Source organism: Leuciscus leuciscus (genome assembly GCF_965113295.1).
Source record: "Leuciscus leuciscus genome assembly, chromosome: 2".
Lineage (NCBI taxonomy): Eukaryota > Metazoa > Chordata > Actinopteri > Cypriniformes > Leuciscidae > Leuciscus > Leuciscus leuciscus.
This window is the reverse complement of record NC_138726.1, coordinates 44,431,686-44,575,864: the sequence shown is the minus strand read 5'-3', so window position 1 is coordinate 44,575,864 and position 144,179 is coordinate 44,431,686. Positions and strand designations below refer to the sequence as shown.

At 38.4% G+C, this 144,179-nt stretch overlaps 2 protein-coding genes across 12 annotated transcripts in view; one reads left to right on the top strand and one right to left on the bottom strand.

Annotated features, from left to right (window-relative positions):
• Positions 1-52,585: 52,585 nt before the first annotated feature.
• Positions 52,586-130,493, bottom strand: dysf (dysferlin, limb girdle muscular dystrophy 2B (autosomal recessive)). 9 transcript variants are annotated; one of them, XM_082147549.1, is made up of 56 exons: positions 130,156-130,493; positions 120,191-120,246; positions 119,974-120,065; positions 118,421-118,526; positions 116,623-116,737; positions 116,233-116,450; positions 115,101-115,229; positions 114,934-114,996; positions 114,800-114,850; positions 114,539-114,569; positions 114,251-114,366; positions 114,021-114,147; positions 113,846-113,949; positions 112,912-112,980; positions 112,788-112,831; positions 112,357-112,439; positions 110,879-110,994; positions 110,038-110,151; positions 109,750-109,927; positions 107,740-107,864; positions 107,553-107,659; positions 107,272-107,467; positions 104,127-104,273; positions 103,882-104,013; positions 102,471-102,637; positions 102,244-102,358; positions 101,950-102,055; positions 101,703-101,845; positions 100,037-100,210; positions 98,157-98,244; positions 97,990-98,067; positions 93,030-93,211; positions 91,452-91,592; positions 90,931-90,960; positions 90,390-90,425; positions 90,226-90,267; positions 87,288-87,389; positions 86,972-87,133; positions 86,097-86,262; positions 85,652-85,725; positions 76,462-76,518; positions 68,417-68,515; positions 65,326-65,454; positions 63,617-63,772; positions 62,916-63,007; positions 62,428-62,598; positions 61,569-61,711; positions 59,902-60,041; positions 59,660-59,748; positions 59,476-59,571; positions 59,050-59,191; positions 57,512-57,611; positions 56,485-56,657; positions 55,442-55,551; positions 55,132-55,279; positions 52,586-54,356 (listed from the first exon to the last, which is right to left on the bottom strand). In XM_082147549.1, exons 1-56 carry the CDS (start codon positions 130,241-130,243, stop codon positions 54,303-54,305), a joined length of 6,312 nt encoding a protein of 2,103 aa, XP_082003675.1. In that variant the 5' UTR covers positions 130,244-130,493; the 3' UTR covers positions 52,586-54,302. The 9 variants fall into 9 exon arrangements, with proteins under 9 accessions (XP_082003675.1, XP_082003672.1, XP_082003673.1 ...); XM_082147546.1 differs by lacking the exon at positions 130,156-130,493 and adding an exon at positions 127,538-127,978; XM_082147547.1 differs by lacking the exon at positions 130,156-130,493 and adding an exon at positions 127,538-127,978 and having other exon boundaries at positions 68,417-68,512.
• A 4,946-nt stretch (positions 130,494-135,439) lies between these two features.
• The window catches only part of LOC309482292 (E3 ubiquitin-protein ligase TRIM39-like), a 14,086-nt gene continuing 5,346 nt past the window's right edge, over positions 135,440-144,179 (top strand). Inside the window, exons 1-5 of one of the 3 annotated variants that reach the window (XM_082147626.1) lie at positions 135,440-135,538; positions 136,355-136,935; positions 137,584-137,679; positions 137,837-138,070; positions 138,151-138,316. In XM_082147626.1, the coding sequence (XP_082003752.1) occupies positions 136,357-136,935; positions 137,584-137,679; positions 137,837-138,070; positions 138,151-138,316 (1,075 nt within the window). In that variant the 5' untranslated portion in view covers positions 135,440-135,538; positions 136,355-136,356. Of the gene's footprint in view, positions 135,539-136,284; positions 136,936-137,583; positions 137,680-137,836; positions 138,071-138,150; positions 138,317-144,179 lie in introns of those variants that run through there. The other 2 variants (XM_082147627.1, XM_082147625.1) reach the window with 2 other exon arrangements.

Genomic DNA, 144,179 nt, shown 5'->3' with positions numbered 1-144,179 from the left:
CATAAGTGATCTTGTCTAACTGGGTTGAGTTTGTGCCTATCAGAATTACTAAGGAGCACCGGTCCGGCTGCTGTTGGGCCCAACTTCTGGTTTGGACTGGTTAGGAATTGAGGGCGGATACTCAACCCGGTCAGTGGTTTCATCCAGCCTGCGGTCAGTCTTCAGTCCAATGTATTGTAGGCTGCAGTGACACACACACAGTGTGTGTGTGTGTATGTGTGTGTGTGTGTGTGTGTCCAGAGGTCCCTGACCACCCAAGCACATCCATTCTCAAATGAGCTGAGAAATGTGTTATTGTCTGTCAAACATGATACACGTTTGACAGATTCGAGGTTAACGGAGGTTGAAAGCTAAAGCACGCAAACTCCTGGAAGTGCAACGGCTGTTTCCTGTAACGGTGTGATACTTTCTTATTTCTCATGACCAAATCAGGAAAGCAACAAGCCAGGTTTAATCAAATCTATTGTTATCTAAACAAATCATAAAAATAAAACACTTTAGTCCACTTGTACTAACTCTACCTCAGTTCGTTCACATTTTTTGCAGGAAAATTTTTTTATTCTTTTTTTTCATTAAAAAGTTCAAAAGGACAGCATTTATTTGAAATATAACTCTTTTGTAACATTTTAAATGGCTTAACTGTCACTTTTGAGCAATGCAATACATTCTTGCTAAATAAAACTATTGCATGAACTATAGCATACTTATAAATAAACAAATATAGATTAATAAATATTGTAAAACATGTTGTTCATTATTAGTTCATCAAGCTAAAGTAAACAAATTGACCATCATTGCCATATTACTAATGTTTATTAAGCATGTATACTACCAATTACTAAACATATTACCATTTTTTTTAACCTATTTTACAGTACATCTTGTATTACTTATTTCAGAAAGTAAATAAAAACAGGCAGCTCAAAGATTCATACAGTAGAATAAAAGTTATGGTTGGGGGCTAGAAATTAAAGAGGTGCATGATGTAGCCTAGCTTATTGTGCTGTCAATAATGCTTTCATTCTCGAAAACAGACCTAAATGGCACCTATAGTAAATGACACAATTTACAACAAATAACCCTACTGTTTCAATTCAGCCTAGGGATAAAATGAGTTTAAATTCAAAACTGATTTATGTTACTTCTCTGAAATCATTTACAGTGAAAGGGATTTTGAAATGCCTTGCGAATGGGTTTGGGAATACCTGAATAATGATATCAACTTTACTACAGTCAGGGGACAGAGGAAAACAAGGATGAAAGAACATAACGTAATCAAATAGTAGCAAAAAAAGCACATATACCAGTGGTGAGGAAAAGGAAAGGATATCTTTAAACGTGTCACTCTGCTCCGGACGTGTGGGAGACACAAAACTTCCCACCACTGTAAAACGAGGGTCATTTTCTGTAAAATCTACAGCGGCATTAGTCAGTCTAAGAGTGCATGTTTTTGGAAGGAACACTTGGCCTTGAGGTCAGAGACCTTTTGCCCACACAACACAGCTTCATCCTGTACACGGCTCAAAATCCCTCTGTATATTTTTCTCAGACATTTATGACCGCAGTTAACATTGCATGCAGTGAACGCTTACAAATGCCGCATTGCTTCCCATAACACCACAGTTTATGGGCCCAGTCTATGAAAAATACACTAAACATTGCCTCTGACGGTAAAAAGTCACTTCCTAAAGAGACAGAAAGCTGCCCTGCAGCCTGCCACTCAGATCAGAGGTCAACTGCTCTAACCGGGATTGTTACAACACTCGGTTAGACTTACCGGAGCAGTTGTTAAAAATTAACCAATTACTCAGACCTAAAAATCACGGCTGCGGGCTTCCATAAATATGACCTCTTCACCTCTCCAAACAAGCTGTTTCATCCCCTCCCTCATCTCTCGCTCTCGTTTTTTTCTAATGAGAACAGGGTGAAAAGTGCAAAAACCTACCACAACAGAGCTATAGCGAGTATTTACTGTGAGAACACAAGCCATTATTTTAAAGCACAGAGGCCTGTGAAATTCTGCCAGAGGACTATGGCGATGTGTATATGCGTTTGTGTATGCGTGCATGGGGGGGGGGGGGGTTACAGATTTACAGCTCGAGTCAAACGGCCCCAGTCTCTCATTAGTCCTTATACACACATGCAGAGAAGCGTTCCTCCCCTGTGATAGTTTTAACAGACCCCGGCTGTATGAGCCTCGTGAGGGACACCCGTGGGTCAAAGGCCAAACAAATTTTCTGTCAGATTTACAGGCAGAGCAAGGTTGGTGGCGGTGCAGTAAAAATGTTCAGCACAAGTTCAGCGGTGCAACCCGACCATGCAGCCTGCAGAGGCAGATGGGGTTGGGACAAAGAGTTTTAACTCTAAATAGATCCGTTGCGGCATTTACTATATGGATTTACAGTCAAAATGGCTATAAAGGATGTTCATAGAGTGGAAAGTGCATGTTGGGTATCATACGAGCATGGGTGTTCTGTATGTTAACATTATGATTATGAGTTGGTGTCTACATTAATGAGCGTCTGGTGACCTGCCTTTGACCACAGTGGACCTCTGATTTAGACACAGCCTATCGCTGACCCTAACACACACACTCATGCACACACACACACAGATCTGTTAATGGAGTGCTGATGAGGACATGGGTATAGTGTTAACCTATCGCTGACCCTTGCCAGATTTCTCTCATGGGAAAGAGTAACACACTTGGACACTCAAACACAGACTTTTAAAGCTATAGTCAAGACCTCTGCAGTAGTTTTCATACTGAGATAAACCTAAAGGGACATTATTAAAGGGATAGTTCTATAGATATGTATACGCAGCCGCTCCAGACACGTCAACGTGTCCGCCATCTTGGAACGGTTAACATGACACTGTCCATCACTCACACTAACAAATCAATGAATTTTCATCGAAAATGTCACAGTATTGTGTAAAAAGCATCAAAATGGGATAACCTTTAAGAGGTGAGAATGTGCTGCTTTGTGTTATCCATAACTCAAAATGCAATATTATCCCTATGCAGAATTATTACATTAATGATAAACTAAATACTTTGAAAATAATTGGCTAATGTCTATTGCAGATATAGGTATTTATTCATACATGTGAATAACTAGGTTTCAGATGCAGTCAACTTGCTCTCGAGTGACCATGGATAAGATTTGACCGTTCCAATATGGAGGGCAGCTTACATATTGCAGCCCATAGAAACAGCCACTAATGAGGAATAGTAGTAATAGTAATCATCATTTACTCACCCTTATGTCATTTTATGTTATCAAACTATTTTATCTTACTGTAGAATTTTTTTTAAAAGATATTTCAAAGAACGTTGGGGTCCAAAATTTTTTTTCAGCGCAAAACAAAACAGAGACATTTTTCTAACACAGAAAGAAAAATAAAAAACATGATTTGCCCAATGTATGAGCATTTCTAGTAGGGCTGGGTATTGACACAAATTTCATGATAGGATTACATTTTGATTCACATACACATACATTTGGATATCAAGTAAGGTACATGGTAAATTTACATGGATAAAAAAAAAATCTCAATTCTGTAAACTATACAGGGAGCATGTTGTTACTACATTACAATAATATTGAAGGATAAAATTAACTGATTTGTATACAAACACTTAAATTACACACAATGAAGGTTTTATAATAATAAAGTTGTAACACCAACTTCGTAATTACATAATTTTGATTTTACCCCAATTCATTTTTGAAATATAAACTTATTCAAACATGCATTAAATACTGAAGAGCAGTTAAAAAAATTAATGAATAGGCCCTAGTGCATATATTTAGCAAAATGTTCCTCTCTTCTCTAGAGTTCATTTTTCTAGCTGACTGATGAGTTTATGGTCATTGAATGGCTTTTCTGAGGTAAATGTTATGTGACATTGTTTACAAGGCAAGCTGATATGTAAGCTTTATAACCTTTCCATGGTTGAAAGACTGAGCGATTACAGGAGACATGATACAGATTTTATTAAATTGTACTGCATCTTTCAACATACCTTCTGATCTTCATTCGGGTTTATTTTGTGCTATAACTAGTACATTTTAAACATTAAAGAGCACCAAAACTGTATCATGATAAAATTAACAGAATTTGAGATCTTAGACTTTGTTTCAAAAAGCACAAAGCTTATTGAGATTTATTGGATAGGAGGCGGCGAGGCGCTACAATGTTCTGTTTATTCATCAACTGAAAAGAGCAAAAGATCGATTCTTGGGATTAAAAGGTGATGCATGTACAGGTATCTTTTTTACTCTACTAAAGCATAAAAATACCATAATATGTTTGCAGATATTTAGGAAACATACTAAGTTCACATTCTTGTTTCTCTGAAAAACACTTCTACATCCAGTTATTTTACTTATTATTTTACAGTTGTTTTTTCTTTTGGTCTGTGTGATTTTGCCCACTGCCAGTTCACCCAATAGTATTTCGACACTCTGGGATGCCAGTTGGCAGGAAACACAGTGTATTGCAGCCTTGGAAACGAGCAAACAAACTGGGTCAGAGATTGCAGATTCCACACAACCTAAAAAGCCTCGATTTCCATCTAAAAATCTCTATGAACGAGAGCATAATAAAACATGGATAAATCAACTCAGTCTGTAAGTCTCCTCTGCTTTCGTTGTCAATTTCGCTCATTCTTGTCGCATGTCCTCAAACTGGCAACCCGCGTGAGCGTTGAGTCTGAGGAGGAGGGGGTGGGGGAAACTACAATCTCTGATATTTTGAATTTGGACTGCAGTACCTCATACTGTAATTTTTACAGACAGCACCTTTAAGAATTTATATCGGTAAAAAAAAAAGAGAATCGATCACAATCGATAAATCATTATTATTTTTTACCCAGCCCTAATTTCTAATAATTAGAATAACTACAAATGTCCTTACAAGTTAGTTTTTAACATGTTTTACTTTTTGAGAGGACATTTTCAAATATTTGTCCATCACATACATTTTTTTTACCTGCTCATTTGAGTTGGATATTTTATTCAGTAAGAACTAAGAAGACAAAGTGCATAAACTGTTAAATTCCTAGGCAAAAAAAAAAAAAAAAAGTCATGTGATTTTGATAAAGTGAACAATTCACGCCAACCGTTCGAAAATAAGTTTGTCAGAGTACTCTAACTGCAATTTCTACTTTGCACAAATTTACTCAGAGGTGGTTTTGTTCTATTAAACACATGGGATGCTTTATTTTCAAACATTTTAATTCTATTAATTACATTTACAATAAAATAATGGAAAGCAAAGAGTGCTATGAGAAAAACTTGACCCAAAATAACTATCTGTAGAAATTTTAAACGATCTATGGAATGTCTCCTTGGACAATCTATTAAATTAGAGGCTTAAACCTCCTGTTGCTTTTCCATATCCTGACAACAAGAAATCCTCTATTATCAATTGGTTTTGTACTCAAATATGTCTGTAGTTTAAGGATTAGGATTAATGATGCATTGCAGCTACAAAGACTTGCAATGAACAGGAATGTTCTTTAATAAAAAAAACATTTTTAATAAAAAAGTCACTTATTACTACACAACCACCTTGAACTAGAGCTCCCATCAAAATGATAAATGTTGATATGTTTATGTTATGTTTATAAATGTTTTGCATTTGTTTCTATGCATATCAAATAATGAATGTGTGGCGAGAATCCTTTTTTATTGTCTTCTAGTTAAGCTCCCACCACCGTTATGCTGACTGGGCAGGCCAAAGTAAAGACAGGATACACATTTCCATTGACGTCAAAATGCGAATCCTTCCTACAAACTGTGGTTTTGTTGTGGGATTCTTATACACCACCATTATTAGGGGTTTCGGAAGGGTGATATATAGGAAATAAATATATAAATAATCAATTCTGCAGCCAAAAGCCACAACAAAAGGCTCTCATTAGGAATAGAACAAAATGATGAAGGAAATCAACGATGCCAAATTCAATTTCAATTAATGGTAAATGCAGGAAGAGTTCACATGGGATGCTGAGGTCCCAAAGGACAATTGTGTGAAGCATGCTGTGCTCATCAAATACCAATAGAAGGAACTTCAAATCAATATGGTATGTTAACTAGATGAGCTGAGCAGTACAAGCCAATCTGTTGTTTTGGCTCAGACCTTCGTCTTCAACAAAGTAAAAAAAGAAAAAGAAAAAAAATCCTTTCCAGCAACCAGTCCCAAGAGCATTTTATATTTGATTTATTTTTTGACAATGGTCTACGCTAAGATTTATGTGGAGTCTATTGACATCTACAGACCCTGTAATCACACAGTCTCCAATTGACAGTCTGGCTGATAAGAAGTATTAGCAAAAGTGTAATATTTTAATGTCACCTGTCAACTCCTAAACCAGAAGGCTAATAAGAAAAGATTGACCTCTGTGTTGCTCTGCAGTTCTGGGTCCTCTCCTCAACTACCTATATCTGACTCTCACACCTGGGCAAGTCATCTTTACATCACTCATCATCTTGGCATATTAATACCCACCTGCTGAGTCTGATCAAGACAGCTCATCTCAAGAAGGTTTCATTACAGTATTTCAAGTCAAACACTCCTCTTTGATCACTAAGAGCATGGATTTTTTTTATTATCTTTTTGTCTTATGTCAGCACTCCAGAGATGGTGAAAGGTACAGTACTTGCAAGGGGCTGCCAGGAATGTTTTGTAGGTGAGCAGGTGGAGTTGAAGCTGTATCACACCACACACATACACATAGTAAAGCCTCTGAAATCCTACTCCACTTACACCATGTCAGCCTGCTCCCATCCCAACAGCCCATGAGGCCTGGATCCAGCATACAATCAAAGTCACTGGGGTCCAGTGTTTTTTTGGACCCCACTGATATTCAGTGTATATAGACGCCATTAGACGGTGTAAAAAAAAAAAAAAAAACACACACAGAAGTCATACAGGTTTCGAATGGCATGAGAGTGAGTAAATAATGACAATTAAATTTTTTAGGAAACACCACAAACATTATTTAATTACACTGATTTAATTAAACCCAAAAGTTTGGGGTTGGTAATTTTTTTGTTTTTGAAAAAAAAAGTCTCTTATGCTCAATAAGGCTGCATTTATTTGATCAAAAATACAGAAAAAACAGTAATACTGCAAGATATTATTACAATTATAAACTAATATATGTTAAAATGTAATTTAACTAATTTTCAGCAGTCATTACTCCAGACTTCAGTGTCACATGATTATTCAGTTTCACTTTATTTTGATGGTCCTTTTAACACATTCTGTTGCACTCTCACATGTCTAATAACTCTCATTAGAGAGTGTTAGTAGAGTATTAGTAGACTGGTAGGGTTAGGGTTAGAATAAGTTGACATGTACTAACTTGCAAAGTTACTTACAGTCAGTAGAATGTCTGTTGCAGGACCATCACAATAAACAGTTAGCAGATATTAAGAAGACAGTCTACAAATACTCTAATGATGTTACAGGTTGGGTGGCTTAGAAAGTGCACGACAAAGGAGATAGTGACAGATACAATGTCTTTAATAACAAACTCAGGAAGATAATGACCACATTCACACAAACAATAACCGCCAAGGACTGAACAGAACAGGGAGTATAAATACACATAGTAAATGAGGAAACTAAACAGGAACAGCTGGACAGAGATTAACTAATCAGACTCCATGGTAACTAATGAGAACTAATACAAACATGACAGAAAACAACTAAACACAATATAAATGTGACAAATGAGAGTTAGTTGTACATGTAGTTGCAAAGTTACTTATAGTCAACAGAATATTCAAAAGGGACCATCAAAATAAAGTGTTATGGATTATTCTAATATGCTGTTTTGATGCACAAGGTTAAAATGTATATTATAACCAATTGAAAACAGTTGTGTTGCTCAATATGTTTGTAGAAACCATGGTAAAAAAAAATTAAGGATTCTTTGATGAATGGAAAGTTCAAAAGAAAAGCATTTGTCTAATAGAACATTATAAATCTATGTCTTTTGATAAATATATTGCATCCTTGCTGAATACATCTATCTTAAAAAAAAAAAAAATGGTACTGACCCCAAACGGTAATTTTGTTAAAAGTCTGGTATGTATATTTGATGTATATAAATTTGAAACAAGTTAAGAAGTTTTTGTTTCTGATAAACAGGATTTGTGGACAAGCACTAAACTTTTTACCAGTCTCCTTCAATCCTGTCATTATGGTTCAAGCTGCTCTGTGGTTAAATGTCTGCTTTGGACCTCTGTTTGAGGAGAAATGGTCAAATGCAGCCAGCTTAAAATCTTCTTTCAAACACTCTTTTAAAGTGGTATTTTAGGGTGCTTTCACATCTGTAGTTCGGTTCATTTGGTCCGGACCAAGGGCGAAAAATTATAATTTGTAGCATTTTTCAGGCGTTTTGGTTCCTTTTCACACCACACTGATTGCTCTGGTCCGGATCAGTTTATGAGTTGATAAAACGAACCAAAATGCAGTCACGTGACAACATCAACATCACTCGTTGGCCAGATGTGTCTTGAACACACTTCCATAACTGCACTTCGATTGGTCAGAATTAACGTGCGGGAAACTTCCAACAGAACTCCCGGAAGTAAACAAAGAGGTGGAAAATCCGGCAGACAACACGCTGCTGTTTACTATGGAGAGACGACTGCGTGGGCTGAATGTATCCCGGGTCATATTTTATTACATAGTTTGTCTACACCCCTTTAGACAAACAATAATATTTGAGAATGAAGCGAGGATGCGGCTCGAAAATAATGTTAATAATTTCTATCAGGCTCCGCACCTCCTCACAACTCCAAGTTTGTCCGCGAGCTGCCATGCTTAAAGTGCAAACTGTCAACAAACATTTCTCGTCATCCTATAATGCACAGCGCAGCTGACTACGGCAACTGGTTTAGTTCAAAAAATGCGCAGTTCCTTGGCAGCTGGTTCTGTTCAAGGTCCGATCACGTTCTCACCACAAACGAACCACTTTGTTTGAAAGCGTACCGAGACCTCCTGGTCAGCTTTTGGTACGCACCCGAGTGCGACTGTCGCATTCACACCTGCCCAAACGAACTGCACCAATGGGGAAAACGAACTCTAGTGCGATTCAACCGAACTAAATGAGGCAGGTGTGAAAGCACCCTTAGGAACTAGGCAAATTGTAAACAAGCATAACCTGCAACAAGCAAGCTGCATTATTTCAAATATGAAGTACATAATTTAGCCAAGCGCAAAAGTCCATACTAGATAAAAATGGGGGTAACGTGTTTTATGAAAAGTTTTCACCACAGTCACATAAAGAAAATCTTCCTTGTAACATCATAGATCTAGATAAGATACAAGCTTTAACACACACAACCTTTATTTACAGAGATTACTAGCAGAGCTATCAGTTAATGCTCTTAAAATAATTTAACACAGGGCATCAGGCACTGAGGATTTACAATCCCTGTTTTAAGTGAAGCAAGGAATGGAAGAAGAGTGAAGTAAACGAATGGAATGTTTTAATTATATGGCTCTGATTGGGTCGGTAATGAAACCACAACACAATATTATGGCTGGCAGCAGGTCAAGGCACTGATGACCTAATCCTTGAGAGCTCTGACTTATTTACTTTCCTCCTCCTGTTTCAGGATTGAGGGAGATGGAAATGAAGAGAGCAATGGAGCGCCAGGCACCAGTGTTGCGGAAGCCCACCCTTTAGCTAAGGCCACAGATGGCATTTTTGAACAACAGACTAACTAGTTATTCTGTCAAATGATGCTCGAGTCTACAAACACTGGAGAGTTTCATCCAAAAGCCGATTTCTGATATTTGATTCACTTGAAATACTGAAGCAATTTTGCTCTTCATAAAGGATTCCTCATCAAAACACACTCAGGCCTCTTGATGACGGATTGCAGCGTCACAGCTGACTTGAAAAGAACGTCAGACTTCTGGTCCTGGATCTTTTCAGCAACCACTCCATAGAACAAATTAGAGATCAGAGGGGATGAAATTAGTATGAGGGGCAGATAAAAAAAAAGAGGAAGGGTTCAGAAATAGCCTGGGGAGTCTGATGGAAAAATCAACAGAAGTGGTCTACCAGAACTCCTCTAGATGTACAATTAGTGCCTGAACAAAGGTGAGAGGGTTAAGAAATTCCAGTAAGAGGAACCTTGCTTTTAATAACACAATGGTATAAAATAATAATAATAATAATAATAATAATAATAAAAAACCTATAAGAGAATTAGAACTAAAATACTAAAATGGTCACTCATATAACAAAAAAAGCTGCAACAATCATTTAAAATGGCCATAAAAAGGCCACAGTCTGGAAAGTTTTGAAAGTCTGGAAAGTTCTGCTTCGTCAAATATCATATTGCTAATGTGAACATTAATATTTATTAATATTATTATTTGCTAAAACTACACGAGTAAAAATTGTGAAAATATTACTCTTATAAATCTGTTATTTTTTTAATTAATTAAATTTTAAATTAGTCAAATTTACTGTCTGGTTGTAAATATACTATAAAGAAAGATGCATATTTACAATAGAGTTTTGTTGTATAAAATGAATTCTATCAACCTTATTTTACAACGCAGTAGATATTTTCTCTGAATGTGCAAGACTTCAGAATCAGTAGCTGCCATAGTTAAATAACTACAAACCAATGCGTTTATGATTTCAATAAATAATATGATCATAAATAACAGTTTGCACAGTAACACAGTGGTTCCCAAATAAAATGCGGAGTTTTTTGCCATTCATTTCATTTGACCTCATCTTAAAATGATTTTAAAACCGAGCATGTATTTCGAACAGACAAAAATGCCACATCTAGTGTAAAAACGGGAAAATGGTAGTGCCGTAAAAGGTCAAATACATGACATCCAATCGAATTACCTCATCTCCAAGAAACGTGCATATGGTAGGTTGCGTGCAGACTACGCTGCGTTAGGAAACTACATTACTGCCATTCTCGACAATGTACCTTTGTAAAGGTGGGGATTTATGCTAATACTAGCATGAAGAACAAATATAGATACAGAGACTGCATAAAGATCAATTTAAGACTCAAACTCTCTGCGATACAGAAATTTAATATACCCAGTGTGAGTTCTTGTTTTTAATGTTGATCATCTATTATATGAATATTTTCCCCCCGAATATTTACACGGTTGCAAATGTGACACTGATTTGACATTGTTGAACAGTTCAACAAACAAAAAGGTCATATCAAGTGACGTACAAGTGACGCAAAACTGTTGTGGTATCTCCAACACACACTGTAAAAAATTTCTAACCTCTCCAAGTCAAAATTTTCTAGTGACTGGTCACATCTAAATTTTTAAATTGGCCCAAGTGCAATTCTTGTTGCAATAGTCTGTTAACATTGGCTCAATGAGAAATAATACGTCAGACTAATAAAAAAAATTTAGATGTTATCAGTCACTAGACATTTTTGACTTGGGGATGTAATTTTTTTTTACAGTCCACAATGGTGTTTCATTAGTGAACAAATCGGCAGTTTTGAACGAATTGGGAGAGTCAATGATTTAATGACTCATTCAAAAATACAGCCATTTGCTTCGTTACTGAAAGAATGACTGACTTGATGACTAACTCATTAAGACAGTGACTTGCTGCCACCTACTGGTAGTTTTAGTTTAACATTTAAAAGTATTACTTAGTTTTTTACCATCATTTTATATTTCTCATCATTAAACTTTTTTTTTTTTTTTTTTTTTTACAACATAATCTCATAACATCGTTTATGCCATTGTAACTACATTCAGGCCACCTCTGAGTAGCATTAAACAGTGTAAATGCATCTAGATGCAGCTTGTGCCATTGCAGTGCAAAGATGGCTATACTGGTTTCATTGATTGAAATTATTGATTTAGTTTAATTTATTGCATTATTTTATTATATCAATAATAACATTAAGGGAATTTTGACAAAACATCACACATACAATTAATAGGATTAGAAAAACTTTTCCTTTATAAAAGTTTAAAAAAAATGCACCTGAAAATCAATATAAGAGCCCAAATATTGTCCCTGCAGTCTAAGTGGAAGAGAGGGGGTACACAGAAGGATGTTAAATGCCTCAGGGGGTTTGCCACTCTAAAAAGTTTGGGAATCACTGAAGTAGCGTAACAGACTGTTTTTGTACAGCTAAAATAACTTACCGGTAAGCATCTAAGAACTGAAGCCTTGTAGTGTCAAGTTACAAATGGCCGAACCCACTTGTCTCTTATGTTAAAAATAAGGTGCACTATGGAATTCTAAAACATTCAAATATTTTATAGAAAGGTCTGGTTCCAAAGATATTTTCTGTACAGTATGACATGAAGAATATGAAAGGAGGGCATGACGAGGGCAGATACTGGACAGCACCACAACCTAAATGTAAACCAGTTTTATAACTTCAGGGGATGAAGGTTCCTTGCTGGAGCCTTTCTCCCTCTCTCTCTGTGTCCTCTCTTCCTGCAGGGTTCTGGAAAGTTCAGGTTTAATGCTTCATTGACTGCAGATGTTGCAACCATTGCGAAATCTGGAGTCTCCTTTCTCTCAACGCCAGCACATCTCCATACTTAGTCTGGTTTGGTCTCCTCTCAAAGCTCCTCTGAAGGCTGATTGAGCTCATCCCCTCAAATCGATTCTCAGCTCGTAGGATATGTTGTTGTGGTAATGATGAAACAGCATGTTTGCCGTTTCAAGTCTTCACTAGCTAATGTGATTCTGGTAAATGAAGCCACAGGCCTAATTAGGTTCTTTAGTCTGTATAGGTCATCTTGAAGTAATTTGTGGACTTTTGAAGAAAATATATTTTTTTTTAAAAAGGGGTGGGGGGGGGGGGGGGGGGGAGGATTGAACAAAGCAACGCTAACTCTTTTTAAAAGAACATTTGAGTTAAAATAAGATGGATATGCAACCAGATAATTATCGCAATACAAAAGGTCACATTTACAGTATTGGCACTGAATCTATTTAATTAAAGGTAAAATGTAAATTTTACAGAGAATGAATCCATGCAACTATATTATGAGAGAGAGAGAGAGAGAGAGAGAGAGAGAGAGAGAGAGAGAGTTAAGTGACTAAGTTCACACAAAAATAAAAATTAGCCCATAATTTACTCTCAAGTCATCCTAAGTGTATATGACATTCTTCTTTCAGAAGAATACAATCAAAGTTATTTTTTAATATTCTTAATTTAAAAATGTCCTGGCTCTTCCAAGCTTTATAATGGCAGTGAACGGCCGTTTCTGTTTTGAAGTCTATAAATGTGCATCTATCCATCATAAAAAAGCTCCACACGGCTCCCGGAAGCTAAAATACTTACTTTGTCACGTGTTAAATATGAATATTTTTCTTACCCAAACACTTAGCTTCAGAAGGCCTTTATTAACAACCCGGAGCCGTGTGGAGCACTTTTATCATGGATGGATGCACTTTAATGGACTTCAAAAAAGATATACCCATTCGCTCCCATTATAAAGCTTGGAAGAGCCAGGACATTTTTTGATATAACTCTGATCATATTCATCTAAAAGAAGAATGTCATGACTTGAGGGTGAGTAAATCATGGGCTAATAAAAATTTTTGGGTGAACTGTCCCTTTAAATCAATGACTCAAATATTTTGAATCCTTTTTATTTTATATTTTTTATATTTTGAATCCATTCACCAAAAAGATTAGTTAATTCAGTGGCCATTTCTACAGGTTACATCATTGTACCAGTAGATGGCAACACGTCACCTACTGTTCTGAGCGAGCCATTGAATCACCTGTTTCGACTGAGTCATTGAATCATTCCACATTTTACAGATTTGTTGCAAATCATCAAATCATTGAGTCATTTACGACTGAAACAAGTATTTTTATCCTCTGTTAAAACCAAGCGGCAACCTTCCCGTCTCTCTCTTGAAACCAACTTGGAAGTGACTTAAACTGCAATTCATCAACTGGCCGCTAGAGACAGGCTGCAAAAGAGTCAATCCCCTATACCCCCCCATGCTCAACTTTACAGCAGAAAAAAAAAAAATGTTCACAGCCTGGTGCAAAAAGTGGTTTGGGTATATATAGCTAATTTTGCCCTTCATGACAACTATGTCATTTATAACTCATCCATTTAAATTATATTAAGCCTTAAAGTTCTGCATTCAGTGACAGGTGGATTGCCGCTGCTGTCACTACTAGCCGTTTGTCTGCTATCTGTTAGCCGTCACGTCACCTCAGCAAATCCCGCCTTTTTGCCCATTTTCGGTTATCTGGGAGTGACGCGTTACCAAGATGGGCGGCTCCGCTCACTTTGGGCTTCAAAAATGCTCTTCAGAAACCTACGGGTGACGTCACGTCCATATTTTTTTACAGTCTATGGTTTAAACATGCGTGTCTACAAATCAAGAGTGAGCAGGTCCTCTTTCAGAAACAAGGTGCCCCAGTCATTCAGTTAGTTCACTAATACAAATATAGTTCAGCCTCAAAAACTGTCATGTTTAAGGACAATCAATAAATGAGAAATATAAGTTGGACATGAACATAAACAAGAATGATTCATGAAACATTAAAGGAGCATTTCACCTGTGGGAACATCAATCTTTTTTGAAATAGGGTCATATATGAAGTCGAAATGTAACAAATTTCAAATTTGGTGCCTTCTTGACCAAGGAAAGACAGAAAGTAACTTTAGGGCGCATTTGTATGGATTCTGCTTCGGCTGCAGAAGCCGCCTCCTGTTCCTCCATCAGCCTCAGCTGCTCTTCACTATATTGCGGCTCGTAAAGATAGCTAGAACATCTGATTCGAGCATCAGACTTTCGAAATCCTCTTCTTCCATATCATATTGAGTACCTTCCGTCATTGTCGTAACTTCACATCTGGCTCCACAGTGCCTGTTAGCTTAACTTCAGGGGAAAATGAGGGGATAATGCACGACCATTCAAAAATATGACTGTGTTTCTAACGATACAAAGCTTAATGCAAATGGGTGAAGTGTCCCTTTAACTGTGTCTCATTTCGAAGGCTGCGCCCTCCTTAGGTTGCACTTGTCGGCTGCATATACGTTGAGTATGTCTCATTTAAAAAAATGTTTTGACTGTTATTCCTTTTGAGGCATAAATTATTGTAATTTCTTTCTTACTTTGAAATGTAATGGCTAGGCCCTGTCCCAAATGGAACCCTAAGCACTTGGGGTCTTCCTACGAGTCCGCACTTTCGTGACGTAACACCGCTTTGATTGTCGGGAAGTAGTCTGTTACGTAGCTCGCATCAGTGCGGGCTCGGCAAAAGTGCGCATCGAGGGCGCATATCAACCGCAAAGGGGGCGCTCGCGAGCAACCTTCTGAAACCTAAAATAACAAATGGGACACCCTACAGACTCATGGACTTAAAGGACACGTGCACGCGCACGCAGTAGCCAATGTAAGTCCACAAGACTGAAAGTGCATATGAAGTGTGCCATTTGGGACAGGGCCTTACTTTTCCGAAATGAGGCATGCTAAATAAGGTATGCAGCCAACAAATACAACCTCTGGAGGGTGCAGAGCTGCAGACACACAGTGTCAGGCCATTCTGCCTATAACGCTATGTTACAACATCAAGCAATATTCCAATAATTTATATAATTATAACACTTTATATAGGGCCATTCTGCATAATGAGTAGTTTTGTCAGTGACACTTTTGATATTATATTTATTGATATAAGCTATTTTTTATATAACGTGACTAAATACAAAGACAAAGTAGTTAGTGAAGATTATGCAACAGTATTTAGAATATAATATAGAATAGAGCATGCAATGCAAACTAGTTTGGTTACAGCTCAAATGTATCACTCTCATTCTATCATTCACCCTGCCTCCATTACATATCTTTGTCACATGTGTTTGATCACCACATTTGAGTGATCATTGCAAAAAAATGTGTTTATAAACATATTATGTTTATGTATACTGTATTCTATATACAGTACCAGTCAAAAGTTTGTACACACGAATGGGAAAGTGTGGCCAAACTTTTGACGGTACTGTACTATAATATAATATAGTTACTGTTTTATGATATACACATAAATAATATCGGTCGATATATCGATATCGGGCTTTTTTTACTCCCTTATATCGGTATCGGTCGGGCTCTACTACTCACCAAATACCAGTTAAAACTATTTTATTGTAAATATCATTTTTTTAAATTAAATATTAATTATTATTCTAAAGTTATTTTATTTTATTATCTAATAAATTGGTCAGTAATATGAGAGGCACTAAAATCGGTTGCCAAAATGGTCTATACAGCTTACAATTAATTTTTTTTTTTTTACAAAATTTGACTACAGAATTCTGTATTCTGACTACAAAGTCAGAATCAATTTGTCCAGAGAGCTGTACGTAATTAAAATATTTACAGTAATGAAGAATTTACTTTTGACATCCATCTGGTCTAATAGCAGTTTGTGTGAGAGTCCATGAGAAAAAGCATTACCTCACACTTATGCAGCCCCTTAAACGATGGGATAAACCTTCTTTGACTCTAGACTCAAGTTGGACTTGATCTCACTTTCAGTCCTCAACAGCTTTTGTAAATTCCTCAGTACCCCCTTCATAGATGCCACCCTGTACTGAATTCATTCACTGGCAGAACGCCTTTTGTGTTTTTAGATCTCTCTCCTCTCTTCCCTTGGCCTACTGGTTGTTGTTTTGAACTCAACAGGGAATGCTGAAAACATTTTTTTTTACTGCAGAACATGCCTTGAGCACATTGTTAGCGAGCAAGATTTAAAGGACCCTTTTAATCAAACCCAGATCACGGTTCATGGCAGGGTCAGCAGTCCTTCTCTGCAGGGCACTCAGGTCTACACGTCTCTCAGAATCTGCAAATCTGTCCTTCGGTTGGACATCCAGGTGTGAGGATGAGATTTTAGGTCATAAAAGCTGCTGTGCACCACCCCGCCCAACAGTCCTATGAACTGAACTGAAACTCGGCAACTATATAGCTCGACTAATTACTGCCTATTGGCGTAGTATTTTATCAGATGCATTTTACAAACCATATTAACAAGAGGTGAATAAAAAGGAAGAATGGTAAAACAACAGTAAAAAGAAGTGCTGACGGGCTCCAGCCGCTAATGAAGGTACAATTTGTTCTTGTTGACTATTTGTGGGAATTTTGTGGGTGTCAAGAAGTTAACAACCAGATTTACTGTAACTATTGCATCATTTTTTTTATCATTTAAAGGGATACTTCACCGTTTTTTCATATTAAACTATGTTATTCCCTTAACTAAGACGAGTTGATACATACCTCTATCGTCTCAGTGCGTGCACTAAATCCCTCTGTCTTGCGGCGAAACTTTGTTAGCCCAGTTCATTTAATATGGGCCAAGCAGAGAAGCTACCAAACACCTCCACGTTTTCCCTATTTAAATACAGTTACTCGCGAAGTGTAACTCGACCTAGGACGGTGACACAAAACAAAACGTTGCGCTTTTCTAAGCGTGTAAAATGGATAACTATTTTGTATGGCGGAATACCATAGCAAGTGCTTGTAAGCACTTCGACTTGGCGCAGTAATATCTTCACTAGAGGGAGCGGGGGCCGGTGAGAGGATTTTTCACGAGTGAAGATATTACTGCGCCAAGTCGAAGTGCTTACAAGCACTTGCTATGGTATTCCGCCATACAAAATAGTTATCCATTTTACACGCTTAGAAAAGCGCAACGTTTTGTTTTGTGTCACCGTCCTAGGTCGAGTTACACTTCGCGAGTAACTGTATTTAAATAGGGAAAACGTGGAGGTGTTTGGTATCTTCTCTGCTTGGCCCATATTAAATGAACTGGGCTAACAAAGTTTCGCCGCAAGACAGAGGGATTTAGTGCACGCACTGAGACGATAGAGGTATGTATCAACTCGTCTTAGTTAAGGGAATAACATAGTTTAATATGAAAAAACGGTGAAGTATCCCTTTAACCCACATGAGCACCTTTCAAAGGAATTAACAACATTTAGTATCTAGATTGAGGATCAGTGTTTGCTTACTTTGCTAATGTGGAGTACAAGCAACACCGGTAGCTGTAGGTATAAACAACTCCATAAATATACTTAAGGGAGTAAATTAATAAATGCAAATGTTGTGCTCTCTACTGCTCGTGTCACATTCCTCACCTCCAGACCCTCCTGGGTGAAGCAATGTACCAATAAAGAGTAAACGAGATCAAGCCGCTGGAGCTGGACACTACGTGAGATCCAGATGCCTGGAAAGCCATCAAATGGAGATGATCATTTGGAGCAGTATTTCTGAAATGGTGTCGTGACCCAAAAATGGGTCACAGTAGACCTGCACGGTTAATCGTTAAAAGATTGCAAACTTGAAACCTAAAACTCCCACTCAATCTTATTCTTAAATGACAATGATTCTCCGGCGCTGCCACTGACCCAGAGAGAGCAGTTGTCATGTGAACAGTATTGTTATTTCTATGTTACAAATTTAAATTATCACAGAATTACTTGGATAACAGTCTACAGCAGCGATCAAAATAGAGCAAATCACCTTTTGAAAGTAACTTGGCGCTTGAAAAAAGGATTGTTTCGATTACAGTGTTACGCCACTAAGTGGCGACAAATTGAAAAAAATGTTTATCATTGAATCATTCATTCAAGAGATTCATTAAAAACACTGATTCAGTATTATGAACGCTGATATGAAGTATTTATGAGCGAGTTATTGAATTATTCATTCATATTTTTATTTTATTTTTTATAATTAATTTAAATTAATTTAACATTTTTAAAATGACTGCAGCAATTAACATTTTGTCAGAACCTCTAGTAAATTACGTTATTTAAAAAAATGATTTTTTTTTCTGTTCAGAATCATGGGAGAATCGCAAGCTCTATTTGAAACAAACAACAACAACAACAACAAAAAATCTCCATTTATCCAAAATCGTGTAGTTCAGGATTGTTTGGAAAGAGTTGTGAAAAATGTGTGAATAATGCTAAAAGCGAATAATAAAATAAAACTAACAATATTTTCATGCATGTTAAGGTAGCAAAATGAATAGGCTTAACTAGGAGAAACTGCTTAATGTCAATCAATATTCTGATTTATGCCCACCTGGCCCATCATGTGATGATGATGATGATGATGATGATTATGATTATTATTTATATATAGGCGACATGTTGCAATTAGATTAATACAAAAAAAGATGATTTTGGTTGCTGTTGTGTTGTACATAAACTAGAAAACATTTAAAGGCCATGCTCCTTAGCCGTGTTTCTGCACTTACAAATATTAATGTGGTTGTAGTACTAGGGTAAAGTATCAAATGATAATACCATGATACTTATGATAGATAGATAGATAGATAGATAGATAGATAGATAGATAGATAGATAGATAGATAGATAGATAGATAGATAGATAGATAGATAGGATGTTACTGAATGATTAACATACATTATGCATGCCATTGCACTTAAACTGTGCTCCATTCATAGAATACAGTATTACCATGGTACCTGTAAAAAAAAAAAAAAAGTGTTTCTTTCTACATGCACAACACAAGTGTGAGTTCTAGTAACCTAAAATTGCCCTCTTTGACTACCGTCCTGATCAATAACATATGGCACACCATAAGTAGGGCAAAACTGGTAGACTAAAGATATCTGAGAGGTAAAAAATAAAAGGTGAGAGAGAAAGAGAAATGGAAAAAAAAAACATTCATACAATGTTCTTTCTAAATCTGCAGTGTTCAATCGAGAACAGGCGCCTGTGTCTCAGGTATCTTGGACTGTATAGTGGAAATTTAAAACCAAACTGTATATGAACATGAATCAGAGATGTGGGTTTGAAAGCTGCATGCAGCTAGAGTGATGACAGGTGGAACAGAAAAGAGGCATATGGATCCACATAGAATCCTGCAAAGTTCTCAACACAAAGAGAAAATCCAGCAGTGTAACTTTCCTTGAACCCTAAGAAGAATATTGATTCAAAAGCATTGCTAACTATCCTCTTAATCTGGTCTAGACTTAGGAGTCCTGTTCTCGTTGGGGGATGTAAAACTGGAACATTAATTTCGTCAAATAAAGGTGCAACATTGATCATTTTTCGCAGGGTATGTTTAGATCATTAGAGTAAATTCTAGAAATGATGACTATAAACATACACAGGCGCAGTATCCGCCGTCATTACAACCCCCAAACACATGTTGTTCGCGCGCAATGGCGCGTTTGCCCGCCCGTTGTGTGCCATGTTTCAGTACACAGTATTGAACACACTACAAACACAAAACTACCCGAGCCTATTGCACTCACAACAGCAACAATATCCGACATACGCGTAAATTACCCAGTTCAATGTAGTCAAACCTAAAGCTGAATCGGCTTACACAATATGAAATATACCGCATAACTTACCTTTAATTGCAGGCTCCACATACGGCCATGCGATCTTTCTCAAAATATCCTTCCATTCGGCTGTGCATTAATGTTACATCCTTCTCAACCTCCAGCAGAACTAACTGGGCCTCGTTTATGAGTCATACATTTCGGGGGGGAAATTCTCTCAGTTTGCCGTAGAATCATAGTGAACTTAAAATCGCAATTTAACTGACTTCTGACTTGATTAGGTCGTAGTAGGCCTAATCAGTGAACTGACTGAATCTATGAACCAATTTAATTTCTGTGACGATCTGCAGAACCAGTAGGCCTAACAGTTAATATCTTTTTCTTTCTTTTCTTTTTTTTTTTGGTCACTTAAAAAAAATATATATATATACATAATATTGGATAAAAAAAAAGTTTAATTACGCTAATAGCCGGCTTTTCTTAAAATAAACAAACATTTTAAATATTTGCTTAAAGTGCCCCAATTATGCTATTTTAATGGCTCATAATTTTGTTTTGGAGGTCTCCTACAAAAGGTTTAAACTTTACATGCATCAAAGGTCAGAAAACTGTTTAATTTTTCTCATAATAGCCTATGCATAGCACGTCATCACCACATTTTTCAATGATTCTCAAATGACTCACCAGATGAATCAGATGCCTTGTCCAAATACCCACACTTTTGCGGTCTTGGCCATTTGAGAGCGTGTGCAATGTACACGCGACCGGATGTAAGTGCGCAAGACTGTCCCATGACTTAAAAATGCCAATGTGCAGTGCCCTTAAAGCACACTAAGCCCACACTAAGGCCCTGTCCCAAATGGCACCCTAAGCACTCACGGTCTTCCTCTGAATACGCACTTTCGTGACGTAACATCGCTTTGACAGTCGGAAAGAAGTCTGCAAATCGAGGGCGCATCCAGGGCGCAAATAGACCACTTGCGAGCACCCTTCTGAGATCTAAAATGACAAATGGGACACCCTACGGTCTCACGGACTTAACGGACACGTGCACGCGGCAGCCATTGTAAGTCCACAAGACCGGAAGTGCATATGAAGTGTGCCATTTGGGACAGGGCCTATCAAATACCGCTTCGGAGCGGTATTCGAGGCTAAGCGTATCCCATCATGCATTATGTTCAGGAACTCACGTGCCCTGAAATTGCGAGATGTCTAGGAAAACGTTCCACTGTGAGGATAAATTAATTAGATGCATATAATTTGGTAGTAAAAATGTAAAAGTGTTGCACATTTTATTGGTGCAAAGATGGGTATGTGTAGACCTATTTTGTAGGCTACAACATTTGCAACTGTTTTTATCACTTAATAAGAAGCACCACAATTTTAATTTTGTGTCTTCTGTTAGTTACATAGCGAGTCTTAGCGACTACTGAACAGACATGTAGAAGTTTATTTTAAAATGAAAAGTATTGAAAATATAATAAATGAAAGCTCTGTAAACACTTGCATTTTTTGCAAGACTATAAGTGTGTCCCATCGAGTAAAATTTCTACACACACTTGCAGTCTTAACGCCTACTTGAACACTTCTAAGAGCAAGTCTAAGGCTGCGTCTCATTTCTCTGTCTTACCCCTTACTCTTACCCCTTCCCCTCGGTTTTGCGCGTTCATGTGAGGGGAAGTGGTGTCCCAATTCTCATTTTGATTAAGGGCTAGGGCCAAGGCGTAGGGCTACATAGCCCTTGAAACGAAGTCTGCGGAGGACCACACTTGAAAGAGAGGGGTAGGAATTTCTCAGAAGTGAGTCGCACAAATGTATGTATTTTCAGCAGTTTAATGACACTCGTGTTTTATGATACCTTTAATAAAACGTTCAAGCGGTTTTAATTGTAATGTTTTTGTTTTGAATCACTAGTTAACCGCTAGCTAGCAGCTATGCGCTATTTGCCGTTTGCTAATGTTTTGCTTATGGTGTCGCCGGCGCCGCCGTTAAATACAATGAAACAATGTCTTTGACTGATGGCACACAAGCGTGCAAAGATAAAGAGAGACCAGGCAATCGATATCACAACCCGAGATGACGGCATCTTCATTTGTTTATGTCAACGCGTATCGCCTCTGTTGACGTAGCAGCCAGCTAGCGGAAAGGGAAGATGACGCAAACGGTAATCGAGTGGTGTCTCATTTCTTAGAGAAACGTTCTTCCCCCTACCCCCCTTCACTCGGTATCGAAGGGCAAGGGGAAGACGCAGACAAAGGGGTAGGGGAAGGGGAAGGGGTAAGACAGAGAAATGAGATTGGCCCTAAATCCCCCCTTTCCACAAGCCCAGAGCCACTCTGCTCTGATTGGTCAGATGACCCAGTCTTTTATGATTGGTCAACAGCGCGTGTTTCTGAAGCTAAAGCTACCATAACTGTACTTCAGCTCCGTCCGGAGGCCTCCTAAAGTTCAGTGATTGTACACATCGTAAAGACAGTAACGATGACGTTGACTTTACCATATCACTCCGAGTGCGAGTCCAATGATGAAACATTGGAAGAACTGTCAATAACAGCGCATACATTAGCCCAGCACTAACGTGAGTGACTGATAAACGTTTGTAAAACAAATCTTGCTCCATCCTTTATCTTTAATCAAAGTAGTAAGAACGACAGACAATCTGCATTAATAGACACAGTTTTAGGTAATAGTGGCCCACAGCTGATTAGCAGAAGTATTTCAGTAAGACAGTAATAACGTGAGTTAGCCAGAAACGTTCAAAATATAAACCACAAAACTACGTATTTTGAACACCCGGTAGAATACAGTATATATACATCAATAATTATACATACTAACAGGTTGTGATTCTGAGGAGCAAATTTTGTATTTGTTGAACACAAAAAAAGATATTTTGAAGAATGTTGGTAACCAGATAGTAAACAGTAGCCATTGACTTCCATATGATTTATCTTACTATGAAAGCCAATGGCTACCAACAACTGTCTGGTTACCTAAATTTTTTATCTTCTTTTGTGTTCAACAGAAGAACGAAACTCATACAGGTTTGGGACAACTTGAGGGTGAGTAAGTGATAGCAGAATTTTCATTTTTGGGTGAACTAGCTTTTTAAAAACAAAAAGTGGGTGCTTCTTAACGGAAGGCTGCATATCTCTGCTGCCACATCACAAGCACCGCTGAAGGCCGTCTCAGTTTGAAGGATCCTTAGGCACTGTTTGAGGAGCTTTCGTTTGAGTAGCACCCAGCAGTGTATAAAAAAAAGGAGTCATAAGAATGATTCATTCACTTAAAGGATTTGTTCATTCAGAATGATTCGTTATGAAAGAAGCAACCATGCGAGGTCAGCTCATGTATCAAGTTCTGGCCTGGGCTCTGGTAAATGTCCCCAATTCCCATTATAATCACCCAAACTGTCAAATAAATATTGTTTAGCCTACATCATCTCTGTGCCTTGTTGATTATAATGGGAGATTTCAGTCAGCAACAAACAAAACACTAACATTTGGAATTATGCTGAGTGGATTTCTTCTGTGTTAGACACGTTAAATAAAGTTTATTTTTGGGCGTCAGTTGCTGTCTTAAAGCACTCATTTTCATGTACTGATCAGGACACAGAAATGAAACATCATAAAGCAATGTGGATCAGACGATCTGCTGTGATTACAGCTTATAGACCTATTCAAATGCCTCTGATTGGTCATTGCATTAGCACGATCAACAGTCTATGATTGGTTAAAAATCCTAAAAAAACACGTTGTAAATAACCTCTATGCCAGGGCAGTAGGTAAATTGAACGCTTCAGTGCACAATTAATTAATCGCTGCAGGTGCAATCTTAATTTTACAAATAGGCCACTGACAACTAACTCTGAGATTATAACAGATGACCTTTAACCAACCAATGACATACTGCACTTGTAACCCTTTGTAGAATGTAGCACTACTTTCTCTCAGACAACCATAATCACTTCATCAGAGCTCCAAACACTTTTCTTGTCTGTCAAGCGATGCATTTGGCTCATAGAACATCAAATGTTTCAGACAGGTACAGTACAATTAAATGGTTTTATTTACATAATCTTTTTATACATCTTGAATTTACTAATGCCCTCCATTTACACACACTTCAACCAATGTCTTACCTGGTGAACTAAAGTCTGCAGTCGTGTCCATCTTATGTGCATTTTTCATTCTTGACTATTTCGTTTTTCCAAAAACAACTGGAGTTGAAGGGGAGGACACATTTAGCCCACAGGGTAAAGGATGGGGACAAAGTCCAAATCACCAGACCAAATGGGTTCAACCACTGGGATGCACAACGTCTCGGAACATTTAAAGAAGCAAGAAATCAAACAAAGCCACATCTGACACGGGTAAGGCTTTTACAGGGCCCTCAGGAGGAATTTGAATCCATACAACAGTGTGGTCTGGAAGAGTGACCATCCAAGAGAGGGATTCTGTCATTGGTGGAGAAAGAACGGAGAACGTGAAAGAAAGGGAAAAGCCATAAATCATCCTTACAGGGACAGCCTTTGTGGTTCAGACCTGATGGAAGACTGTAATTTATCAAACATTTTATAGCAGAATGATGGACCTGTGGTAGGCTGAGGAGTTTTAATGGCTGATTTTACTTTATACATTATGGGTGTGGTTTCAACCTGTAAACTAGAGGACAATTGACTGAAACAAATGGAAGCCATTGAAGACATACAAAATCTTGGCATGAAATCTGTTAAGGATATCAGATTAGTCATAAATAAAGACTTCAAACTCTGTATGTCAGCACAGATGGAGACAATAATAAATGTGAGCTGAAGGTCAACAGCCTCATAATTTTTCACATAAAGTCATCAGTGTTACTGTGAGAGAGATGACGACCTTATACATATATGTATTGCTTGAGTGCATAATTATAATAAAATAAAACTCTTGTCATGTCTATGTGGGGCCCGAAATACACTACTGTAAGAAAAAAATCAGTAGAAACTGGATAATGTCCTGGCAGAAAATAATCAGTACCTTATTTTCCGTACCCGACATTTCCTTCAACCCTGAAACACAACACAATGCAATGCATAATTCAATATATGGGTAAAACAACTGTGAAAAATCAAGACAATAATATAATGCAATGTAAAAAAAAAAAAAAAATCCAACTTAGCAGGAGGTGTCAGTTTATTATTTTGTGTTCATCTGAACAAACAATTTTACGTTGAACAATGTTTAGCAAGTTCCCAGCAGGCATTGCAGCTTGAAATAATTATGTATTAAAAAGCATTGCTTAACATTTATCTTAATTCTTAATTTATACCGCTGCTGCTTCATATTTGTATAACAGGGTAATATATTTCCCCCCAGTTTTATGAGGTAAATAATGCCCATGTCATGTAGTGGGTTTGAAAATCAAACATAATAATGAGAGAATTAGATTTCTAGCTCCTTACGTTGCAAAACGCTAAACAATATTTAGTTGCCTTGACAGAAATATTTATGTTCATATAGATGAACAAAAGTTTTTAGTTGTTAGTTTACAAATCAACTTTTTTAAGTGTTCCTGACTGTGCATCATAATTAAAAATGGGAGAGAGAAACTGAGTTGAATGAAAACTGAAAAGTTAAAAAAAGAAAGAAAAGGGATTAAGGATTAAGGGGGGGAAAATTGAAGAAAAAAAGATTTTAAAGTTCAAACCTCGCACAGACAGAGAGATGCGGTCAAACCACTTGCAGCGATGGTAGAATTTTCCATTCTAATTTGTCTGTGAGAATGACAGCTAATAACTTTTGAACTGAGGCTGTGTGCATTCACTTACACACACACACAGGCCAGTTTTTTAAAAAGACTCTTCTCTAGTAATGGAACTGGCTGATGCGTGGTCATAACCTGCTCCAGCTCTTATGTTTTTCCTCTCTGCAATTATCATCCTCAATTCAAATCCACTCTCCTCTCTCTCTTCTTCTTCTTCTTTATGGGCTTGTGCCGCAGCAGCCACAACAGTCCATGTCTGGTTACCATATGGAACAGTGACCTGCTAATATTATAGTTCAGCCAAATACAGATCACTTCTTAAACAGTATACAGTATGTTAAATATCCCCTTTTTTTAAGCCAAGCACAGTGGCTAATATAGTTGTAAATATTGCTAAATGACAGATATTGTTCCAGCATCTCCATACTGGAACGTCACTGTTTTGTTTTATCTGTGAATAATAGTATCATGAGGAGGCATTCGGGTCAGAGGCAAGGTGAGCTTCTGTACAGACATGACCATTACTCACCTTGAAGATGGCATCTGATCAGAGCAGTTTAAAAGTCCTCAGTCTGCTAAACAGATGCCTGATTACCTGAAAACTCCAGAAAATATTCTACAACAGTATTTTGCAAAAGAAAACTGAAAAACATATACTCTAAATAACTGTTGTGAAGTGTGTCATTCAAAGGTCTTCAAGGTTTACAAATATATTTCCATATTTTTTTATTAAATGCTATTTTAGTTGTGTTTTAATTAGATACTTGCCCCTCAAACCACACTGATTGAAGATTTATTTCCAAAGTCCCCAAGCAATGTTATCATGTTTCTATGGTGCTATAGCTGGTAAAATATAAGAAATATGAAATATATTCCTATAGGAATATAGGAAAATAATTCATTAGTTATCTTCAAGTTTCCTAAAGGAAAGATCGACTTTTCCCTTTCTGTGAATGAAAAGAATTACAGACCTGGAAATAAAACATCCATCAGTAAGAGGTAGTTTGGAAATAGCATGACTTCATGGGTGTGTATACTGTCCTGGGCCCACTAACTTCACCAGGAATGGCATGGCTTATAGAGAAAGACATAAAAAAGACGTGGAACTGAGTGTAATGTAGACCTTGTCTGGGGAGGAGGTAAATTGCACACGTCTGTTTGGAGCACTGTGACCAGCTTTTAGAAGAATTCACAGAAGTCTTGGTTTGAAGAAAGGCTGCAACTGGTGCAAGCCTACAGGGATAAAAGTGTGTATGATGACACTTAAACTTTAAGGTACAAAGAAGCTCTTAGAAGGTTTACCTCTGTGCTGCTCTCTAGTGTGGAAAATGCATCACTAATGTATCACATGAAAGACTATGGTTGCGTATGAAATCATATTCTAAGTACTTATTCTGAATAAGTATTACTTCATAACTGCTAAAAAAAAAGTACATTCTAGTATGAATGTGTGTAGTATAAATGTAATCCAGACGTACTACATGTTGTCATTATCATGTGACCTTCCAGCGTCAGTGGCTTCATGGGTTAGTAAAGTGTGTCCATCGTATGCACACTTCAGAACCTCGCCGGAAGGTCATCCGGGTACTTTTTGCCTACTCTTTTGAGGACTGTGACTTAGGACATAGTATACTACTTTTGTCACATACTGTTTTCCCCCTACTATATAGTAGGCAAATATGCAATTTTGAAAGCAGTTTATATAGTATGTGAGTCTATATGTGGGTCGTGGCACAGTGGCTCAGTGGATAGCACTGTCACCTCATAGCAAGAAGGTCCCCGAATCCTGGCTGAGCCAGGAGTCCTTTCTGTTTGCATGTTCTGCATGGTCTGAGTGTGAGTCCCAAGCTATGTGGGGAAAGACCTGGCAACCTACCCCCAAAAAAATAATTGTCAAGAAAATTCATGGACAGTCTCATGTATATGGCATGAGAGGGCTATAGAATCACCAAGAGTCTGAGATATGTCCATCCCCAAGATATGACTGAACATAGTAACAGATAGATATGTAGGTATGTAAATATGTAGATATGTGCGCAAGGAAACATTTATAATGTTCTGTTTTGCACTCAAGGTTTGCCCATAAAGACATGCACTGTCACTTTGAAATCAAAATGGACTATTTTTATTTTTAATGGAATATTGCAGTATTTATTATAAATCATTTATCTGTGCACATTATTATCTTTTAATTCATGTGCCCTCATAATCTGTATTCAAATTAACTTGCCCTTCCCCTTGGAATGACATCTCTTCTTTGATGATGTTTTTCGGCGTGAGGGCTGGACAACCTGTCACTCACATGACATCACAGCAATAGCAAACCACAATAATATAGTGATCAAATCAATTCCCCTTGGACAAAATTGAGGCCCGTCCTACATTTTTTCTTGTTTGAGAAGCCATTTCACTCAAATATACATCACAAAAAAAAAAAAAAAAAAGAACTTTGTAATTTACGTTTCATGACGACTTTAAGGGACCATTAACATTAACTGTGTTTTTGCATTTAAAAGTCCAAGACACATGTCAGTGGGAAAAAAACCCCGGAAGGTCCAGAGACACGACTTTATAAGTTGAACTTTATAAGAGCAACGAGACACTGCAAAAGTCAATGGTCAAACATGTCCATCTAGCGCATGTTTATGCATGTATAAAGCTCCTAGATGACTTATAATTTTCCATAGGTTATGTTGTCTGGAGTTTTTTGTCTACTGAAATTTCTTGGAAATATGTTTGCTGTATTTCGTCAGCAGAACAATAATAATAATTTTTAAAAAACACATTAAGTAACAGTACAATCCTCTTGAGAGATGTATGTCTATCCCTCTCACAGCCTGTCATTTGTATTAAAATTCAATATGCCGCTGAGAAAAATCTATAGACCTTTATCCTTTAGTTCGCGTGTCGTCACATCCGGCTCGGATCAGTAGCGTAAACTAATTTCCGCCTGCATTGTTGTCATTGGACAAAATTAAACTAATTTAGTAAGAAAACTTAACAATAAACGTCAATATTTAAAACTGTTTATTTAGACTCATATGATACCCTATATGTATGTCATCATCTTTTATTTTATTTTGTAACATTATCTGAGAGACGAACGTGATATGTTAATGTTATTTTGTTTATTTTTGCATTACCACCCATTTTTGTTTACAGTGTAATGCTATCCAATCATTGCACTCAAACACAGAGGATATGACTCTTATGAATCAAGCCAGTTATTTTTGAATCATCGTGTATGGACTGGATATATTACTTTATTTAAACAACTGAAATTTGATCTAATTATTGATGATTGCATTGTAAAGTAAGTGTATTAAAAATGCAAACATTATTGTTTAATACATTTTTCCCCCAAACCTTTAATTTTATTCCCTACAAAATAGACGTTAGTTGTAATTCATATTTTAATTCTCCTACTCTTTAATGTGATTTGTTGTTTGTATTGTATTCTTTCAGTTCTGTAATAAAATAAGGTGATCAGACTCTGAAGTATTGTGCATACACAGTATGGCTTTAATTAACGAAATATGCGTCTGAATATTATTACCTTTTTTCTTTGTTTCTCAATACTCAATTAATGATTGTAAACTGAAGTTGGTGTCTTTAGATTAAGAAAGGGCATTAAAACAAAACATTTAATAAACATTGCCTTAAAAGGGAAGAAAAAAAGGCATATTTGTAAAAAAAAATATATATATAAATGTTGCTTTTTCTAATTGTTCCTCAGTACAGGAACACAGTCTGCTGCTTGAATATAGAAAGTCTTGTTCTGCTGAATGTGGGTGGCTAACAGGGACTCCTACACCCACATTGCCTTCACTTCCCCACAAAATGTTAAAAAAAAATATATATATATATATAAATGTTGCCAAATTGTGAGGAAAAGAAATTAGAGATTGAGGGAGAGGAATGAAAACAGACATCCAGTTATATAGCGTTAGAATGACACGTTTTGGGCTCCATTCTGAAGCAAAGTAGCCTGTAAAAATGGCAGGTCAGGTTTTCTTCACCTCTTGGTTTTATTTCTGGAGAACATTGGAGTGTGTGGAGATGAATGAAAAGAGGAGAAATTGGCAAGAACGAAGATTTAACATGATACATAAAGCTGGAGATGCACTAGCTGATTTTCCCCAAAAAAATTTTACCTTCAATTCATGCATAAATTCTGTCATATAGCAGTAAATAATGTTTTTATTGAAGAATTATAGAGATTATTGACACATATACCTGATTATATAATTTTATTATAAATATATTAATCCATGTGTATTTTAGGCCTACAGCATTTTATTTATTTTTCTATTTAAAAGGAGGCAAAGGACTGTGTATTCTGTTGCAGTTCTGTTGTTTCTTTGATTTATAAGTCTTGCATCAGCACAGCCTTATTGAAATACCAAAGCGCAATCGATCATATAATTTCAGACACTTCGTGTTTAAACAAAATAAGGCTCCCTATTGGTTATTGTGAAGTTGTAAATACAAAGCTTGACTTGATGGCTTGCCATATTAAAATTAAAAATGGTGAATATAATAAATGTTCTGCACTTGTTTTGACCTTAAAAATACATGCAAGCAGAGGCCCAGGACACATTTAGGAAAGCAACACTTTATTACCCAGACATCCTCAGGGTATCATCAGTCACTACATGACCAATAGATCACCTGCTTTTGGCCAGAGTACCTTTCCCTTTCCACACGCACACACACACACACATGCCCTACATATTACATGTTTATGTATGTAAGTGTGCAGTACAAATAACCACATAGACACACTGGCATCAGAGGACTAATCAGTTGTTGCGTTTTAGCACGTAAACTCGTCTCCATCGTTTAGACGCACATTACTAACACACGCTCAGACACACACACACCCTGAGTAATATCTCAGCATTAATATTCCTCTTGAGACACGACCTTTCTAAGTGGAATAGAAAACAAAGGCAGCGCTTATGTGCGCTCTCTTGTCCAAGTTTCACATGTGATTTATTGTGATAACAGCAAAAACGTTCAACTTGGCAGTCTCCGCTTTACATTTTTACAAAGGTGATTTTTTCCCTCCGCTGTTTGTTTTGGTCGTAAGCTAATAGCAGGGCCTCCAACCAGGGTGCTTTGAATTTCCAGCTACTGAGAACATGAATTCAAGTATTTTTCTAACTGCGCTGGTTTCTATCAAATAAATGGTTATTTTTAATAGCCATTGTATGAATTTAATCTTTTTTTTTTATATATATTTTTTTTATTAAATGTTCCCAGTATTTTACTTTTTGTTCTTAAACTACAATGAGAAATCAGATACTCTACATCTCAAAGATCAAACAAGGAGATGTTTTCTACTGCCACACATTTTTGATTTGAGGTTAGAACTGAAATAGTTTTAGTACGCTGATGACATTTATGTGAAAACCTCTCTTTGGCCTGAAATATGAATGTTTTATTTATTATTAAGCTGGAGTTCAGACAAGCTTAAGGTTTAATTCCAGAAATGTACAGCCATTCTAATATTTCATAATTTCTCAGGAGCTAAAGTATTGACTGGGAGGTCCTGCAAAGAACCAATTTTTTTTGTTTTTTTTTGTACTTTTTAAACTTAAGACAGGAAGAGAATGACAGGAGGGATGAAACTGAGGTTAATGCAAAGAGGCAAGTCTAGAAGAGTTGAACTAACGCATATCCGCATAAAAACGTGCCATTAATTCAAACCTTTCTTTATTTACTTTTACTAATATGCATACATATTAGGAAACAATTAATGCATATCTTCTAAAGCCTCAAAAATTGAAGTTAATATTCATTCAGAATTGATTCAAACAGCTACTGCAAAGTCCCTGGAGTTCTGCTTCTTCCACTCAGTGCGCCCTGGCCAAACATGAGAGCGTTTCAACAGGCCTGATTGAATGGGGATTGGTTTTTTTGGAAGATTGGTTTTGTTTATGCTGGCTTTCCATTCATCGTGCTAATGGTCCATAGTGAAATAGCTGAAAAGACCAGGGCATGTTCCAGACATACTGTAAGACTAAAGTGAAGAGAAATATGGTCTGAAATAATGATTTTCTTAGCCAAATGTTCTGTTGCCCTGAACTTGTGACATTTCCAAAAACTAACAGTGATGTCTGTCTTGTCACTCACTTTTCGTGGTGGTACATTCTTATATATTCTATATTTATATTCTATATTACAGAATGTGGACACTTTTTCATCATGTGATCACTGATGATGATCATGTATATGGAAAACTTTTTTAATTAAAGCAACAGTTCTACTGAACATGAAAAGTAATCTTGTTCTAAAAATGTGTGAATTTCTTTTGTTCTGTGATTTGGTGGAACATGCAATTAAATGAATGGAGCCCAGAGCTTTCAAGTTACAGGAAAGGACGCAAACACACAATAAAAGAATCACAATAAAAGTGGTCCACACTATATTTCAAGTCTTCTGAGATATATACAAGCTGTGAGCTATACATAATACTTATGTCACACATTTGATAGCTTTGAATCATTAACAGACCAAAAAGTCATTATTCACTGATAATCAACTGTTACTGCTGCAAACGGACTGAGTCAAATCACTGAGTTGAATTTGAGAACCAAATAGGTCTTGTGAATGAATCATTTGCATCTGATTCACTGCAAAGACCTGACTCAAAAGAACAATTTGTTCAGAAATTAGGTATTGCATTGCATGAATCATATCGACTGCTTTTTTGATTGTGCTTTTTTGTAATTTCTGTTGCTTGACAGCTCCAGTTCTTATTCACTTTCATTATATTCAAAAGAGTGATCGAGATATGCTTAACAAGTCTCCTTTGTGATTTACAGAAGAAAGAAAGTCATACATGTTTGGAACGACATGAAGGTGAGATTACTGACAGAAATATTAACCAAATTTTCCTTTTTGGTTGATCTATCCCTTTACATGCTGCATAGTTCATAAATAATACAAATACCAATGTCAAAAAGTACTCTCATTATTTGTATAATTTATAGTCTAAAACACAAAACAATTGAAAATGTGAGCATGCCATGGTCCAAATCAAACATACAGTAAAAACTAAAAATATTTCCTTTTTCATTCTTTGTAATGACCATGCTAATCTTTATATGTCTAGCATATAATGTGAATATTATGACTCGACTGTAAAAAGTCCACACCCAAAGTAAAACTAGCATTTACAGAGCTGTAACAGATTAACTAAAATGTGGCTTAGCACTGAACTCTAATAAATGCCTACCTTATTAAGAAATTGCTATTTGTGAATCGTTCCAGAAATCCAGGAGTACCACCCTGTGAGAGGGCAGTTACTGGGACTATGAACACAACTGTGAACCTTGACCCTGGCACCCATGTTGATTGCTTCTCTGGGTTGATTATTGGGTCTCTGCCAGACTGTAAAGGACCCTGTTCTGCACAGTACTTCGACTTCTAACGTTTTTAGCCGAGCATGCAATGAAATGTTTTGTGGCCTTTTGGGAACGACTTATGGAAAATCAGAGGAGGCGAGTGGCCATTAGGCCTGCTTTGCAACCAACTAGTGCCAGAATCACAGCTTTAGAAAGGCCGAGCGAGACAGCAAATAGATTTTTCTAGTGCTCTTGGGAGCTGTTTTCAAACCCCACTGGGACCAGGACTGGGAGTTGATTCTCTCCCTTTCTGGGTTCAATTCTTTGTGAAAAGCTTGTCAGTCATTTTATGTTTGGCACTAAAGGTTCATCTCACCCTCTCTTTCCCATCCCTCATGTTTTAACATGCGGTAAAAGAGAAGCTGTTGTCATAAAGAATTCTTGCAAATTTTTCCATTTCAAAAGCCTATGGCGTCATTGTAACCACACAGATTCTTGAAAACAGAATGTTAAGACTAGAACGCTGTTCGAGTTGGTGGGGTCAGCGTTGCTGGAGGATGATGGGCTTTGTTTTAGATTGAGGGGGACAAGACAGCGTTGAACTGTGGTTTGTGTGCGTAACACCAGCCCCGGGAGAGTTGCGATTGGTATTGGAAACCGAGAAACCAGTACTTGTTCAAAACCGCGGTTCCATTTAAAAAAAAAATAACAGAACCGTTTTTTTTTTTAATGACGTTCGGTCCGTTAACTGTTCTCCTGCGCGCATTCTTCATGCTCCATTCGTGCTATAGTGCGAATGGAAAGTGAAACTCTGAAAGTGTTCTTGGCATTAATATTCAGCGTGAAACATACAACGCAGCCAGATAAGTCAGATTCCAGAGTGAATATGTCTTCCCTTTCTTTTTACTGAAGGAAAACATGGTGTGTCCAGTGAAATCCGATTCCCGAGCTAATGATCCAGTCATTTTTACTAAATAAAAAATGTATTGTGTGGTCAGTGGTGTCTGATTCCAGAGTTAATGACTCTTATGAGTCGCTACTTTTTAGTGAGTCAAAAACATACAGCGTGAAGAGTAATGACAGTTATCCAAGTAAAAGCCTTGTAAGAGCTGATACTTTTTAGTGAATCAAAAATATACAGTATGACCGGTGAATTATGAAAAGCTGTGGATTTTTAGTGAATCACAAATGCTGCAAATGCAATCCATAGGGGACAATGCTTATTGTTTATATGAAGGAAATTTCCATATTTATTTTCACAGGTGTTTTGCCCACATTTTGAATTATGCATTGCATTAGGGTTCAGGGAAATGTTCATCCTGGCAGAAAACTACCGGTAGCTTTTAAATTTTTCTACAGATTTTTTTATTTTTATTTTTTAAGTGTGCTTATGAATCAGTTGAAGCAGATTCTCAATTAGTCTAAGGCTACGTTCACACTGCAGGGCTTAATGCTCAATTCCGATTTTTTGAAAAAATTCGATTTTTTTGCAAGGCCGTTCACATTTCCAATTAAATGCGACCTTTTGTGATCTCCTGTGTGAACGTGAAATGACCCAGAAGTGACCCGCATGCGCAGAAGAGTACTCAACGGTCAACGACGTCACTTGTTGTTTGCGGAAGTAGCTAAACTTTAACCATACTGTCTATGACTTTAACTGTGATTCTCTCACACACACACACACACACACACACACGAGCGCGCGCAGCGACCGTTACACAAGAGCCAGACAGCAGCCGCTGACCTATCTAATATCAGATTCAGCACAAATAAGTTAACATAACGTATATATAATGGCCGTGGGCTTTTATTATTATTTTTTTTAATTAACGGGCTCGTCGAGGTCGACCCGTTCGGCAGATTTACCTCAGCTCGACGAATATGCAGTCCGTTTTAAAACCGACGACTACTTCGCAGTATAATGACGTTTTTCGCGTATCAATGACGTGCAGGTCGGATAAATGCGACCTGGCCGTTCAGACTGAAGTCGCATTTGAAAAGATCGGATATGTATCGGATTTGGGACCACATACCCAAGTGGCCTGGGTCGCATTTGAAAAGATCGGATCTGTGTCGTTCAGACTGTCATGAAAAGATCAGATACAGGTCGCATAGGGGCAAAAAAATCGGAATTGGGTCGTTTCAGCCTGCAGTGTGAACGTAGCCTAACTGAACTGTAATTTACTAATTTTGTCAGAACCAAGTGTGTAGTTAAAGATACAAATCATGGGTTTTGTCACTGGTTTTATTAAAATAAAGGAATGAATTAAATATATTTGAAATAACATTTTTGTTCTATGTTGTATTACATTTATCAGGCTATTGAAATGATCCCAGCATTTGGCAACTGAATTGCCTTTTTCTTCCCTAAAGGTTCACAATGGAACATACAGTGGGGAGAACAAGTATTTGATACACTGCCGATTTTGCAGGTTTTCCTACTTACAAAGCATGTAGAGGTCTGTAATTTTTTATCATAGGTACTCTTCAACTGTGAGAGACGGAACCTAAAACAAAAATCCAGAAAATCACATTGTATGATTTTTAAATAATTAATTTGCATTTTATTGCATGACATAAGTATTTGATCACCTACCAACCAGTAAGAATTCCGGCTCTCACAGACCTGTTAGTTTTTCTTTAAGAAGCCCTCCTTGTCTCCACTCATTACCTGTATTAACTGCACCGGTTTGAACTCGTATAAAAGACACCTGTCCACACACTCAATCAAACAGACTCCAACCTTTCCACAATGGCCAAGACCAGAGAGCTGTGTAAGCACATCAGGGATAAAATTATAGACCTGCACAAGGCTGGGATGGGCTACAGGACAATAGGCAAGCAGCTTGGTGAGAAGGCAACAACTGTTGGCGCAATTATTAGAAAATGGAAGAAGTTCAAGATGACGGTCAATCTCCCTTGGTCTGGGGCACCATGCAAGATCTCACCTCGTGGGGCATCAATGATCATGAGGAAGGTGAGGGATCAGCCCAGAACTACACGGCAGGACCTGGTCAAAGACCTGAAGAGAGCTGGGACCACAGTCTCAAAGAAAACCATTAGTAACACACTACGCCGTCATGGATTAAAATCCTGCAGCGCACGCAAGGTCCCCCTGCTCAAGCCAGCGCATGTCCATGCCCGTCTGAAGTTTGCCAATGACCATCTGGATGATCCAGAGGAGGAATGGGAGAAGGTCATGTGGTCTGATGAGACAAAAATAGAGCTTTTTGGTCTAAACTCTACTCGCCGTGTTTGGAGGAAGAAGAAGGATGAGTACAACCCCAAGAACACCATCCCAACCGTGAAGCATGGAAGTGGAAACATCATTCTTGGGGATGCTTTTCTGCAAAGGGGACAGGACAACTGCACCGTATTGAGGGGAGGATGGATGGGGCCATGTATTGCGAGATCTTGGCCAACAACCTCCTTCCCTCAGTAAGAGCACTGAAGATGGGTCGTGGCTGGGTCTTCCAGCATGGCAACGCCGCGAAACACACAGCCAGGGCAACTAAGGAGTGGCTCCGTAAGAAGCATCTCAAGGTTCTGGCGTGGCCTAGCCAGTCTCCAGACCTGAACCCAATAGAAATCTTTGGAGGGAGCTGAAAGTCCGTATTGCCCAGCGACAGCCCCGAAACGCCTCGGTTACGACTGTAACCTCGGTTCCCTGAAGAGGGAACGAGCGTTGCGTAGAGTTTGACGCTATGGGGAACGCTTTGCGTGATGACGTCTTGAAGCACATGTAAAATCAGTCCAATGGTGTGGCGGAACGTCAGAGGCGGGTGACGTCACGTACCAGGAAGCTATAAAAGCCAGCCCGAAACAGAAAACGAAAGCTTCGTAGAGTCTGAAGTCGTGCTGACAGGCATGAAGGAGATATGGCAAGGTGACGCAACGCTCGTTCCCTCTTCAGGGAACCGAGGTTACAGTCGTAACCGAGGCGTTCCCTTTCAAGGGAACTCGCGTTGCGTCGAGTTTGACGCTATGGGGAACGTCTATACCAACGCCACCATAGCTACAAATGTCTGTCCTGTGTGAAATCTAGTGAGCAGCACTAGGAAGACAAAACCTGGGACCCTGGAGTAGAGTCTAAGTCCAGAGAGTAAAACCTGACGAAGGTGTGCGGTGAGGACCAGCCTGCCGCATCACAAACGTCCTGTAAAGACACTCCTGATATAAGGGCCTTAGAGGCCGCCATACTCCTAGTAGAGTGCGACCGGACAGCCAAAGGAGAAGGCTGCCCAGCCGCCTCATAAGCAAGCGAGATAGCCTCAACCACCCACTTGCTCATTCTTTGCTTAGACACTGGACCTCCCTTGTTAGGGGACCCAAAGCATACAAACAATTGATCACTTTTACGCCACAGGGCAGCTCTGTGGACATAAGCGTCTAACGCCCGAACTGGGCAAAGCAAATTATTCGCCTCCTGGTCCGCATTTTGAAAAGGAGGAGGACAGAAGGCCTGCAGAACAATAGGTCTAGCCACATTAGTGGGGACCTTGGGGACATAACCCAGTCTCGGATGTAGAAAAGCTTTAACCATACCCGGTGCAAACTCTAAGCATGACGGGGCAACCGACAATGCTTGAAGATCCCCTATTCTCTTGAGAGAAGAAATAGCAAGAATGAACAGAGCTTTCAGAGTTAAGAACTTCTCAGGAACCTCCTCAATGGGCTCAAAGGGAGCCAGGGAAAGGCCTTGCAACGCAATGGACAAATCCCAAGGCGGCACCCTAGAGCGAACTGCAGGCCTCAGCCTCCAAGTGCCACGAAGGAAACGAGATACCAAGGGGTCTTTCCCCACAGACAACCCACCCAAAGGAATGTAGTAAGCACCTATGGCCGCCACATAGACCTTTAAAGTTAACGGGGTCAGACCTGCAGTGAACCGGTCCTGCAGGAACTCCAGCACTGTACCAATTGGGCAGTTAACTGGGTCCAACCGACGGTCACTACACCAGGAAGTGAAAACTCTCCACTTCAGGGCATAAAGTTTCCTCGTGGAGGGAGCTCTGGAATGTAGAATGGTCTCAACAACCTCAGTTGAGAGACCTGACTCTATGAGCTGGGCCCCCTCAGAGGCCAAGCCCACAGGTTCCACAGTTCTGGTCGGGGGTGTAAAATTGAGCCTCCTACCTAGGACAGAAGGTCCCTCCTGACAGGTAGCTCCAAAGGAGGCCCGTCGAGGAGGGACACAAGGTCGGGAAACCATACTCTGCCCGGCCAGCGCGGGGCTATAAGAAGCAGGCAAACCCGGTCCCTGCGAACTCTCTCCAGAACTCCCGGGAGCAGAGCAACTGGGGGAAAAGCGTACAGACGTAGCCTCGGCCACGTCTGTACCATAGCATCCAGTCCCAGAGGAGCTGGATGCGTGAGGGAGAACCAAAGTGGACAGTGAGACGTCTCTCGAGACGCAAACAGATCCACTTGTGCTTGGCCGAACTCCCTCCATATTAGCTCCACCACCTCGGGGTGGAGCCTCCATTCCCCGGGCCTCGGCCCCTGTCTCGACAGAGCGTCTGCTCCTATATTCTGGACCCCGGGGATGTAAGCTGCCCTGAGGGACAACAACTTCCCCTGGGACCACAAGAGGATATGGCGTGCCAGATTGCAGAGCGCTCTTTTTAGAGGAGTGAGGCTGCTCCCGCTCAGCAGCCTCATAGAAAGAACGGCGGGGGAGAAGTTTCTGAAGTGCAGCTGCCTGTTTTGAAGCTTCTTGAGATTTAGCTACAGCACTATTAACTGCGTCTCCAAATAAACCTACAGTGGAAACCGGTGCATCCAAAAGAACATGCTTCTCTTTGTCCTTTATATCGCTTAGATTGAGCCACAGATGCCTCTCAGTGGCCACCAGGGCTGCCATAGAGCGGCCGATGGATCTAGCCGTCTCCTTGGTGGCCCTGAGAGACAAATCTGTGGCTCTACGCAGTTCGGACACAGTATCGGGACCAATACCCCCGCCCTCCTCTAAATCACCCAATAATTCTGCCTGGTATGCTTGCATTATGGACATAGTGTGTAAACACGCTGCAGCTTGGCCGGAGGCGGCATAAGCTTTATGAACCAGGGAGGAAGTGAATTTGACTGGTTTAGATGGTAATACAGGAGCCTTCAGAGAAGATGCCGTTGCTGGAGAGAGATAGCTCGCAAGCGTCTCCTTCACCTTCGGCATCTCCCCATAACCATGCTCTTTATATTTATGTATAGTGGAGTAGTGGGATGTTTGTGCAGTGTAAACTCTGAACGATACTGGTTTTCCCCACGATCTCGACACCTCGGTGTGGAGATCGGGGAAAAACGGAAGGCTTCTGCGCTGAGGCTGTGCACGAGATGACAGGAAACGTTCGTCGAGCTTGCTTTTCGAACGAACGCCCTGCGAATCTTCTGGCTACTCAATAGATAATCGCTCGACAGCCCTTGTAACAACATCGAGCAATTCCTCAAACGCATGAGACTGAGGTGGCGAATCCTCAGACTCAGCGTCAATACTAACAACGTCCAACTCCTCAGAGCTGGACAATTGCAGTATTGGTGCCTCCATCGGGGGGGGAAGAAACCGCAGCGCGTGCTTCCACACCCTGATGAGAGGCACTGGATCTATCAGAAAGAGGCTGAGATAAGGCAGAGCCCGTCTCAACATCCACTGATAGATCCATTTGCGAACCCCAGGTCTGTGATCGACACCGTGCCTCGGCAGCGGCGGGACCAGAGCCCTGGGGAACGCGATCCTGGTTAAATAAAGCCAGGCGGGATCTGAGCGTACGCATAGGAAGCGCATCGCAATGCTCACAGCCAGCACCCTGGTACGTGACGTCACCCGCCTCTGACGTTCCGCCACACCATTGGACTGATTTTACATGTGCTTCAAGACGTCATCACGCAAAGCGTTCCCCATAGCGTCAAACTCGACGCAACGCGAGTTCCCTTGAAAGGGAACCTGAAGGATCTGGAGATGGTCTGTATGGAGGAGTGGGCCAAAATCCCTGCTGCAGTGTGTGCAAGCTTGGTCAAGAACTACAGGAAACGTATGATCTCTGTAATTGCAAACAAAGGTTTCTGTACCAGATATTAAGTTCTGCTTTTCTGATGTATAAAATACTTACGTCATGCAATAAAATGCAAATTAATTACTTAAAAATCATACAATGTGATTTTCTGGATTTTTGTTTTAGATTCCGTCACTCACAGCTGAAGATTACCTATGATACAAATGACAGACTTCTACATGCTTTGTAAGTGGGAAAACCAGCAAAATCGGCAGTGTATCAAATGCTTGTTCTCCCCACTGTACTTGTATAACCGGAATTATAAAGAGGAATCGGAATTGTTCAATTTGCTGTGATTCCCTTTCCAATTCTTTGTTCTTCTAATGAACACACAGCTTTGTAATTGATGCCAAAATTGCTATGCTTTACCTGTTTTGACAGACAAAAAACATTTTAGTTTTATTATGTGCTCATGTGGCTAGGATTAATGAAATGGCTTCTGCTACAAAATACGCTCATGTCTGTAAGGTACAGTTGGCACGCAAAATATGGCTACTAAGCTTTTTTTATGAGTGTAATTGACAAGAGCAATTACAGGGTGCTTTATAAGGCCTAAGTCTGTATGGCGCAGCTCACACATTGCTTTCATTCAATAATTATAATTTGGAAACACTCACTGTAAAACAGTATTAATGTATGATGGTTGTGCAATAAAACCACGCAGAAACACAATGGAGCTCTGGTGCTGTTTTGGGGGACCAGCACTACACATATTCCATCTGGTTTAGCATTTAAAAAAATGTGTAGGGTCTATTGGATAAAGCTACAACCCGAAGTTAATCTAAAGTGCTTGGCTGATAAACTGCAATGTGAATCATTATACTATCAAGATGCTGAAATGTTTGTACAAAAAAGTAAATAAAGAGATAAACATCTGATGCAACATGGAGCAAGAAATACAAGAAAAATAATTTGGACAGTACAATATTGTGCAAGTACAGACATGATAATTACGGTGAGGGCTGTCTCTCACTTCTAAACATGACTGCAAACAAGTGTAATCCCATTATGGTTTTAATGGAATTGAATTTGATTCTAAAGACACTGTTTGATTATGCTTGGTAGAATCGAGGAAATGTGCGAGGCCAGCAGAGGTCATTATGATTTTATAGATTTTTTTTAGTTCTACATAGAGCATAGAGCTACGATTGGCAGACACTCTCCTTTTGAGCTCAATGCTCATACAACTCATACTTTTGATGTTTGAAGCCAGGAAGAAAAAAAACGTACTCCTGGTTATGATTTAATAACCTCTGACACGTAAGGTGTTAGTCTTTTTCATTATGGAAGCACTGGCTCAAGGCGAATTCCTTTGCTCAGGATTCAAAGGAATTCTTTACAGGTCAAACACTAACTGTTTCAAAAGAAGTGACAGATTTTGCTCCCATTATGGAATCAATACCTTGTTTTTGATCATACCATGTCTTGAAAGTCTTCTTTGAAAGTCAGAAAATTGTAACTTTACAAGCTCCACATACCAGGCCCTAATGATTCTGAACAGGGAAGAATACCAAAGGATTTTACCCCTCTAAAATGAGGGGTTCACTGGTTGGCAGATGCAACACACAAATCAATAAATTAATTTATTTTATGAAACATAATAATCACCGCTATAAAAAACAGAAATATTGTTTTTGACATTTTCTTACCGATACCATTCCCCTTCGGTTTTATAGAGGTGACTAAAAGGTTGAGGAAATTTGGAGGGAACTGCATTCTGCAGAACTGGAAACAAATGTGAAACAAAAAAAGAACATCAAACAGCAACAGGATATTATATCACAAAGTAATGAGTTGCCAGTCATTTGATCTATTAAAGTGTTTTGCGATGCTATGATTCATAAAGTTCATAGGTCATCTCTTTTTGGAGGCAGCATACTAGAAGAAAAAGTCACAGAAACTGTAATAAATTGATTAGAAAAATAAAAAGTGAAATTAACATGGCTCACAAACTTTTCCAAGCCACATTTTCAGACCGGACAGCATTCCAGCAGATTCCAGTATTTCTCTGAATGGTAATAAAGATGTTAACCACGTTATTACTTGAAAAAATAGTTCCTTCGCCACACTGTATCATTTTCCTTGTTTTGCATCAGTAAAATGGAATGATGAAAATGTCCTGTCCAGAACTGATTGCAAAAATTGCTAGTTAAACACCACTTATGCCATAGGCTAGTCTTTTGTCTTTGGTTTAGGAAAGCTTCTCAGAACATAGTGTGGTAGATTTGGAAAAGTCATGGTGATCAAACTTTAGGTCATGTAGAAAGCCAATGGTATATTAATAAAAACAGGTACCAACATGTAGTCATCCTTACGAACGGGATTAGTAAAAAATTTAATGTTTCGGATTCTGGTTCTAATTCCGGATTGTGGCCCCTTAATTGTTATATTAACAATTTTAGTGCTTCTAAGTAATAGATCTTTTTTAAAAAACATTATTAAAATATTTGGGGGAAAATATACAATTTCCTTTGGATGCTTAGGTGTTCTTGTTGACCATCCTTTAAAATTTTACAAACAGATCTCATCCGTAATCAGTTCCAGTTTCTACCAACTTCGTCTATTGGCTAAAATCAAAGGCTTTTTTATGTTTTTTCACACAAAAAAACTCAGGACAGAACAACTCACCCTGGGATCACCTCACCTGTTTTATGTGTTGTTATGCAGGTCTTATATTTTAATCTGGTTGTTCTGTAAAGCACTTTGGTCAGCCTAGTGGCTGTTGTAAATGTGCTATACAAATAAAGTGAACTTGAACTTGAATTTCATATTGCCATGATGATGATATAATTTTAATAATAATGTCATTTAAAAACATTTTGCAAAAGGACTGTTTCCATAGACGGCATAATTGTAGTCAAATAATGATTTGTAGTCAAATAATTGTACTGCCTTTACTATGTAGTAGTCAACCAAACAAAGCCGCCCGTATTTGATTCACTAACAAGAACCGACTTCTTCGAGTCATTCTTTCAATCAGACTACACTGGTTGCGCTGTATGTTTCTGATTAACTTAAAAGATCTGGCTCAAAACAGTATTTTGTTTGGGAATCAAATTACTCTGGTTGCACAGATTCAGTATTGTGCCGCCACTAAACTCTGTCAAGATACTTTAATAAGGCTACGTTCACACTGCAAGCCTTAAAGGGATAGTTCAACCAAAAATGAAAATTTGGTCATCATTTAATCACCCTCAAGTTGTTCCAAACCTGTATGAGTTTTTTTTCTTCTGTTGAACACAAAGGAATATAGTTTGAAGAATGTTGGTAACCAGATAGTTGATGGTAGCCATTGACTTCCATGAAAAAAATAAAAAAAATAAAAAAAAAAATACTATGGAAGTCAATGGCTGCAGTCAACTGTCTGGTTGTCAACATTCTTCAAACTATCTTCCTTTGTATTCAACAGAAGAAAGAAACTCATACAGGTTTGGAACAACTTGACGGTGAGTAAATTATGACAGAATTTTTGGGTAAACTATCCCTTAAAAGCTCAATTCTGATTTATTGCTCAGATCTGATTTTTATTTTTTTTTAATTTTTTTGGCTGCTCACATTTTCTTTTAAATGTGGCCAATATTAGATTTGGGTCACTTTTGCCTGCAGTGTGAACATAGCCTAAGTTGTTCTGTCCTGAAAAATTGTAAACAGAACTGAATGTCATTCATAATGAGTTTTGTATAAGTAGTAGATTAAAACTAGTAGACGACACTAGAGGCCATTTTTATGATTTGTCGGTAGAAATACAACATGGAAATGACATAATTTCTCCCTCCCAGCTGATCGGAAACCACCAGAATGTGCTGTTTATGAAGGTTTGGTCAGCTGCTCAGATGTTTCCCTAATTAAAATGAAAATCAATGTGAGTGTAATAGAAGGCTTTTAGCTGTAATTGGAAATGGGAACATTATACACTACTGATGCTACATGTTATTTAGCACCCTGTTTTGCTGGAAACAAAAGAATTGTGGGCACATCTAAGCATGGGTAAAATGAAGTGGTAAAACCAAATACCACTGGGGACAACAATGCAATTTCCCACAACAAAGGAACACATTGTTCTAGCTGGAGAAGACGACCCAAAGGGCTACATGCTTAAAGCTAAGAGCTTAAACTCCCACATTACAGCTTCAAAGAAAAGGGCATTTTTCACTTCCTGTTAGCTGACCTTTAATGCTTCCTCTTGCTGCAATGAGAGGAAAGAGGCTGTCTGTGTGGAGTTTGGTTCCCAGGCATCATAATGTGAGACTGATGCCTTTACATCTGAAATACAGCCAGTAACAACCGAGTGGCCGCAAGCCACACACTTGTCTTCCATCACTGAAGGTCCTGTAAGGACTCATCTGAGCTCATCTTTCTTGTTGTCGTTCAACACCCTCGGCCTCTTCCGCCTTCATAAACTTGGAACCACAAACGGTTAATTTAATGTCTTAATAATCAGCATCCCTTGCATTCCGCAGATTGCGTTTCGGTGACTGTATATGTGATTTTCCCAGCAGTTTTCTCCTCTGCTCCCTTTCTTTTTTCTTATCCTGTTCTCTGCCGCTTACTGTCAGGCACTGTGGTAGGTCGAGCTAATAGCCTGTTTGGAGGTTTTGTGGATGAGAACTAGGCAGACCTGTAGCAGGAGCTTTTATTGTCATGATCCAAACTCAAGGATAGGCTGTGAGCCAGACCCGTCTCAGTAGGGCATCACATGTGTGTACCACCCTGCTGCTTGCAGAATGCATGGAACGGGGCAAACAATTATGCATACTGCTCCATAAAACCACCTCCTTTGTGGTTCCCATGAGTGTAAAGGGTGAGAGGGCACAGTAAGGCCACCTGGCCTGTTGTAATGGGAAGAACTTAGAATACAGAATGAAGTAGGTATTTATATTGTTAAAGCACATTTGCATGTATGGATATGCTAAAATGTACAATATGGACATACTGACAGCATCTAAAACATATCTACAAAGTAAAAAGCATCTACATATGCATAGAAACAAAAATTGCAAATCTAAATACCTATATACAGTTGTAATCCAAATTATTCAACCCCCATTGCAAAATCAGGTTTATTGGCAAAATGTACAGACGTTCAGCTGTTTGCAATGAACAAATCAAACAAAAGTAATTGAAATAGCTCAACACAACAAATGTTTCAAGTGGTTTCCCCAAATTCAACTGAAAATGCAACTTTTAATGACTTCTGCAGTCTCAAAATTTGTCAGCCCCTTCATGGCATGCATCTTTAGTACTTAGTAGAACACCCTTTTTTGCTGCTATGACCTGCTGCAGAGATGAATAACCAGACAACAGCAGCGTTTCTGAGGAATCTTGGCCCATTCCTTATGAGCAATGGCCTCCAGTTCAGTAATATTCTTGGTTTTGCGTGCTGCAATTGCCTTCTTCAAATCCCACCAGATATTGTCTATGCCTATGGGGTTCAAGCCAGGTGACTGTGATGGCCACTGTAGAATCTTCCAGGACTACTTCTGTAACCAAGCCTTGGTGGAATTTGAGATATGCTTGGGATCATTGTCCTGTTGGAAGGTCCAAGCTTCAGCTTCCTCACTGACTGCATGACGTTTTCTCCTAGGACTTCCATACTTCAATGAATCCATCTTGCTTTCCACATGCTACAGGTTTCCAGTGGCAGAGGTTGCAAAGCAGCCCCAGAATATCACCGAGCACCACCATGCTCAACTGTAGGCAGAGTGTTCTTTTCAACAAACGCTTCATTCTTCTTCCTTCAGACATACCGTTGATCCATAGGGCCGAAAAAGTTCCAGTTTCATCGCTCCGCAGAACAGAATCCCAAAACTTCTGTGGCTTATTTATATGATTGAGCAAATTGGAGCCAACTTTTCTTGTGCTTTTGGGTCAGTAGTGGTGTACATCTTGGAAGTCTGGCATGGTTTAGTACGTGCCTTTCTGTGCCTGTTGTCTTGCTGCAGTCACTCAAAGGTTTTTCTGAACCTGCCTTCACAGAAATCTGGTTGCAGCCATTGATAGCTTAATTTTTCTGCTCTGTCCAGGTAGTGTAACCACTGTTCCTTTAATCTGAACTTGCGAACTATGCTTCCAACAGTGTCTCTAGGAACATTTAGTGCCTTTACTACCTTTTTGTATCCTGTTCCTTGTTTGTGAAGGGCGGTGATATCTTCTCTTAACTTTTTGGACAGTCTTTTGACTTAGCCATATTTCTAACATGCAGATTTGTGCTGTTGTAAAGTTTTCTATTCAGGGGGTTGAATAATTTTGTTGTGTTGAGCTATTTTAATTTCTTTTGTTTTGATTTGTTCATTGCAAACCGCTGAAAGTCTGTACATTTTGCCAATAAACCAATTGGGGTTGAATAATTGACCGTTCGCAAAGACCCGCCCCCTTTAGTTACTGTTGCCATTGCTATATCCGACAAGCTACGCTGCTCTCACGCAGTGAAAAATACATCGCGGAGGAGAGAGGACACTGACAACGCGCTGACAGACAGGACAGAGCAGGTTACTTTTGATATGAAACAAAGTCTCAACTTTGTTCATTTTCTAAATAAATTTAAACAATAAATACCATTTTGTGGCTCTTTAATGTGCAATACGGACTTATTGCAGATCGCGGTAGAGTCTCAGTTAAAGCTGCTCGTGAACCGATCATCTTTTCCTTCTAGTTAATTAATAGCATCAAATAAACATGAATGAACATAAGAAGGAATGCTGTTTTAACCGCGGAAAGACATCAGTACACTCCGTTTTTCAAGTTCAAATTCTCCAACTCTCCTGACTGCTTTGTTGGACAAAAATGGCGGATGGTGGATTATGATTGGTCAGATTGCCTGTCAATCAAACTCCCCGCGAAGGGTCAATTTCGATTACAATGGTATTTGTATAGACCTTATGTAGCCCCGCCCCTTTTCAGCGCTGCGCTCGTTGTCTTTTGACTTCCGGTCTGTATTTTCACAGTGATTTTGCGTGTTTATTAATGAACGGCTCGTTTTAAAATCTTCCCGGTCGACTGACATTTGTTAAGTCATTTGCTTCTACATTACAGTCCTCATGATAACTTTACATTAAGTAAATCCACTTCAAAAGCTAATTACTCCTGGACAGCAATGCCATAGAAATATACAGCGCGACCGCAAAACGGAAGTTAAAAGACAATATTCTAAAGATGGCAGCGCCCTCGTTTCTCTGGTGCATAAGGTCTATAGTTACATTATATTATTACTCTTTTCTTTGAATTTATGAGCCTGTACGCACAACCTGATTTCACCAAGTGCAACATGTTCCTGGATCAATGTCTTTCAATTAGACCAATCAGATTTGAGGGACAAATTTACAGTTTATGTCAAGTTTAGGCTTACAACCAGGGTTAGGTGCTTCTACATCAGTGTTATTCACCTATGATTTCCCTCTGATTTTAGGTATAAAATCTTATGTTTTGTCCCTCTGACAAAATATATTGACCCAGGAATGGCAAAATCAGGACATGCATAAATGTACAGTTACAATTTAAGTGACAATTTTTAAGCAGGAATTTTGTGAATTATGTGAAAATGGGTAAAATACGTTTTATAATTAATCTTGATTAAAAATGATAAAAACAACCTATTAATTTCACAAATGTAATATTCTTGGAACCTACAAGACTTTTCTAAGGTTTTTATGTCTCTAAGGTTTAAAAGTGCTGTCAATACATTAATAATGTAGGCTATTGTAGAGCATGTACAAAAATGTAGAACCACACTTTATGTATATGATTACTAATGAGATTATGTTTGATGATCGAGTAATGTCTAGAAAAGATTTCTTGATTTTTTTTAAAGTGCATTATTTCGCTATTCAGAGAAAGCAAACATGCTAAAGCTCAGGCATTGTCAAAACAAGGGCAAGAGAAACAAAGGTGACTCAACACATCAAAAATCTAGTGATTGCTCAGCTTGTAAAATTATATAGCTTTTTCCACTTCGCAGTTCAAAATTCCACCTTGTTTATTCAGTTGATAATTAAGTGTAAAATGAGATAATACATATGTATATGCTTGCAAAAAAACGCTTTAAGAGGCCACTTAGCGAGACTATTATGCAGTTAGCTGCCATAATGGCAGAGAATAAACATGCAACAAATGCAAATCCAAAGATGACTAATTATCGAGGACCCACGTCCAACATCATCCATTTCTTACAGCACCCATGATGTTCCCATAGTTCTGGGGTTATTAATCCATTAATTCTGTCTACGTGGATTTGGTCTATGGACGTGAGATAGTGGCTGGGGGCGATCTTGGCAAGATCAGAGCAGTCAATGCAGATGTGGTTTTATAGGAAAGGCTTTTTGATGTTGATTGTCTGGATTTTTCCATGTTCTCACTCAAGAAACATTAAAAAATAAGTTCTGTTAAGCCCAATGATCCTTTTCCATGTGGAGAACAAGTCAAGCCTTTGCCTCAAACATAGTAAACTTCATTACAAAGCACATTTGAAATGGACTGTACTCTAAGGCCTATTCTAAACTAGGCTATTATTAAAGGGTTAGTTCACCCAAAAATGAAAATTCTGTCAGTAATTACTCACCCTCATGTTGTTCCAACCCCGCAAGACTTTCGTTCATCTTCGGAACACAAATTAAGATATTTTTGATGAAATCTGAGAGCTCTCCCACTCCTTCATAGGCTGCTAGGTAATCGATATCTGCCATCCCAGAAAAGTTAGTAAAGACATCGTTAATAGTCCAAGTGACTACAGTGGCTCAACCTTAAGTTTATCAAGCGATAAGAATACTTTTTGTGCACAAAAACAAAACAAAAATAACGACTTTATTCAACTATTCATTTTCTTCTGTGTGGGCCTCTTGAGTGAGTTCACGTAGTGTAACAGCGTAGCGCTTCTGGGTTGTACGTCAGAACGTAGGCTCACTATTCTTGTCGCTTGATAAACTTAAGGTTGAGCCATTGTAGTCACTTGGACTATTTTAACAATGTCTTTACTAACTTTTCTGGGATGGCAGATATCGATTACCTAGCAGCCTATGAAGGAGTAGGAGAGCTCTCAGATTTCATCAAAAATATCTTAATTTGTGTTCTGAAGATGAACGAAAGTCTTACAGGGGTTTTTTTGGGGTGAACTAACCCTTTAAGTATTATAGATATCAGCGTCAATTTAAGCAATATTTCCATATTTCCTAGCTGCATCAGGAGCCTAATTTATAGGAACCTCTCAGCTGGTGACATCTGATATTTCCCCAAAACAAAGGAGAGACCAAAAGTGGTGACAAGGGTCTGGCTCCTGCCTCCCACCCATGCAGAATGTGGACAGCGGTCAGGGAGCACAGGAAGTTCACCAAGGCTGAAATAACACACCCAAACCAAGCCTGACATTCACGTGCCTGTTATCTACACAGGGCGAAGTGTAGAAAGCGGGAGAAACGCGGCAGCAATTAAGGAAAACTAGAAGACTGTTGAAACAAAGTTACAGTCAACTTTTTGCAGACTTCACAAGTTCACAAACAGGTCAGTGAACAGAGAATGTATTTCACTTCTTTTTGCCGTTTAAGAGAAGAGTTAATTGTCTTGTAAAATTGACATAACTATGATGTCACTTCCTTTACAGAAAGTTGGTGCACAATTCAATGCCTGAGCAATATTGAGTTGATATTGTCCATGGGGAATATTGCTTTTTTTTCTCCTATAGAAACAAAATATGTCCTTCTCTTGTTCGTATGTATAAAGTGTCAATGAGCATGTTTTTAAGCAACTGAATATCAACTGTTACATTAATAAAGCTCTCCTCGAGCTGGATTTAATCCTAAATTCCTACATTAAATGCAACAAATAAACATGTACTGACATGGAGAAATTATATGTTTGCCGAATTAATACTTTGAATACTAGTATGCCAATAATGTGCACTGACCCGATTTTCTGATTACTTTTAGTTCTCATGACAACTCTCTTAGGGACTAGCATGGTAATGCCAATGGATATGGCAATGTTTATGTATTTGGTCTTGGCAAAATAGATCTGTTACGCTGCTGCTGTTGCACATGTAACATACATGAATAACCCTCGTAGCAGATCTATACTAGCCTGGAAATCCAGACCTAAATCTGAAAGATTAATGGTCTGGCATCGACTAATGAAAATCGGCCAGCTCGAGGGGCGGCACCAAGCATGCATTTGAAAATCTCACTGCACACAATTGGATAACACTACGACCAATCACAAGAAGTTATCACTTAGCTACCAGCGGAGCTAACTGGTAGATTAGACTCTTACCGTGTCCGGTCAGCAAAACAGCAAAAACGCCCTTCTTGCAAAGGAACGATTCGAGCGGCGTCTTCTGTTCCTCTTTTAGATAAAAAGCCAAGTCTAACTCGTTAATTGTAGCGGCCAAAGCCGTTTCAAACAACTGGTGTTCATCCATAGCCATCTTGCAATGTTTACTAATGACTTTGGCTTGCTCAGTTGGGGATATTTTGGGGATATTTAATTTAATTTTATCAATCAATAAATTCCTCTTGAAACAAACTTTGTTGTATTATTTAAATTTAATACTGTGAACCTGCTTTGATACAATCTGTATTGTGAAAAGCGCTATACAAATAAACTTGACTTGACTTGACTTTGACGTCACAGCGCTGTCGTCATCTGTTTAGCCCGCCTATATCAGATAACGCGATGTGATTGGTGCAGCTCGGATACAAGGGCATATTTAATGAGCATCATTACTCGACGCCAGAGTAACTCGCTGAGCAAATTCAACTTCTGCTCTCGCGAGAACTCTGGATTTTCAGGGTAGATCTATACAGGTGGAACTGGGGAAGTGCTGCAGTCTGCTAACAGCAACACTACCGGTATTTGTTTGAATGTTGAGCCGCAGCTCATTGGCCGCTGATGCAACAACAACTTATCAACTGCACAGTGAAGATGATGATTCGCTCGCTACCAAATGACTTAAGGACCTATCAGCCTGCAGTTTCATGCCATAACTAGATAATAATACAAAAGGAATACTGAAGGAGTGACCATGTTTACATACACAAGAATTCTTCAGTAAAAAATAAAAAATCATATTATGGGAAAATTACAAACAACAATGTTGCATCCTTGAAGGGCACTTTGGGAAAAGAGGATACCATTTGTAGGGGTGTTCCAAACGAGAGTAAACAACTGAATCCCTTCACAAAGGGCCCTTCCTCAAGTCAGTTAGTGAAGAATACATGTGATGCTTACTTCAAGTATTTTTATCGTGTATGGTCATGTGACCCAGGGTGGCGAATCCTCGTGATTCATAGGGATGCTCACCTCCGATTGGAATTTGTCCTATACAGTATATCATTTGCTGAATTTTTTGCAGCCATTACTCCAGTCTTCAGTGTAACATGACCCTTTAGAAATAATTTGAATGTGTTAGTTTGGTGCTCAAGAAACATTTATTATTATTATCAATGTTGAAAACAGTTGTATACTGCTTATTATTTTTGTGGAAATGGTGATTTTATTTCAGGAATCAGATGGAGCATTACGCAGAGCTACAGTGAGGATGTGGTGTCAAATCCACCACTCTGTTAAAACTTGCACTGGAGACTATAATATGGCCATTTCTCTATATGGTGTAACCTGGTTACAATGAGTGAAAGAGTATGAGAGCGACACAGTGCCCCTTCAAACCAGTGTACTCACCAGATTTACAATGTTATAACATTTATAATTTCCTCCCTGCACTGTTATGAGTTAACAAAACACATGTAAGAGCACCCTACAAGAAAAGCGAACTCGGAATACTGTATTATTGTATCAAAAAATGTGCTGCTTAATTTTTTTAATCACTCACTTTACAGAACAGCTGGTAGAAATGCAAGAGTAAGTTGCCGTTGGCTCCATGAATCCCTGGCTAGGCACTGGACTGCTTCTAATTTGCTCTCAAGTCAAACACCCTGACCAGTTTGTTGTGGTTTGGCTTTAAAAGGTTAAATCTGCACATAAGGTGGTCCGAGAATCTGGTGGGGGGAAAAAATCGAATCAAAGCAACATGGTTCTTTAGAATAGACTTCAGTTACACTGGACTCAAAATGGCTCAATCAGAAAAGATCAAAATATACAGAATAGAATATATAGAGGTATATATTTGACCATAGAGTGCTCATGAGGAGATACAAATACAGTCGATTTAACACAGTGAATTCATGATAGCAGAAGCTTTAAGGCAATTAGACGACATGCATCATTACAGTAAAATGGCAAAATATCATTCTTAAGTTCAATAACAGAAATATCCATCTTGATTGTCAAATTAAGAGACTTGTCATGAAACTTGTATATATGAATGACAACTTTTCATAGGTGCTCAGCATTACCAGAAAGGATTTGTGTTTGCATAAATCCAGTTATTCAGCTATATACTGTACAGTGTTTGGCAAGAGTGTTTTTGCTTAAATGCAAGGGTTTTTGGTTCATCTGATTCATTTTACTTTCATAAATCAGTGATATTTTAGATCCATGCACAGATGTGCATAAAATAAAATAAATTGTAATCACTCTTTTTGTAATTTCTGTGACACATAGAAATGCATTCTCTTAACTGTCAAATCAGTGACGTTTATGGAAACATCAAATCCTTTCTTCTTTATATTTACCTTACTTTTTTTAAAGTATTTCTGGAAATCCTACAGATTATGTTGGATTAACCCATATCTCTTGACATTTCCTGTTCACAGAGAAGATAGTATGATTCTTGCCATCAGATAAATGTAAAGTGAGAACAAACAAAGTTGACAACAGATGCCCCTTGTGGAACAGAGTTTTGAGATTCCAGTTTCACTAACTGTCTGTGACTTCACTAAACTAAGTAGAAGAAGAGCTCATGACCTGGTCATGGAGAGAAAATAAACAATTTGTGTATTTTGTCATGTAACAGCTTGTTCACAGGCATGTTTAGAAGTCTGTCAACTTCTTCCATATGCGCCTGTTCATTTTCATACTATGCAAAAAGGCACAAAGGCGCGAGTGTAACATTTACACAAATAAACAAGTCTTTTTCCTCTTGTTCTCGTTCGCAGCCCACATTCCACACACGTACATACATTCACACACATGATGCGAACCCACAGTTGACCTCGAATCCATTTAGTAGGGATTTCGCTAAAGCAAAATAACAGAGTTTGATAGTTATCAGAGAGGTGGGCTTGCTGACAGTGGGGGCTCAGCTAATAACCAGCCTGTCTTGGACCTTACAGCCTAACTGTACAAATCAGGGTTGAATCTAAAGGAAGGAAAGGAGAGGAGAGGATCGAATTGATGGGAGGTGGTGCGACGCGGCTCTGTCTCCCTCTCTCTGCATGAAGGAAGAAGAAAGAAGCATCTGGCTGTGAAGAAAGAACCCTGTTTTACAGGAGACATGAAAAAGGATTAAACAGGCAGGGAGATGAAAGTGTAAGTGGGAGTTAAAGAGAATACTGAGAGAGTTCAGGACGGGGTCAGAGAGCTTGATGTGTAATACATGTACAAACACACACAGACGTTATGCAACTTTCATGCATATAGGACTAGAACAGGCTAACGAACACATGAAGGCGCGCACACACACACACACACACACACACACACACACACACACACACACACACACACACACACACACACACACACACACACACACACACACACACACAAGACTTCAAATAATCTCAGCCCGTCTTCAGCTTGCACATGTGCACGAGAAAGGCAGATCTCTCCAGTAGGATGGAGGAGTTGTGGATTTTGATGGATTTTTGGTGAGGTGGTTTTGAACTTGAGGGTCTATGTCCTTTTTCCCACAACAGTCTCACTGTGTTCCCTTTCCACTGAAGGGTCCAACCATCTTCATAGCAGCATAGTTCTGTAAAAAATTATAATAATATTTAAAAATACTAAATTCTAACATGGGTATATTTACATTTATGCATTTCTTTAATGTTATACAGAATTAAATTAAATCTCTTAATATAATATACACTACAATTTGAAAGTTTCAGTGTTTTGGGGTTGTTGTTTTTTTATGTTTTGAAAGAAGTATCTTGTGTGGTGAGCAACAACAACAAAAAACAACAACCCCAAAACACTGAAACTTTCAAATGAAAGGCTGCATTTCAAACAGGCTGCATTTATTTGATCAAACATACAGTGAAATTACTCCAGTCTTCAGTGTTACATGATCATTCTAATATAGTGCTCAAGTACATAGCATTTCATTATCAATTTCGAAAAACAGTTGAGCTGCTTAATTCTTTTGTGCAAACTGCATTAAAAAAAATCAGAATTAAGTAAATGGGTCAAAAGAACAGTGTTTATTTGAAATAGAAATCTTTTGTTACATTATTCATTTCTTTACTGTCACGTTTGATCAATGTAATGCACCTTGTTGAATAAATGTATTAATTAAAAAAATATGACAGTACATTGAGTAATATGTTACACAGAACTATATGAAATGTTTTCAATGTGCATGACTCTGTGTGTACGAGAGTCTGCAATACTGAATAACACATGCCACACTCATGAACTACGATCAGAGACAAACATCTCTGATCAAACATTTCATGACCACAGAAACCTCCATTTTCACTTTAATTCTCTTCTTTCATTGACACAATTACTACCGCACAGATACTTACAGGGAAGGCGTAGAGAAAGACTCCAAGGAAGAGAATAATGAAAAAGAGTATAAAGAAGCCCAGAATAAGCCACTTAAATCTCCTCCACACAATGAACCTAAATGTCTTATATGGGGACGAGAACCAAAAGAATGAGGTCTCAGGACGCCTGGAGAGAGAAACAGACACTATATTAGCAACCTTATATTCAATTCTATAATTCCCACATTGAGATGAGGACCAATAAAAAGGCTGTTAATACTGAAAGCTATTTTTTCTTCTTCTTGTTATTTGGTAAGAGGAACGACTGTGATGGGTGTGCTTGACTTACTGTGGCTCTTCTAGATGAGGATTCATGTTGGGCTCATCTCTACCGTGTCCGGCAGGCCTCTCATCCTGCTCCTGCTCCGAGACGATTTCCAGTGACATTTCCAACTTTCCCTGAATGACAGAGAGAGAGAGAGAGAGAGAGAGAGAGAGAGAGAGAGAGAGAGAGAGAGAGAGAGAGAGACTGGTAGTTGGAAAATGCATACTATAATATTTAAAGTATATAATATTTAGTATGTAATAATAGTATATCAAAATATTTAACCAATATAAGAATCGACTAAGCTAAGCAAACTATAAATGTGTATTACGCTATAAATAAAAAACATATAATAGTGTCTGTAAGTGATGTCCGGCCTAGGAAAACTGCCATCTTCACCCTTTATTCAAATGTTATTAAAAATGAGTTACAGCTTTTGTAACCATACGGCATAGTTGTTTTTGGAGTCTAATGTTTTATTTATGATAACGCACTGAAACATTCAAAATTGTATGGACATTATCTTTGTTCAGGCTGTCATATAAAATTATGAACACATGAAATTGAGCGTTGCAGTCAGTGTATGCTTTTCCTGTGAGCTTTCTTTTTTTTTTGTTTTTTTTTTTGCTTAGTAAAATAAAACCTGTAACTGTAGTTTGTCTTTTTTTGCCAAATAATTTTGTCACACAGATACCTTAACCAAGTTTAGGGTTTCATTCTGATATATATATATATATATATATATATTTTTTTTTTTTTTTTTTCTTAATATTTTGATGGATTAATTGTTGAAGGTTCATTAAAAACAAATATCCCTTCCGGATATCACCTTTAACCTCTGTTGTATTTACAAGAAATTACTTTAGTATTTATACTTTTAATCAGTGCATTACAGTCTAATTTAATTATTCTTCCAGGTGTAGTCTATGTTGTATGTGTCAAAAAGATGGTAAAAAAAAAAAATCAAAGATGGTTGAATTGATATGATACCAGTCATTTTCTTTTTGGTAAGTGACATATACAATTTCTCAACACAATAATAACCCTGGTTTATGTGTAACTCTTACAGCAAGTATCTTCTCGTTTTCTCTGTCACACACGCAAGGCCACCAGCCTTTCATTGTCTTCTGCTCAAACAAAGACACCAGTCTGTCCTGGGACTGAGAGAGCATCTCAAGGCCACACTTCTCTGGAGACTTTGCTGGACTCAGCATATGGTTCAAGTCCATCTCCAAAGAGCCTTAGAAAGAGAGAGAGAAGAAATTAAGCACCACAATCCTAAAGTTAAGTGATACACTACAGCAGTTGACTTCACCTAAGACTGCACAATAAATATAAGAAAAGAGAGTGTCTGTGAATTTAACACGAGGAAAATATAAAAATGTATGTTATCTATGTAAAAGAACAGAACAGAACAGAAGCAAAAGTTAGCTTGCATTTGAATATTTTTTCCCAATCATTTCAAATAATATCAGTCAGAAAAAGTGTTTGTCCTTCAGACTTTGCTGCTGGCAGTCTGTCTGTAATTTTCTTTGAGGTTTTCACATTGTGGTTAGATGCTAATTATTTTACAAATGTACATAGATCAGTGTATTTTATAGAGGTTTCTAAAGAGTCAGGTCATAACTTATTTCTCTTCCAGTTGTGCTGACATGTTGGAAATTAGGTTCAGCTGATAATAATAACATTAGCAGCAAAGATGTTATAGAGGACTCGTGTGGTCTGAATGATGTATTTGCGTTAAGGTTGTTAAGTGCATTTATGCTGACGGTCACGCTTCACAGTAATGTGGTGGGTAACCTCTCACAGGTTAAGGAGGTTCAGGTTTTGGTAACCATCTCCCTATGCACTCATGTCCATATACACAGACGTATAGGTTAATGACAATAAACCACACACAGGGTCCTATCAGTGTGGTCCAGTCCCACAAAAAGTTTTTCATCTGTCATGTCAAGGCTGAAATATATGCTTGAATAACAGCTTTGTGGTGCTGTACAAGGTTAACACGACTGAATTTGCTGACGGTGGCAAAGCTGAGGGAGGGAGTTGAGGAGTGATCTGGCACAAGGGACGACTATAAGGTTTTGCTCTTACCAAGGAAATCGTCAAAGGAGAACTTGTCATTGTCCCAGATCTGGATAGTAAGTTTAGGAGGAAGTTTTGTTTCAACTTTATCCAGACTCCAAAAATGCTCCTGCAGAAAAAGAAACATGCTGAGATTCACAGAAGTACAATCAGAACTACTTGCTTTATTATTTTACTGGTGTAAGTGTAACCGTTCATTTCATTGTGTATGACTGTAACCATGACAAGTGTAAATTATTTTCTGTTGTAATCGACATTATGTAGCAAATGCTGTCTAGAAGCCTAACTTGTATTGAACCTGAAATGTTCCTTTAAGCAACCTGGACTAGAGACCAATATTAACATTTTGGCTGATAACGTTGAGCCAATAATTGTTTTCATGTTAATATATAAATTATTAATCTGATTATATTTTTACAGGGTTTGAAATTAACTTTTTCACTCACCGGTGAAATTGCGAGATATGAACTAAAAAGTTTATATCTCTTAATTCTGACTTTATAACAAGTGCCTCACTTGTGAGATAAGACCCAACAACCTTTTAGTTACCAGCCCTAGAAATGAGCTACACCACCTCTAGGAGAAACAGAGAAGCAGAAATAAACTGACAGACCAAGACTGATAAAGACAGAGCGAGGAAATGATGGCGTGAATATGCGAAGCAGAATTAGAGAGAGGGTGAGAGACAGAGAGAGAGTGAGAGCCACCGAGAGCGACAGAAACGTCCCAGTCAGAAAACAGTGTTAGCGACTCCCACTACAGCCCTGATTCTGCACCCCACCGCCAGACAGGATTCCATCTGCGTGACAGCATTCCTACTGTACTGTACCCGTGATGGATGTGTGGACAAACACATGGAGGATAATGAACTCCCGCTTCACAGAGCTGAACTGCTGCCGTTCATCGGTAAATAGGCCCCGTCGGTTTGCACATCCTGCCTGACAACCGCATACAACTCCATCAAAACAAACACTGCAAATAAGGAATCACTTCCAATTATCACTGAGAGCCGTGTTTCATGCAAGAGAATCCGTTTCACCATGTATCGGTTCTATTGTGTGTTGCTTCCAACAAAGCTCAGCCAAAGCGGATCTATCGTTTGACAGCTGTTGCGGGCCACCCTCAGTTTAATGGGTGGAACCGCTATCTTCAATCTTACTATAACTGATCTCTTGCCTGCCAAAACCTCACTTTAAGTGCCTTGTCCATCACAGCTGTTTTCCCTGAGCTGGCTTGGCTGAAGTCTGGACTGTCTTGCTGTTACAAGATGTTCATGTACCACTTTTGGTAAGTGGAAGCATGCCAGATGCAGCCAGCAACATATCTGGGTTTGAAACATTGCATTAAACACCTGCCAACTGCAGTGATATCCTTCAAAATGTGGGCGTTAGACAAAACCTCTGCAAATCACACAGGGTGACCTGCAGATCACCTATTCAGATTCAATCAAGGCAGAATATTTTGGGATATAAATGCTGACAGGGTTTGAGTTTCCCATTTCTTTCTCACTTGTTCTTTGTTTCCACTAAGCCTAGATCACACCTCACCTTCTTATCAATGGTGCAGAGCTGTTCTGCAGGTAAATAGTGGAATGGGTAGAGGAACCGCCAATTAAAGTTGCCTTCACCTCCCAGAGATCGATAGTGCACGTCTGTTTTCTGCTTGTTCTCTTCGTGGCCGTGCATCCAGCTAGGATTGAAAAAAGAACAATTCGCAATTACCCGACACATCATTTCCAACACATTAGAATACAATGCAGCTTAGCTGTAATTGACCTACAGCTAGGGTCTATGGTTGCCTTGCAACTGTGTGTTTGTAGCTACTGATCGATAATTTTTGCATGCCATTGTTACTATTGGTCACAGTGGCAACAGACAAGCAACAGGCCCATGACATGGGAAACAATAACAACTTAATCTAACCAGAGCTCATATACACAAACCCAACAACCCATTTATGACACCAAGATGTACCCTTTCACATAAATGTCACTCATCTTCTCCCCAGTAACACTGACATCATCCAAGATAACATCTCTTGTGTTCCATATAATACAGCGCAGGAAGAACCTATGGGAGCAGAAAACATTGACATGTTATGCTTCTGGATGTGTTTCGAGACAAAATGATAGATATTAAACAAAAGCGATGCGTTTACTTTTTAGCTTTGCGTGGTGTGATGTTAAATGGAGGTCCTGGTGGACCTAAAGATTTAGGGAACAGGTCCACCCACATCTGTAAGCGCCCCTGTGTGTTGGAAAATAAAACAACTCCTTGAAGACTGACAGGGAAACTCGTAAAAAACATGAAAAATAAAAATAAAATAATAATTACATCAATATAAAAAAATATTATTTAATATCTATATATATTTTTGTAATAAAAATATGAGACTGTTACCTGTTCTATATCTGGCTGCAGGGGGCTGTAGAGGGGTCGAGTCTCTACATGTTCAGGCACCAGACCCTGCCTTCTCAACACCAACAGAGCTAGACGCTCCAACACTGGTCCCAGGTTAGGGTTTAGAGGTTTCCCTTCATCTGAGGGGCAAATGTAGTCAACCATAAGGCCATTGTAGATTATATTCACATTGACGCTGAAGGTCCTAAAACATTTTTTTTTTAAGCTTAAAATTGTTTAAGTTATAAGGAAGATTCATCATAATGTTATTTTCCATTAAAACCATGAAATGGAACCACTATTTAACCTCTGATTTGATATGAAGAACATTTGGGCATTGGGTTTTATGAAGTCATAACCGAGAGCAGAAAAGAGCCAACATTCATGAAGCATTCCACTTAAATAGTCGGAAATGTTTATCTTTCCCCTTTTCTCAGATGATGCGTTGATTTCATTGCTGTTGATCTAAGAAGAGAGTTTCCCCTTTCAAAAAGCAAAAAGAGAGAGCGAGAGAAGAAAAAAAATAAACGTCCACTGTTGAGTTTATGGTTTGAAACCCTGTGTCATGTCCCTGAGGGAAACATGGTCGGAGTGTGGAGAAAAGAGGAAAAAGACTGAAGTGGAGGAAGATAATTTCTGCTATGAAGTTGGATGCCCGAAACGGCCACCTGATAATTGCTTTGACGCGCGGGTTGCCGCAGTTACGTGGGCCAAACAAAAATATGTAGTATTCCTCCGCGGCAAGACACGGGAGCAGGAGGCTGAGAAGCCCGCCACAGTGTTGACCTTGGCTGAACATGCTTATAAGCTAGTTCCCCATAAATCTGAAGCCGGCCTCATCCCAAAGCATCATGGAAGGGAAAATGGCTGGAGAGCTTGGCTTTCTGTAGGCCCTATGTTACATCTGAGTGGCAGAAAGACGGCCATGGGACTTTAAGGGCTTAGAGGTCAGACCAGAAGTGTTGGGAGGATCTGATCAACATAATACACACCTAATGGTGAACTAGCATTAGCTAGCATTGTCATCCCAGGGGCACACTTTAAAACAGGAGGGGACGTCAGGTTGCTGTGGCAAGGAGTGATATATTTGCTGTGAATGAATGACTATGTCAGAGGTGCTGTATGTTTACACAAGTCCTTCGTCTTAACAATATCGCACTTGTTTTTCTTCACACAGAGGAACAACTCATTCTTTCCGCTCATAGCGCCCGAGCAAGAACAGCCAAGCGGCCTCCCCGACAGCTCTGTGATCCCACACACAAAGATATGATGTATGGCACAAGCCGAGACATATATCGTTATTCTTTTTCTGTCAGTGTTTTCACAGAACCGCAGCCGATCTCGTGCTCGGCTCACTTTTTTTAATGACGGAAGATGTGATGGAGTCAGGCTGCTGCTTTGATTAGCTCTTACTCGTGACTAATGCTTTCAGCAGCTCCAAAGAAAAGACTTCCACTTTCTTTTTTCGCCGTCCAGCCGGCGGGTTTGATAGGTCGTGATGCCCGTGTTTATTCGTACGTACACGTTCATGTGCATTGCTGCGCACAATTCTCTAAGAAGCCGCTCTTTGGGAATGACAATCGCAGAATTAATAAGCAAATATCATGAACATTAAATTCACTGGTAGGAAACTAGGTCTACTTGGAGTGTGTGTTTAGGACACTGACCAAGGTCTGCGATGGTGTACTCCTGTCCTCTGAAATAGACTCTATCCTGCTTGTAGACAGGCAGTTTGTAGTTTCGCCTCTCGCACAAACGATGAAGTAACTGGGATGGTTTTAGCTGATCTCGCCACTGGTTAACTCCCGACCTAGAGCCGGGACAGAAACATAAAGAGTTCATTTATGATGAAAAACCAAGGGTGTTTCTGAGCAGAATGTGTTATCACAGTTGTTGTGACAGCCAACAGTTACTCAAAACTTGAATTGTTTTTTTTATATTTAGGAGATGATTACTCTGGTAACAAAAAGGGTGGTTAGCTGGTCTCCTAGCCAGGCCAAATTGTTTAGGCTGGTATGTTTTTGCCGAACACCCCATTAAATAAGCTATATGAGACAGCATGGCTCTGCAAAATGGAAAAAATGCATTACATATTTAAAATAAATAAATACAATAATAAATTAAAATAATAAACAATGCATAAGTACATAAAATAATAAATAAAGTAAAACAAAATATGCAATTCTTATAATTAATATAAATAATATAATTAAGATTAAAAATATAAATAAAAAATTATGAAATTTGGGCGGAAAACATATGAGACTGTGTAACCTGAACAAGTCAAAAACCAGATTGCCCAAGCAGGATCACAACATACAGGTATCATGATACAGGATTCAGCTCAATAAAAAAATAAAAAAATAAATAAAAAGGTGGTTTGCTGGTCTTCGAAGATGGCAGAAGATAGAAGTCAAGATCAGAATATGACTGAATCCAATGGGATTCAAAGGTCAAAGGCTAGGTCATGGCTCCAACATGGCTTAAATATTAACAAATAGGATGAGAGACAAAGGCATTTCTTACAGACAGTAGGACTGTGGCAGCCCGCAGCGAGCGCCATGGCGCGACAAGAAGCGATTCTCCAAATCAATGACGGTCTCTCCGATTTTCTCATCTTTAGTGACCATGTCGTAATCATACAGCATGATCTTTAGGTCCTTCTCAAGAGGCAGAGAACATGTCAGCTCAAACATCCTAAATGAGAAGAAAAAGACACACATTTCAATCTTTGAATAATTCCTTTTGTCAGAAATTATTTTGCTTAAAAGTTCTCCAAGGTAATCATCCACATGCTCCGTATTCTGTCTCTGTATCATTTATCCACCAGATCACTTTCCTTCTTGCACGTATCCGACATCAAGACTCTTAAAATTAGGGGGGTCATCATTATTATGAGTGTGGCGACCCCTGCTGGTATAATCAATCCTTGCCATGACGTGTTTCTATGTGTGTGTGTGAGAATCTGTTCAAAGAGACAGAAAGAAAAAGAGAGAAAAAAGAGAGATACTCACTTTCCAAAGACGGGGTCCAAAGTACAGGGTATGTAATTGTCGTGGTCATCGACTGATTTCTTGCCAAGTGTGATCTTAACATAGGGGTCACACTAAGAAAAAACAAGAAGTGCTTGTTAGTATGTGTTAACATTGCCACACACTCACACATATATACTATAAGCAACAATATCCAAAACAGCACGCCCTCTTTTTGTACTTAAAACAGGGGCTCTTTGCTCTCGCGGTGGAAAAAAGCATCAAATCTCTGTGATCAGTGTGTGTTTCATAGGCAGCGAGTACATGTGTGAAATGTTCCATATCATAACTCCTGGCCTGAGTAGGTGATGAAAGGACGTCATCTTAGCATATTCGCAACTAATGAAGGGAAAGCCCATCTGACGCAGGGCCAGCGGTGGTGGCGTGTTGGCCAGGTCTCGGGCAGCGATTGAGAGTTTATGGTTGTGGGTAAAAGGGTGGCTCCATGTTTTCATAAAGCAATTTCTCGGCTCTCTTATGAATCTGGCACTGCAGAGGCTTCACAAAGGGCTCGTCTGGCTGACAAAAAAACTACAAAGATTTGTGAATGCATCTACTGAAAATACAAGGGCTGTTGTAACAAACTCTCCCAACCCTGATCCGTATACAAGGACACTGAAAAGCAAACGGCTAGTTAGCATGTTCCTTTCCTTTTTCATGTATTTTGGTTGTGTCGTACATACCTTGCCATTGGCATCTTTGGGCTGTAAGCCATAGGCCTGGATGATGTAGACGCGTACCAGGCACTCTTCTATTCCGTTCGGGGGGAGCTTGGAGAACCGGCGTGGGGGTACAGACATCGAGGGATCGTCAGGCAATGGATAGATCTTAAATGAACCCTGAAGGAGGACAGGACAGGAGTCAGTGTAACTCATGGTGCAATTTAGTTTTACTTTTTTCTGGAGACCTGCAGTCTGGGGCCTCCAGACAGACCTCAAATTACACTTTAATCCCTCAAATTTAGTTCCCTCAAATCCTACTAGAACTAAACCAGTTGTAATCCAAATAAACCATGAAAAAGCATCTACACTCTTCAAATTAGAGGTTCCCATTAGAATCAAAATGGGTTTTAAAGCCATATGCCAGATGTCATAGGAGAGTATTTTTAAAGGTGCACCAAAAAATGAAAATCATTTAATTAAAAAATAAATAAATTACAAAACTAAACGTTTCTATCCAATATTATAGTCATTCTTTTTGTTGGCTCTTGTATGTCATATGACCGATCGCAACACAGATTTCAACAGGATTGAAAAAAAAACAACAACTTCAAATGAGATTTGAGAGTAACCGCCAAAGGGATGATTGTGAACAAGTGAACAATGACTTTTACTTGTTTGGTTTTGACACAAAAATATTGCAAGCTATCTTCAGAAGACTTTTTTTGTATAGTATATAACTTGTGAAAGTTATATGGACTACTTTTGTGGGAATTTTTTGTTGTTGTTGTTGCCAGTATAAGTGATATCTATTTTTGATGTATGGGGAAAAGGGTGTAATGTGTTATATTGTTAACTAAAACTTTTCATTAATTGAAATGGAGCTTAAATCAAATATAAATATTACATGAAAAAACTGAAAATATAAAAATAAAAGCAAATAACAATAAATATATATAAATAAACTTTACTTACTATAATAGTATATAAATATTACTAAAACAACAATAGTCTGAAATTATATAAAACATGACCAAATGTTATCCACAGAAGACATGACATGTTGACAAATTTAAAATTTTTGTGTGAATTATATTTTATACAAATGTTAAATAAAAAAATTATAATAATTTTTAAGTTCCACAAAAAACAAACAAAAAAAATGTATTTAGTTCTTCAGAAACTATCAATGTACTGGTGCTTTAAAGAACACAGAAACCAGTACAATGACCTGAGGAACCCAGAATGTCTCTTCAAGAACATTTTAATCTCCAATAAAACCATATAGCCACCCCAAGAACCCTGCACAACATCACATGATTCTTTATAAGAGGGTTAAGGTTAGGGTTACCAATAGGTCCTGCAAAGAACTATTGAAGAACCTCTGTATTTAAGAAGCAGTGTCTGTAAAGAAGGCAAGGAGACACATTTTGGGAGTTCATAGTTCACCAAAAGAATGGCACGAGACTCTCTGTTGCAGAACGCTCTAAATTAACAAATTATTCAAAGGTAAATTTGACAAAGAACAAACTGAACCTGCCAGATGCAAGTATGTGATCTGGTAAATAGAAGGCCTGATTCAATGATTTTTATTAGCTCAGCTAATAAGCATCAACACCCATCCCTTGCTTCATCTGGCAACGTCTGAATGTTTTCCCTCTTGAAGACTGAATGAGAGCACATGTGATATAAGACAGCTGATAGTTATAACTGAGATGTTATAATGACCCTACCTTGAACTCTCCAACAACAGAAGGGTCTTCACTCTCATTCTGGGTTCTTCCACGGTAAAGTTTAAACGTTTGACAGAAATCAGCAAACTTCTCAAAGCCTTCCATTTTCTCCAGTTCTCTGTCATACACCTGAGAAAGGAAGCACAGGAGAATGTGTATTTTGTGATTTGCATGCAGATCTTCAATCAACTCAAAGGGCTGAAAGGACACATGCTATATACAAGACATCCATTGTTTGTCTTGCCAAAGCAGTTTTCTTTACGAATCTTGGACTCTGGGATTTTTAATTGTGGGTTTAACATTTCAGGCACAAGTCAAACTACCTCAAATGCACCATTAATGCAAAAAGATCTGGAAATTCCTGATTATGAGAATGTTTAAAAACTCCAATAAAATGCACAAAAACGATTTGTGCCCAAGGAAAATATGCTTTGCCGTGACATTACACAACTTTTAACTAGCGGCGCACAACTCTCCAACCAAATGGCCACCCAGGAGACAACTTAGTGACAAAAGTATGAAGGAATCCTCGTAAGCGAGTCGATCTGTTTTTCTAGTTGACTCACTCAGGCCCGGTCCCTGAACGTGTGACACGACACACATCACATGAAACCCTCTCCCAGTCTCTTTTGCTCTTTCCCTGCCTTCAATCTGTCCCTCAGGCACCATAAGCCCAAAATAACAGCTAATCTCAGCAGTTTTAGGGAAAGTGTTTTCGTCTGCCGCTCCTCCCGGTGCGTGGGACACTCTCACACGGTGGCAGCCAACAACTGGGCCCGTTCCTCACAGGTAGCCCTGAGACCCGAGGCCCCTGCCAGATGACTAACGGACACGTTATAGATTGGAAAGGTTGGAAAGAGTGGCTAAGGCAAGTAGAGAGAGAATGTGGTGACAGGGGAGATCGCTGACAAACCGGCCAGAGATCGAGGGATGATAGGGAGGTGTGGGCTGGGGGGAAAACGGCTCGATGACGTCAGTAACGGAGCCCTTGTCTGCACTTGGTTATCCCCCTGCGGCAACCCCGACATGAATTCATCGGAAAAGTTGGGAATCTGGCAGCCACTGGCTCTATTATAAATGGATAAGCTTGTGGGAAGTGGGCTGGAGTGGACTGGAGTCGGGGTGAGTGAGCATTTGAAAGTAGGCATATGCACTCCCTAGGGAGACCGCAGGGCTTTGAAGTTCGGCTGTGTGTGGAGCTGATGTTTCTGCGACCTCGGATTCTGGCATCCTTATGTTGGTTTTGCTTGGGCACTGATAATGTCACTATAGTTATGATGAACTTTTGCTGTTAATCTCCATGTACAGATTTCATACCGCTGGGATCATGTTAGACGTGCCAGTGGGAAGACATGAGCATGAATAAACAATGACAAAATGTTCATTTTTGGGTGAATTATTCCTTCAAGTTCCACAAAGAACTTTTTATTCTCTAGCTCTGTAGGAAACCATGAACTGGTTCTTCAAGAGGATAGTTCCTCCCATATTGAAAGTTATATATATATATATATAAGTAGCCTATATATATATATATATATATATATATATATATATATATATATATATATATATATATACACATTCATACATACAGACCCTTTCCAAAACATTTGAATATCATGGAAAAGTTTATTTATTTCCATAATTCCATTCAAAACGTTAAACTTCCATAGATTATAGATTCAGGGCCCACATCTTAAATGATTTCAAGCATTTAGTTGTTTATTTGTACACAATTTGGGCTTCCAGCTCATAAAACCCACGAAAACAGGATTTCAAAAAATTTTAATATTACATGAAATCACACAGTAATTACACAGTAATACCATGGTCATTGAACCAGGTTTTGGTTCTTTTGGCAGTGTGGGCAGGTGCAAATCCTGCTGGAAAATGAAGTCAGCATCTCCATAAAGCTTGTCTGCTGAAGGAAGCATGAAAATGTCCTGGTAGACAATGTCCTGCTCAACGCAGCCGTCTACCAGGACATTTTCAGAGCACTTCATGCTTCCTTCATTTTCCAGCAGGATTTGCACCTGCCCACACTGCCAAAAGAACCAAAACCTGGTTCAATGACCATGGTATTATTGTGTAATTACTGTGTGATTTCATGTAATTTTTTTTTTTTTTGAAATCCTGTTTTCGTGGGTTTTATGAGCTGGAAGCCCAAATTATGTACAAATAAACAACTAAATACTTGAAATTGTTTAAGTTGTGGGCCCTGAATCTATAATCTATGGAAGTTTAACGTTTTGAATGGAATTATGGAAATAAATAAACTTTTCCATGATATTCAAATTTTTGGGAAAGGGTCTGTATATATATACTTACTTTTTACGTCTCACACTCATACCTTATCCAGGGTTAAAAAATAATCCTGGGTCCTCATAAGGTGACGTTTTACACTGGGTTAACGTTCTTATCTGCATATTTGCAGTGTCAGAGTCATTGATTGGAGGAACGCAATAGCCTACGTGACCTATTTAAATAAAGGCTCTAGCATTGTGTATCCTTGTATTATATATTGCCCTGTGCCCTGTATATATTGACCTATATCAAGTTTTTTCCCAAATTAGACTTTTTGGACTACAGAATTAAGAATAAAACATGTTTCCCCTCAATATATTGAAACAACACAGTGTTTCTGTGACTAATATTATCCAACGCATGTGAATATGAGGCATGCAATTTGGCATGCAATCACAGTTTCTAGCTGTGACATTCTAACATAGCATTGCTTCACACTGAACAAGTTTGGCACCACAGAGTGGGTTACCACTGTAAAAGTGGTGCTCACCCGGCTCCGGAGTTTCGTAACCCCAGGTCAAAAGCAATGCTAACCCCGCTTCTTAATTACAAGTGTGAAACGTTCTATGCCCTGGGTTAAAAGCAGAGTTTAGAACACCTTTACCCCAGGGTTAAGTGCAGTGTGAAAAGCCTTTTAGTGTTTTTTGGGGGGTCTAATGTTGGTTTGGGTCCCATTGACTTACATTGTATGAAAAAAAAGTTATTTTGTGTTCTGCAGAAGTATGAAAGAAAGTCAGTCATACACATTTAGAACAACATGAGGGACAACATTACTGTGATGCCTTACCTGCAGTGTATCGAAGCCCTTCTCCATATAACTTCCACACTTGTTCCTCTCACCTGTAGAGGCATAAAACTTGCTCCACCAGTCCATAAATTCATCCTGCTGTAGACACAGAGGAAGAAAATAAGAGAACAGGAAGATTGAAGCATTACAAGCAAGGAGGGTCTATACATATCTGACCCCACATCCCTCATTCAATAGACCCTTGCTTAATTAAATCAGTAATTTCATGAATAGGAACATCTAGTCTGAAAGCAATGAAGGCCTTAACTTACCCACTGCCCCATCTAAAGCATGTCCGACAAATTCAACACAAACAATAAGACAAGGTTAGAAAAAGTGAAGAAAGAAAAAGAGTCAAGAGAAAATACCCTCAAATGTCAAACCATTTTAAGCAGAAACATGCATGAGTGACAGTGACACCATCCACAGACCAAACGACCAGTGGAAACAACCCTTTCCATAACTTAATCTTTTCCATAAGTGACTGATAAATCATTCATCTGCTGTAATGATGGTAATTGTAAGCATATCAAATGAAACTAGAAAGAAAGCGTTCATATTGTCATTTTTCTGGTACTTTCACGGGTATGAATCAGGAGCGCTGATGTTCTGCTGCAATTTGATGTGCTAATCGCCACTGATACTGCAAGTCTCGCCAACGCTCACTCATTCCACATGGAAAGTGTGGGACATTTTTCAAAAAGGTACAATCAGGCAGTTCCCACCTCAGCCAGCACCACATTCCCATCCAACCAAAAGACAAAAGAGTTTTGTTAATGAGGACAACACCTCCCACAAGTGGCACTGCCTCAAAACAAGACACAAAAGTGTAGTCTGATTATGATGTGAGTCTTGTGCAAATACATGTGTGTGTGTGTTTGACAGATGGATGAAAGACAGACTGGCCCACCGTGGCATAAAACACAGTGTGTTTGGAAGAGAAGAGATCCCTCCATTGGCTGCACCCACACACACTTTTCCCTCTTCTAAAAGGCCAGTTTCGACTCACCCTGAGGAGAGACTTCAAGTTTCGCTTCCATCGTTCTTTTAACTTTTATGATGAGAGAGGAAAAACAGTAGTGATGGAGCAATGCCGGGATATGCTGGGTTTTTTCCTCGTCTTAGTGGTTGGGGAGTGTGGCGGAGTGGCGTGCATTTTGGTGGCCAGGCAGGGGGGGCCGACAGTGTTGTTTAATTAACCCACATGCCACTGCTGTGCCAAGGAATGTGCGTGTACTCGTGTCAGAGTGTGTCATATAGGCTACATGATTATGTGTGACAAACTCAGAATGAAATCTTTCATTAATACAGTTTGTTTTTAATCATTCATAGTCTTCTAAAATAAAAATAAATGAGAAGAAATAAAAAACTTTCTGTTCAAAAGTTTGGAGTCAGTATTGTTTTTTGATGTTTTTGAAAGAAGTCTCTTTTTGCTCACCAAGGCTGCATTTATTATATCAAAAACAGATCAAAACAATAATATTTCAAAATTTTAAATGAAAAATATTATAAATCTAAACTAACTGTTTTAAATTTCAATATATTTTCAAATTAATTAATTCCTGTGATGGCAAAGCTGAATTTTCAGCATCATTATTCCAGTCTTCACATGATCCTTCAGAAATCCTTCTAATATGCATATTTGGTGCTCAAGAAACAATACTTATTATTATCATCAATGTTGAAAACAGTTGTGCTGCACAATATTTTTGTGGAAATCATGATACTTTTATTTTAAGATTTTTTTATTGATTCATGTTGATGATGAAAAAAAAAAAACTTTATTTGAAATAGAAACATTTAGTAACATAATAAATACAAAGTTCTGTCATGAAACTATAGATGGCACAGGCTTATTAGTCCTTAACTCAATCTGCTTGCAATCACTCTATAGGGCACGCTGATTGGTTCCTGGTGTATCAGTAGCCAATGAGCTTGCTGCTCAACCTTCAAATTCGTGGTCAGCAATGGCGCGCTTACAGAAACCCTCCACCTTCCCCAGCTCCACTTGTATAGATCTGCTAAGGGCAATTCATCTATGCTATATTGCACAGCAGCAGCATGCCTTACTTGCTCACAGAAGCGTGTTGTGTATACATGTATGTATCGGCAGTAGCAACTCCCGTACTTTCTCTGCAGCAGCAGCAGCAATAACCAACAGCAGCAGCAGCGAAGCAGATCTATTCCGCCATTATGACATTATAAGTCATTATGACAGAAATGCCTTTAAGCCTTTACTGTCACTTTTGATCAACTTAATGTGTCCTTGCTGACCCCACACTCTTAAATGGTAGTGCATTTTACTCTTAATAACTTAGAAGATGCTAATAAAGCTATAGTACTTGCAAATAAACAATCGTATAAAAAACAAGTCAGTAATATTTCCGGGGAGATAGTAAGATGAGAAGTGTCACAAAACAAAGCTCCAGAATTGCTCAGAAAATGTGAGACTCCGTAAAATTACAAAACAACAGAAACATTTTTTGTTTTGTTTTTGTTTACGGAAGAGACGTGTGCACCACATGTGCGTAACCTGAAGTCAGAACAGGTTAAAGGACTATGCCGTGTTTGGAAAAATTAGTAAAAAAATAAATAAATAGTAAGTACAATAATTTACAAAAGACACAGTAGTCAAAATAGGCTGAAGGGCTGTAACCTGAAAGCTCTAGAAGTTAGAGTTAGAAATTTTGGTCTCAGGTCAGAGATTCTGAAAAGAACGCAAATGTATGCAATAATTTCAAGTCAACATAACAAAGGAGAGAATTAAATGACTCAACAACAGTGGTAATCCACAGAGAGAATGAGAGATTAGAGCGTCAGAGAGATGAGCAGGAAGGTGAAGGTAACATGAAGGGGACGTTTTTTGGGGGGGGAGTGTCCCCTGGTTCCTGTGTCTACCCAGAGGCGGCACACGGGGTCAATGGGACTGGGTGTGCGGTAAGTATCTGCAGTGTATTGTGAAGCTGCCTTCAGAATCACTTAAGCTGAGTTGGCCTGGCTGTGCGGCAGTCTAACGGCCCTGAATGGTGCTTTTCATAGTACTGCCACATGTCTCCTCTCTTTGTCTGACAGAGCTATTAAAGCGGAGCCTACGGATCCCGTGACAGCCATGTTTCCATCCGAGTTACTGTGTGTGCGTCTTAGGTGTTTGTGCGCAAGTTTGTGTTAATCGGATCGCATGTGACCAAGGAAATAATGTTCCATTTTGCCTCTGAAATGATGTGTAATGAGTGTGCGTGCATGTGCGTCTGGTCACCCAGACACTTCGAGTGCACCAGATGTATGTGTTTAGTTATTCTATACTCTACCCAAAGGTTTTAGGGCTTAGGGGTATTATTAAAATAAGTACTGCTCCATATAAACCTGGGTGTATATGTGCGTGCATGCTCGCAAAAAATGGAAACGCACTGTCGAAAGAGATGTTATACAGATGAAAAGATAATGTTAAGTGTATGATATGATTTCAGACATTAGGAGCTTTGAAATTTATGAAAATGAGAGTATTTATATTGGTTGCTATGTCCCAGGGTGGATTGGTACCTGAAACAGGGTGGTCGGAAAGGCAGAGGGAAAACAGGGAACTTCACTGCTCCTCCAAAAATTCATTCATGCAAAACCTGTTAAAATGGTTGCAAACATTCTCAATTCCTGAGGTAAAGGTTAACGCAGGGCACTGGTAGTGTTAGCTTTGGGTCTAAAAATGCTTGTGTGCACTAGTGATGAAAAAACAACCAAATAAAGTTGGTAATAATTGAGCACTGAACAGACGTTTAAATACACAGTACAGACATTCCATGTGTTTTGATTGATGGCTCATTCAGAAATATAAACAGAATCCAACATGGCTTCAGGAATTTGCGACATGGAGTTGGTGGAAACCTGTAGGTTCTAAAGCAGGAAAAGTTTATTCCACAACTTTACAATTCAGTCCGTTTTTCATGAATGCTGTAGAGGCTATATATTCATAGCATACATACTATACAGTATACCTTCTGAAAAGTACAGTACACTTCTGTACTGTTCTGCCTGGTGGAGTATATAGCTATGCTGTTTACTAGCAAAACTTCACTAGTCTGTTTAGGCTACATTCACACAGTCATTGTTTGAGGATGAATGCCGTATTTACTAGTATTTACTTGTGTTTACTTTCCTACAATATAGAAGGCAAAAAACAGTGTGTGAAAAGAGAGTTATGTCCATATTAATAAAACAGTAGGCAAAAAGTACCTGGATGACCTACTACTTCCGTCGAGTAAGGCAAGGTGACATAAATGACGTAACTGGCGCTGACACAGACCGAAGGTGGTTCAGTGATTAACCCACCGCGTGCCATAAGGCTGAGTTACCACATGAAAAAAGACATTAAAAAATCCTGAAAAAGGGTGAAAGTTCTGTTCCAAAATGCAGTTGTCACTCTCACTAATAACCATAAGGCACTTACACACACGCACGATTCCTATTCTTTGCCTTTCATCTCTGCCAGTTGCATAAACATAGCCACTAAGTTAAGACTGGTCTTAAGAACTAGTCTGACCAACTAGCAATTAGTTAGGGTTCGTCAGTCTTACTTTTCAGATTTAAATTAGACCATTCAACTTTTTTATGTAACTGACAAAAAATTTGACCCGTCTTGAAGAAAAAAATGTGATAATTAGATTAGATAATTGTATTTAGCATCCACAATATCACATCAATATTACACCAATGCTGGCCTTCTCAACCAGGAAGTTGGATAGACCTAAAGGGACTTTTCAATGCAAGTATACATTTATAACTGAATTTATTTTGGTTTGGGGCATCTCTTGTTCACTAAGAAGTGTGCTGTATTCCTTCACTGTCTGCACATTTCAGCAGAGTCAAGGCAGTCTTTCAAATAACCTCCAGCATATTTGCATGGTCTGAAGAAAATGAAGCCACCAACCAATATTCCATTTTATGAGTAACCACAGTTCGGCATGTTTCTTTTTCTCCTTTCAAAACTACTGATGCGTTTTGGATGTCAACTGCTAAGACCGAAAAACTGGCAAAACTGTTGAAATACTATTTGTCCTCTGCAGTGTCTGAAGGCTTGGCAAAGACTTTAGCAAACACTGCATCATCATGGGGCAGACCTATGTGCATGACAGTTCTCACAAAGAATAGAATAGAATAGAATAGAATAGAATAGAATAGAATAGAATAGAATAGAATAGAATAGAATAGAATAGAATAGAATAGAATAGAATAGAATAGAATAGAATAGAATATGGAAAATATTTTGTTTGTATTAAGCTGAGAGTGTATCTCTTTTTCTATCCGCTTCTCACAAAAACATCACTCCAAAGCAGTAGTTATTTTTTTGTGCATTAAACATATTTAATAAATACTTTAAGTTTTAAGTCTATCTCTTGATTTTGAGCCTCTCCAAAGACACCTTGACTGTTCCATGCTGGTGGAATGACCTGCCTATCTCAAAGACGCATCTCGCCAACACTTCACCCATTAATACTAACACTTGCAATTCTATATAATTTTTTTTTTTTAAATAACTGGGAATAGTCACAACACTTATATTGTTGCCCTATTGTTGGTTTGATTGTTTTTATTGCTCTCCTCATTTGTAAGTCGCTTTGGATAAAAGTGTCTTCTAAATTATTAAATGTAAAAGTAAATGTTTTATCTTAAATATTTTCCAGAGCCTCTGGTACCCTTTTGTGGATCCCAGACCCCAGTTTGAAAATCCCTGAATTACAAGACCTCAAAATAGCGAAACAAATCTCATCGTAATAACAATTAGGAAAAAGTGTGATGAACGGCTCTCTCCTCACCATCTTTTCTCTCTCTCCTCTGAAAGCAACAGGACAGGACAAGCTCATAGTCTGCATCTTCAAAATTTCATTAGTGGAAAACTGATTGAATACACATTTTTCGTCCCTCTCTCTTTCTCTTCCTTTCACTCATTCTTTTTCTTTCTGTTCTTGACATTTGGCAATGAGGGGAAATGCACTGGGAATCTTTTAACAGCCCTATTTACTTTGGCTCTGGTGAGAGAGAAAATTTGGATTTTTGATCATCTGGTTTTAATGTTTTCTAATAAAATAAATATCTTTGTTTGCAAAAAAAGAAACCTCTATGTCTTGGCAAGAGGAGGCAAAGAGTACTACATTTAGAGTGTGATATAAACAAGAAGTGGTATCAAAGGATTCTGCTTAGTCTTAGCCTGGTGTAATGTAGTCATAAGGACTAGAACCAAAGCCCCAAAGCTGTGGAGATCATTTGACTAGAAACAAATTGGACCACACCAAGACCTGCATGACTTAAAGAGTAGATGGGCCTAAGAAGATGACAGAACACACCTTTCTCCTATATGCTTGCTTCTCATTTCTATGTCCCTCATTCATGATCCTGACTTTTCTTTGTTGGAGAAAGTGCAGAAAAAAGGATAGTTTGAATTCAATAAGTCTCTTTGATCTTAACACAAAACAGGATTCGTGTTCTGCAACCAATCTGAAGCGTAACAAAGAGAACTTTACAGAGTCGAAGACAAATATGAGAGCAAATTAGCTTTGCCTCAGAAATAAAATAAATAACAATATAACATAAAATAAATGGGTCTGTCACCCAAAGTTCCTGCAGTCAGTCACATGTACAAAATCCTTCATTGAGTTAGAAACCTAGAGTAACCACTCACAAAGCCAACTAGATCTTGCAGATCTTCATGATTAGAGGCATCCGTTAACCTAATTAGACTGGTGTAAATATCATTTTGAAATACACTTTATGGTCAGAAGTATGTGGACTCCATAACACCACACCCATATGAGCTTGTCTGAGCATTTAATTTCAAAACTATGGGTATTGACAGGAAGTTTGTCTTCCCTTTGCAGCTATAATAGCTTTCAATCATTTGAGAAGCCTTGGAACATGCTGTGGGAATGATGTGGAACATGGCTGCAGGAATTTGCAAACATTCAGACACAAGAGCCTTGGGGAGGTCAGGCACCGATGTTGAACAATTGGGGCCGACTAAGTTGGAGTTCCAATTCATCCCAAAACAAGTGGGGTTCAGGTCTGGACTCTGTATAGGCCAGTCAGGTTCCTTCTCGACAAACACAGTAAACCAGTTCTATATGGACCTCACTTTGTGCAGAGAGGCATTATCATGCTAAAAAAGAAAAGGGCCTCAGACAGCTGAATGCTTGATTTTACGGCCAAATCCATTAATTAACAGAGGGTGTCCACATATGTACAGCCTACATTTACATTACAGTGTCTGCAGTTCACATATTGTGCAAATACAATTGCTTAAAATAGCAATTGTTGTATTGTACTGTATAGCTCTACAAAATAAAGTACAACATTTTTATAGAGAAAGTCAAAGTAAAATAAAAATGTCATCCTAAACCTTTTTGTTCTGTGGAACCAGTGTTGTTATTGTTAACTAAAACTATTAAAAATCATTTGTGGAAATGTAACCTTAAACAAACCTTAGAAATGCAACTAATTTAAATAAACTACTAAAGTACTACAATTACTAATACTAAAACTGAAATAAAAATAAAGTGAGTAAATTACAGAATTTTGAGGTGAAGTATTTAAATATCATCTTAAAAAATCTCTTAACATCCTTAATGTAAGATAAAAACTAAGCGAGAAGCACGGCTTATTGATATTAAGACTTGTTTTAAGAATTCATCTTGACATCTATTTTGTCATATTGTTAAGTATAAATCTTTATGAAAATGTCAGACCTTGGTCTGGGTGATGTCACTTGTCCTTCGTCATACACCAAGGGCATGCAGCAAAAAACACAAGCCACATCGCATGTGTATTCCACTTGTTGACTTTGTCACAGCTATTCTGACTGAATAAAGGTGACATGCCATGAGCCACAAACACATAAAGAGACAAATAAAATACAATATTATTTTCACACGTAATGAGGGCAAGAAACCCTGGACTCAAACCATAGCATTATACACTCAATGACCTAGTCACAATGAAATGAAGGTTGCAGAGAGATGGAAAGAGATGTGAAAATTGGTGATGATGTCATACATACGTACATGGAGGCTGGACTGAGAAGGCGAGATGTTAATAATGGCAGAGCTGGTGCCGTCTGCCTGTTATAAACCAGAAGCATTGGTTAGTTGGTTAATGTTAGTAAACACCCTTCATTCGCTAATGAACACGCTTCCAAAAACATGCAATCATAGTAAGAGAAGCATTCGTAGTTTCTCAGAAAGCCAAATCTTTCAATTTCACTATTCAAAGTCTAAAGCACAACAGTATTTCAGATTTAAATGATAAATGTTTGAGGTTGTAATTGGAATGTATAATATTAAATATCCTTATTAAGACAAATCTAACTGAACTACACATGTTATACCACACTCTACCAGCCAATAGTTCAATCCTGGCCGTAGTTGTGATGAGGTTTTTTTTATAGCATAATGAGAAATGACATGAAAACAGAGCAACACATTAGATCAGCAGCATATATGGATGAAGTAAGATGACACTGACAGCATATATTACGGAGCAGACAGTGGATTGGATCGCCAGGTCTGGAACTCCCAGACTAAGATGCAACACAGATCGTCAATGAGGTACAGATGGCAACCATACCGAACGCTCTGTCTCTAACCTGCGGTTTGTGCACTCAGACAGGACTGTTTCTCTAGCTGATAGATAAATCATTACCAAGGTCAGGACCATGAAATGTGATTCCCCGATGAAGAATGACACCCTAGGATTGTTGTTTTTCCTGGATGGGACTCAAAAGTGGTTTTTTCCCCCAATAATAGCTCTAACAGATGAGGGACTCTACAGTAGGATGAGTTCATGCTGCAATGTAAGCGTTAACGCTAATTAGCTGCAGACACAACACAACACGCATTTATATTCCGCAGCGCTGTGCCTCCCGATGCTAAATAGAACCATTGTTTTCAATAGGAACGTGTTGCAGCGAAAGGACCACGCCAGCCATAAAACAACACGGGTGAAAATGCATTTTGCGGATTGAACAATGGAATAAAATAATTAAATTCTGAGGAGAGAGCTCTCCAATGAGTAACAATAACCTAGCGTAGCAGTATCATTTTAAAGACGTTTGTCCCTGTACACATTATGAAATGTGTTGTAATAAATAACATGCATAGGACAAACAATTAATATAATTTAAGTGCAAATCTTATTACATCTATGTCAACAAATGCTCAAAAGGATAATATATCATGCAAAACATAACAACAGCAGTTCTGCTGTTACATGGAGAATAAAAAGCTTTATTGTAATTTTAATTGTTTGTTAAAGTCTGGGGTCAAAATTGGGGTGTCACGGTACATGTACAGTATTTGTCCTGAATGATCACAGTACGGATGTCTTGGTTCAGTGCATACAGTCAGAAGACGAATACAGTCAGTCACAGGCGATCCACACTACAATCTTGCTAAAAAAAAAAATATTTAAAAAAAATAGCTTGCTAGTAGCCTATATGTTGAGTTTCAATTACTTTTTGTGACACTCTATAATCCATCGCGCTCTTTAAGATCACTAAATTCAAGGCTTTTGGTCATACCTAGGATATCCAGAACCACCAAAGGAGGGAGAGCATTTTCACGTTTGGCTCCAAAACTCTGGAATAGTCTTCCTGATACTGTTCGTTGCTCAGACTCGCTCTCCCAGTTTAAAACTAGATTAAAGTCGCATCTCTTCAGCCAGGCATTCATATAATCCTACAGATCAAACTACAATCCGTCCTCTAGCTCATAAATGCCAGAGGAGAACTGGCCCCCGACTGAGCCTGGGTTCTCCCAAGGTTTTTTTCTCCATTAGGTCACCTGATGGAGTTTTAGGACACCATTAGGTCACTTGATGGAGTTTTTCGGTTCCTTGACACTGTTGCCTTTGGCTTGCTCAGTTGGGGATATTTTGGGGATATTTAATCTAATTTTATCAATCAATAAATTCCTCTTGAAACAAACTTTGTTGTATTATTTTAATTTAATACTGTGAAGCTGCTTTGATACAATCTGTATTGTGAAAAGCGCTATACAAATAAACTTGACTTGACTTGACTTGACACTCTCCACAAAATTCAGGAAACCGGGAAGGCAGAAAGCGGCATTCTGTTTGTTTTCTTTATTTTACAAAAGCACAATGGAAGAACCAACCAGTTTCCTTATAATTGGCTAATAAAGCTGGTTCTTAATGAAATAAAAACGTCAAAAGCACTATTGTATTTTACCCAAAATCAATTTCTCAATTTCTCCTCATAATACCACATATGCACATTTAAATATTAAGTAGCACAGCTAAATATATTTTGTGATAGTTAGATGTTAGAAATTAGATGGCAATAAATAAGTGACACACCTATCTCTATTAGGGTAATTATTTATTTTAAAATAAAACTATTAAAAACATTTATTGAAATAAATCTGGGGGAAAAATGTATATAAATATTAGATTTAAAAAAACTTAAACTTATTTCAGGACACATTTATACATTTAGTATAGTTTAAGTTGAAGCACTAAAATTACCAACTGGAAATAAATTAAAACTAAAACTGAAATAAAAATAAAAAATAAAAAATAAAACAAACCTAAATAGTAATAAATAAATAAACAACTGATAACAATAACAAAAACTAAATCTGAATTAAAATGAAAATATAAAAATAAAAGCCAATTCAAAATATTTATAAAACCTATTAGTATGTAAATAATACTACAATAACAAAGGTCTATATCTTGTGTGAATTGGTGATAAGTATTACATACAGTACATAAACTATTTTCACATACACTCACCTAAAGGATTATTAGGAACACCATACTAATACTGTGTTTGACCCCCTTTCGCCTTCAGAACTGCCTTATTTCTACGTGGCATTGATTCAACAAGGTGCTGAAAGCATTCTTTAGAAATGTTGGCCCATATTGATAGGATAGCATCTTGCAGTTGATGGAGATTTGTGGGATGCACATCCAGGGCACAAAGCTCCCGTTCCACCACATCCCAAAGATGCTCTATTGGGTTGAGATCTGGTGACTGTGAGGGCCATTTTAGTACAGTGAACTCATTGTCATGTTCAAGAAACCAATTTGAAATGATTCGAGCTTTGTGACATGGTGCATTATCCTGCTGGAAGTAGCCATCAGAGGATGGGTACATGGTGGTCATAAAGGGATGGACATGGTCAGAAACAATTCTCAGGTAGGCCGTGGCATTTAAACGATGCCCAATTGGCACTAAGGGGCCTAAAGTGTGCCAAGAAAACATCCTCCACACCATTACACCACCACCACCAGCCTGCACAGTGGTAACAAGGCATGATGGATCCATGTTCTCATTCTGTTTACGCCAAATTCTGACTCTACCATCTGAATGTCTCAACAGAAATTGAGACTCATCAGACCAGGCAACATTTTTCCAGTCTTCAACTGTCCAATTTTGGTGAGCTATTGCAAATTGTAGCCTCTTTTTCCTATTTGTAGTGGAGATGAGTGGTACCCGGTGGGGTCTTCTGCTGTTGTAGCCCATCCGCCTCAAGGTTGTGCGTGTTGTGGCTTCACAAATGCTTTGCTGCATACCTCGGTTGTAACGAGTGGTTATTTCAGTAAAAGTTGCTCTTCTATCAGCTTGAATCAGTCGGCCCATTCTCCTCTGACGTCTAGCTTCAACATGGCATTTTCGCCCACAGGACTGCCGCATACTGGATGTTTTTCCCTTTTCACACCATTCTTTGTAAACCCTAGAAATGTTTGTGCGTGAAAATCCCAGTAATTGAGCAGATTGTGAAATACTCAGATACCCGTTGGCACCACCACCATACCACGCTCAAAATTGCTTAAATCACCTTTCTTTCCCATTCTGACATTCAGTTCGGAGTTCAGGAGATTGTCTTGACCAGGACCACACCCCTAAATGCATTGAAGCAACTGTCATGTGATTGGTTGATTAGATAATTGCATTAATGAGAAATTGAACAGGTGTTCCTAATAATCCTTTAGGTGAGTGTATATCATGAGAAGTAATCCAATCCAAAAATGTCTTGCGAGAAACAGCAGCTTTAGCTAAAAGCATTTTATGCAGAGCAATTTTACACATCTCATCCTGATGAGAACTGGGAGATCGCATTACATCACCGCATCTGTCACATGCTAATCATGCCAAAGCATTCCTGATTCCTCTGTATTCTTACAACGCTATGGTAGTCTGGTGTTACAAACAGCAGAGCCGTGCCAGAGCTGTGTCTTCCCATGCAGCAACCACATCCTGCAGAAATTATGTGAAATCAAGCTTACTCTTTTACACCGCAATCTAAATACAATCAAGAATGCTGGATGTGATGTTAAACATCATCAAATAAACTGGCTAACTGTTCTAATAAGTGCAAGACATAAGGACAGTTGTCCTGTCTATGCAAAAAAATTTAAATAGACTCTTACAAGAAAGTCACAAAAATGTAGCTCAACAGGCCATCAGACTGGCTGCTCATAAACAGGGACCTGGTCGCAAAGGCCTGTCATCGAGTGCTCTCGTTCCCCCAGAGTCGACCCCTAGCAGGGGAGGTGTGGGGGTAGGGGGTGGCAGTTATTGTGGCGCCGGTGGTGAGCAGCCAGGAGCGGGGGGATGCAGTTGCCCAAGACGAGGACTTACCACATCAGAGGGAGGACTGAACCCTCGCAGCGCCTTTTGCTGTGTAGTGCCAGGGCATAATAAATACAACAAGAGAGAGGACTCCATGCAGCTACTCAGTAGAACAGCTAATTAGGACCAGGCTGCTTTGTTTGCTGTTGTCCTCCAACTAGAGGAGTTGCATTACAGAACATTTTGAAGTACACACATTAGTAGGGCTGTTTGACTCTCTTACTGTCTAAAGGGCTTTGGGCGAAGCCACCAAGACGTAGGATCAAAATCAAACCTTTTTCAGTAGTTCTCCCTCAAGTTTAACCTCAGAAACCTCTTCAAAGCTCCTCTACATGGGCACTTGCTTTTAGCGCCCTGTTTCTGAAGTATATCGTTTAACCCACTCAAAACCGTGGCAAATCCACAAAGCCACCGGATTGGTGTTACTTTCCCCTATGAGGTTGTGTTTGGCCTCATCAAAAACCTGCTTTAAGTGACGAACCTGATCCAGGGAGCATTTTTTATGAGACCGCTAGGGAATAGTATCGGGGTCTGGGCCAAGCCAAAGTAAAGTCTTTGGGGAGATGATGGGGTTCGAGTTTCATTTAATGCACAGGGGAATTCAGACCAGCTTGATGTACTACTCTGTACACCACCAAACACAAAATACAAGGCATTAGAGGTGAATATATTAAGTTATAATGCTTAAGGGGGAATAAAGAAAAAATCCAAATATTTTTCAGTCCACTGGCACACGCTGTCTGTAGAATGCAATTTGCATGTCGCAATTCTCGATCATGGAGGCCAGTTATGAGTGCTAAAGGCTGTGGGGGATGCAACTGACTATCTAGCATAATTTGGTGAGACTATACAATTGTCACGTTGTGTATGGTCCAATCCAAAATGCTTGATGCAGGTACTATTTAATCCACACAGAGAATCACACAAGAGAAGAGCAGCAGCAGCAGAATTCACATACTCGCTAAAGATAACAGGGCTATATATAAAGAGGACAAACATAGACTTCTAAACTAGACACAGGTGAAACTCATTAGTAACTAAGGCATATAACAAGGGAATTAACAATACTAAACTGAAAGGAAACACAAGAAACAAGCATTGATTGAAAAGACAAGAACACTGAACATAGCCCTGACAACATCACAGCTGCGATTCAGGCACCTGAATCAGCACATACAAAATAAATGTACAAAAACAACTAAACCATTCAAAAGTTTTGGGACAGTAAGTTTTATTTTATTTTATTTTTTAAGAAATTAATACTTTTAGTCAGCAAGAATACAATAAATCAAAAGTAAAAGTAAAAACATTTATACTTCAACATTGATCATAAGAAAATTTTCTTGTGCACCAAATCAGCATATTAGAATGATTTCTGAAGGATCATGTGACACTGAAGGCTGTCATTACAGAAATGAAGCATTTTAAAATATATTAAAATGTAAAAGTTATTTTTAAATTGTAATTGTATTTCACAATATTTAAACAAATAAATGTAGTCTTGGTGAACATAAGAGACAAAAATAACAACAAAATGTTTTTACCCCAAACTTTTGAATGGTTGTGTGTGTTTTTTTTCCTCGCTTAAATACGATAAAAAAAATTATTAAAAAAAAGCGTGAAGATTTTTGTGCATTCTGCACTCTTGGAAACTTTGGAGTTAGATTTTTTGGTTAATTGTGTAAAACATGGTTACTGGAATCATTCTCATAAAACAAAGTCACAAGACAAGATAAAAGATAAGGCATTTTTAACCGCACTTCTAAAAAAATGCTGGGTTGTTTCAACCCATATTTGAATCAAATATATATATATATATATATATATATATATATATATATATATATATATATATATATATATATATATATATATTTTTTTTTTTTTTTTTTACCCAACAGTTGGATTTGTCCATATTTGATCCAAACATGGGTTGAAACAACCCAGTATTTTTTTGAGTGCAAGCTTGAACATTGCAGGCTTTGTCATGTTTTTGCTATGTTTTTGTGTTCTGTTTTTAAACAGTCAAAAGTTACTGTGCACAGGATATTGATTGGAGATATTTAGCATCTTCTTTCCAGATCTCACAGAGTGAGAGCAGTGTTACTGCAATCAGGTTCCAAACAGTAGCCGCATAGAAACGATCATATTTTCCTCTTTGGCTTTTCCTGGTTTTCCTGAGTGGATCACAGCAGCCACAGGCTCCCACTGGAATGCTAGAAGTCATGCGGGATTGTGGCTCAGGGATCAAATTGCTTTTCCTTCTAGTGCGATAGACCCCTGAAACTTTATTCTGAACCAGTGCAGCTGGCCGGTACGAAAGACCATGCTACTGTATGTCAAAACCACCCTGGAGGAACCTGAGATGTCTATGAATGCTACATATTGTAGTATAAAACAGAATACGTAAAAAGAAGATGAGTTGCCAAAATTGCTAATCAAATGCATGTTCTACATGCGCAAAAGAACAACAACTATACCCTCAAGCAAAAACAAAATGTGATGAGCATGCAAACCCGTGAAACAATAGCCCTTCTTTACAAAAATTAACAGTTAACATACCCATTTTCCCACAGTTCCTTCACTTCCTATATTCCATCAAACATTTCTGATTGACAAAAATTAGGGTTATTGGGGATTCTACCACAGATGACTGTGGTTGTGGTCCCTCTTTTATTTATGTTAGCAAAAATAAGCCATTTGATGGCAGTCCTCATACAAATCCACATTTATAAATCAAGCCCATAGTGAAGTGGTCAAGAGACATCTGAAATCAGGACCAGAACTGGAGGGGATGTTTACTGAGTATTCAGCAATACATTTTCAAAGTCAAACATGTGGTTATTTCTTGAGTATTCAACTGATTTCATTAAAACCACAAATGGTATGCCCAATGATGCCATCTGAATCGCCTTGAGAGTTTGGCCTGACGTCCAGGACAGTGCACGTTACATAACATTTCAGGTTCATCATTGGGTTACAAATAGATGAAATTAAGGCAAGACATTGCAGGTAAAAACATTACTTTGTCGCATACAGTGGAATAAAAAGAAATTAAATCTTGCTCTCAGATTAGATCAACGGAAAAGGTAGCAAGTGCAGAAGAATACAAATCCCCATTAATGACTCTTAACTAGAGCTGGGCGTGGGCTTATAAAACTGAGCTCAAAAGGGCAAGCGTGAAGTATTCCTCTTTCCACTCTGCATACAACAGAACGTCTCACATCCACATGGAAGCACTGCCAGCCAGGCTGGAAGGTCAAAAACCTAAATAAACTGCCGTTTGTGAGTACGATACATTTCCAAGGAAACCAAGTGGGCCATGCGGGCCTGAATCTGATATTCTAGTCTCATTTTTCTTCCAGTGACTGAACAAATAAAGGCTGAGAGGTCAAAGCTGAGACATGGAAACAATTCTTCAATTTTCCTAATCCCCCTTGATAATTTTTTATGTTGTTTTTATTTATTTTTTGGGAGTATTTTTAGGTCGTAGTTATGAGAGGGAATTGATGACAGCTCGAGGAGGCGTCATTAAAGTTGGCCTCTCTTTTCTCAGAAAGCGAAGCGTGTCATTGTCTCAAGATGGTGTAAACCTTCATCGTACACACTAGTGCCAAACAGTATTCCATCATGTAACTGAATTCATGATTTCATCACTCACACACCCCCAATTATGCCGTAAGTTGACTAACATGGCACCATAGCAACATTACAAGGCTAGTTCGGCCAATATTTTACATCTCATATTGAAATCACAGTCTAAAAGTACATTCAAGTCAAATATTTCAAACTAGATTTAGAAACAGAATTTCTACTAATACCTAATTGAATTAAAGGCAATTCTATGATGCCCATTGCAATCTTGTCTCTCAATCCTTCAAGAGGCAGCTTCACTTTCTTAGTGCCACAGACATTGTGTCCCTCTGGGGCAATGCCGTAACCCAGACTTTGTAATGGACAGGATGTGATTGTCATGTTTCACAACTAGAATCACACTTTAATTCCACCATTAAAGGCATGGAGAAAACGACCCCTAGAAGACCTTATAAAGTGGTGTGTATACTCAGAAGTGCTTAAACTTGCCATGACAGCATACCTCATACTCTAACAAGGCTCTAAAGGAAACCTGGAGAAACCCAAGCTATGTGACCAATGAGCTACTGACTAACAGCCAAGAGGATTAACATCATAACAGACAGAAAAAAATAAAGAATGTGTATTCATAGCTATAAAGAAATGGTTCTCAACGTTTTGACTGCATTGTCCACAACAATATTCAAAGACCCCATGACTTTTCCAGTTGTTCCTGATTTACTGATTTTTTTTACGTGTACCTGATAAACTATTTCAGAGCTTGGCAAAACTAGGAAAATATACAATCATCAAATGTATAAAATGTCCAGGGAGATATTCGATTTGATTAATTTAAATGACATTTTGAGGCTCCCTTAGATTTTTGCTGAGGTCCCCTGGTTAAGAATGACTGCTATAAAGCCATTTTTCCAAAGAGATCTGGATACAGCACTACATGTCACCTAGTCAATCAGCTAAAGAAAAAGAAGGACATTTTAAGTTGCAAATAAAAAGACAGATCATACCTGTCCAGGAATGAGAGGCTCCTTGTCATCGATATCAACCAGAACTTCATCTCTAGGGGTATGAGCAATCTCCTCTGTTAATGAAAATATACCATAAAATACTGTACACAAAGTATAATGTTTCATCTACATCATCAGAAAAATGCACACTCAAAACTGTTAATGAAACCGAGGATCAAGAAAATAATTTGATTCTTGCATAAAAAAAAAAAAAAAATTGGTTCTGAATAAGACCAGTTCTCATATCCAGTCCTAAACAAAAGCTAAAAATAGATCTACTTTTATCCAATATGATCGTTTGATTGATTCCCTTGGCAGAAAACACGTACCTTTAAATGTATCTGTTGTGTTTACAGTAATTCTAATAAAGTATATTTTGATGTGCAGTTAGGAACAATATGGTTCAAACGTTTTTTAAGTAATTTTCTTATTTCCTCCGTCTCACCAAATTCCTCTTCTGTAGGGTCTCTCTCCAGGCTCTCTGACAGACAGCGAAAGTCATTCAGTGAGTGGACTGTGCACTGGCCCACCACAGGCTTCCTGCCGAACTGTCGGTTGTCTATAACCTTAATGACCAATGGGGGCATGTAGAGCTCTTCCTTGGGCAGTCGCTAGAGTGTAGGAGAGATTATGAAGGGCAGAGATGTGAACATACTGTAAAGAGATGCAAGACTTCCAAACTTTTAACTTGTAACATAATGACTTGTTTATTTCTCCATTTCAGTTGTTATTCCAAAGAACCTTCCTCTCTCTCTCTCCTCTCGTCCTCTGTGAAAGTATTTCACACCCTAAACTGAGTCAAACATGACATGGTATGGCACAGGACTGACCACGACTGACAGTGCAAATAACTTTCCCAGTCATTCAGCATTCTTTCCATGCGATGCCTCCCAGTCTTAGATGACTATTGGAACGGAATCCAAACTATCTTACGTTTTAGGATTAAGAACTGACGCTCATTGCTGGGGAACATTGTTACTGTGCCAGTCATCACTCATGAAACATCCACCATGTGAAGGACACCATGACCACATTGTATATAAGTCTGTCACAACTGGTTAGCAGTATGCTGTAACAATAAATGTGATATCTTAACTGTTTTTTTACATGAAGAATCTACAAGAAATCTCTGAAGAGGGCTCAGAAAAAGGTCAACTGTATTTACTATTAACCTTTGAATAGATTGATAGAGTACAATAGAGTATTTTTGTATTCATCCTTGATGAAAGCACATTAAAGTTGAATTGTATCCAACTGCACCTGCTTTATTGCAACAAAATTATGTAGAAAATAACTGACGAATCAAAATCCAGAGCTTACGACATCGATGAAGAGGGTGTTGACTTCAAAGTTAGGGTTCTTCTTAGAATTTCGAATGACGCACGACTGAACCACACTTGCTCCACATTCCACCTGAAGACTGGGAGATGTCACCGTGGCCAGCTGGAAACTCTTCAGGTTACGCAAACCCCACGCCAGTATCTAAGAGTTTAAAGGTTAACACGTCAGGTGCAAAAGGCCTAAAGTAATCATAAAAGGGAAATAGCATTTTGTAAGGTTGAAATCAAGTCTATACTGTGCTAGACGTGTTTTTAAACTGTGTAAATTGATAACTGAGATTAGGTTTTGGGCTCACCTCAATAGCAGTGCGCTGTAGGACAGGTTTTATCCCCTGTGGCACCATGTAGACATTAGGTTCCCTCAGTGGTGGTGGATAGGGCAAATCAGAGTCCTCTGACTAACAATAAAGGGGCAAAGCATAATAGGAAAAGTCAATAAGGATCTGAGCTATTATCGTTAACTAAACCTAAAACTATTTAAAATGTTTCTTAATTTAACTTAAGTTGAAATAAAATACAAATATTAGACAACATTTTGAATTGTTGTACACTCACAAAAACTAAAACTAAAAATGACAAAAAAATATATATATATATTAAACCTGAACAGTAATATTAAAACAATACTAATAACAATTACAAAAGCACATAACTTAAAAATAATAAAAAAATTAAAAAAATTAAAAAATTAATACTAAAATAACATTGATAAGGATATTTCGAAATATGTATTTACTATACAAGGTCTTATTTTATTGCAAACATGCATTAACAGTTTCAAAAACCATGTTATCTTCTTGTAATTGAAGGAGACAAAGAGTACATTTAGAGGGATCAACTTCACAAACACTATGTTTCCATTCTTCTCTACAAGTACATTTGCATGACGCACCAAATTTGAAAATGGGTGTGAAAACAAACAAGAAATTGGTTACTAATAGCATTCAAACATCATAACTTCACATGCCAATCAAAGTTAGCAATCACACCACAGTGCACACAAGCACATGACTAGCCAGGATTGCATTGAGCCAGTGCAATTGTTTGATGAATGGCACTACTGTTGAATACAATGGTGCTCTGTGCAAAGGGACCTTTGGAGATATCTTTCAGCCATGAAGAATTGTAATGTTTTAAATTCTCCATGGTTAAAAACTTCATTACGTTGGGTTTAAAAGAGCGGCATTAAAGTCGGCATGAAACAAAAGTTGCGATGGTCTTTTCTTCCCTACTGTGACGTACATCTGAGCGAAACAGCTTCAAGAAATGTAGTGCAGAACTTGATTTTGTCTGTCGGCAATTGTTTGGATCGTTGGATCAATGTGGTTTGCTATTGCTGTGATCTCATGTGAGTGACAGGTTGTCCCGCCCACACACCAGTAAACATGTCATCAGAGAAGTAACGTTGTTGCAAGCGGGAGATAAAGTTAATTTGATTAAAGATAATGAGGGCACATTTAAAAAAAATAAAAAAAAATAACGAAGCGTACGGATAAATCATCTATAATAAATGCTGCTATATTCCATAAAAAATGTTTTAATTATTAATTTAAATTTCATTGAGACTTTAAATAGGAAGCATTGTTAATCTACTTGATAAATGAGAACCTTTCCAGACAATTATACAAACCCAGCACTCAACATGCTCAAGCCTCTAGACACAAACATAACATTTTGGAAAGGCCACTGTATTCAAAGTTTAAACAGAACTTATAAGATCTTAATAGGGATGCACATCTATATATATATATACAGTGCTGGTCAGAATTATTTGCCCCCTTGATAAATATGATAAATATGATAAAAAAGTTTATTATCAAAAAATATCAAAATATCAAAAAGGATAAACAATGCAGATACATTTTTTACAGCCATCTTTGATTATATTTACCACGGAGGCAAATAATTCTGACCAGCACTGTATATATTGCACTTACATTTATACATTTGGCAGACTCTTTTTTTTTTTTTTTAAGTGACTTTCATTGCATTCAAGGTACAATTTATTAGTCCATGCATTCCCTGGGAGTTGCTAGTGCCATGCTCTACTGTTTGAGATACAGGAATGCAGATCTTTTTTTTTTATGCTGTCTTACACACTGCTTATTGGCCAATATCACTTTTTATTTATTTACTGGTATTGGAAGGTTCATTTTGCATGCTTATTTATCCTATTTTTATTCATTTAGAATACATTTTCTGTCATCTAACACTTACTAACTCACTTAAAGTTAATATTTAAAAACACTAATAATTTAATAACAATGTTATATGTAATATTTACTTACATGATGAATATCCATGTTTCATACTGTACATTATAATGCTGTGATGCCTAAATTCACTCGTAGCATTTAAAACAATTGATTTTAGTTTTTAGTGTTTGATTTTTAATTTGTTTAAAAAAAATATTATAGAATTTTAATATCAGTCATATAAGATAATTGCATTCCTATATCTTAATAATATCATGCAGTTATTTCCAGCAAAAAAAGGACAGTAAAATGGAGTACAGAGGAAAAGGAAAGGGAAAAGTGCAAGACCATGAACCCTTGTTTTCAGCGCCATATTTCCCATGCATTGCCAATGTTTTCATTTACTATTGGCGACACAAAGCATGTGTATTTGTCCAGTGTGTTTAAGTCCCTAGTGTGTTTGTATCTAATGAAGAGCAGCTATTATGCAGTCTAATAGCAGCATGTTAGTTCCACCATTAGCCCATCACTTTGTTTCTTTTTGAAATGCCACTGTAGAACAATACAAATCTTTGTGCAGATGAAGTAGAATCCAGAAGTTAGGAGAGCTGGGAATACGGACAGATCAGAAAGGGTTCTAAATTTCCAAGTCACCTCCCACAAGATCTTGTCCTTGGCAGGCCTCATAAAAATCGAGGAGGTGCATACATAGTACATAGAGTTCTGGAGGAATCTACCCACCAGGAATAAAAAAACTAAACCATGTAGATCTCAACACCCCATATCTAGCCTAATGAAAACCAGTGGGAATGACAATTTGGAGCTAACTACTGGTTCCAGCTATCTTCCATATTGAGTTTAAGTTTTAACATTTGAAGAGATGCTTGGCTGCTATAGAGATCTGAAGGACTTTTATAATCCTTTTGGTTTAATATGGTGGAACCACATGCCCTGTGTTTTTTGCTGAGTTTTTGAGTCAAAAGTTCGTGCTTAATACAGTAAAATGTGTTTGCGTATGTGTGTGCATGCTGAATTGTACCCATTGCGGTTGACTGTCAGAGAGGAACCCTGGAAGCACAAGCTTGAAGATGCCCAAAATAAACAGAGAGGGGAAAAATGAAAAAGAGAACAGGAAAGAGATGCTCTGGGACAACTGCAAACAAGATTCATTGTCTATTCACTGAATCCTTTACCAACACTTACCTCATCCATGATATGTGAGGGTGGTAAAATATCACCCTAGGGAAAAAAGAAAAGACAAATCAAATAAATAAAGTGTAACTGTGTGGGCATTTGTTTGTGTGTGTGCGTGGGTGGGTGGCTTGACTGTTCTCTAAAAGTTCACTTTAATTCAATTTCCCTGTGATTATCCCACTCTAACAGATGCCAGCTGGTCCGGTCTGGACGGGGTGGGGCCTCTGGCACTCTTAAACTCCACTGGCATCTCCAATCAGTCTCCTGGCTGTCTGCATTGCCCAGACAGGGCCGTTCGCCTGAACTGAGAGCTGCAGAGCGGTGCCAGTCTCCAAACAGACAGGGCTAGTGAAACCGGTTCAGATACAGTGATGTTTATGTCATTTACAGCAGCTCTATCCAATTACTCAATCGTGCCTGACTGAGAGAACAGGGAGTAGCGGTGGCTTAAAGGAGAACAGAAAGTATGTGTGTGTGTGTTTGTGCATGTTTTTTTTTTAGAGAAGATGACAAAAATAAGGGATTTAAGGGATAAAGAAATATGACTAACCTCTTGACCTGGGATGTGATGGACTGCAGGCTGTGGAGAAAGAAAATAAATGAATACATTATTTCAACACACATCTATGTGTACACAGATGCACTATAAAAACTGAGAGCGGTTTTGAATTTTAAATCATATGTTGTCAGACGCTATGCATACAAATGCAACTGCGTGGGTGAAGGAGCCACTGAACTTCCTCTGTGGTGCTGGAGAAGCTGTGATATGTGCCATGTAAACACTTGTGGGTTAAACTCATAACAAAAGCATCTCTTTCAACAGAGATGCTGCAGACAACAGCTGTGCTAGATGTGTCTAGAGGACACAAAGAATCCCACAGAATCATCATTGAGGTCATCTTAATTATGATGGCTCTTTATGGCCTTATATATTTGACCTTTATGGCCTTATATCAGGGTATCATGACTGTATCCTTCACAAGGAGCACTGAAATTGTAAAATGAAGGCCAACGATGCCAATTACAGTATCACAATTGATGGTAATGACTATGAATGGATAATAATCTTACTTTATCTCTACGGATCAGTTCGAAAGCAGCAAGCAGTTCTCCAGCAGCCTTCCCAGCTTTCTGGATGGGATACCAGGCGAGGCGAGGGGAAGATACCATTGAAGGTTGGCAAACACATCGGCCCATAAACTCATCAGCACCCTGCAGAGGTCAAATAACTTGTCAAGCACTTTCTGTTTCAAGACCAGGTTAACAGGAGGAAAAAATTGACTGTTCCTGAGGAAAAGCTAAACACTGGTTTTGTCAAAGTTTGCCAGGTTCCAGCTAGGCTTGAAACATTTGGTAGCAAGCAAACTTGATATACATAACTGTCTGTGATTTAATCCTTTAACATTACATTATTTGAATTAATGTTTTCAGTGTTAGTCTATTACTGTAGAACTGATAAGAATGTAAATGTGTACCTTGAAATGCAATGTAAGTCGCTTTGGATAAAAGCGTCTGCCAAATGCATAAATGTAAATGTAAATGTACTGTGGTTTCATTAACCTGTTCCTAAACAGCATATAAAACAAAAGGAACTGTGGTTGGTTGCTTTACACAGAGATACTGTGGTCTACGTGTACATATATGAATTGGAGAAATTATACTCAATATAAATTCTGTAGTCTTGCCTACAGTTAAAACATGTTTGTTTAAATAAGAATACAAAATTCAAAATAGGAAAAACTCAAATAAAAAAACCAGCCTAAAAAAAAAAGTTTCAGCTTAAGACTGTTATTTTAGTAATATTTATATACAATTATAGAATTTATTATTATTTTAAGATATTTTTATTTTTGTAGGTGTCATTTAATTTTAGTTTAAGTTTAGTATTTATATTTAGCTTTAATGTATTTTAATTTCATTAATTCTTTTATTTCTGTTAGTTGCCAAGGCCAAGTTGCCAAGATTTGATATTTTATGTTTTATTTGATTTGAGCTGTATTTCAATGAACAAAAACCCATTTTGGTAACACTTTATGATAAATGCACGCTATTAATCATTAGTTAAGCATTAGTAAACACTTAATTCATAATTTATAAAGCATTAATAGACATTAATAAGCAGTTTATAAATATAGCTATAAATGATTTATTCTTGATTTAGAAGCATATCTATAATGTGTTTAATAATTGTATTTTCATACTTTATTAATGATCAATTTATCATTTATAAACCAGTTATTTAGGAGTTGTCAATTATTAAACATAGATATGCTTTTAAAACAAGAATAAAGCATTTATAGCTGTATTTATAAACTTCTTATTAATGTCTACTAATGCTTTATAAATGATGAATTAACTGTTTAATAATGCTTAAATGGATCAATGGATTCAGTCTTTCCATATTCAAGTCGATAAGAACTGTACTTGCTTGGCGTTATGAATATGACTTTGGGTGAAATGACTTGCTATAAAAAAAAAAACTTTGGTCAGATAATCTCTACCAGACAAAATTGGCAGTTCTCAACCTGAATGAGTTGTAAATCAGACCAGACTTCATATCGCTTGTCAAAAGTCTGGATACGCAAGGGAAATTTGACATGAGACACACCTGCTTATAAAATAACACATACTAACACAACAAAAACTCACATAAGTGTCTTGATCGTACAGCTCCACCACAATGTGCGGAGGGCTCTTCTCAGTCACTTGATGGTCTCCAAATATTTCCACTTCGTAGAAGATGAGGGTCTGGTCCCAGGTGGGATTGAGTGTGTTCCGAACAGTCACAGTCTTCTGGCTCTGATGCAGGAAGGACACAATGGCATAGGGATCTAATCAAAGAGTCAAAAGATCAAAGGTCACTGAATTGCATCGCATTTTCATGTCAGGATGAGTGATGAAGTATGGCATGAGTTGCAAGTTCACATCGAGTGGGAATAGCATGGGTAATGTGCACTTGTATACTGTCAAAAACGAGATCTAAACTGTCAACTGAAGCCAGAAAGGCTTCGGCAGGTCAGATGGAGGTTATTGCCACGTAGATGAATAAACGCAATGGAAAGAACTGCATCAAGAGTTGGGAAAGATGTGCAGCCATCAACTCATTGAAGTCTGTTTGCCATCAAGACTGAGGCAGTGATTCGGTACGTTCTCCTCAGAACAAGACTTTCAATGCATCAGTAAACATAATAAACACAAGTATTTCGGTTTTTATTTGGTTCTGTAATGAGGGTGACGTTGCCAAGAATATAACATCAATTATGGACGTGAAAAGAACCAGAGATACCCTGAGTTGGTGCAGGGAGGGTGAGACCATTTTTGGTCTATGTAATGTCTGAAAGATGATGTGTGGTTGTGAGACAGAGAAAGGGGGGAAAAAAGTGAGTGATTTAGCATAAGCATGTGCATGTGTTAGTGTTTATTTATTTAAGTGAGTGTTTTAAACAGATAGTTCACCCAAAAATAAAGAATTATGTCATTGTCATTCCATATCTCTATGTAGTTAGGTTTCAAATGACAATTTTCTTGTCAAATAGGCATGTTTGACATGTAGTCATAGTAGTGACAAATTTCTAATTTGTGAGCTTTGTCAAAACAGGAATTTGAATGTGATTTAAAGAATAAAAACTAAGCGCACGAGTAGTGTTGATTACTTTTTTGTCCTTTCTGGAGCATGACAACAGTACCGTGGTCACTATGAACGGCCACTGAAAACTGTGTACATTCAGTGTACATAACAGCATATGAGATTTTAATGACATGAGGGTGAGAAAATAATGGCATATTTTTTTATTTTAGCAAACTATTACTCCAAAAATGTGTGTGTGTGTGTGTGTGTGTGTGTGTGTGTGTGTGTGTGTGTGTGTGTGTGTGTGTGTGTGTGTGTGTGTGTGTGTGTGTGTGTGTGTGTGTGTGTGTGTGTGTGTAAAAATAATGCAAGTGACATCAACTACTTAGGAATGCCAGAAATTGGAAGGACAGTCAAAGTTTATTATTTCAGTCGACGTAAAGCAGCCTCAGTGGGATAGTTTCACTAGGGAGGGAGAAATAGACACTTTTCCCAGCTCTTAATAAACTAGCCCAGTTACACACATGCACACACAACTTCCCACTTCCCACAAACACAGTGGCTCAAATAAACAAAGGGATAAACGAGCTTTGGGGAGCGTGCACTGTTACCCAGGAGCCAATGGGAAATAAACACAGGCAGTGTCTAATCTGCCTGCTTACAGTGAAATGTAAATAAACTGTCTCCCCCAAGGGCATTGTGGGACTGGACATGTCGACGGCTGCCCACGTGTAGGACTCAAACATGATGCATCACCCTTGGGAACAATGACATGCTCAAAGAAAATAGGGAAAGGATTTTGGCAATGACTTATTTCCCATATATCAATACTATACAGTGTTTAAAATACTCTTTGTATTTATTATGTGAGCCTTTAATTTGATATGTTTTGTGTATGTATAAAAACTGTTATAAATAAAAAAAAAACATCAAAAAATGTACAGTAAACAATAGTTCGAAAGATCAGGAGAAAGACAGACAGACAGACAGACAGATAAACAGACAGACATAGACGGACATAGATAGATAGACAGACATAGACGGACATAGATAGATAGACCGATAGATCGATAGATAGACGGACATCTTTAGCACAGAGGGGCCTACAACCATATAGCATCTGGCAAAAACCTCTGATTTCGTCTAATCCCCCTCCAGTAGCCATAGCACTGATGCAGCTCTACATTTTCCCCTGCTTTATAAATATTGTGGTCCATCGATCATTTCCCTTTTCCAAACTCCTTCTCAAGAGCACCAAGGACAAGTGATTTCTGCCTCGAGCTTGATTTATTCATTTTACTCATACCTCAGAACCCTGTAAAAGATCTAGGCTGGGTTTTGTGCATCAGGAGACTGACTCAAAACTATTTGTAGATTTGTAATCAGAGCGCCAGACTGGCCTGATTTATACCAGGCCTGTATTTTTAAAAGGATCCTCAATGTTTTTTCATCTGTGCTTGCGGGTTCAGAATTAACCTTAAAGCCATAGCCTGGGTAGCTACATTTCCAGGATTTCGATAAAACAAAAAAACAATATACTTCAGATCTTTCTCCACCTTAAAGTCTCTTTTCTTCTCATCCTTGTCCGCTTTGTCCGCATTTTTAGACTATGGTTTTTCCATGCATAGGATATTTATACCAGACATCTCTAATGGGTGATAACCAGCAGACGTATTTTGCCTGCATTTTAATGATGTGGATCACTCTGGGTTAAAAATGTCACTACCACAACTTAGAGCTTATGACCATGGCAACACTCACTATGGTTTAAAGGGGGTGAAATACTGCTCCAGGGTTGCCAAGAAAGCTCTTTTATATTTTACTTTTTCAGGGACTGTTTTTTTTTGGTTTTGGTTTTTTTGGCAACATCAACAATCAGTGTCACATTTTGAATGAAAACTCACTTCATGTTTATTAATAGGTCATTTTAACATAAGGTAATAACAAGGCCCATTTATGAGGGTAATTCTGTGGAATGGCTTAAACAGAGCAGAGAACACTACACATATTGGTGGCTAAAATACATTTACATAACTCTTTCAAATTACACTTATTAAAAGAATAACCAATGAACAAACACACAGGTGGCAGGGTGGTGTAGAGCTTTCGGAATGACAAACTCTTTGGATCTGCCAACAATTCCACAATATTCACTACACTACTATAACAATAAAACATTACTGATTTTTTGAGTAACTTCTTCTTCTAAAGAGTTAGGGAAAACCACTATGAAAAATCTATAACCAATAGCTAATAAATACAGCATACAGATATGATTATAAAGGAGACGGAAGCACTTCTACAACTGCAAAACCAGAGAATGTTTCACCTGATGTGTGAAGTTTAAGTCTCTTTGACCCGGCAAAACGTCACATGTGCATCTTGAATAAAAAATTGCATGCAGTGCACATGCTTTGTGTCCACTTGTTTTGATAATTTCCAAGGACACAAATCATGGAAGATTATTTCTTAAATAAGGAACCAGTGCCAGTAAATCAAAAAGAAAAACGACAGAGCAGAGCAACAAATTCAGCATATAATGTCTCATTGTTTTCAGGGCTTTTCACTTTTTAAAGTTCAGAGAAGACAGGATGTGATTGGGAGAGAAAGAAGGGGGTAATGGGATATGTTTCAAGCCAGATTCAAACTTGCTTCATCCATAAGAGCAACAGCATCAGAGCTCTAAGCACAAGACCATGGCTCCGACTTGATTTGTTTTACTTTATGTAGTACCACCTCTTTTCTATACAAATGACATTTTTTACATCTTCGCTGCCAACGTCTTCTCTCATGGACACCATTGTAAATCTACTTCATTTCGCTTCTCTCTGGGCTATACTTGACCCAAACTTCCTCGGCCCAGCCTGTGCCAGGCATAATATTTCACCCCCTCTGACGTAAGCTCAGTTACGGTTCCTCTACCATTTACTCTCAAAAGACTTCACTTTTATGAATTTCTTATTTATAAAGTGCTCCTATTATTATAGGCAATACTGACCCTTTTTTAAAAGAAAATCATAAAATCAGAATTCTGCCATGTTAAGCTATTGCTCTCAATATGCTTCACATTAGGACTACCCATTGACCTCAATTTGTCTCACCACATGACCTGGAAATATGTATCTTATTGTATGTTAACAAAATGTCATTGGAGCTGGCAAAGTGCTCTTCATGCCATGTGGCATTGTAGTAAATGTCTTAAAAGGCTGATTTCGCCGATGCCTGCTGTGTGTCTGAATGTCATGCTATTAGTGGATTCAGAAGAATATATTACTCAGAATCCATACAAATAACCACAAGTTCGGGATCTGAAAGGTCACAGTGCAATACATGTAGATTCTGACAAAGCTGCTTTACAAAATGAATGACTGCATATATTTCTTGGTACTTTTATTGCCCAGAATGCATTGTTGTCTACAGTACATCACCGTTTTAATGAAAAACAGTATGTTACTGTTAGAATATGGCCTCTTTTTTTTTACCCAACAAGATTGAGTAATCTACAAAGCTTTTGTTGATTTCTTAGGTTTTGACCTTGGAATTGTCACCAAGGATGGGCTGAAGAATTGGCTCCTTAATTTCTCCTTTTTCTTTTTTCAAGCAAAAAGCACAAATATATACTACACTTCAAAAGTTTAGAGTCATTGGAGTCATCTAGAGATTTTTTTTAAAATAAAATTAATACTTTTATTCAACAAGAGTGCATTAAATGTATGAAAAATTCATGGTAACAGCCTTTATAGTGTATTATAACAATTCTATTTCAAATAAATGCTGCTTTTGAATGTTCTTTTCATCAAAGAATCATGGCAAAAGTATTATCAGCATATTAGAATGATTTTTGAAGGATCATGTGACACTGAAGACTGGAGTAATGATGCTGAAAATTCAGCTTTGCCATCACAGGGATAAATAACATTTTAAAATATATTTAAAAAGAAAAAAAAGTTATTTTAAATAATATTAAAACATCAATTTTGAATTGTGCACAACCCTGATTTACACAAACCTTGATATGTTTGTAATAGTTGGTGTGCTCACCTGAGAAACTGTCTTTATCCATTGCCAGCAGATCTCTGGCCTGATACAAGTAACATCGCAAATGATACAGGGTCCCATCTGAAGAATCAAGAAGCAGCATGGCAGTGTAGTTTCAGTCATCTGTCATTATTTTAAATGAAGTGAGAAAACTGGCATGTTCAACTTACTATCAAAGAAGCAAGAGATGGTTGGGCGGTTGACACCAAAGGTTGTTGTAACTGACTTATCGTCATTCTTTTCATCAGTAACACTGCTCTGTTGAAAACACACACACACACACACACACACACACAGTGAGACAGATTATGTTCCTTCAACCTAAACAGTAGACTCACACATTTTGGCGTTCAGACAAGACAAGGCATTCATGTTGGATCAAATATCATAATATTCCGACCAAAAAGGGTAAACAGAGTATGTGTTAATGATAACTGCTGTCAGTTGTGGAAAGGGCAACTGTATATGCACCACAAACCACTGGCATGAAAAGATTACATCACCACCCAAAGACACTCGAATATCATTTTGACACATACAAAAATCCTGATCTTCTCTGAATAAAATGCCTGATGATGTCTCTTAACCAAAATGAAAATGCTATGTCATTTGTGGCTCACAATATTTACATAACCCAATACACTTGTATGGTTTTGGAGAAAAAAAGAAAAGAAACACACCCTCCAAAGTGCCCTCTAAAAGAAGAACAGAATTTGGAATCCAATTCCAACGAGTAGCGGTGTAGCGCAAACCCAAACACTGAAACGCTATTTTTAATGTCACATTGTTTGCACATGCAGCCTTTAGTGCCAAGCAAGCTGATAATCAAACCCGTTTTTCGGTCTCTCATATACGGCGGTGAAAGGTTTGATTCGTTGTAGTTAATCAAATCATCCTAACTCTCTTGCATATGTAGAGGTGGCAAAAAGGGTAATTCATTCTAGTGAATTGGACAATAGGTTAATCTTAAATAACTCTCTATCTCTCATATGTAGCAGAGAAAAGTGAATCAGTTCATCCTAAACAAATCTCTCTCTTATCTGTAGTGTTGGAAAGTCAGAGTAATTCTAGTCAATCGGTTCATCCTAAACAACTCTCTCTCATATGTAGCAGTGAAAAGTCTGATTCATTCTAATGAATCAGTTCATCTTAATTGACTTTTTCTCATATTTAGCAGTGGATTAATTGTAATGAATTGGTTAGTCTTAAACTGCTCTCTATCTCATTTATATTGTGGTTTGATTGATTTTAGTTAATTGGTTCACTGTAAATAGTAATATCTCTCATATGTAGAGGTAAAAAGTCAGATTCATTCTAAAAGACTTTCTCTCATATAAAGCTTTGGCAAGTTATTCCAATGAATCGGTTCATTCGGACAATCCATGTAAATTAACAGCGTATGCTCTAGCAGTGGAGATACAGGAAGAGCAGGATTTAAAAACTAGGTTAAACACTCTATATCATATGGGAAATAATTGAAAATGACTAAATTAAGCATTTGATGTGATTAATTGATGTCTATGGATCTGAATTTTCAGGTGCCCCAGAAGGCAGAGCAAGGGAATCATCTAGTTCACCTCTGTAAGGCACTACTTGCACAACGGACCCGTTCCAGACTCTCATCAACTCTCAATTCTCAACTCAGCCAAGCCCACATGACATCTTGTTCCAAAGCTGCCTGGAATAGACCCGTAACAATGGACCCAGTGGACCAGACTATGAGTAAAAGAATAAGCATACTAACTAGGCTTTATGCATACACCGTCCTTCACACTCACTGCTCCATCTCTGTCTCCCTGTAAATTATATCCCATGATGCCCTTATTTTACCGGACTGATTCCACTTTGCTTGCCCAGTCTCTCTCAGCACCTCCGGTTCGTCCAAACTCAAAGCCCTCCACACCCATTCTCGCCTTTGCCTTGTCTAAATTGCATCTCGCCTTCGTTTGATTCAGTTCGTCCACTTTCCTTTCCTTCCATTACGGTCTCTCTTTCTAAATCTCACCCCCAATTCCAACTCCACATCACTCAAATAGTCAACCCTCATTACCAGCGAACACTCCAAGGCAAAGATGGCCGCCGGCCCTGTCTTTTCTAATGGTTCCATACGACATCTCCAGCGCCGGCGCCGGAAGGCGTCCGTCTTCTTCTGCTTGAGGTGAAACTTCCAGCCAAATAAAGAAGCATACTCCCAGCCCTCACGCTCCGACTCGTCCGGACGCTGCTGTAGAAGAGTGAGCACACACAGAACAAGACTAATTTACATCATTTAACTTGATTGAATTAAAGCATTTTTCTCATATGCATGTTCTGTATGATACAATCCAGTGGTGCACAGTGCAATAAACATTAAAAAAGACAAATAGCAGACATGAGTTTTTTCAGATTAGTGAGGAAAGGATTAGTGAGGAATTAAAGTTATCTAATAGAGTAGAAAGACGGGAGGTACCACAAGAGAAACGTTTCTAATTCTGTGCTTAAAGAGTGCCACCATGAGGACAACTGATTTTACTCATAGTAACTCAAAAAAGTATTTGGACACTTCAAAAATATATAATACTATATATTATATAAATACATAATAATATATGATACTAATAATCTATCTATCTAAAAAGCACACTTTTCAAGCAAAACTAGAATGTAACATTTTATTAATAAGTATAAAATGCTTCTTAAACACCAAATCAGCATATTAGAATCATTTCTGAAGATTTCTGCAATATTGTGAAATATTATTACAATAACTGTTTTACTGTATTTTTGTATATAAAATAAATGTAGCCTTAGCATAAGAGCAGAGACTTCTTTCATAATTATTTTTTTTAAATCTTACTGATCCATAACTTTTTAACAGAAGGGAATTTTCCTTGTAGTTCTTTACCAAGTTTTAGTGGACCTATTTGTTTCTTGCGCAGAACCAAACGGAAACACAATGAGCCTCATTCAGGGAACACAAGCAGAACAAATTTGTGTGTAAATCGTTCATAAATCCATTCTTATGTAAACTGTCCAATTGAATTGAATGTGACAATTTACATAATGGATTTGCAAATGATTTATAGACAAATTCGTTCTGTTCGTGTTTCATGAATGAGGCCCATTGCCATTCTCTGTAACTCTAAAAAGCAAACATGTTGAAGTTCTTCAGTCTAACTACATCATTATTGTTATCAGAAACAGTGATCTCCAGAATTTTATTTTAGATCTTTATTAACAAAGTGTGTTTTACCCAAACTTGTTTGCCTGTGCGGATAAGGACTTTCACAGATTGAAACAAAAACGATTTATCGCTCTCTCTCATGTCGCACACACATGCCCCTAACCCACCCTCACACAGATGATGAACATTAAACGTATTTGCGGCGGGACTTTAAAGTTGGACCTGGGTTTTCCTGCCAAGTGGATTCGAGGTGTGGGATTGATTTCAGATTATTCTCAGATGGCATGATTAATTAGGTGTCCTCTCGAGCTCCATCCGCCTCTCACCAGATGCATTCAGGGACAGGGGAAGACCTCCTGAGACTACACAGAGCTCTTTATGTCACGCCATCCTGAGCTTTACCAGAATCCCCCCAGAATTCAAAGGGAATAAAATGAAGCTTGGGGCCAAGATTCCACTTTTGTTTACAAGCTGCTCTCAATGTGAAACTTCGTTATTTCTTTGACTGAAAACAAACCGAGTGGGAACACTTCGCTAATGACTGATGATGTACTTTTCTAAGCGCCTCCGTTTTCTGCATATCTCTACGGCGGAGTCGGATCCAACGTCTCCGGCGGTTGGTGTGGTACATCTTCTCGGATGGAACCCAGGACTTTGGCCGGCGGTCCGGGGGGAGGGTTATTCCATATTCCCACCCTACAGGTAAAAGCATATTTATTTCAGAGATACATTGCTTTTGAAAATCATCTCTATATACAAAATAATGAAGAGCAGAAGTCAGTGGCATAAGATTGCCATACCTTGATCATCCACTGCACGCTTCAGATCCTCGCTCCACTCAACATCCCCCCACACCCAGCCCGGGGGACACTCGATCTCATCTTTAGGCACAGCCTTTTCTCCATTCTGCCCCCCAGTGGATACATAAAGAACAAAAAGGTCAGTTCCTGGCCAACTGATTTTAATGTAGAACATAAGTATATATTTTTTTAATAAGTATTCATTTGGGCCTTATGAATAAAACTAATTACTTCACTGTACTTAAAAAGAACTTAAGTTTCATCAGTTTTGTCACAATACAACTACACACTGACCACATCTGTGTACCCCTCTGGCATGTTGATCCACTGTCCTCCTGGCAAACGCATCTGATTTTCAAACACCTCCTCCAAAAAGCTTATATGACCTGCATCAGCGTCGTACAGCATTCTGGGCATCAAGACACATCCATGTAATGCCATTTCACAGGGTGTTCAATGATGTTGATATCACTAATACTTTAAAAAATGTCTGAGTAAATTTCTGATAAGATGGTACTCACGTTTTATCTGGGCTGACATACCATTCTCCTGCCCAGCTCCATCCTGGAGAGGGTTTGAAGCTCTCCTTTGGCAGTTTGATTCTGCCAGTCACATCGCTGAACTTGGGGTATGTCAGACCCGTCGTACCCCAGTTCCCCACCAGGGCCAATTTAGTCTGGTTCTCATACTGTGGATCAAAATAACTCCATTAGTAACTCAGAAGCTCAAACACAATGCTACAACACTGTAAAAAAAAATTACATCCCCAAGTCAAAAATTTCAAGTGACCGATAACATCTAAATTTTTCAATATATTCTGACGTATTATTTCTCATTGAGCCAATGTTAACAGACTATTGCAACAAGAATTTCACCTGGGCCAATTGAAAAATGTAGATGTTATCGGTCACTTGAAATTTTTGATTTGGGAGGGTTAGAATTTTTTTACAGTGAAGACACAATCAACTCAAAAAGAAGCTATTTAAGAAATTCAACAAAGGATGAGATTCTGTGATTCTTTGTTTTATTTTACTACTATTCAAAAGTTTGGAGTTGGTAAGATTTTTTGTTTTTAAAAGAAGTCTCTTATGCTCATCAAAGCTAAATATTGTGAAATATTATTAACATTTAAAATAACTTTTCTATTTTAATATGTAATTTTGTTTTTGAAAGTAGTCTCTTATGCTTATCAAGGCTAAATATTGTGAAATATAATTAACATTTAAAATAACTTTTCTATTTTAATATATTTAAAGATGTAATTTATGATGGCAAAGCTGAGTTTTCAGCATCATTACTCCAGTCATCAGTGTCACATGATCCTTCAGAAATCATTCTAATGTGCTGATTTGCTGCTCAAGAAACATTTCTCATTTGTTATCAAAAGATAGAACAGTTGCGCTGAGTAATAATTTTGTGTGGAAAGCATGATGCATTTTTTTCAGGATAATTTGATTAATAGAAAGTTCAAAAGAACAGCATTTATTAAGAACAGTATATTTTTTATATATATTTTTGATTAATTTAATTCATCTTTGCTGAATATAAGTACTAATTTACTATTAAAAAAATCTTACTGACTTTTGAAATGTAGTGTTACTGTTTTTGTTTTTTTCACAGGAGATTCAATAGATTTATATATAGAATAATTTTTTTCTCACTTGGAAAAACGTTATAAAATATTTGACAAAATATGAATTGCGACATGTTTAAAACTATGATAATCTAAACAAAGAGTGAAATAAACTATTTTAATGTTTATTGTGTGAAATTGAGTTCCTAATCAATAAGTTGTATACACTGCTTGAGATTGTCAATAGAGAAATGAATAAATTAGTGATCGAGTGAAAAATGTTAACTAAAAGTCCACAGGTCAAAGGCCCATAGGTGAAGAAACACCAAAAAATGCATGTCGGGTAACAGCCCACTCACCGTTTCTGCAAACACAGATAGTTTGCCCTCTGCAAACTGGTTAAAGGACTTGACATCAGCAGCGAGTCCAAACCACAGCTTGACCCTGAGCTGAGCTGGGATCTTACTACATCCCATGTCTTCCTGCGGACACTGAGCACAACATTACACACAGAGAATCAGAGATTTATCACTACCCCTACGGTTCCATTCATCATTTACACTGTAGCATTAGTATGTGCTTTGCCTCCAAATAGTGTGTTTACCTTCATGAAAACCGTCTGAAGTTGTCCACAATGCTTGCCACAGTAACCCTGGGAAAAGAGAACTTGATGGGTGGGGATTCTGTGGTAGGCCACTCGTCTGTCTCCCTGAAGCATCCAGATTATTATATCTGGAAAACTGTTCTGGGGCTGAAAGAAAGAAAGTACTGCTGTCAATTGATAAAAAATAAATAAAAAAAATCTGATTAATCGCACATTTGTAGTAATTAAAGGGATACTCCACTTTTTTTGGAAATAGGCTCATTTTACAGCTCCCCCAGAGTTAAACAGTTGAGTTTTATCATTTTGGAATCCATTCAGCCGATCTCCGGGTCTGGGGGTCCCACTTTTAGCATAGCTTAGCATAATGAATTGAACCGGACAAGACCATTAGCATCTCTCTCAAAAAAATGAACAAAGAGTTTCAATATTTTTCCTATTTAAAACTTGATTCTTCTGTAGTTACATCGTGTACTAAGACCGACGGAAAATGTAAAGTTGCGATTTTCTAGGCTGATATGGCTAGGAACTATACTCTCATTCCTGCGTAATAATCAAGAAACTTTGCTGCAGTACCATGGGTGAAGCAGGCGTAATGATATGACGCAGTGCCTGAAAATAGTCCCCAGCTCGGTAGCCTATTATCAGGCGGCAGGCGCTGCGTCATATAATTACGCCTGCTGCACTCATGGTACAGAAAAGTTTCTTGATTATTACGCAGGAATGAGAGTATAGTTCCTAGCCATATCAGCCTAGAAAATCGCAACTTTACATTTTCCGTCGGTCTTTGTACACGATGTAACTACAGAAGACTCAAGTTTTAAATAGGAAAAGTATTGAAACTCTTTGTTCATTTTTTTGAGAGAGATGCTAATGGTCTTGTCCAGTTCAATTCATTATGCTAAGCTATGCTAAAAGTGGGACCCCCAGACCCGGAGATCGGCTGAATGGATTCGAAAACGGTAAAACTCAACTGTTTAACTCTGGGGGAGCTGTAAAATGAGTCTATTTCCAAAAAAAGTGGAGTATCCCTTTAATCAAGGTTTTTTTCTTAATTTCTGGGGGTGAAATGAGTAATTATAACCATTCAAAGTTACAATATAATTAAAAGTCAACATTTAATAGGCTTTAAAAAAATTTAACAACTTTTAATTTATCCTAAAACCATCTTCACATAAACCCATTAAAATAAATGCCACATTTAACTGTGCTTTTAATATAGCAGGGCTCAACACCCCACCACAATAAAAGTTATAATTTTCCTTATTTTTGACCCATGTAACAATGTATTTTAATAAATTAAGTTGTTAAAACACCAACCCAGTGCCGTTCCTTCCTATACACAAAGTGTGCAAGTTGTGTAGAGCCCCCAAACACCAGGGGGCCCCCTTGCTCTCAAAGATGATTTAATGACTAGCATTTTAGTTTTGGTTTTGATTTTGGCTTCCAGCGATTATGAAAACATGATGCCGCATCTCGTTCCTTTGCTTTAAAGTGATGCGCTGTCACCCTGACCCTTCCCACATAGCATCCAAATCAGTCAAATCATGTAACATGACTGTCGTAATACACAGTCTCCAGCCGGATGTGCTCGATACTAAAGAAAAAAGGAGTTAAAAGCGTGCGCTCCGAGATGGAGCAAAACACGGACAAGTATAGGCTACTTTGCGCTTCAGGCGTGTGATTAAAAGGACAAGTGTATAACACATAAAATGTCAAAATGCCCGTCTTGGAGAGTTTTCACTTAAACACAGTCGGTTATGTCTTAAGTGAACATAAACAGTTGGGAAAGTAACTGAATGCTTGTCAGTATATTATATCTGTGCATTTGGTCTTAAAGTGACAGCAGCCTAATTTACCTGCTGCTGTCTGTGTCATTTAATGTTAATCAAACAACAAAAGAAAATGAGAGAATAATTCACTGCTCTTCACTGAATAACTTCAGGAACTTTAATAAGAATCAATGTATATTTAATTCATATGGTGAAGACTATTTAGAGTTTAATGTTGAAATTTGATAACTTTATTCAATTTCTGTATGCTATAGACCTTATGTAGCCCCGCCCCTTTTCAGCGCTGCGCTCGTTGTCTTTTGACTTCCGGTCTGTATTTTCACAGCGATTTTGCATGTTTATTAATGAACGGCTCGTTTTAAAATCTTCCCGGTCGACTGACATTTGTTAAGACATCTGCTTTAAACATTACAGTCCTCATGATAACTTTCGTTAACTTTACATTAAGTAAACCCACTTCAAAAGCGAATTACTCCTGGACAGCAATGCCATAGAAATATACAGAGCGACCGCAAAACGGAAGTTAAAAGACAATATTCTAAAGATGGCTGCGCCCTCGTTTCTCTGGTGCATAAGATCTATAGGCTAAATTGTTTAATTCATTTGTATCTTTTTTTCTGTTGTATTTGTCCTATTGTTTTTAATGTTATTTTTTATGCTATTAATGTTATTAGTGAGTTTCAACTCACTGTTGTTGGTTGACAGTGAAACTGCTCTGAAAGAACAGATTAAAGGGTTGGGGGTCATTTTGTGTTTTTATAAATGCATTGACAGGGCCTCCCTACAATGTTTTGCTTAGGGCCACCAGAAGTCTGGCACTGCACCAATCTTTTACATATCAGTAAAATTTCACAATTAATTCTTGATTACAATTTTTAAAGTGGACAGCCGAAGTATACTTTGGGCTTTAGCCTAACTAATATAAAGTTCAAACATGTTTAAAGACAAGTAAACAGTCAGTAATAAGAACAAATAAACAAATTACAAGCAACAACACAAATAAATACCGGTACACCAGCACAGATTAAGCAAATAAAAAAAATGTTCAGGTAGGTCTAACAGTAGTATTCAGGTTACAAATACTACAGAAATTAAATAATACAATCAAATGTAACATAACACTGTACAGTCTTCACTATATAAATAAATTAAATATTAATTAATCCCTATTAAAGCTACAAAAGTTAATCAGTCAAGAGCAGTGAATGAATCTCTTTTTCTTTTGTTCTTTGATTAACGTTAATGTCACAGACTGCAGCAGGAATATTAGGCTGATGTCACTATTTGAATCAGTTGCAGGTAGCATCAAACCACCAAAATATATCATTTTGACATGCAAGCTACAGCTGTTTCACCTCCTCAGCGAGGTGACGTAGTCTCATGGTCCAGTCCTCAGCCTGCTCCAGCACCGCACTCAGCTCGGTCTCTGGTCCGTGTTTGAGCGCCAGTGCCGTCTGCACGATCTGCTGCATGTTAATCTTGCGCAGATTCCTCAGAGCTTTATCCAACGGAGTCACACAGGACCATTTGTCCACCTCGGGGAGCTCCTCACTACAGCACATACACACACAAGAACACTTTAGTTGGTCATAGTGAGTGTGGTACAGCTTTACAAAACACTTGAACACATCTGCACCTGCAGTCGGCTATGACATCATCAAGCAGCTGGACAACCCTCTCTTCCACTTCCTGTTCGTCACTTCTTGCTTTGAGCTCCAGCTGCACCTGCTCTAGGTTTGATTCCTATTATGATAAATGTATTAGGAAATATCTGATTGTACCAAGATATATTTTGATGTGTTGACCGAAGAAACGTTCCTCACCAGTCGGTCAACTATGCTGAGCAGCATGTTTAGGGCCTCTATGCGAGGGCCGATGTCTTCCCACTCTGAAGACAAGACCACCACAGGTTTCACATTTCCCCATGGCAGGTAGTAGTAATGGCAGCCTAAATAACAATGTAAAACAGTGGAAGCGATGTTAGATACTTGAGTATCACTCAGTGGCTTATAGGTAATAAGATCCTTCCAAATATTAATATAAAGTGAAATCTTATTGGGCAGGTCATGTAACATAAAGCTTCAATCCTACTACTTTGGTTTTAGTAAAATACTTAAAACTCTTTTTTTCTCAAAATCACACAGGGCTCTGCATTTTTCCTTTTACTAGTATAGATATGCATATGCACTATCGTTCAAAGGTTTAGACTCAGTAAAATGTTTAATGTTTACAAAGAAGTCTCTTTTGCTCATCAAGGCTGCTTTTATTTGTAAAAATACAGTAACTTAAAGTAACTGTTTTCTATTTTAACATATTTTATAATGTATTTTATTCCTGTGATGGAAAAGCTGAATTTTCAGCATCACGATCCTTCAGAAATCATTCTAAAATACTGATTTGGTGCTCAAGAATCATTTCTTATTATTATCAAAAAACACTTGTGCTGCTTAATATTTTTGTGCACACCGTGATACATTTTTTTACAGATTCTTTGATGATTAGAAAGTTAAAGAAAATCTTTTGTAATGTTACAGATGTAGTAAATGTCTTTACTGTCACTTTTTCTTCAAAAGAATTTAATAGTTTTATTCAGCAAGGGTGCATTAAATTGATAATGCACCCTTGCTGAATTAAACTATTAATTTCTTTTGAATAAATGGCACAAATACTGTACACACACACACACACACACACATACATACATACATACATAATATATACATATATATATATATATATACAGTACCAGTCAAAAGTTTGGAAACATTACTATTTTTTATGTTTTTGAAAGAAGTCTCTTATGCTCATCAAGCCTGCAGTAAAAAAAAAAAAAAAAAAAAAAACACAGAAATATTATGAAATATTATAAAAATTTTAAATAATGGTTCTCTTTTTTAATATATTTTAAAATGTAATTTATTTTTGTGATGCAAAGCTGAATTTTCATCAGCAAGTACTCCAGTCTTTGGTGCCTTATGATCCTTCAGAAATCAGTCTAATATGATGATTTGATACTCAGTTATTATCAATGATGGAAACAGTTGTGCTGTTTAATATATTTTTTGGGAATACTTTTTTCAGGATTCATTGATGAGTAAAACGTTAACAGCATTTATTCATTAAAACAGCATTTATTCAAAATAAAAACATTTCTAACAATATAAATCGTTACCATCACCTTTTATCAATTTAACGCATCCTTGTTGAATTAAAGTACTAATTTCTTAAAAAAAAAAAAAAAGTTATTGTTCCCAAACTTTTGAACGGTAGTGTATATTGTTACAAAAGATTTCTATTCTAAATAAATACAGTTCTTTTTAACTTTTTATTCATCAAATAATCCTGAAAAAAGTATCTCAGGTTATAAAAAAAATATTAAGCAGCACAACTGTTTCCAACATTGATCATAAATCAGCATATTAGAATGATTTCTGAAGGATCATAAGACACCAAAGACTGGAGTACTTGCTGATGAAAATTCAGCTTTGCATCACAAAAATAAATTACATTTTAAAGTATATTAAAAAAGAGAACCATTATTTTAAATTGTAATAATATTTCATAATATTACTGTTTTTTGTTTTGTTTTTTGTTTTTTTAACTGCAGGCTTGATGAGCATAAGAGACTTCTTTCAAAAACATAAAACATAGTAATGTTTCCAAACTTTTGACTGGTACTGTATATATATATATATATATATGGTGTTTCTGTTAAAGGAAGAACAAATGCCACAAGAATCCACTTCAAAGTGAAATAGCATTTTATGTGAGGCATTCCAAAATGTATGGTTTATCTAAACATTTCAAGTCTAAATCATTAGGTGGTTTCTCACCATCAAACACAGCCCTGCTGAACTGAGTGGTGGAGGGCAGAGGCAGACAGGTGTTGTCGAACTTGTTGCCGTAGTTACCAATACTGACTTCGAACTGAATCGCATCATCCACATCCTGAAGAAGAGTGGCTGAGTAGAATGCAGCAAAGAGGGAGAACTTCCTCTTCCGCATAAATTTCTGTGCGACACAATACAACTGTGGTCTTTCACTGATATTAAATGATGCATTCCTGTGTCAAATGATCTCATGTCTGATGCTAAAATCAGGAGGAATAACTGTGATCTCACCTCTACCACCAGCAGGTCATCAGGGTGTATGTCTTCAATCTTTTGCTCCACCTGATCAGACAGCTTCGTAATGAGTTCTAACAGCACACGTCCTCGATAGGCCACACCCTCTCCCTATGTCAAAAAACACACACATAGGAACTTATTAAGTATTATTACATTAAGTAATATTAAAAGGGGGTATATGTAAGAATTCACATGTATTAATCACTTTTTTCATTACCAATGTGTGAACAGCTTGTAACAAAACTTCAAAAACAAGACCTTCCCCGACTTCCTAGGTTTTTTATGAAAGACTGTAGACTGTTTTTTAGAAAGACTCGGGACGTTTTGCAGAGAAAATCAAAAGTAACTTATGTTCATGCATGGTCCCAAAAGCCTCTCTTCTGTTCAATGGCACATGAAATGAATGCTTATACAATGTTTAGGATAATGCAGAATGAGCCATTCTGTACTGTAATGTCAATGTGTCATGCAAAGAAAAGTGATTTTCAAACATATCCACATCGCTATGATCAGATGCTTTCTTAACTGCTGTTTTCTCACCGCTGTCATTTTTTTTGTGTGTTTATTTTGTTATTGAGGGGAAAGCGTGCACATATTTACATATTGATCTAAACGTCGCTCTCAGCAGTGTGGATGACGTCTCGATGTTCTTTAACAGTATATCGCTACAAAAGTTATTTCCTATACATTTAGTTCTAAGCAAAAAACGAAAAAGAACTTCGCCGTGAGTTTATTTGTCACACCCTGATGTATTCGCGTGCATCTAACGTAGGCTAATCACAAACGCTAATACAAAATAAGCTAATACAAAATATGTATGTATAGTAAATCTCACCTTTCCCAGGTTTAGTGCCTCATGTGGGTCCGAGAAGGCTGTGAACTCTCTAGGGCTCCCATACATGTTGACAAAGCAGGGGCCAAAGGTCGGAAGAAAGCCTATATTGTCATCAACTTGTTGATATAAAAGAGCAAGAATTAGACACACAGCAGTAACCTCTAGCTTTAGGAGCAGTAAAAAATAAATAGGAAATTGCAAACGTGTTGACGCATTCAATGGCAAATACATTTGCCATTTAGTCATAGAAAACACCTTATCTAAAGACTAGCTGAATAAAGCTATAGGCAATTTATAAACTATAAGCACTATAGCCCAACAAAAGGAAAAATCTGACATAACCATTGGTGTGATCTATAGGAAGGGTAGCACAGATTTTTGAGATCAGAGAGACACACATACTGGTGCTGTGGAAGGTCCTGAGAAGGAACTCATCTGAGTGCAGAGAGAAATAAAAGTTGAGACAAAATAAGGATAGATGAAGTGAATATTGCAGGCAGTGCAGCCGATGCCATGCAAATGGGCCTTTATTAATCATGTCTGCACCAGACGTAGAGTTAAATTTGCACACCAAACTCACTCTATGCAACACACAATATATCACAACCAACTGCTAACTGCAAACTGCTAACATACTGAAACCAATTTCAGTTACACGAAAATATACTAGTAGTATTCAGTTTTTTTCCCTCAAATTCAGAGTAAAACATACAAGCTAATTTTGCACAACACACCCCAAAATGCAGTGTTAATTTCATTCTCGAGTTTCAAATCACTGCCAAATCATAACTTACATGATGACAATACGAAGTGATACAAAATCAAGACAACAAATCAGCTAGCAAACAACAAGTAGAGTTTTCCTCACTTCAACACTAGAACCAACACATTACGCAAAAAATGTGATGTCTCTCAACATTAACAAATGCACTTAAAGGTGAAGAATATTTTCTTTTGATGATACGTTACTTACAACTACTAGATAAATAGAGTAGACAGACACTACAAATAAATGTATTGATGCAGTTTGACTTCCCAAAGAGTGTGGCAAACACACTTCTGTCTGAGTAACTCAACATGTCAAGTTCTGGCTCAACCAATGTGAGTTTTGGGAAGGACTGACTGTAACAAGCTCTTGCACTGGGAACTGACAATTGACAAGATGTACCATTTTGCAGCAGGTATATTTGACGTTGTTAGTTGTGCAGAATTAATACACTTCATACACACCAATACACTATATAAACGGTTAGTATAGAGTAGTGGTTCTCCACCAGGGAGGGGTCTGGGGTGTCTTTGAATCTTATTGAGGACAATAGGGGCCTTTGGAGTCAAAAAGGTTGACAACCACTGATATAGAGAGTACAAAAGTTGCAAAGCAAGACAATGACCCTCTAGATTTGCCACTGCACTTAACAAAAGCCTTCAATCAAACTGTATTTTGAGAAGCAATTTTTACACAACAAAACACTGCCTACCCTCAATATCTCCTCCAGGGGCTGAGATTCTGGACATACATAAGTGTGTAGTGCCAATGACGTCATTGTGGCTAGCGCGATCCCTGAGAGAATGAGAATGGGAAGGTATGTAAGATAACACATTTTCATCATAAATAAAGCAATCCATATTAACATATGGTGGTTAGTTTATTTATTTATATAGCACAATAAAACAACTGTCGCTGACCATTGTGCTGTACAATTTTTTTTAAAGACAGACAACACCATTTAAAACAATAAAATAACATACAAAGACATTTACATACAGAAAAAACAAGCTCAAATAGACTCATAGTATAAGCCTTCTCTAAAAGGTATGTTTTGAGGTTTTTTTTAAACAGATTCTGTAGCGATTACCCTACAAGTAAGTTTTGCACATGTTCAACACATGAAAGAAAAATTGTACTCACCAATCTAAAATGCGTATCCTCATCTTTTCACACATGGATGGAAACTGGAGTGAAAAACAGACTGTTAATAAATCTATTGAAGGACTTGTTAGGTTGTTCTGGGAGGTGAGTGTATGTCATTTACCCTGATGGGCAAAGTGAGGCTCTGATTCCACTGAGGGTTGGCGTTTTTCTCCAGAATCTTACTACTCATCTAGAAATAGAAAAATATAATATCAGTACCTCTTGAGCAAATTATTAATCCTATAAAGCACGACATATAACAAAAAATAATATCATATCTGATACATTAGGCTTTTATGGCTCATATAGTATGATATAGGAGAATATGGAGCTCATACTCGAAGAGGAAGAGAAAAAAAAAAAAAGTATTTACATTAACATATCACGTTTTATTCAGAGGCCCAAACTGAGCAAAAATATGCAATATTTATCCAATAATTTAAATCAATGAGATTTTTATTACAGTATAGCAGACTTTTTACATTAAATGCACTTAAATATAGGTCTCACTCTATATCTGCCAATAATATATCATAGTAAGATGATATTTAAATGCTTAGTTTTATGATCAAAGCTCATGTTTTGTTTTGTGGGGAGCCAAACATATAATGCAGTGCAATGTAATACAATGACAATGAAAGATGTACAAATAAACATTCCTCAAAAGCCTGATCTATCATATTTGATACTCACATTTTAACAATATTTTTCTAATAAAAAAAAAGATATATGCATCATCAAGTAAACCACCGTTACTTTAGTCCAGTAAATGTTCATCTTGAAATATTACTAACAATAAAAAATGTATTCCTACGTTTACTTCATAAAATAGACTCGTCTATCTCAACCTGAATGGGGACATTTTTAGAATTATACTAAAAGGCCTTTTACTTGCTTAAAAGTAAGATGACAGAAGGCACGTAGTAGATTCTGAACAACAGGCATTTCAACATTTGATCATGTTGATAATTTAGAAATTTGAATATCAAATATGATACGGTGGGTTTAATAGGCTTAATACCTCATGATTCAACTAGTTAAAAAGACAGAAGTACCGTTTTTCCTGCAAAGTTGACCTCCACCAATGGATCCACCAGGTTCTTCCGATTGGTTTCAAAACCAAGGAAGTGTTTGACATCGTCTATAAGAGCATCATCCACTGCCAAAGGAGGAGAGCAGATTAACAGAAGTAAAGGCACAACCCTACACACAGACGTGTTTGATACTCACTCTGAGGCAGATCATCTGCCCTGTAAACTCTGACAGTAAACGAGGCTCCCCTCAGGGTAAGACCAGCTGGTCTCAACAGGTTCCCCTCTATATCCTCTTTTTCTTCCAGAACCTCTTTCTTATCCATCTAACACACAGAATTGATGTTTTCAAAAGAATGAGTGAAAACTTTAGTTCAATTTGTTAACATGCTGCTGCTGAATCATGCTCGATCTCTCTCTCTCACTTACCGGAGGTTCATCACCTGCAGCCAGCACACACATGCTGACCTTCAAATAACCTCTGGCCCCTGCAGAAAGATCATCAGGGTCTGACAGCAACAACCATTTCCTGAGAATAGCATGTCCTGTTCAGTGGAATAGAAAAAAACGGTTTAATATAAAACATCGGGGGGCATTTTAGCTTAATTGAGTCTAAAAAAACTAACATGTCCAGAGGTTTGTTTGTTCTTAGACACAATCAAAACGGTGCTTTGGACAGGAGCAATTAACATCACATTATGACTATGTGGTACTTACGGTGTTCATTATACACCATGCCAACATCCAGCTGAAAGAGAAAACACAAAACCAGCACTATTATTAGCAAAGCCTGAAATAACAGACACATGTGTGCTGGAAATGATAGATCTAAGAAAAAACATGCTTGTGCCCAGTAAAGAAAATCTAAATAAAGATATCCTGGAACTCACTGGAAATGAGAAGAAACCACCAAATGAAGACAGTGATTAACAAGAGAAGGACAGAGGGAAGAAAAATAAGAAATAAGAGCAAATCTACCTTGAATTCTCCAATAACATAGTCTTTCCGTAGCGACTTGGAGTCAAATACCTTTGAACGGACAGACAAGATAACTGCTGGTTTTTGTTCAATGAAACAACAACAACATTAATAATGATAATAATATAACTTACAGATAAAAATATAGGTTCATCAAAAAGATCTGAAGGTTTCTCATAGAAGTTTAGAAAGAAAGTCTGAAAGGAAAGAATATATGCGTATCATTACATCTGAGCATTTACTGAATTATTTACATAATTTTTATTCCCAGAGTGATAAAACAGGGGGAAAAAATAGTTACCTCGTCAAAAAATGGATTATTGCCCTTCTTGATGCGTGTTCTCTTCGTCTGTCCTCCAACTGAGACCTTGACAACTGGTTTAATGTTGACACCAGGGAGCTGCCTTCCCTCAATAATGCGCACCCGTACCTAAAATTAACATTCAATAAATAAATGTTTCTGGACTTTTGAAATCAAAATAACTCAGCTAACGATTGAATTATCACATAGGAAATTAAAGCACTTTTAAATGCTTAAATTGGTGGTTCTCGACTGGTTTTGTAAGTTTACATCAAATGGTGACAACACAGTATCAAAACTGTTCATGATACAAAAGTAAACAAAACATCCTTAAAATTAGAATTTTATTATAATTTAATAATAATCATCCATATTATAGTTACTATTGTTGTTACTGCTTATAATTATACTAAGTATTAATAATAAAATGTCCATGTTGGAATATGCCTAATTCAGCAGACCTCAACCAATGGCAAATTAATTTGACTATAAATTGTTTTGTTAGATGGATTTTATTGTTTTTATTTAGAATTTTTCTCCACAAATCTTTCATTTTAGTTGAGAACTACTGTACTCAGATTGTCAAGTACGTAGATGTACTTGAATATTGTAACTTTTTTTTAATTGTCCAATCAAAATTTTCAAAATCTAAATTAAACTCTTTAACGTCGTTTTCCAACGTTTATGAATAGATTGTCTTGCCTTGAGCAAATAAACAAGTTCACAGCCAAACATTTTTTTTTTACTTATTGCACAGTACTTTATATTACCACAAGGTGGCCCTATTTTCAAAGCAGAAGCACCATGAGAAAACGACAATTGCAAGAGTAGACAGTGATTGTCATGTGATACAGATACATACTTTAATTAGGGAGTCCATTCTGAACTGAGCAATAAGAAAACACTATTAATCGGATTTTTACAATTTATAGACAAAAAGTAATTTTTGTTGTTAGCATATGCTAAAAAAAAAAAATATCCCAAAATAATATATTTGAAGATTATGAAGGTGGCTTATTTTCAGACGTCTGTAGAGACTAGCCACACATGACAAAACAAATTGTGGATTCATAGAGACATAAAGAGATGCACAGTTGCACACCCAAACAAAGATTCATACTTATATACACACCTGGAGGTCCTGGGGTTTGTCAGACAGAGAGGATTTGTTTCCCTGGCGTTTCTTTTTCTTTAGGCCGTGGTTAAAGTTCGGTGGTGCCTTCTTGGGTGGTGCTGTAGGGGCCCCGATGTCCTGCCCCTGTGGCCCTGGTGTAGGTTCAGGCTCCTCCACCACCTCCATCATCAACATGCTCTCAGTGTCATCCTCGCCCAGAGTGTCCAATGAGAAAACTACACAGTCATATACACAAGTCAAATAAATCACACAAATATGTCATAATGATGCAGCCATTACAAACAAATATTAGTGAAATCAAATCTAGGCAATGAAACGTTTGCATCCTCTAACAGTGCATGTGTGTATGAATGGGACCTACTGTATATATTATGTTAGTAGACTGACCTGTAACTGTGTCCAGCTCCACTGGATTGTGCTGGGCCTCTGGGTGTGGAGGAGGCTGGAAGATGGGCACCATTCCTGGAGGAGGTGTGTAGGAAACCTGCAGGGTTACTGTGGCCTGGCAGAGGGAAAACAGATTGAAGATGTTTCGACACTTCTCAGAAAGACTAAAGAAAAGAGTGCAAGATCTGCAATGATGCAACAACAAATGTGCAACAAACATCTGTTTCCAAAAATAAATATTTGCTGTAATAAAACTCATAGTTGGAACTCTGATATTTTCTCATTATCTCACAGGCTGCCGTCAGTTATTCCTTAATACATTTATTTGTAATCTAGAATCTTAATAATTTTGAGGTGTATTGGTCCAGAATTATATTTATTATTCATACACCTACAGAAAACAAACACACAAACTACATCTGCAATATACAATAACCTGAGTATACTAATAGATGATAGGTGTAATTCTAATCTGCACTACCATACAAAAGTTTGGGATCAGTAAGATTTCTTTATAAAAATACAAATAAACTTTTATTCAGCAAGGATGAATTAAGACATTTTTATTTCAGATCAGATTACCATTTCAAATAAATGATGTCCCCATTTTTATAACCCGTACTTCATCGTACCCAAGAAAGTTATGGGTTACGGACGATCTTGGATCTGCGAGTCTTGAATCGGGTCTTTCATAAGCTCCCATTCACCCCCAAGATTGGTTTGCAGCGATTGACCTAAAGGATGCGTACTTCAATGCTTTGATTTTGCCTTGACACAGACCGTTCCTACGGTTTGCTTTCGAGGGTCGGGCATACCAGTACAAGGTTCTCCCCTTCGGTGGAGGGTGCCCTTGCCCCGTAAAGGGAAGTGGGCATCCGTATTCTCAACTATCTCGACGACTGGCTCATTCTAGCACACTCTCAAGATCTGTTGTGCGAGAACAGGAATCTGGTGCTCAAGCACCTCAGCAGTTTGGGGCTTCAGGTCAACTTCGGGTCCCCTATGCAGAGTATCTCTTTTCTCGGCATGGAGTTGGATTCGGTTAACACGACAGCCGTCTCACAAAGGAGCGTGCCCAGACGGTGCTGAGCTGCCTGAACTCATTCAGGGGCAGAACAGCTTTTCCACTGAAACAGTTTCAAAGACTCCTGGGGCATATGGCATCCGCAGCCACTGTAATGCCACTCGGATTGTTGAGACCGCTTCAGCACGGCTGAGTACCGAGATGGGCATGGGCATTGTTTATTATTTTGTAGCATTTTGTATTTGTGTATCATTGCTAAATGTCAAATTGAAAAATTACTTATCAAAGTTCTAAATGAAGATGTAGATGTATTGGGAGGGGTGGGAAAGAAAAGCTACATGATGGAGTTGTTTTTGAGATAAGACCGGTGTCAGGGTGATACCTTATAATGTACTTTCCTGTAATTATTTCCGGTTTCAGCTATTTCAAGAGCACACGGATGCAAAGGAGCTAAGAAAACCAACTCCACCTTTCCCTCTCCTTCGTTCTCTATCACCCAACGTCAAACTACACGCATAAATAACCACACAATTCCAGGAAGTGGCACTCTGTTGTGTAAGAAATAGCCTTGTAGTATTTCTTTCTTCTTAAATTTGTGGGACAGGGTTGGCATGAATTTGAGATACAAGTGAGGTACAGACTGTGGTAGATATGAAGATGGGATGTTGCTACCAACAATGAAGGTCCAGGCTTCATGTAGTTTCATCATTCAATGTAAATGTAAATGTGATAGACAATGTAAAATGAAATGTGAAGACAAACAGAGAAACGCACCCCAGTGCTGTTCCTTTTGGTGTCTACCAGGGACACAGTGAAAGTAGCAGCTAGGTTTGGAGAGTTGAGCACATCTCGAAGAGCTACTCGACACTCCCCCAGAAACCTGTGAAGATACACAAAGGATTATTTTAACAACTGACATGCTATTTAAAGATGAGGATTAACAATCTGATGCCAAGAAATAAAACACACACACATACGCAGTTACTAAAGCTAAAACAATTGTGACACATGACAAGTCATCTGACCCTGAATGACAGTTTTTTCATTGTCTGGACAACTTTTCTAAAAATTGCTGTTCTTCTGTGGCTTTCTGAGGCTCAGATAAGGTTTAAAAGGAAAGAGAAGACATGACAAACCGCCCTGACTCACTTCCTGTGAGCATTCCCTTCAATCCAATTGGCTTTTCCTTCCTTTTCTTTTCCTCCTCTCCTATTACTTTATTCCATCATTAAAGTGACAATATTTCACCCAAAATTCTGTTATGCTAATATAGCCTAGTATTCACTGGGTCTAACATTTGTTAACATTGAGAGTTAAAAGACAAAACTGAATTTCAGGTCTAATGATGTAAAAATATGCTTTAAATTAATCAAAAGTGACAGTAACGTTATAAAAAAAAATCAATTTAAAATAAATGTAGTTCTTTTTAACTTTCTATTCATCCAAGGATCCTGAAGAAAAATGTTGCACGGTTTCCACAAAAAAATATTAAGCAGCACAACTGTTTTCAACATTGAAAATATTTCTTGAGCACATAATCAGTACATTAAAAAGATTTCTGAAATGTGTGACCAATTTTGCGTTGCGTTCACAGGATGAAACTACATTTTAAAATAAATCAAAAATGAAAAGGTCCTGCACATTATCAGTACTTGCACACGTATCAAAATAGCTTTATTAACAATATTTCAGTTCCATGACCTTCATCAGGCATATGAAAAAAAAATATTAAAATAGAAAACCGTTATTTTAAATTGTAATAATATTTCACAAAATTACTGTTATTGCTGTATTTTTTCAGCCTTAGTGAGAATAAGGTATATTGCTTAGAAACTTAATTTAAGTGTCAGAGTGGGATTCTGTAGTAGATCAAAGACTGTATAATGTAATATAGATACTAATGTGTTAATATACTGTAGATAATGCCTATGATTTAAAAAACCTTAGTCACTCATTAGGGTGGCATTCAATACCTTTATAGCTGAACAAAGTGGCCTAAAATCAGATTAAGTAAGTCCTTTATCAGCCTAATGTCATGGGTATTAGATACAGAAAAAAACCAGTTGTGAACCACTTCTGGTAACGATGAGGATATGGGAACGCACAGCATATTGCGTGGCTGTTTACCACATTCCACACTTATACCACTAGTCATTTAAACAATGGCGCATTCCATAAATTCTACAGCTCTCCCAACTGAATTGTTAAGCAATTGTTTTATGTTGGCAGAGAAGTGGCTTTTGCAGATTATTCTGAGACACACTCTTACATTCTCATGAACAGAAAGTAAAAACATAGAACATGAGAGAGAGAAAGAAAGACCTTACCTATTCCTGCCCATTTTCTCATGGTCCTTGACAACAACATGAAGCTCTGCTGCAGAATCTAAAGGAACTCCCTTCAAGTCCCACTCAAAGCCCTGGAAGAAAGAAAAGGGAATGATGAAAAAGGTAAAGAATGACGACTTGGAAAGCATTATGGTAACAAGAAGTATTAGTGGTTCATTGATATTAGTCAATTAGATGTAAGAATCAATTAACCAACCTCGTTCCAGACAGGACTGACATTATTTTTGATGATTTTGGTCTTCTTTTTTGTTCCTACAAGAACATGAAAAAAGGAAAAGTACAGTTGGTGTGTTTGTGAGTTTTTCATGAGATATACACTACCGTTTAAAAGTTTCAAAATAAAGGTTTGAAAAACTATTTGATTAGGGAAATATCTTTTCAGATAGGGCATATGAGGACAGTCTATCTGACGTTATTTTTTGCAGTGGCTGGCCTCCAATAAATCCGTGATGACAATGTTTCAGTGAGAGGAAGATGGACAATGGGTATTAACTTCCACCTGACAAATACAGATGAAAGATTTCCAGAGGAACACAGATTAGGCTTGACATTGAGCCTGAATTGGTGAAGGACAATTAATAGTTGATCTAATGAGCAGACACACATTGCCAGTGTGTTTTGAGACCTCTTGCTACACTAGAGCTACAGTAGTCACATGCACAAACAAGTAGGCTACCAATAATATGGCATATCCACTGTATCCATACAAATCCCCACTGGTCAGTCACGCTATAAAGTGTTTTAGGAAAGAGCTCTGTTTATCTTCCTGTTTTGATCGTAGATGTCAAGAGATGTGAATAAAGCAAAAACAAGCTCCTTTGGTAGATATACACTCAGTTGCATTGTGGGAAAACCCTCTTTGCCTTCCTGAAATAGACCTAGAGCCAGAAGAGGACAACAAAAGATTCAGGAAAAAAGCAAACACTGGCATGCTATGACATCCTCGACCAGAATGTGATGGAAACTGGTTGGAATGTTCTTAACCATCTGACCCTCAAAGTCTTGGGCTTTATTTGGTGTGTATTTCAAAAACACATCCGATACTTATCAATGGGTGTATACATTCTGAGAAATAGCCAGGAAACCATACCTTTGTTATTAAAAATAACAAGACTGAGATGCTGGAGTTTTAGGCCGAGTCTAAATACATTTATTCAGTTAGTGGTAATGTTGTCAAAAGAACCCGTTCTTCGGTACCAAGTCAATACTTACATTTTAAAAACTGCAGTACTGTTAGTACTGAGTCAATCCATTGTGACCCATTACTTTCACGACAGGAGTAAACCTGAATTGACACAGAAGGCATAATCCATATATACAAAGTAATGCACTAATCAATGTCATCAGTGTTAATACCAGTTCAACTTTTACTAACTTGTACAATCCGGCCGTCACTTTTTTGACTGGGTCTGCCTTGATTATGATGCATACTTGTCAGTCACGTGTTTATTTGTACTATATTTCAAGTTTTGGTGTATAAGGCAAGGCAAGGCAAGGCAAGGCAAGGCAAGTTTATTTATATAGCACATTTCATACACAATGGCAATTCAAAGTGCTTTACATAGAAGAAATTAAAATAATAAAAAGAAATAAGAATAATTAAAACAGTTTAGAAAAATAAAATAAAATACAGTACTACAGTACAGTAAATAAAAGAGAACGTTATTATAGATCTTTCCTTCAAAGGATTCCCTTAAATCTTTCAACCATCTTTTAACCTTCAATCTTCTTACGACTTCCATCTATCAACTTTCCTTTAACTTTCTTTCTCCCTCATTTACTCACACGTTCTTTTCACTTTCTTTAGCACTGCGTTCACATTCTTTCTCAGACGAAAACTTTAATATCGTCATTTAAATACTGTTCTACTTTCAAACCCAAATTAATACACGTCACTTTCACATTATCACTTTCTTTTACCTTCTGATTGGGCATTTACAGTTTCGGGCTAAATGCCCTGCTGACATAGGAGAAATTAAAATAATTAAAAGAAATGAGAATAATTAAAACAGTTTAGAAAAATAAAATAAAATACAGTACAGTACAGTACAAACAGTCGGACGAACAGCGGCACAGTGCTCATTCAGTAAATGCACAGCTAAACAGAAGTGTTTTGAGTCTGGATTTGAATGTGACCACTGTAGGAGCACATCTGATCTCTTCTGGAAGCTGGTTCCAGCTGTGGCTGGCATAATAGCTAAAAGCAGACTCACCATGTTTAGAGTGAACCCTTGGTATTTCTAGCTGATATGATCCTAATGATCTGAGTGATCTGTTGGGTTTATATTCAGTGAGCATATCTGCAATGTATTGAGGTCCTAGGCCATTGAATGATTTATATACCAGTAGTAATACTTTAAAATCAATCCTAAATCTAACTGGGAGCCAGTGTAAAGACCTGAGGACTGGTGTGATATGTTCATATTTTCTGGTTCTGCTCAGAATCCTGGCGGCAGCGTTCTGTATGAGCTGCAACTGTCTTATGGTCTTTTTGGGAAGGCCAGTGAGGAGACCATTACAATAATCCACCCTGCTGGTGATGAAAGCATGCACAAGTTTCTCTAAGTCTTGTCTGGAAACAAAGCATCTAATTCTTGCAATATTTTTCAGATGATAGTATGCTGATTTAGTTATTGCTTTGACATGACTACTGAAACTAAGGTCTGACTCCAGTGTCACACCAAGATTCCTGACTTGATGTTTAGTTGTTTGACCCCTAGAGTGAAGGTATGCGTTCACCTTGAGAACTTCATCTTTGTTTCCAAACGCAATAACTTCAGTTTTGTCTTTGTTTAATTGAAGAAAGTTTTGACACATCCAACTGTTGACTTCGTCAATGCATCGGCACAAGGAGTCAATGGGGCTGTAATCATTAGGCGATAGGGCTAAGTACAGCTGTGTGTCGTCTGCATAGCTGTGGTAAGCAATTTGGTTATTTCTCATTATTTGGCTCATTGGGAGCATATACAGGTTGAACAGGAGTGGTGCAAGAATTGAGCCTTGAGGGACTCCGCATGTCATGGATGTCCACTCAGACTTATGGTCTCCTATACTAACATAATAACCTCTCCCATCTACGTATGACCTGAACCATTTTAGGACTATCCCAGAAATATATAATTCCATTGCTCTTTTCTCTTTTCTTTTCAAAATGTATGTATGACGCGTCAATTTTAAAATACGTTTAAGTCATTCATTACAGATATCTTAAATAGTATTTAGACTAGTCAAAACGTACTTAGAGATTTCTCAAATTGAATTTCTTACTAGAGTAACTATAATTGCAGATATCTCTAATTATCATTCTGTCTTGTCAAATTATAATTATGACTCGTCAAAATACAATTGTAACTATTTAAAATATATTTATGGATGGACTATAATTTGATATGCCAATTCCACCTGCTAGAGTGTGAGCACTCTGTGGACAGCGTGAAAAAGGTTTCCATTTACAACGTTGCATTGTTGCCAATTACAGACATGTTTGTTGAGCGTATGAACGCAATGGACAATCATAGGTGTTTAAGGTACACAAAACTGCATGTATTTTGCGGAAGAACATTATTTTGGCTTTGCGTCGGGTCTGCATGACTGTGCAGATGAATATGATTATCCTACAGCTCATAAAGCATTCACTAGGCTTAAGAGATATAACCAGCTTAGATGGAAAGGATCTCAAGCTGACTAGCTGAAGATGTTACTGTAGCTATACACATTAACAGACACAGGTACTTCCTTGAAAATAAATTCCAGCACAGCGCTACAACAATCCATAATGAAAGGACCCTTCACAGTAATACTTTACAATGAACTCAGTTAGAGAGCTACATATGGCAATTTATCTGTTCATTAAAATACCTTATTCAACTGCTGATTGATGATGTATTCACATTTTGGTTAATTTTGAACAAAAAAGTTACATAGTGTACCTTTAAGTTAGTCATAATCTGTAAAAAAAAAAAAAAAAACAGAATAGATCCGTGCATTGTGTCTTGTGGTGTATTGAACAAGACTTGCCACTTGCTCTATTACTTGGAATTTGTTTTTCTTTTTATTTATTTTTATTATCAATTTTTACTTATTTAAACAATATTTAAAGGCTACATGCTAATGTTTTAATGTATCATTTACTTATGAATAGCATTTAGAATCAAACATTTTCATTTATTTAATATTTTTCATTTTCAAGTAAGAAAAGTATTAAACTAAAGTAGTTACAATAGTGTTACGGTACCCAAATTGGCACAGAGAACTGTACAATTTTAGGGGTATTGGTACTGACTGAATTGTTGGTATTGTGACACCACTAGTTTGTATTAAACACAATCTAGATCTCATTTCTAGATGCAGAAGATACTGATACCATTTCAGCACTGCCAATGGTCTACATTTCTCTGTACAAAGTCTCATTCTGTATCTCTCTCTCTCTCTCTCTCTCTCTCTCTCTCTCTCTCTCTCTCTCGCGCAGTCTGCATATATTGTTGCTTACTCAGAGCTCAAACTAAGGACTCTGGCAGTTGGACCGGGAGGATGATTTGCTTCTGTGATGTCTATAAATGGAGATGGTATTTGATACCGTGCCTGAGGATAAAAACACTTACTGCAGCTACTTTTATGTCTTCCATCCCCTCTCCCTAACATTCACATAGACCGGAATTCACTGTATACACAAACAAATAATTAAGAAAACACAAGATTGTTCTGATTACAATGCAATCAGACCAGTTAGTAAATTGGCAGCAGTCAAGTCAAGTCAAGTCAAGTTTATTTGTATAGCGCTTTTCACAATACAGATTGCATCAAAGCAGCTTCACAGTATTAAATTAAAATAATACAACAAAGTTTGTTTCAAGAGGAATTTATTGATTGATAAAATTAAATTAAATATCCCCAAAATATCCCCAACTGAGCAAGCCAAAGGCAACAGTGGCAAGGAACCGAAAAACTCCATCAAGTGACCTAATGGTGTCCTAAAACTCCATCAGGTGCCTTAATGGAGAAAAAAAAAACCTTGGGAGAACCCAGGCTCAGTCGGGGGCCAGTTCTCCTCTGGCATTGGATAGAGGCCGGATTGTAGTTTGAACTGTAGGATTATATGAATGCCTGGCTGAAGAGATGCGACTTTAATCTAGTTTTAAACTGGGAGAGCGAGTCTGAGCAACGAACAGTATCAGGAAGACTATTCCAGAGTTTTGGAGCCAAATGTGAAAATGCTCTCCCTCCTTTGGTGGTTCTGGATATCCTAGGTATGACCAAAAGCCTTGAATTTAGTGATCTCAAAGAGCGCGATGGATTATAGGGCGATAGAAGATCCGTTAAATAGACTGGAGCTAAGCCGTTTAGGGCTTTATAAGTCAGTAGCAATACCTTGTAATTAATACGGAACTTTATAGGTAACCAATGCAGTGATGATAAAATCGGTGTTATATGATCATATTTTCTTGATCTCGTAAGAACTCTAGCGGCGGCATTTTGGACTAACTAGCAGTCTGAAACTAAAACCTAAAGATGCATATCTATACAATTATTAGAACAAAGTAAATGGAAAAACAAATAATAAAAAGGTGTGGCCGCGAAATGTGTTACAACCACAAGCCCTAAAGTAGTGACCTACTAGTTGTTCAACTCAGAATAAAGGTCAGAACACCTTATTTTCCTTCAATTGTTTGGTGTCATTGTTTATAGAGTGGATAGAGTGACTCAGTATCTGTTTCTGACAGAATGAGGGGAAGCCTTTACATCACATGAAAAAGAGGTGGAAAAAGAGATGACCCTCAGTAATGATACAGAGAGGAAGTTCTCAAGCTATGGCATAGAGTGCATGGAAAAGGGGGTTTAATGAATCTTTCAAACAAAATTTAAATAAATGTAATGAACAAAAAATCAATAAAGTAACGAGAATGAATGAACAAACAAACAAAAGAACAAATCAGTGTTAAAGGGTTAGTTCACAAAACATCTTTTTAATTCTGCCAATAATTGCTCGCCCTCATGTCATTCCAAATCCATGAGACATTTGTTTATCTTCTGAACACAAAAGAAGATTTTTTAATGAAATCTGAGAGTTTTCTGTCCCTCAGTTGACAGCAACTACCACTTTCAAGCCCCAGAAAGGCAGTAAAGACATCGTTAAAAGAAATCGATATGACTGCAGTAGTTTAACCTCAGTTATATGAAGAGACGTGAATGCTTTGTTTGCGGAAAAAAACAACAATTTACTACTTTATTCACAAAATATTTATCTGCAACGTGTTCACGAGAGCACCACGAACCATGCGTAGTTGCATAGGCTGATATAATAGTAAGTTTTAAAATTACTAACTCTGAAATAAATATAAGGCTAAATATATATATATAGAGAAATATTTTTTTTTAAATGACAAACTCGCATAACAAATTTGCTAAAACTTAAACTAAAATTTAAATAAAACTAAAATAAAAAATCATTTAAAATATGAATAAACTATAATAATATATAAATAATGCTAAAATAACACTGTAACGAATGAATGAATGAATATATAGCCAGATATAACCAAATTAGTGCTGCAACTATACAGCTCTCTTTGTAAAAACCAAAAGGATATATCTCTCACAAGTATATCCAAATGAAAGTCAGAAAATCTGTTTTCATGATATTGACGAAAACTGTTTCCGAAGATAATGATCACCAATGATCTGCTAAATAACACAGGCAGGAACTGCATTGTTTCTCTGAGCATCCTGCAAAAGCACATCAGAAAATAAATAAATGAAGTCATACTCAAAACAAAACCTCAACTTTATTAACTTAATATTTATTAACTTAATTATACTCATATGATTTTGTTGTTTTGTAATAATTGAGAATCAAATGGAATCACGATATAAGAAAGAAAGTGAAGAAATGATTTTGTTGCTATGGCAACTCGGAATACAAAAACACTTCAAGCTCATCAATCCCACACACTCACAAACGCATGTTCCTTTACATCCCTGTGCTGGAACAGGAAGCATGGAACAATGAGAGGAACTGCCACTCAGTTTGCAAGGTAGTCTAAAACCAGTGCCTGTCACATTCATTCATTCATTCAACACAAGAACTTATAAAATCATTAACAGAGCTCAGATTTATCCAGAAATCTTTAAGAATATCTAGCATTTTCCAGTGATATAATATCATCACTCTGCTATTGACTGTAATGATCTATTGATCTATCTAGAGTAAAGTTGTCATTTGTCATATATTTGTCAGAGATCTGCTATCTCTACCTTTCAACAAATGTCAGAATGACCCGTCAAAAAGGTCCTTCCAACTCTAACATGAAATTATTGAATCATTCATTGTGTAAAATAGTAATATTTTTAGTAAAGGGAAACGCTACCAAAGTTCTGCTCTCATGTTTCTTTTCCAGTTTGAAATTACAATTCCTGATCATTTTACATAAGCATCCACAATTAGCATCCATCAACCCAAAAGAGTCTCAAAGACCGAAATCTTAAGATCTTACTTTTTCATGCACTCAAAAAGCCTGTCAATCATATTTTTGGTGTCAATTCTTACCTCTGAATGTGACGCTAGCAAGTGGGTCGCTATGCCTCTCCCCCTTTTCTACATTTCTCAGGTTGGTCGCCTTCTGTAGCAAACACCTCAACATGCTGCCTTAATGCCCAAACTCTCCAACAAGAAACAGGCCAAACTAGCATCAGACCACAGAAGAGGGACAGATCCCGGCAGGACCCCCGCAAAGGTTTCTCTGAAGATAAACGCGTCCTGTGATCTTTAGGTCCAAAGCTGAAGATGAGCGTGATGTCCAGAATGGAATGTATCAGAGGTTGTAAAAGCCCACCACTATCCTGAGAAAATCGATTTCTTCCTACGTCTTTGATAAGGCGTCTGAATTGATAAATGAGTTTCACAATCTTCCCTTACAAGCACTTCTTAAGTGTGTACACAGAGACTGTCATGTAGGAACGTAGCATACTCTGGACCACACTTTCCTCTCCAGTGACCCTGCCCATAACTCAAGAGGAAATTTAAACATTTCCTGCAGCTTGTTCTTCTCTCTCCTTTACTACATTTTCTCTCTTACTATATTACTTTAACTTGTATATAGAAACCTTAAAGAATATAAAATCTTTATAAAATGCAGTGAACAACATCTTGTAACAATTAGTGTAAGCAAAGGTATTTGCGGATTTTAATGTTACCTGTCGACAGAGCCTACATCGATATACTAAAATCCACTCATTTAGGCACTTGCGCACATCAGTTTATCATAGAGAGTTCTTATATTATGTCAGTCTGTTATACCTCAAGAGTTTCTATGGTCTCTGTGTGGGCTTGATAATGGTTAGCTGACATTTCCAGTCGAGGAGCACCACCTACTGCCATGACTCAGTCAGACTGAACTGCCATGACTGCTCGTTTTGTTTTTATGTTAAAATACTTTCAACTATCCTTAATATGTAGAAACAACTACAAGTTGATTTAGCTGAAAAAGAAGAACACTTTGGCACTAAATATAGAGCCTCTTAACCAGCCTGACACAGCAAAAGTAGCTCAGCCAATTGCTTGAGTCTGGAGTGACTCTGCATTTGACCGACCAATCGCAGATGGATGGAATGTTCACGAAAGTGATGTCTTATTTTTGCTAAACATTTTGGTTATGCTAGCCTACACACTTTACCATTTAGCTTATAAACCATCCACAAAAAATGGATTGAGATGTTATGCTAAATTTACACTTCTGAAGTGGCATTTGCATCTTTCCACAGACTTTTTAATGCTGCTCAGAGGTGGCATAAATGCATTTACACAGCAAAAACTGTTTACTTTCATAATAGATGTTGAGATGGGTCAGAGAAAGCATAATCTAGTCTGACATTGCAACTTTACACTGAATTTTGAGCAGGCATAGACCAGCCTTAACTAGGCTGTGTATAGATATATGGATGAATTACAGGAGATTTAGTCAAAACATGGGTCATTATTATCTAGATTTCTGTATTTGAATTGACAGATCTTCCAAAACCTCAGCAATAAAAGATGCAGTAACAAAACAGCACAGATCAAATCAGTAAAACGAACACACTCTCATTATATTTATTCTAAAACACACCACTGAATGGATGTAATGAAAGGTAATGCTCTATTGTATTGATCTGATATGGTGGTTCACAGTAGCACTTTAACATAGCCATCTCTGATTGTGCCTGCTGGTATATGATTGCCTCATGACTAAAACAACGACAAGCCTTCTATTGAGCAAACAAGCTGCATTCCCCAAGAAACACAGAGGGTATAACCCCTTAGGGGGGGAATGAACTCCTACTCGTGTCTGTGAGGGGGGAGATAAACAACATTTGGTGCTCAAGAAACTTTCTTATAATTATCAATGTTGAAAACAGCTGTGCTGGTAAATATTTTTGAGGAAACCATATTACATCGTGTTTATTATTATCGTCTTTACTGTCACTTTTGATCAATTTAATGCGTGCTTGCTGAATAAAAGTATTGATTTCTATTTTTTTTTTTTAATGGTAGTGTATATAGTAGTAGTGTAGTGTATAGGGTAGTGTGGTAGTGCATATATATTGTGTGTGTGTGTGTGTGTGTGTGTGTGTGTGTGTGTGTGTGTGTGTGTGTGTGTGTGTGTGTGTGTGTGTGTGTGTGTGTGTGTGTGTGTGTGTGTGTGTGTTTTGGTCTTAATATTAAATGGTATCATCTTAATATATTTACAAAAGAAGAGAAAGAAATCAAACCGACAGAACACCTGGCTGACACAAGAGGAGCCTCTCTGGCCTGTCTTATGAATTATGGGCCCCTAAAAGCTTTGAACATAAAGCAAACAGGAGCCCCACATTGAACCAAACTGTGATGACATAGCATCTCTTAGAAACACAGAGCAGCTCTGCAGCACTCATTCAGACACACATATTCCAAGTGCAACAGGACACCCATAAACATAAACGAGAGAGAGAGAGAGAGAGAGAGAGAGAGAGAGAGAGACTGCAACTGCTTTTCCAATAATAGCCTGCTTGATGGAATGTCGAAAGTAGGAAGACTGACAACAAGGCAGTGAAAGAGAATGATTGTGATTGTGCAGAAAAGAGAGTGCCAGTCTAAGCAAACATATTTGATATAAAACCCTTCCTCATTTACCCTGGTCTGGCTCCTACCTTCATAAGTGACGGTGCAGTAGGCATCGCTGATGTCCTCATCATGCGTCAGCACATTCTCTGCGCACAGGATAAACACACGGAGCATGGGTGGACAGTAGTTACTGCAGGTTCCACTACTAGTAACACTTGTGAATCACAGTACAGCGCACTGTGGTCCCGCACAGAGATGGACCACTGGGGGTGTGTCAGGATCCTAAATAAGTCCCCAAAGGATCAATTTCACTCCACGACTAGAAAATGAAAATAGATGAAGAGAGTAGAGAGAGGAAAGAAAGAAAAGCTCTGCTACAAACTGTGCATAGGACAGCAGTCTAATGGGACTGTAGCTGGTGTAGTTGCTGCCCCTCTTCCTGGCAGCTTGCACACACTCACACACACTGGCTCTAATGCCCCCGAGTCTGACTCATACACACTCTGTCCTTTCAATCACAGACTGCAGCTCCTCTTAAAGGCACAGGATGCTTTTGGTCAGCACCTGTTAAAGCAACTGTGACTCAAAAGTTTTGGGAAGTTCACTTCTCCTGCTGTCTAAGTAAACCTCTCCTTTAGAAAACAACGGAGATCTCATTATAAATAGCATTAATAACATTAATAACAATGCCATTAGGCCAATCAATTATTGTTCACTGTACAAAATATTTATAAGGTTGTACTTAAAATTTAAGTCATGCAAGCAAAAATGGTTTTACCAAATGGCCAAAAACATCCACCCAAAAGTTTGCCATTTTCCTGACACTATTAAGAATGTGTGATTCCAATTTAAATAATTGAGTTTGAGTATATTAACATTTCTTACAAACACGAAGCAATCCATCCATTCTCCAAACCGCTTGTCCTCTGTAGGGCCATGGGAAACATTAAGACATTATTTTTAAGACAATGCTACATTAGTGTAGCGACTCAGTCTTAAAGTTATTTAGCATTCATTTTTATTATTTTAAAAGCATTAAATCGCGCTGGTCAATGTCCTATAGAATACCTGGGTTTATGGCTATGTACTGTACACTGTAAGATAAATATTATTTTCTTATGTGTATTTGATCAATGCCACTGCTTATACATGATCAATTTTGTTAATCTCACATGAGTTCCATAGATTTCCATTACGTAACTTTTAAATCATGAAAAGATATGTGTTTTTGACATATATACATGTGTAAAACAGTATTTTTATTGAATGTATTGAAAACAGATTTTCTACCTTTATAGTTTATTAAGAAATGCTTCTGATAGAGGGATTATGGAAGGAGGACAAAAGTAATGGTTTAAAAAAAAAGTGTTAACTGTTTAAGAAAGTAAGCGGACGAACTGAAGGTTAATTGTCGCTGCCCGAGTTTATGGCATACATGTAAGAGTTAGATTTGACTGATAAATATGGAAATGTTGTAAGTTATCTGAGGCCTTATTTAAATACTTACAGTTCAAATCTAACCCTTACACGTACAGTATGCCATAACCCCTGTTGGTCAGTGATCTGCTTGAAACCTTCAGTTCAACTACTGAGCACAGGCCCCCTCAATTCCATCACACTCTTGGTAGAAGACTCAGATATATTGTCCTTTTTATCTCTTTTCTCTTTCTCTCCCTCTCTGATGTTACAAGTTTGATCTACAAATGCTGTGAGAAGCAACTTGCAAATAATGCCTCTTTCTGCAGTCAAGGTCAGTAGGCCAGGGGAGAGTCTAGGGAATCAGATTAAATGTTTCCAAATAAAAATGTATTTACGTATGTCAGGTGGGCATATTATGGAATGATGAGGAAGACCAATGTGGATGAAGATGAACCGGAAAGTGTACATCTATGATAAAAGGAAGTAGTAGGCCTTATGATAATCTGTTCATTTGTTTATCAAATCATTTTTGAAGGTCTTTGTTCAGTGATAAATGTTTTGCTTAGAGCTCATTTTGTAGCTTTCTGAGATATGTTTGGATTGTAAGAGAGACTACCTTGGATTGCGATTTCAGACAAATACATTTTATTTGTAAACCATAACAACGTTCTGGCATCTTGTGTGTTCGGTATCCGCTCTTTTTGATCCAAGAAATATTGCAGTGAATTTGAACTAAGTCACCGTCAATAGAGGCATTGTGTTTTGTATTGGAAGGCTGCTTTGTAGTCGGCGAGAAACTGAAGTTGTGATAGTGTTCTATTCCCTATTGTGACGTACTGTATATCCATGTGAAACGGCTTCTCAAACAAGATAAAAATGTAGGGCAGGACTTGATTTTGTTTATTGGGAATTGATTGGATTGTTATTTTGTTATGGTTTGCTATTGCTGTGACGTCATGTGAGTGACAGGTTGTCCCGCCCTCACACCAGTAAACGCATCATCAGAAGAGAAGAGATGATGAGAAGAGGGATTCTGATTTTGATTAAAGATTACGTGGACACATGAATTAAAAATGATGTGCATCGATAAACCATTTATAATAAATACTCCAATACTCAAAATAAGAATTGTCGATTTTGATTTCATGGTGACTTTTAAGTGTTTCCACATCCTCTTATTACAAGCAATTAGTTTTTGGCTTATAAAACAATCAAGTTCATGGAATTATTAAAGTGGGCAGGTGTGGGTTGGGATATTTAAGTCTTGTTTTCAGTACAAAGCATTTGGATTTATTTCAGTTTATTATTGGTTTGTTCTTGTTCGCTGTTTTGTCTAGCAAGATCTGAGGAGAGTCCCTCTTTCCCTGTGTTTTCATTGCAGCGTACCACATACAGAAAAGAGAAACGATCTCTGCAAATACGTTTGAATACGTAATTAACAAGTAATCATTTTTAAAATGCGGTTGTAACTATCAGAATGTTTCGTGAGTAAATTTGGTTTTAGAATGCTGGTGTCATAGTGTATAGGATTAAGCTCTAAAAGTTGAATTGACAACCGAATTTACCAACAGTGTGTGGCCTATAAGGAATTAGACTGCAATAGGGCCTATACTTTTTATAGACAGGGAACTAGACAGGGACAGGGAACTGGGCCGTTTTCACAAAAAAATCTTAAGGCTTTTTGCTCCATCTCACGCTAGTCCATATAATGGCAGTGAATAGCGACCAATGCGACTTGTGCTATATATTCCAAGTGTTTTGGGGGTGTATAATAGGGTTTCGTGAAAAACAAACCAAAATTGAATGTATTATTTAATGAAAATCCTAACTTTGGCCGCTGGTCATCTGTGCAGTTCACTCCAACTTGCCCATTAAAAACAAATTGTGACATGAAATACAATGCTTTGAAATCCCCAAAAATTATCCGTGTACTTTCTTCACTGGGGTAAATCTCTCTAGACAGGAACTCTGGTTGTCAGCTGGCAGTCAGAATGAGATATGAACACGATAGCTTCTTGTTGCGACGAGCACAACAAATATGTGAACAAATACCTCAGAGAAAAAAGTACACAGAATGTATTTTATGTCACATTATTATTAGGTTGATTTCTCACAACTCTTTTTCTGGGTGAGTCGGAGTGATCTGCAGCTCTAATAGAGTCTCATAAATGCGTGCCGTGCACAGAGGACCAAGGTCTGGATTTTCGTTAAATTTTCGCTACATTCAATTTCAGTTAGTTTTTCACCAAATCATACACCCATTACACATGGAATATATGAGACACATCGCATGGGACCATTCTGTGATACTTTTGCATCTTTTTAAAGCTTGATGCTGGTTGCTATTCAGTGCCATTATATGGACGAGAGCTAGAAGGACATTTTCTTTTAAATTCACCCTCTGTGGTTCAAAAAAGAAAGAAGGGCATACGACATTAGAACAACACCAGGGTGAGTAAATGATGGCTTAATTTTCATTTTAGGGTCAACTATCCCTTTAAGAGTAGCCTATGGTTTTAAGCTAAAACTCCAAGCTAGGAACTCTTCCAAGGACTCCCATAGTGGTCAAATAAAAATAGTGAATACAGCCCTGAATCTGAAATGCAGCAAATTTCCTGAAATGGAGCATTTCCTCCATTACACCAGGAGTGTAGGCTACATGTTGCACACCAGTAAAAATCAAAATCCTCAGAACCTCAGAAATCAGATTTATTTTCCCTGTCACTCATTTGCGTGTCTGGGACAGAGTGGTTATTATTACCTTTAAAGTGAAGACATCCCCGATTTTATCCCCAAAGTTTCGTAAAAAGTTTCATAATACCACCAGCACCAGCAAAGAAACAACAAAGGAATAGTTAAAGGCATAGGTAGTCCTGTTGACATTTGGGATTGTATGACGTAAAGAGGATTTAGCACACACCTTTACAATAAAGTGAAAGTGAAAATCACCTTAAAAACCTTACCTTTACTGAACATTAAGTTATTCAATCTTTGGTTTTAAATAGCACAGACAATCAGTTCTACTAAGTATTTTCTTCTGAAAGTCAGAGGCAACACTAATACACAGATGAGAGGAATGAGTGTTCATACGAGAAAACACATTGAGCACTACTGCCAAGCATTGCAGCGTTCATAAAGTTTCATATCTGTTGGTAAATACACAAAAAATACAAATGTAATCATGTAATCAAAACTCTTTGCTCAAAAATGATTTAACAAGAGCTGGATCAGGAGATCACTAAGCTGAAGAGGAGAAACACTGAGCTGGAGCAGAACTCACACACTGAAGATCACCTCCTACAGGTCAGCATTCTTTACTCAGTAATATTCAATGTTCTTTAACCAGAGCAAACCACATGCTCAGGGATCTCCTCTCACTTGCATTACTGCATCTGCATCTGCATGCAGCCCTCCACAAGTCAAGTCCTGGACCAACAACAACACTACTACTAACAACATACTATGTATCTGTACCTAACTGGGGTAACCCTGAATAGTCTGAAGACAAGAACCACTATTGTAGCTTTTTTTTTATTATTATGACATAATAATTATAAACACATAATATAATATAACTTTCCATTTTATAATAACTTTGTATATATCACTTTTTTTTTTCTTTAATAAGGAGTCTGTTTGTTTGAATACACTTAAAATGAAGCATAATAATTTAGCAGAAATAGACAGACTATTACAAATATTATTTGCAAATAATCAATCAGGTTATACTGTCAAATTCTGCAATGATATTCCCAAAAGGACAGCTATAAATAATAAAAGAAGAACAAATTGAATTGGTCTAATCTCAAAATATCCAAGTGACAATCTTATTATAGTCTTGAAAGCATGCCAAAGGGACAAAGTGTGTTTGGCAGTATTATGTAAGATTAACAGAAAGAATGAAACCAACCTTTACAGTTAAGTGAAACTGAAACCTACCTTACCTCACCATAAAAACCTGACGTGTTCTTGAATAAATGAGGAGTTGAGATCTGATGTGACTGTGTACTGCATTCTTCTCCTGAGTCCTGAGAAAACACGAACAGACAGGTGAGATTTCGTAGACCAAACCTTAAAGCGATATATTGTAAAGCAATTAACTTAATGTTACTTATATATAAGATTATACTATATAATTCTTAGGAAGGACAGACCGAGCGCCATGCTTATAGGCTATAGTTAGAACAATTCTTAAAGGACAAGTTTGGTATTTTATACTTAAAGCCGTGTTTTCAGATCGTTTCTAATGAAATGAAATCCGTTTTTAGGAAGGATTGTTCCAGGGCCCATATGAAGCCATTCTGGAGGTGGGAGGGAAAGCGAAAGAAACCTAAAATTCTCGGGACAGCAGCATGTGTCCAAATTTTAATTTTAACCGTTCTATTTCATCAGAAACGATCTGTAAACAGGGCTTTAAGTGAAATAGTAAAGTAAAATAGCTTTAAGTAAAATACCGAACTTGTCCTTTAAATAAATAATACTGATCATGTGACATTTGACATGCATCAATTATGTAAATGGGTATTTTTCCATAGATTTTACAGAGACTTAGTACAATGAGTACTGGTATTGAAAAATATGATTTACCTGTTTTTCAGTGGCATTTCACATGCAAGTCCAATTAGATTATGAAGAATTGCCAAATCATACGGTATTTTACCATTAGCACGGTGTTTTAAGCTATACCTATGCTGCCTTGCCTGCCTATATGGCAAAACAGCCAGTATTCACAGCCTGAACATAAAGTTTAAGATCACAATTCAATGTTTAATCTGTTAACTGCTTTTTCTTACTTGTTGTATAATGTAATGATCCTTGATCAGTCCAAAATAGAGCCTCATGGTGTCACTGTTTCTCCAGTTACAGTCATGACTTCCTTCAGCTCATCAATCTCTGATGAGCTGCTCCAGTGCAATGTATGTCTGGAGGTGCTCACTGACCCAGTCACCACTTCATGTGGACACAACTTCTGTAACATCTGTATCAAGGCATGCTGGGAGAGTGGACAGCTCTTTCTGTGCCCTCTATGTAAGGAAGACTTTGAAAGTAAACCAGAATTGAAGATAAATGCAGCATTTAAAAAGGTTGTTGACCGTTTCAAAGTGCATCAACAGCCAAAGAAACTTCAACACCAAACAAAACATTTTCAACAAATTTTATGTGATGTTTGCTCTGAAAACAAGCAAAGGGCAGTAAAGTCTTGTTTGCATTGTGTAACATCTTTCTGCGAGACTCACCTTGACCATCACAAAACAGCACCAAGGCTCACAAGGCACAGACTGATCAACCCCGTGGAGAACCTGGAAGATTATATCTGCAGGAAACATGATAAACCACTGGAGATGTTCTGCAGAGATGATCAGACATGTCTGTGTCTGTTTTGCACTGAAACAGTACATAAGACTCATAACGCTGTTCCTATAGAGGAAGAAAGTGGATACAGGAAGGTGTGAAGCTTTAGAATATATTTTATCATATTTATTCCATTCTACTCAAAGGAACTGATCACACAAAAGTTTATTTACTCATATCGTGTCATTCCAACTTCTGTGAAACAAAGAGAAGCTCTTTTCATTCCAAATCCAGTCAATGCTTATTTATAATGTAAAGACAAAAAGACAAAAAAAGCAGCATAAAAGTCTGATAAAAGTAGTCCATAAGACTCACATTTTATAATTATTTCTTAAGCCATTTAATAGCTTTGTGAGACATTAGCTGATAATTTTCTCTGCCACAAAGCTCTGAACACGCACATCGAAATTACAGAAAAAATAATACCAGTTAATAACATCAGAATTTTGGCCTGTTCTTAAAGGGATACTCCACCGAAAAATGAAAATTCTGTCATCATATACTCACCCTCATGTTGTTTCCAACCTGTATGAAAATTATGTGTAAATTACACCTAAAAAATTGAAAATGAACCGTACAGTCAAAGTATGAATCAAATAAAGCATAAAGTAGCCTATATTAAATTGGTGAAATCCAAAATCACTGAAAAGAATATATTCAAAACATTAAGACAACAGTTCAATGCATATTTACACTTTTTGCATGTACTTCAACATAATATTGCTTTCGGTTTCTGTCCTCAGATTCAACTGGAAAAGACACAGGCAGAAATCAAGGTGATGATCCAGGACAGACATAAGAAGATTAAGGAGTTAAAAAACGTAGTTAAGTCCAACAAGGTGTGTCGTTATAGTGAAGTGACAAGAACAATACTATAAATACAAACTGAATGACATATTATTTGAGTACGATTATCTACTGTATAGAGGTGGTGGAAAGAATGGTTTGGAATTTGACTGTGATTTGACTGTCTAATATTCTTCTCAACATAACCAGAGCACCACAGAGAGAAATAAAGCAAACAAAGTTGAGCTGTTCACTGCTCTGATCCACTCCATTGAGAGATGTCAGTCTGAGGTGTTGGAAGGAATGGAGCAGAAGCAGAAAGCAGAAGAGAAGCTGGCTGAAGAGTTTATTAAAGAGCTGGAGCAGGAGATCACTGAGCTGAAGAGAAGAAACACTGAGCTGGAGCAGCTCTCACACACTGAAGATCACCTGCACCTCCTACAGGTCAGTGTCCCTCTGTCTGCTCACATCACATGACAACACTCCTCATTTTGAAGCAATTCTCCTCTCCTGCATTGCTCCAGGTTTACTCATCTATGTGCAGCCATCCACAAGTCAAGACCTGGACGAACATCAACATTAACACTGATCTACTGAACGCAGAAAATCTGGAGAAAGCTCTTACTTGCCTCAAGGAAAAAGTCAACAAGGAACTGGAAAAAATCCATGAGATCAGGAAGCATTATGGAGGTGAATGTATATATGAACCAGCATTCTCAATCCATTCTGAATGGTAACCGGCATGCTTTATCAGGCATGATAAAGAGATACAGAAAGAAATCAAGACTTGGTATTGTGGCTATACTGATCCTAGATATTGACTGACTTGATCCTAATTATCTAAGATCATGTTCAAATTCTTTAAGAGTAATCACAATTAGCCCACTGAGAGATTTCTAAAAAAGTAAAAGTAGGCCTACTTTAAATTGCTATTAAAGGTGCAGTGAGCAATTTCTGAGAACTGCTGTTGAAAGTGGATTGGACCGAGCGCTTAACTTGTAGCCAATCAGCAGTAGGGGGCATGTCCACTCATATTGGGGGAGGAGAGAGTGAGCAAGAGGGAGATTTGAAGAAAGACTGTAGAAAGAGAGATAGCTGAGAGACATTACAAAAGAGAAAATGACACAGGAATATCACTGGGAAAAAACGGGTTATGATCAGGCAAGAGATTTAGCACCCGCGTTAATATTAGAAAAGCATTCCAGCACTAGAGAGACCTAAGCAGGAAGGCCTGAAAGCGGACATTAAGGTTTCATTGTTTCTTCTAAATATGTGAGTAACATTGGTTTTTCTATGTTTTACAGAACCAAGAAATGCTGTTGTTGTAGTTTTAGCTATATAATGGCAGGAAAGTTTTGAGTGTCATTGGCTACTTTTACATGCAACCAAATAATCCGTTAGTAATTGACGGCTCAATTGGACTGAAAAACCTTAATCTAAACACCTTAATCGATCCAACTGAGCTCAATCCGAATGAAATTTCGATCGGATAGAAAGGGGTGGTTTATTCCTTTTCTAATCCGATCGAGAGAAAATGTAAACACTTGATCGGATTGAAAACCGAAACTGAAAGGACTGCACATGTGCAATGACGCTGAAATAGCGTGATAACGTATGATGCGCGGAACAAGCTGTTTCTTCCTGTTGAATAAAGTGTCATATAAATGAGTGTCCCGTTATTCTAGAAGTCTCCTTTCACTCAGCGTCTGTGAAATGGAGCAGGACAACGTCCCACCAGTCCTTGTTTCGGACTCTCATCCACAGACGACTGGTTTTGGGCGCAGGGAGGGGCATTTTACAGTGTTATAAATATAAGCAGCACGGCACAACAGTTCATATGCTCATTGTCTCCAAATTATGACCAGGAATGGATAAATATTAAGTCCGCTGTCTAAAATAAATAAAGAACCAATGTAGGAGAATGGTTATTATGTGCGAACAGCAGGAAACTCTGTATATTCGTGTAGTTCTCTTACGAGAGGTCTCTCGTACTGCGTAAGATATCTTACGCTAGGGGAAAATCCTTTTCCGCGAGATATTGAAGCCAAAAATTATCCTTAATTTTGTAATAATGCAAAACGCGTTGCAGCAGCAATGCAGACATAGGCGAGACAGCTCGCGCGCCTATTGGCTGCTCTGCGGCAACTGCAGCAGCCTATCGAGCGAGGCCTGGCGTGACGTCAGACCCAATCAGGGCACTTTGCGCCCGCTGCGTCACGTCCCGCCGAAATGGGCGTGGTCTAGGCCTATAAATATCGCTCGCAGGCAGCTATTATCTGATTTTTCATCCTTCAAGCGAAGCACACGCATCGCTGGAGCTGGATTAGAAGCCGCGCCGTCGAGAGAGAGCACCTTCAGCGGGACGAGTCACTGAAGTCGCTGGCCGCGCCGCCTTCCTGCCTTCCTGCTGTGCTTTCCGGCGCTTATATCCTTCTCTTTATTACACTGTACTTTTGTGTGTGTGTGTCGCCGCCGCGACACACATTCTAAAAGAGCTAGCGTCTTTTTAAAGATGCCTTCCTGCGGCTCGTGCAGAGCCACACTCAGCGACGGGGACCGCCACATGATCTGCGTTTCCTGCCTGGGTGAGGAACATGCAGCTCTCGCGCTCGCTGACGGCGGATGCCCTCACTGCGAGCTGATGGCAATGGCGACTCTGAGGACTCGCCTAGCCGTCTTCACCGAGACTGCTCCCCCGCCCGCCGCGGCGTCGCGCCGTAAAAAGCGCCGTGCCCAGCGGGCCCCGGAACCCTCCCTCAGCCGCCAAAGCTCGCTGGTTCGCCCGCTTGCTTCCCCGGCTTCGTCTGTATCGCTTCCTGACGGACAGCGGCCGCCGTCTGCCGCCGCTTCCGTTGACATCGCGGATGAGGAAGCCCTGCTGGGAGAGGATGATTCCTGCTCTATCCTGGCGTCAGGCAGTGAGGATTGGGCGGGCTCTGAGGACCCCGCACCCCCTGCCCGCACGTCGTCAGGCAAGAGAGCTTCCATTGAGACGGAACTCATGCGAGTACTCGCACAGGCCGCGGCGAGCCTCGGCCTCGAGTGGTCTTCGCCTGAGCAGCCCGCTCACAACCGGCTGGATGGATTTTTCCTGCCTGGGGAGCGCGCTTCGCCTGCGTCCAGACCGGCGCCTTTTCTTCCTGAGTTACACGAAGAAGTCGCCAAGTCCTGGAACGCCCCCTATTCTGCTAGAGTGCGTCCTGCTGTTTCTTTGGCATTCTCCGCCGTTGACGATGCCAAGAACAAAGGATACCTCTCGCTGCCGCCGGTTGAAGAGGCGATAGCGGCCCACTTATGCCCGCCCTCCGCTGGACGGCGCGCTAAGCCGGCCCTGCCCTCTAAAGCTTGCCGCACGACGTCAAGCCTGCTCCGCCGCGCTTTCTCCGCCGCCGGGCAAGCTGCGTCAGCGTTGCACACCATGGCAACGCTCCAGATCTTCCAGGTCGATCTCCTCCGTAAGCTGGATGAGGAAGGACCTGACGCGATCTGCGTGCCGGACTTAAGGAGTGCCACGGACCTCGCTCTTCGTGCTACTAAGTCCGCAGCACAAGCCATTGGACGGACTATGGCTTCTCTCACCGTGTCTGAGAGACATCTTTGGCTGACGCTCTCGGAAATGGCCGAGTCTGAACGCACCGCGTTCCTCGACGCCCCGCTTTCCGCCACAGGCCTCTTTGGATCCTCCGTCAAGGACTTCGCGGAGAGATTCGCAGAGGTACAGAAAGCGTCTCAGGCTATGAAGCACTTCCTCCCGAAGCGCTCCAGCTCTGCAGCAGGCCGTGCGAAACCGTCTGCTCAGAGCTCACAGCCACAGCCACCGTCCACTGCCTCCACTTCACAGCGCCGCCAGGCCAGAAGCGCGAGACCGCGCTCCCGCTCATCCGGTCGCCGCCCCGCAGGACGCGGCTCGCGACCTAGGATCACGGTGAAGCCCGAGGCCCCGAAGTCGTCCTAGCACAGCTAGGAAAACGACGGTGTTCCAGTCCCGCTGCGGCCGGACTCACACCAAAGCTATTCGCTCGTCCAGTTCCAGAAAATGTGACTGTTCCAGTGTTTTCTGCAGCCAACAAGTCGGTTCTGTCACCCGCTTGCCTGCACACAAATGCCGTTTTCACGGCTACCCAGATAAATCCCCAAAAGAGTGTATTTTCTGGTGTCCCGGCCACGGCCGATGGTGTTTCATGTGTAGTAAGAATGCCCACTGCCCAGTGCCCATCCCTACACACAAGCACAGCCCGTCACCCAGGGCTCGCGCACATAAAACCGACCCAGATCGGTTGCGCTTCAAACATGGTGAACGTGCCCACTACCCAGTGCCCACTAACACCACGTTATGCATGTCTCACGGTTTCTGTAAAAACGAAACCAACGTGCACTCGCTTCACGCAAGCGAACGATGCTTTCGGTGTGATAAATGTGCCCGCTGTCCCGCGCCCACATCCACACATAGACATGACAGTTCCCACGGGAACCGCCCAGCCCTCCCCCTCGCGGTTAACCACCGCAGAGGAGTCGAGCGCGGGCAATCTGCCCGCTGTCATCAGCGCGCCCCATGCCTCAAACGTCACGAGCGCTACGCTTGTGTTACAGCACACCGAAGCTTCTCCATCGCTGAGCGAGCGGAGCGCGCTTCGTATTCAACCCCTAGCTATCCATGCAGACGCATGGGCAAAGCTACCCGGGGTTTCGAAGTGGGTGCTGAACATTATAGAAAGAGGCTATTCGCTGCAGTTTCGCCGACGCCCTCGCCGCTATGTGGCGCGCGTCGAGACCACGGTAAAAACAGAAGTAGCACATCTACTTCGAGCCGAAGTGACGAAACTATTGAGCAAAGGGGCCATAGAGCCTCTCTCTCAAGTTCAGAGCGAAGGAGGGCTATACAGCAGATACTTCCTGGTACCGAAAAAAGACGGGGGTCTCAGACCCATACTAGATCTAAGGCAACTGAACAAAGTGCTTGTGAAGCGACAGTTCAGGATGCTCACGACCAGGCAAATCCTTGTGCAGATTCGCCAAGGAGATTGGTTTGTGTCAATAGATCTGAAAGACGCGTATTTTCAAATACAGATAGCGTCACGTCACAGGCGATATTTGAGATTCGCCTTCGAGGGCCAGGCATATCAGTACACAGTCCTGCCGTTCGGTTTGTCCCTAGCACCCCGTACATTTACGAAGTGCATGGATGCGGCGCTCGCACCCCTCAGAATGAGAGGCATGCGAGTGCTGAACTATTTGGACGATTGGCTGATTCTAGCGCAATCTCGCGCAGTGCTCATAGAACACACGACCATTTTACTCGATCACCTCGAGGATTTGGGTCTGAGTGTCAATTGGGCGAAGAGCTCCCTGTCACCCAGTCAGAAAATATCTTTCCTGGGCACAGAACTGGACTCACTATCCATTATAGCGCGACTATCACAACAGCGCGCGGTAGACATTCGACGCACAGCGAACTCTTTTCGCTGCGGCGCGTCTGTCCCGCTCAAGAGATTTCAGAAGATGCTAGGTCTCATGGCCTCAGCATCGTCAGTGCTCCAGCTGGGTCTGCTCCGCATGCGCCCGCTGCAGTTTTGGCTGAAAGCGCGAGTCCCACGCGAAGCGTGGGCACCAGGTTTGCTTCGCCTCAGGGTCAATCAGAAGTGCGTTACAGCTCTGAAACCCTGGAAAGCGAACGACTGGTACCAATCAGGTGTAAGCCTGGGGACTTCCTCGAGGGTGAAAGTGGTGTCCACGGACGCGTCCACCTCGGGATGGGGAGCGCTGCTCGAGGGCAGACCGTTCTTCGGCCAGTGGTCAGAACGGGAGAAGCTCCTGCACATAAACTGCCTCGAAATGCTGGCAGTAGACAACGCGCTGACGCGTTTTTGTCCCCAAATAAAAGGTCACCACGTCTTGGTCCGTTCGGACAACATGTCTGTGGTGTCCTACATAAATCGCCAGGGCGGCATCAGATCCGAGAAACGGTACAGGCTGGCAGAACGCCTCCTGGTATGGGCTCAGTGCAACCTGCGCTCGCTCAGAGCAGCGCACGTGCCAGGGATCTTGAATATAGGACCGGACAGACTGTCCAGGAACAATGTTCCGGCAGGCGAGTGGTCTCTACACCCACAGACAGTCCATCTGCTGTGGAAGAAATTTGGCAGAGCGGAAGTGGACCTGTTTGCGTCTCAAGAAAACGCTCACTGTCAAGAATTTTTCTCCAAGAGCAGGAGCGCGCTGGCCCATGTGTGGCCCCGCCGCCCGCTCTATGCTTTTCCCCCCGTCTCTCTCCTGCCTCAGGTGATAGAACGGATCAGGGAAGAAGGATGCTCAGTACTGCTGGTAGCACCGTTCTGGAAAAACCAACCTTGGTTCCCAGTCGTGATGCAGTTAGCAAGTACTGCCCCGTGGCCAGTACCAATGAGGAGAGATCTCCTCTCACAGGCCCGCGGCTCGATCTGGCATCCTCACCCGGAACTATGGTCCCTTCATGTCTGGGCCATCAACGGGTACATGTTGGACTCCCTAAAGGAGTATTAAACACGATCACGCAGGCTAGAGCTCCGTCTACAAG

Excerpts from the sequence above, each read along its gene's own strand:
- dysf (XM_082147546.1), bottom strand. The coding sequence starts at position 127,631 with ATGTTGAGGTGTTTGCTACAGAAGGCGACCAACCTGAGAAATGTAGAA. Across the intron at positions 114,367-114,538 it reads CATGGTGTATAATGAACACC|GACATGCTATTCTCAGGAAA; the intron begins GTAAGTACCACA and ends TCCACTGAACAG. Across the intron at positions 59,192-59,475 it reads AGTGACATTTATGTGAAAGG|CTGGATGCACGGCCACGAAG; the intron begins GTACATCTTGGT and ends TTTCAATCCTAG.